General features: G+C 35.0%; 1 protein-coding gene across 2 annotated transcripts; it reads right to left on the bottom strand.

The window, feature by feature from the left end:
- Positions 1-2,408: 2,408 nt before the first annotated feature.
- On the bottom strand, positions 2,409-112,322 carry TUSC3 (tumor suppressor candidate 3). 2 transcript variants are annotated; one of them, XM_041402830.1, is made up of 10 exons: positions 112,175-112,322; positions 75,516-75,685; positions 67,763-67,880; positions 65,719-65,859; positions 65,038-65,178; positions 55,502-55,591; positions 24,492-24,555; positions 12,830-12,904; positions 10,014-10,104; positions 2,409-2,691 (listed from the first exon to the last, which is right to left on the bottom strand). In XM_041402830.1, exons 1-10 carry the CDS (start codon positions 112,298-112,300, stop codon positions 2,676-2,678), a joined length of 1,032 nt encoding a protein of 343 aa, XP_041258764.1. In that variant the 5' UTR covers positions 112,301-112,322; the 3' UTR covers positions 2,409-2,675. The 2 variants fall into 2 exon arrangements, with proteins under 2 accessions (XP_041258764.1, XP_041258765.1); XM_041402831.1 differs by lacking the exon at positions 65,038-65,178.
- Positions 112,323-144,179: the final 31,857 nt, after the last annotated feature.

Below are 144,179 nucleotides of genomic sequence, written 5' to 3' on the forward strand. Positions count from 1 at the left end.
TTCACATGTGATTTCTTTCAGAGCTCTTTGATAAATGCCATTTGGTCCCAAGATCTTACCAGCACCTAGCTGATCTATTTAAAACAATTACACGGAATGTGCCAGACCATGTTGATCTAAATCTTCTGGCCTACCTGCTGCAGAGACTTTGACTTCTCTGTCACAATGGGTTCCCCTTCTTATACCTTTGTCATCAACTGTCTGACTAGTTACCTGCTTTGTGTGTATTTTAAGAAGTGTCTCCTACCATGCTACCATGATGAGCATAATTTTCAGATTATTTTTTTTACCCTGTTGTTTTTACACTTGACCTGTGTCCTGCTGTGTTTTTATTTCTTTTTGAATTGTGGCCCATATTTTATCTCTTCTTCTAATGAAGTATGAAACAGTCATCAGACTGTAGGTGTCTTGCTTTTTGCTTATTGCTTGTTCTTGTTTGAGGGGGATAGGTTGGTTTGCATTATTAGCTGCCTTTATTTCTAATATACTCCAACTCATTTCAGATTGCACTTTGTGCAGTCTTGCAACAACATGTACCCTACAGTACTGTGGTTCTTGTTACAGAGTAGCTATCCCATGAATACCTCTTGCACAGTATGTTAGCACCCATGCGTTACTCAAGCTGCTGCTTTTGATTTGAATACAATTTGAGATTATTAGTTGTTCCAGCAGGCAGTCATGTGTCACTGGAATGCTTTACCTCATCATAAATATTTAGTCTCATTAGCACAAGGTCTTAAGATCTCTCATTATTACTTCCCATCTGAAACTTGCAGTTTTTCTTCTTTTACTTTCCAGTCACTTGTCATCTTGACCAAGCTGCACAATTCTAATTCTTTTTTTTAGAACACAACTTCCAGCCATGGAGACCTACTGCTCTGCTTCTTGTTTTTCCTGTAAGAGGTCTGTGCTGCCACACTCTATGTCATCTTTCCCATACAGCCCCACTTTGTCACCTGCAGATCCAGCTGTGCCATTCTTAAGTCATTATCCTGATAACTGTCCTAGTGATTTATTTATTTTCCTACCAGGGGTTTGAATGCTTGTTATACCAGGGCTGTTGTTCAATACCATACAACTTAATTTTTCCATCCCTTTCTCAAGCCTCTACCACTGACACAAAGGTCTTGCAAATTCTGTCCTGGCTTCCTTGCCAGGAACTGCATGTGCCAGTCAACCGGAATCATGGGCAAGCTGATTGGCCTTCCTGAATAACAGCTGAAGCATCTCTGAAAAGGCTGCAACCCCCTTCACAGTCCACATCAGTCAGTGTACCAGGTGTTTTGAGTTTGTTTTTACTCAGCTTCTAATTTAAATATTGCTCTACAACTTTCTAGGGTTTTCACTAGGATAACGAGTAGGTCTTGCTCTGGTTTTGTGTAAGATATAAGCTGTCTTTCCTCTTTTTTTATTTTTTCTTGTCCAAAAATGTTTCCCACTTCTTAACATACCAGTATTTCTGGAGAAGAAATAGGTAAAAACATATGATGAAATATGTTTTGTGAAGTCTAGGCAATCTTACTCTCATATTTAGAGGCATTTTTCTATTATGAATGAAGAAAATCCTAATGCTACTGACAGTGAATAGGTACTTGGAAAAGTTTCAGTTGAAAACTGCCAGTAGGGAGGAAAAGAAGTAGGACTGAGGTGGAGTATCTCGTGATGATTGTTGTTTCCTGAGCCACTGAGAATACACTGTGTAGGTGTATACAAGGATTTATGAGTAATTCACATAATATGAGATGTGAACTGCTAAAAAATGGCATTTTTAAATGGCATTACTAATTTCTATATAAGCTTTTCACGGAGCTCGGTGGACACATAAAACTGGCAACTGCTGCGACCCCAGTTCTAACAGACTCACCTTTACTGTGTTACAAGCATCATTGAGTAATACCTTCCTCCTGTTGCTACTTCAGAAAATAAACATGTTTTGGGTTATGAAGTATTGTTGCCCCCCACCCTCCCATTCTGTCACCACAGACTCAGCGTAAAAATATCTGAGTTCTGACTGCTGTAAGCATTCTTGCCTTCAGGATTCCATAATGAATTATGAATTGCATCCTTTGGCATGAAAGAGAGATGAACTTGTATGTACTCTACACACTGCTGAGTCAGGAAAAGAACTCCAGGATGAAAATGTGTAGAATAGAATTTTATGTTAATGGCTCATCATGTCAGAGGTGATCAGAGACTCTATACAAATACTCTGTTACGGAGCAAAGTGAGGGTAAGGTGTAGTCATTAAACAGTTTCCACTAGGGTGTATCTCTTAATAGTAGCTAAAGAAGTGATGTTATTTTGTTTGTTTCGAGATTGTTTTTGAACTGAACTTCAGGTGAAAAATCTCAGAAATACCCTTTGGATCCATGTAGTACAGTTAATAAGGAAGACTTAAACAGAAGCTCATTATACTGAAATTTATTTAAATTCTTGAGCACACTATATTCATAACATTTTAGGACTTCCCAATGAGATATTTACTATATGTTTCTATAAATTACGCATTCATTGCATAAAACTGCATTCATTTTTCTATCACCATACTATATAAATTATCACAAAAACAGATGAACCAACAAAAGATTCTTGAATACATGTAACATTGGTGGGCTGAAAATAGCAGTTATAGCTTATCTTCATGGTAAGCAGCTCTAAATGAATCCCCCTTGAATTCATTTAATTAAGAAGCTGAAAAGAAAGAAAACATGATTAAATGCTGAAAAATGCATATAAAACATAGCACCAAAATTATTTGAAAAGAATAATAAACAAGGACTTCAAAACATTAATTTGAAAAGTCATTTGACATTTGTGTAATAATCTCTTAAGTTTTTATATTCCATTTAGTAATTACTAAGCAAGGATGAAAGTTATCAAATAAAACATAAGTGATTGAAACTTAAATTTGCCTATTTAAAAAAAATTAGAAAAACACTCTTCAAACATCTGTTCTCTTTAATCAAGTTCTGCATCTGCTCTTACTACTTGAAGTGAGAAATCTCTCCCAGGGGATGTTTCAGGTTTATTTAAAACCATCTTCTTTTACTGCTGAAGTGGCCCCAGAGTTGGGAGAGTATAAAGCGATTGGTAAGGCTCTGTAAGGTTGCAGACTCTTAAATTCTTGATATTTTTATAAATTAAGAAGTTTCCAATGATATTGCTGTTTCTTTACACCTGGAAGGAAACTTTTAGTTTCTAAAATGTAGATACATATTGTGTGTTTCCAAGTACTTTACCAAATCCCATAGACTGGGAAGTAGGAACCCATAGTGAGAGAGAGTTGTGCAAGACTATGGACTAACTGTACAAACACACAAGCTACGAACTACTAAATGGAAGTACTGCCTTTAGCTATGCCTGGCAGGTCTTTCAACTCCTAGATATGCAGTGTGCACCAGCATCCATGTTGTAGTAATTTCACCAGTTTTTCCATTCATGGCATTAATTAATTAATCATTACAAAACATAAATACAAGTGCCACAAGCTTAAAAGACTGTATCAGTATAAAGATGTTCACTACTGCAAAAAGCAGCTGACAAGCTTGTTAGGCAAGACATACAAAGCAAGGCAAAACAGATGGCAACTGTCTGGTGCTGGAGGGTAAAGGGATTAATGATAGGGAAAAGCTGGTGAGAACAACTTCCTGGAGAGAAGAATTGCAGAGGGCTGAAGGGGGAAGTAAGGGAATGATGAGCACACATGACTAAAAACATAACCCAGGTCTAGAACAGATGTGCAAGGCCATATATGGGAAAGGATATGAGAGGAAAAGAGAGAGGACTGCTAGTGAAAAAGTTTGGAGAGAAGAATGGGAAGGGCTGAAGACTTCTTAAGCCTAGCAGTGATAGGCTTAAGATGTGTAAAAGACTCAATAATGTAACAGCAAAGAAATACAAATACAGCAATTGGATCAACATGCTACTACGACAACTATTGATCCTTACTTTCTATCTATAAGGGAACTGCACCTTTAGCAGCTAAGAGACATGATACAGAATATAGATAAAAGAAATACTGAAAGTTCTAAAACAAGAAAAAAAAAAAAAACCTAGGCAGAAAGCTGAAACACATCAAGTTCCATCTGAGTATGAGGACAAACTTTCTTATTTCAAGGGTGAGAGAGCAGTGGAACAGGCTGTCCAGAGAGGTTGTGGAGGCTCTTTCTGTCAAAACACCTGCCTGGAAGTGATCTTCTTCAAACTGCTATAAGTGAACCTACTTTAGAAGAGTGATTCATCTCCAGGAGTCACTTCAACCCCAGCCATTCTCTGACTCTATGGGAAACTACAAGAAGCCAAAACCCCATGAAAAAACCATAGAGTAACCACAAAGGAGGAGACAGGGGGTGGGTAGTTTCTAAAAAATCAAGAGTAACAAACTGGACAACATCTGTTGGGATAGATCTGCAGACAGACAGAAGAAAACATGTTGCAAAACAGGGTGAAGCAGAATAGGAATGCCTGGATAAACTGTGCCCCTCCAGACATAAACTAGATGGGAATGGATAGAAATAGGTAAAAGTAAATGGCAAACTTTAAGATTAGAGGGAAGGCATACTGAGGAAACTTTAAGATTAGAGGGAAGGCAAAAAGAGGTGTTTTTAATGGTGATAATCACAGAAGGAAGGTCCTACTGGGAAGAGCATCCAGCATCCAAACTGTTTGCCACAGTAAGAAGCACATCCTTCCTAAGAGACCTGCTACGGGTCCAGACAACTAGAATTCAGTTCTCCCATTTTTGAAAGGATTAGAAACCAGCACTGATGTTGACACTTCCCACAGAGAAGAATATGGAGGTGTGTGGCTTTTTATGAATTCAGCATGCTGTTAGACGGTTTAGATGAACAGAGGGAGACTGTACTGCGTTGCCTTCCATTTCCACAGGCAGCTTCTTTCTTGAACAACATACTGTTTAGCCACATTAACAGTAGTACATAGAAAACACTAAATGTAAAGGCTTTGTTTAAACAAGTATGTATTGTTTTCCTGTCTTTTAAAATAATCTTGATTTCTGCTGTTTTAAAGAAAGTAGCCAATTTTTCTGGGCACTATAGATCAAACTGTGAATCCTGGTATTTATCAGATGTAGGTTTACCAATTCATAGACTTAAGGGAAATAAATTTAATTGCGCATGAAATATCTAAAAAGCTGGTAATAGTACGCTTATGTTTATTAATAAATTTAATTTCACATGTCTCAATACTATTCTATGTATGAATATTTTCCCAGTATATTTCCAAGAAATAACTATTCTATTTTATTCACTTGCATTTAATTTTAATTTCAGTATTATACAGGACTTCTTTACTGAAACCAATTATATTAGAACACGGTAGATGTGTATACAGTGAATGTGAGGATTTTTCAAGCTCTGGGGCATCTTGCAATTTGTGTGTCCTGTTGCATTGACTGTCCTTCCCCAAGCAATAAATGAATACTTTGTCTGACTTAACATTTATGGGTTTTTGATGAAAATAAGGCATCTCTTATTTATCATGCCTTGCACAGCTTAGTTCATTTTCACAGCTAGCCAATAAAGAATATGTATTTTCTATTCCATCAATACAGAGTTCAGAAGGCTGATTATTTTTTATAGTTTAACTAAAAAAATTTCACATTACTCTTGTAAATAATACTGAAATATAATGGCTGTGAAGGATAATTGGATAATGAAACATTCAATTGCAAGGCAGGTTCTAAAAAAATTCAAAAGCTACTTAATGAAAAATTATGAAACCAGAATTTTCAGGTGTTTATTTCATTTAAATTGAATTAAAACAACTAATGATAAAATGTAGGCTTGAAAGAACAATTTCAAGTGTTAAGAGTAATGAAAATGTGCTAGAAGTTTTATTCAGAAAACAAAGCAGAAAAAACAATCTAGGGCAGTTAAATTGCAGCCAAAGCTAAAAAAGAAGAAAACAAGACTTTTTTTTTTTTTTATATCAGTAAAGCATGGATAAAACTTTTCTCTCTGTCCTCTTGAAGCAGTGTAACAAATATTTACATGCCTAAAATTCCCAATAATACAATACTGTGCTTATGTACTGGTATCTTCTGTTCTTAGCATCCTCTCTCATTCTTTTTCATATTCTGTGTGCTTTTTGGGCTGAAACTGCCTAAGGTGTGGTTTCCAGAGAGCCAAGCTCTTTCCTGACTTGCAAAGTCAACTTAGAGTTCATAGTTTTGACTTATAGTGAAGAATAGTCTCTGTGTCACTCCCATGTGTATGAGTTGACAGATGAAATTCTGTGCTGATATAATGACATTTCATTGCTCAGTCACTGAGTATCTGATATTTAACATATAATTTATTCACTTTAAATACTAGGGTGAGAAGGTTTCCTAAAAACATTGTCTAAGATGCACTAATACACTTGTCTTATTCAGGAAGAATTATAAAGAGAAAATGCTCAACAGTATAAAATAAAATTATTACATAATCTTTCAATAGTTAATGATATCAATTAAAGTGAAAGTTTTAACAAAATAGATTTTTTCATCTCGTTCCCATAAAAAAGGTAGAATAATGCAGCCATGAAAAAGTCCTGCCATGGCAAAAAATGGCTCTAGCAGAGATATTTGCTGCATGTGAGCTCATCCATAATGATTGTGGTTGCTTAGTGAGTAACCTTTATGATGACCCCCACTTTGCATCACCTTTCCCATTTCAATGTAAGAGTATTTTACCAGCATATAAACTAAACAATTTTTTGCCCAAGACTAGCCTTCAAGAAGAAAATCCTGTGAAAGAATGAAATCAGAATTGAAAATGTCTGAAGTGCATCAAAAAGTCTGTCAAAATTACTGTCCCTGCCTATACACATGCCCTCTAAAGAGCACCTTATAGAGCCCATTAGAAAAAGAAATAATAGTCTTTCTACAGTTTTTGACTCTGGCTTTATGTTTATCCAGCTCTGTTTTGATTTGTCTTTGCTACGTGGAGGTCACTGCAGAAAAGAGGATGTACAGCAGGTTGTGTTACTGTTTCACTCCTTACCAATGCACGATGTTTCACAAAGGACTGACTTGGTTGTTCAGTGTCAGAGAACAGAAAAAATTTAGGACATTTGAATTTTTTCTTTTTTAAGTAGGACAGTGAAGTTGATGCTTGAGGTCATGCATATAGAATTAAAGCAATTTCAGTTTTCTTTAACTGTTGCTTTAGGCAGGACAATATAATGTCACTTTTTTCCTGACAGATCATTAGTATGCATTGTTGTTAGTATTGTTAAAGGCAAAGCTTCACTAGCCTGAGGACAATTCATCACATAAAGACTGATAGTTTCAAGGTGAAATCTACAACCAGTGAAAGGAAAAGGATAAACCTATTTCACATCATTTCACATCTTAAGATACATCTGCACTGGGATCAATTGATGAGGTGTGGAAATGGAACTTCTGGGAAGATCTTAAGGAATTCAGAAAAAAAGGTTAAAGTATTTTAGCATATATGACTGAAATTAAAATGCAAGCTACTAAATTAAAAGGAAAAAGAGAAAATAACAGAGTTTATATAATTGGTCCTCCTTAGTGTTTTGCACGTTCATTAAAATTCGTAAGAACTATCCACAAAAAACAAAGAGGCTTTTCTAAAAAATGCTACGGGATTGTGAAGATGACACACTGCGACCACTGAAGTGTCAAAGAATCAACAGTGTTTATTTATAATAACAGAAAATTGGGTCAGAGCTACCCAAGAGACCAACAGAAACATGAAAGATTTAACATTGGAAAGGACCTGATAAGCAAATTACACATTTACATTTTAAACTAGTAAATTTGATAATAGCAGAGCACAAGATCAGCTCCAGTGATGGTTTCCAATACCAAAGTGAGGATTTAAGATTGAGTGAGGATTTAAGACTGAATGATTAATTTATTACCATGAAAACTTGGAACCATCCAGGAAGACCAGCTAAGCCCAAAATCATGCAGAAGCAGTAGCAGTATTTAAAAAACTCCATGAAAACCACGTAACACTTAGCCAGCTATAAAACGTTTCCTATGAGTTTAGGCATACACACTGTTCATTTCTTTATGAATTTACTTGATTTATAAGTTGTGGTATTGAGTCTAATGAGCTCCTTAAGACAGAATTTGCTTTATGGATGTAGTAATTTCTTCACAGTAACATGATGTGGCACTACTTCATTTTATCAGGATTGTGATGAATTATCCTTTTTCATGTCCTGGATTTATTTTTTTTTTAATAAGCTTTAGCATACTAACAGGTACAATTACTTTTGATATGTATCATCTGTCAAATGAATTTTTTTAAAATTAAGCTTTTAATAGAATTCTGCCCCTTAGCCCCAAATCTTACTCTGCTTTATTCTTAGCTTGGATAATAAAAGAGAAGTATGAAATCTACATAGGCCTCCAACTTCTGCTAGACACTCCCATTAAAAGAAATCTGGTATTTCAGTAAATTCTAGATTAATTGTAGGGATAACAAAATTTTAAAATCCACTCCACCTAGTATTTACAGCAAACAGATTAGCAAGAAAAGAGGGAAAAACCCTACATTATTTAAATTAAGATTCCCAAAGCTTATAGTACCTGATACTACAATATATACTCAGCAATTAAGTTTGTACCAACAGCAGTGGTATCGTGTTCGCATGCGAACTCACAGAGCATACTAATGCTCACAATGCTGCTCAGCACCAGACATCCTACGTATCTTACAGCAGCCAAAAACCCCTATTGCAAACTTTCACAAAAGCAATGCAAGGTCTGGCATAGATATATATAAGCATGTTGTTAATAGGTGATATGAGCATTCCTAACATGAACTCAGGTTCTCTTTAGTAACTGATAAATTACATGGCAAGGAACATGACACCACCAGCGCCCTCTCCATTTAATAAACTTGTTATGGAAAGTTGGAAGGGAACTCAGACCACGGGTTGCCATTCTTTGGCAATGCTTCTCAAGTGAGCTTTCAGCTGCAGATTAAGCTCATAGATCCTGCTTTTTCAAAGTTTAAGATTTAAGCAGTTAATGGAAGGTAAGAAAAGCTCATACTTAGGAAAACTGGATCCTGCCTTTCACCCCAAGTCAGTCAAGCTGGAAGTAATCTCCAGAGAGGATGCTGAAAAGCAGGACAGTCTATCCCAAAGGGCTATTAATTTCATACTGATGAAATTTTGCAGTATGATACTACTGAGTCCTTTATAGACTTCTTTCTTTAGCAGAAATTACTTAAAAGCAGAAGCACACCTTGTGCACATATTGGAACGGGAAGAGTTTCCTTGTCTTCAGAATGGTGTTATTAAATAATAAAACTAATCTGAAGCAACCTAAATGTCAATTAAACAGTGTAAAGAGACCAAGCTCTGTTAAAATGAAAATAGTTCTGAAGTCTTAGAGGAAAAACTAATAGAAAAATTGTAAGGTTATAGCTAAAATGTTACATCTCAGTTGGCTTTGCAAGGCTGAATCCTTTTTAGAAGAATAAAACACAAAGTACAAAATTGGCTGCTGTACTAATCATGTGGCCTAATCAGAGAAATCTACATTTTCACTTGTTAGAAAAATTGCAACTGTTTAATTGACAGGTGTATGTATAATTTAGAAAAACTATAATCCTTTTTCTCCTGCATGGTGTGGCTGACAAAAGAAAAGGGTATTTTTAGTGAAGTCAAATCTTAGCATCATACACTGTTTTGGTTTTTTTTTTGTGCCCTGTCTTATGTACATCTTAGTTATACAAAAAAAAAAATACCTAATAAAGCCTTACAAACTAAAGCATGTTTATTTTCTTGCATTTTTCAGGGGCCACTGCATATGTCACGCATCTGTGCTCAAACCCTTTTAAGTGGTCTGCTTTAACAGATGCATTCCAGCCCACTTTGGTTTGCTTAAATTAATCACCATTCTGCCTGCTTCTACCACCTTCCATTGACTTCAGTGGTAAAGATTAAAGATTGTTTAGCTAAAAGCAATTCTTAAACTTCTACAAAGCTATTACAGGCTATAGGATGAGAATTAAAAGACAGATTACCTGTAAGGGTAGCCATGGTATTTGGAGCGAAATATCGACAACAGGAAGCTGAAGAAAAAGACCACAAGACCAAGGCCTACCAGACATATTACTGGAAAGAAAACAACTTTGTTTATTAGCACATAAAAGATTTAAACCTGCAATCTCTACAAACAATATTATTTATGTCAATCATTTATAGAGAATTTTGACACAGTGAAATACAAAATGTTACTGCCTTGACTACTGAAGCCCACTATCTTCTGACAGGATTTCAAACAGATATGGAAATAACATTTATGGTTATTAGGAAAAAATAACCTGTCAGGGCAAATGTATTTTCAAGAAAAAAGCAGAAATTTGAAAGTCAAATGTATGTGGATGCAAACACCTTACTGCTGATAATGGATTTAACAGCCCATTAAATTATACATATCAAATAATGTCATTTCAGGTATTTGCTTGTTCTTTTTAGAAAAAAAATATACATTTAGAAAAATGTCCCTTGACTAATGGAATCATGTCTTTAGCCTAGCCAACCATCTATGGCTGAAGTAGCAGTAAAGGCAGCTTAGTAACTACTTTATCTAGTTACTAATGGCTAAAAATGTCACTGTTCGAAGTTCCAAGGCTGGCAGCCAAGGCTGGCAGCCAAATCACTTTTTACTGTTAGCTCACTAGCAACATAAATCTTCAGATTCTGGAGGTAAATAACAATCATGCAGATACCATTGCATCTTTTCAGACAAAGAATGAACTAACAAAGTAAATGCTTAAATGAACAAACAAAATTTGGAACATCTGTTGGCATCATGTGGAATAATAGCATAAAACCTTCTTGATTGTGATAGCCCACTCTATTGCAAGTAAATAAATTCTTTAAAAAGCGGGACATGTAACAAACTGAGATGCAGCTCATCTACATAAGATAACATTTTGATTCTAGTGAGCTACTTTGATTTTAAAAACTCCTCTTCTTATCCTATTCCTACTTTAGCCAACCCTTGCTATTTAATTGCAATATTCATGCTTCAAAAGTGCGCTGCCTTTGAGCGAAGGATGAGAAAACATGAAGCCAAGGAAACTGACAATGATGCATTTTTTCATTAAAACTGACCATGTGGAAAGTGACACATGTCAACTGGAATATAAAATTTCCACAGTTATTTTGAGAAAACTAGCCAGGTACAAACCTAATAAACATACTTCATTATAAAGAAATCACCACTCATAAATATGATTTACAAGCATGGATGAATAAACTGGAAGCATGAACAGTGCAAGGCAGATACACAGAAAGCATTTACATAATGGCCGCAAAGAGCCTGAATTTTTGCTGCAGTCCACTGGTATTTCACTGTGACTGTGTTCACAGGCCCGGATCTACGATCACATTCCAATTAAACTCATGTCACTGTATCCTTTTGATACCTTGTGAAGGCTGACCTAGAACAGAGACTAGACAGAGCTAAAGAATAAAGTAGGGATTTATTAAAAGGCCTCAATGGATCCACCTTGGGCAGCACAAGAGCCCAGCCAGGGCTACACCCAAGATGAACCAGAATAGTCACAAAATGGACGACTGGTCACAGGTGGTCTCACACCTATTTATAAGTAAGTCCTGGTCCATCTGCATATTTGAGTTAATTGTCCAATTATAACTTTAGGTTATGAAGTCCCATCCTTCTTGTTTTCTCTCTTCATTCCACCGTTGTTTATGCTCTTGGACCTGAAATTTGGATTGGTTGTTCCTGGTCCCCAGCTAGAGAAGGAATTTGTCTATCTACTCTGTGAATAGAGCTTATCATCCTTAATAGGAAGCTCAGAACTACACACTAAAGCAGCACAGAATCTGAAAAATATAAAAAGCTAAAACCTAAGGCATCACTTTGTCACCACTGTTAAAGCTAGTTACTATAGAAGATACTCAGAATTAATGACAGATCTGCAGCTTGCTGAAGGAGACCTTCAAATCACTATAGATCAGAGATATCTCTAGCCATTCACCCAGTTATTGTCAAGAGTTCTAGAATACTTTAAAATAAAATAGTTGGCCAGCTCTATCTGCAATACTGTGTATTACAGGAAAGCTAAAGAACTGACCTCAAAAGAAAGAAGAGACAGTGTAGGAATTCTGTTATCTTCCAAAGACCTTCAATGGCTTATATGAGAAAAATAAGTTAGGGGATATAACAGGTGCAAAGGCAGATGGGCATCTTTGTTTCAACCCATGTCATACTCAGTAAAACCTTGTCTGACGTAACAGTGAGAAAGTTTGATTCTGGATAAAACCCTTTAATATTGTGTGTTAATGTGATTCACTGACAAAAAAACCAACAAAATTCAGAAAAACATTAAAAATTGCATTTCAAGCTAAATATCTTTTGACATTAGAGATTAGGTATGTTCTGTATTACACCTATTGCTGGGCTTCTACCTTCCTCTGGAGACTCGATACTGGCAAGAGTACCAAATAAAAGAATTTTCGCACTTTTTGGATGTTGTCATCTTATAACAATGTTTTGAAACTCTTGTTCTTTAATATCACTGACTTCTGATATAATCCAAGAGCCAAAAAGCAGTTATGCAATGTAACAGAGACATTGTGTCAAGCTGTACTTGGGCTGAGAATGCTTAAAGTATTTTTTTACTGTTACTACTTCATGTGAATGCAGTTTTATCAACAGAATTTTTATGCTCTCCTCTTTTCCAAACAACAAAAGGTAAACACTGGTTTAAGGCAGAGACCATCTGAAAACTTAATCAGATATTCACTTGTAATTTCACAGTGTCTTCTAATTGTCCAAGCATTACTTTAGCTATAAAGTACAACTTACTTCTCCTTTTTCCAACATCCCCTTTGGAAGTAGCAGCTTCATTCAGGAGTACCATTCCCATGGTGATAGCAGCATCTGAATCGCCATTGTCAAGGAAAGCAGCAGATGTGTGGATACCTCAGAAAGCCACAAAGGTAGATCTATGAACTACAGCTTGCAAGTTCATAAAATGAAAGAAGGTATTTATATATAACAACTGCATATCACAATCTATAATGTGCTGATATACTCACCTGTGGCAAAAATGTACAGGAATTTCTTTGTGCATTCTGGATTTTAAAAAAATGAAAGAAGGTTCAAGAAACTTTAAAGGACAAGTAGGACACAAATTTTGGACAGTTATGGAAACAGCCACTCCCCAGTATTTTAAAATATTCTGTATATTTAAATATTCTGTATCAAAAGATTTTTAAAAAACAAAAACTGTAAGATCCAGAAATAATTTATTGCAATTGCACACAATTCACTGGTTATTTGACACAAACTGAAGTAGCTGGACTGGTTTATCTTCCTCTGCATTTAGATAAGACATTAACTCCCTCTTTAGTGTCATATTGCTTAACAGTTTAGCAGAGAAACATCTCAGAGGCAAAGCGCTCAGTCACTTTCAATGTTTTGTTGTCTCATTATAACTGTTACAAATGTGAACAAGTACATAACGATAAAACAGTTTCAATAATCTAGCAAGCTCTTAAGCCATTCTCCTAATTGTTTATTTGAAGCCATATCAACAAAAAGGAACAGTTACCACTGTGCATAACATCTGTTCTGAAGCAGAGGCAAGCCTGAACGCTACTCTGAAGCAGGTGTGAATCATGAGAACCAAAGGTCACAATAGCAGCAAACACAAACTTCAACACACTTTTCAGATGGTCAAATAAGGTTGGAGTTTTCAACATTACTTAACTCAGGGCATGATGAATACAGACTTCAAGAATAAGATGTTATTACTTATGCACACCATTCAAAAAGACACTTCAAATGTGCTAGATCCATAAGTATTACCTGCATCTAGTAACACTGCACTTGCACTAATCATAATATATTAATATTTTTCATTTTAGGAATGTTCAAAATTAGACCAAAATGTTCAAAGACATCTGAAATTTTCATTGTAAAATTTTAATAAAGCTGAGCTTGAGCAAAAGGATTTAGAACTGTCAATGCTAACACAATCACACTTCCTAAGAGATGAGAAGCCTGATTCAGGTTTGACTTCCAAATTTTATACTCACAAACAGAAAAGTCAAATGAAGAATAACAGGATTTTAAAAAGTAAACATCAATGGTGAAAGTTGGCACAAGCAAATAGGCAACATGAAGGAAATATAATTTTAACATCACCTCTTTGATGCAGACATTTACCTACAGTCCTAAATTAAGCTCCAATTAAAATCATGCTAGTAGCTCAAATTAAATTCCTCACACATGTGCAAGCTGCAAGACATAGAGACAGTCTATGAATAATTGGTTACATTCAAGTCTTCCAAAAGCTTATGACTGCACTTGAAAAAATACAAAAAAAAAAAAAAAGGCAGCAAAATATTGTGAAAAAATTAATCTTGGAATCCATGGTACAAAAATTGCTTTCTAAAAGTTTTACTTGTTAAGATTCAGACTCACAAGCATATGAGACTGGGAATCTCCTGTTCTACTGCTATACTTCCAGTAGGGAAAAAGAACTGTGGAGAATGTAATGAGAATAATTCAATTCTTCATTTTTCAATGTTACAAAAACATAAAGATTAATTGAGGCAGTTGTCACAAAAACGGCTGAGAAAAAAAATTCCATATGTATTTCTACCCTATTAAAGAAAAGCCCCTAAGGTAGCATTACGTAATAACTTTATTTTACCAGTTCCTCACTTAGATTTATAATAGTGTTTTTCTCCTGAATTTAACAGTCAAGGGAAAGAAAAGCACAGTCCCAAGATGTAAAGGTAACTCACCAGGTCCTCTTGGGAAAGTGCTACTTTTTGAAAAGGCTTTGAAATGCCTTGTAAATGTTTTGGGGTTTTTTTTGTTGTTTTTTTTTTTTTTTTTGGGGGGGGGGGGGGTTTTTTTTTTTTTTTTTTTTTTTTTTTTTGGGGGGGGGGGGGGGTTTTTTTTTTTTTTTTTTTTTTTTTTTGGTTTTGGGTTTTTTTTTTCTTGATTATCTCATGCAGTATCAGTACATAATGTGGTTCTTTGCTATTTCTCTTACCTGGCTGCTTCTGAGAAACAAACCAACCAACCACACACTAAAAAGCCATTTGGGACACATCCCTTCTGTAACAAAGTTCTTATTTTCTTAGCAGACCAGGAGTTTAATTCACTTTTCTTACCATCAAGAACAACAATCTCACAAAAGTAAGTTGTTCTGCAACGGAGAATTATAGGTCTGTAACCACATGAATTGTGCGGGGGTTTTCTTCCCCTCTCTTTTGGAGCTTCACATCATTACCCCTGAAGCTTCCCTCACGCTGTCACTATTTTTGCTTCAGTTATTGCTTTCCAACTTTAATCAACATTGCTGAGCCTTCAGCCTCATTGGTTGCCTTTTACACTCAATGATATCACAGCCACACTGTAACACTGTGCATGGTACTTGCCTCAGCTCTCTGTTGCTAAAATAAAAATTCAACCTGAGTTGTAATTTCGATACAATAATTAGCTTTTTTACCACAGAATATATAGCTTGTAACTATTTTTCACTCATTTCTAACATTCTGTATTATGACTACAATGTCTTGATATTATGCAACATAAAGCAACAGTCCCAGCTCTGAAAATAATCTTTTACAGTATCGCAATTTTCTAATAGTGCAGAATGTAAAATTTTAGCAAGTGGTTACTTGAACAGTTTTTCATCTGCAAAAATGATGCACCAAAGATGTACTTATTTTCCAATTCCTCTTTATCTGCTTCACTATGTATTACGAAACTACTTTGAAAAGATGAGGGGAATGTGGCAGTCAGATAAGCCATGGAAAGCAAATGTTTTCTGATAAATTTATTCCTCTATTGAATTTTTTTGTGTAAATCCTGTTCTATACCTTCTCAAATTATTACATTTTTACATATGAAACTTCTGCTTTTCCTTTTCCCAGCTGATACGTTTTCATAAAAAATGAAAACATATTATTTACATAGGGCTTTTGAAAAGGTTTTGAATTTTGATACAGGAAGAACAACAGTTTTAAAGCAGGATGAAAAAGACAGTAATAATCACAATTTATAAGCTTATACAGAAAATAATCAGAATAAAATATTCAGCCCTGAAAAAATCAAGATGCGTTATCAGAAATAGGGAAAAAACCAGACCACCAAACCCAAAACAAAGCAGAACCAAAAATACTGAACCAATAAAATCCAAAATTATAGATATCCTACAATATGAAACTAATTGCTAGTAAATTTGGGATACTTATTATTAGCATACTAATAATAGAAAATAGAAAATTTAATCACATAATGCCCAAAAGGAAGAAAACCTGATAATTCCAAAGTTTATTAATGTAATACATAATTTATATCTTTATGTCATAAATTTATTCCTAATTAGTAGTAAGTGAGAAGTGAAAGAAGGAGAGAAAATAGCCTGAGTAGCATTTGGTTACTTTTGTGAAAAAAGTTTGGTGGTCTCATTCATATTCAGTTGTTTTTCTGCCAAGGGTGCAAAATCTGGCATTAGCATTACAAACACAGAAAGAAACAGCTACCTTTTAAAATGCACATCACGCAGTTGCTTAATAACACATGAGCAAGAAAAACTAGAGAACAAAATATTCATCACTTGAGCCTATGCTCAGTTTACTGTTACCTAAAATGGGGATAGATTATCATGTAATCTTTAAAAATTGCTGGTTCAGTTTATCAGACATGGAACAAAATCATATACTTTGTGTCAAGGAGTAATATGAACAGAAAGATCTACAGAGGTTTCATCTTCTCTCTTTTTTTCTTTTTTTTTCTCTCTCCTTTTTTTTTTTTTTTTTTTTTCTTTTCTCTTTTTTTTTTTTTTCCTTTTTTCATTCCATTTTTTGTTTGGCTTGCTTTTTGCTGGGGGTGATGATTAGAACATGAGAAATTCTTTGCTGGCCCCTTACAAGAGGGCATATTATGCTGATAGGGATATTTATTTTAACCTTTTTCTACTGAGACTTAAACTTCTGTGTTTAAGATGCCAACTCCTGTATGTTTCATCTCACTGAAGAAGGATGACTTCTAAATCAGAAGCTGAAAAAGTGGAGAACAGTCTGAAAATTATTTATCTGAATATGGATTTATGGATGAATACACAATCAAGCTGTATTAAGTATCATTTAATGGCCTGAAATCCAGTTGTAATGATACTAAGAACAACCCTGAACATACTATCTGTTTAAAACCTTCTGGCTTCAGCTTAACTGGATGGTTTTTCAATAATTTTAAGAAGTATCACACAAGTCTTGGCATTCATGGAATTCTACTCAACTCCTTGAAATATGCATGTCACAACAGTGAAGTAGCTCAAAGTTTGCATTTCTACCATTGAAATGCCAACTATACTATACCACTTTCCTTTTTGCATCATTTTAGAAGAGCAGAGAATAGATTTCACACTAATATAGAATTTCCTGTAGTGAAAAAGTTTATTATTAATTTGATTAGTTTCAGCTTTAGTTTATGAACCTGTCTCTCTAATCCGCAAGCAATCTGATAGAACCATTGCTCTTGTGGTGCTCTTAGACATCTGAGAATGGAAAGGCCATATAAAAGCATCAGAAGAAGAAAAGACCCTGGAATCTGTTTTAATTCAGCTGCAAAATGGAGCATAGAGATACCTGATTAAGTTTGTGTTAAATCACTACTCAAACATGCAGAGTTTTTCAGCCTGATTTACATCCTAATTATTCACATTTAGGATCAGCTAAAACTAACACTGGAGAAATGATTTTTACATTTATTATTTATCACCTTTTTGGTTGTATGGATTACATCTAATAAAATTTCAGGTTTAGTGCTGTCCATCTTGCAAATTTCTATAGTGTGGTTTGCTCCATAATATCTTTTTCTAGCTTTACTTATATTTTGTAATCAATTTCTCTAAATTTTCAAATATATATTTCAAATAAATATTCAAATCACAGAAGTCTAAACACCTCTAGAACAGGTAGATGTATAACAGTACTTTACTTTTATTGATGTTAAGCATACCGGAGAAACAAAGAAATGAGGGAAGTTCTTGACAGTTTAATTTAACTTTTAAACACAGACACGTTTCCTAAAACAATCTGCATTTGAGCTTTTTTAAGTATTTATGAGACTATATAATTTTCTCTCAGTATTCTAACACTTACAAACATCTACCTTATTTTCAAGCACTTTATTTCAAACACTAGCCCTACTATGTCTAGCTGTTTGTTAGCACACACTTGATACTTGCATGCAGGCACAATCTCTCTTGCTTTTCCTACAAATCGATAAATATTTTTGAGAATATCACACATTCTTTTTCTACACCATAAGTCATCATCAACGTGAGTCTAGGCTGTCGTTTTACTCTCCACCATTGCTAGGATCTAGGCAATAAAATTTATTTCTTAGCTGAATGCACTTCAGGACTACTCCATTTAGTAAAAGGCATCTATGGATCCAAAAGGTAAAAAATTTAACTTTGGACTAGATTTCTGCATCTTTTAGCCATTCAAGCTAATATGTTTCTTAACCATTAAAATAATTAACTGAAGCATAAACAAACCCTTAAGAATGTCTTCAGCCTATGGTCAGTGAATGCCTCTTGTGTAGACAAGTAGTCAGCTATTTGTGAAAGGCAAATAAAAATGGGCCAATTACCAGTGCAGCTGACACCTAATTAGCTTTGCAGGGGTCTGCACTTCCATTGGAAAATTTTAACTAGAAACTGAAAATGGTTCAAAATCACTGAAATTCAGAGTTGGTAAATTCATGTAGAGGACACACACCACATGTGGAGGTAGTTCACCAATTCCAGAGTACTGCAATTAGCTGATGAAAGATTCTGAATTATGTTTCATGTTGTGTTAACAAATGCCCAACTGTAAATTTAAGGTCTCTGCATATCTCTTTCACATTTAAGGAACCTTAATGTCTTTTCTAAAGGGTCATATTATGAACTGTTTTAAGGTCAAGCAGTAGGAGACTTAGGTAACATAAAACTGTCTTGATTTTTCTAGCTATGATGTCCTTATGCTCCATTACATTTAGAAGCAATCAGACACCTTCCAGAAGAATCAGAATAAGTTACAAGGTTCACAGGCAGTACTGGCGGCTAATGCAAGTAAATAATAGAAAATGTGCAAGATGTTGTGCTGCTTTGGATGTTGGTTTCCAAAGTTAATCAGGAAGCATGCTTAAATATGCTATAATGCTGTGTTTTTAGTCCTAACTTTATCCACCGTGGTCTTCCTTCCTTCCTTTCCTTCCTTCCCTTCTTCCACCCTTAAGATCAAGAATACAATAAACCTGTCTCACTGCTTTAGTTAGCATCCTCATTCACTTTACCATATAATCTCTGGGGAGCACAGAACTAGTTGTGCATGTTGATGCACAAGTGACAGAATCTTACTACTGAGAGCTAATTGAATATTATTCTACTGACTTATGACTCAAAATTTCAGATTCTTATGCTCAGTGACTCTGACATACAGAAAATCATCTCTTTACATTCATCTTACGGAGAAGTTTCCTCACACCACAGAGGCACTTAATACACTTAATTTAAAGTCCCTCTGTAGGACAGGAAATCGCGTTCATAATAGCTGTCATTTTAATGCTACCAAAAAGCTTTCTCCTTTTGCTTTTCAATCAATATCTCGTTTCCACCTACCCAGGTGTCCCATTAAACTTTGCCTTGGGAATTCAAATTAGGAAACTGAAAAGACATTTCCATTTTTACTTAGGTGCATGTGCTTAATCAGCATCAATGCTAAGTTTAATAGTAATAATGAGAAAACTTACCAGGTTAATCACAACTGCTAATTCCTATAATAATGGTTTTTGGTTGAAATATCTCCTACATAGGAGCTATATTATACAAATATATTACATAAGTATATAAGTAAATTGTTTAATAACTGAGACTCCTTTCATAATGAAAATATTTACTTTTAAATTTACTCCGTAAAGATCCACTGATACTACAAAAGGGAAAAAACTATGACATTACATTCAAAACAGTTTTATTTCTCCAGGGAATAACATAAAAACTTGATGAAAATTCATTAGAAATACTGAGTAGTGTCTACAAAAAGGAGGAATAAAAGAATTTAAGAAATCTTTTAACTTCAGTGCAGCTTATCCAACATTATTATTCCTTATCTTTCTTGCTGTATCTTGACACCCAGAGCAATATTTACAGCTGCAAACTTCAATGCCGTTTTGGATATAACAGCCATATACACTATCTCTACTCAACTGTAGTCAGTAATACTGACTGGGCAGTTTACTGCACGTCATTTCTCTCAGGCAATGACAGCTCTTCATTCCAAAGTTATCTCTCTTTTGCCTTTACGTCTTCTTAATAACTGTAGCAACAGTACTTCAATACCTTGTCTTTACTTTCTTGTCACTCCAAGAATGTCAACCTACTCAGCATTTAAAAAAATTTTATTAGTACCGATCATTTCTGCTGACTCCTCTTATCTAAGACCCAATTTTTTCAGAAGAGGGCTGCAAGAATAGACACCACAAGTCTGGAACATTTTCTGCATGGCGAAAGAGAATGTTTCAACCTGGAAAGAAGAAAAGAAAACTGAAAGCAGATTGAAAAGACTGGCATATTTTCATGGATATAACCTCAAATTAAATTTATACCGAATTCTTATTCCGTATTACTTTTTTTAGTGGAAATAATGACAAAAATATTTTCTTTTTAGAATTTTTTTAACCTGTCGATTTATGGCAAACAATGATGCATAATGTAGCATGAATAAAAGCAAACCTTGGCTTTTGTTTTATTCCTAGGCAAAAAAAAGCTAAAACATAATGGATCACACACTTCTATTCCATAGAGCGTTCGCTTCATTTTTTAATGAAAGCTTCACTAAATCTCTTCCACCAATTCTATAAGGCTGGCAAAAGAAATCCAAAGGGAAGCCAAATGTTATGTCAGACAAGACAGTAATTCATACCAGAATGCACCATGAACTGTAGGTTGGAGGGTTCAGACTAGATGAAAAACAGCTTCATATCTGAAACTGCCCAGAGAGATTATGTGATCTCCATCCCTGAAGTTCTGAAAAAATTGCGCCCAACAACACCAAGCAAGACAAGCTCCAATGTTAGTGATAATCCTTCAATAACAGAAAGACTGCAGCATATAGTCTTCTGAGATCCCTTTCAACCAATACTTTCATGATTTCCATAATTATGTCCTGAAGTTAACTCTCCAAAACAAGAGAAAGGGGAGCCAAAAAACAAAACTGAGTTAAGTGTCATCTTTGCAGCATAATACAGACTGCTTGAAGTAATAGCCTGAAAGTCACAGAAGTGTATAATATGCAAGCACCAGGATATCTTGGAGGTTTTTTCCAACCTTAATGATTGTCGGATATCCAACCATGTCTTTTCACTGTTCTCTGCTACATGTTCATGAAAACATGCAGTTCATTAAGTTCATGAAGAACTGCAGCCCACAGGAAAGGCTCACATTGGAGAAGTTTGTGAAGAACTTTCTCCCATAGGAGGAAGCAAGGGAAGAGTGTGATGAGTCCTCATCCTGAGGAAGAAAGAGAGGCAGAGACAATTGTGATGAACCGGACACGACTTCGATTCTCCATACCCTTGCACCACTGTGGGAGACCAGGTAGATAAATCAGGAGCAAAGTTAAGCCTAGGATGAAGGGAGGGGTGGGGGGGAAGTAGTTTTAAGATTTTTTTGTTCTTTCTCATTACCCTCTCTGTTTTGATTGGTAGTAACTTCAGTTAATTTCCCTAAGTCTCTCCCTGTCCTTGTCTTGACCCATGAGCCTTTTGCTACATTTTCTCTCCCCTGAGCAGCTGAAGAGTGACTGAGTGGCTTTGGCAAGCCCCTCTCAAGCGAAGGTCAGCCCACCCCTAGTGCCAATGAAATTCACCCCTATTACCAGTCCTTGGTGAGTACACTGTATGTGTATATCTACCTATGCAATCAGTAGCTTAGTATAGATTTTACTGAATTTAATTTTGCCTTATAAAATGACTTAAACTGTATCTGACATCTTCAGAAGTCCTTCTTACCCAAGTCCTAATTATGTAGCTACAGCATGGAAAACCAGATTTCTATATAGAAATCATCTAGCAGATGGGGTAGGATCACTACCTAAAATAAAATACAGAAATCCTAAGGAAATTAATATTTTTTCATCTGAGGTATTAAAAATTCACTTTCTAGAGAAATACAGCATTGCATCTCAACATCTAGCAAGAAATGACAAGCTTACTACTACAAAGTAAAAAGAAGCAACCAAATGAAACATGTACATTACCAGAATAGTAATGTCCTGTTTTAAAATTCAATGCATCTTTCAAAGAATAAAATGAATCTGGCATATTTTTTCTATTTCCCACATTTTACAACAACATTTTCTGAATAAAAAAATAATGAAGAAGCAATTAAGCAGCTCATAATTACTAGCAACATTGAAAGAATAAAGGAATAATAATTTTCATGAGTAACTGTTAAACTCTGTCAAGATTTTTTGTGAAAGATTTCATTCTGAAATTTGTGTGTGACCAAAAACTCATCTCAACAGCATTGAGCCATGAAATGAAACCTTAGAGAATACTTTCTGCAAGTGGCAATGAACAACATCACTGAAAAGATTCTTTCAGACAGCTGCATTAATGTAGCTAGCCAACTTCCTGGTTTAGAGACAGTATCTGCCAACAAAAATATATGACTTTCATGCCTGAGTCAGAGAAAATATGTAATCAACAGAATTTTTATTATTAATACTCTCTGGTTTGGGGGCCCACTTTTCTCAAGCAGTCAATGGGATTGTTTTAGATAACAGATTTGTTTAAATTCTGGCAGTTCATGAAAAGCAGAAAACTGTGAAATCATAAATTCCAGCTCTACAAAGGAAAGCATAAAGATGATACCAGTAAGATACATACTCTATCTAATAAACAAGAAACTTTTCATATAAAATAGTTGTCTCTGTGTAGTTTTCTAAAAATGTAGCATTTAAAGCAATAATCACTGAGTTTTGACTTGGCAGTTTTCAGGTGGAAACTCTACACAGATGGAAACTTTGTAGCCCCTCTGGGTAACCTGCTCCCACGCTTGCGCACCCTTACAGTAAGAAGCATCTTCTTGTCTTCAGACTGATTTTCCTGGTTTTCAGTTTTATTACACTGCCCCTTGTTCTCTCAAAGGGCACTACTGTCTCCTTCCTCTTCATGTCCTCCAGATAACTGTTTACATTCATGAGATCTCCCAGAGAGTCTTTAAGTTTAAACAGTTCCAGCTCCCTCAGCCTTTTCTCACAGGATAATCCCCTAATCATCTTTGTGCCTCTTTGCTGGACTCACACAATTAAGTCTGCAACATTCCTGTACTGGGAGATCCAGAACTGAAAACATCATTCCAGTCCAATTGCAAATATTATATTTGCTCTGGAAAATATGATCATAACTTTGAAACTAAATTAATAATGGCTATTTATGAAGCATATAAGGTTTCACAGGCAGCAAAATGGATGCCAGGCAAATGAATGTAATGAAGGTGTAATGAAGGTGTTGTCTTTGGCTAAGAAATGCCAAAGATGAAGGCAGACAGGGAAGTTAGAGGAAGGGCAGGTTCAAAGGCAACGTAACTTCAGAGACAGAACAAAAGAGTAGCCACAATCATAAAATACTGCAGATTGGGAAATATTATTTTCTTTTGCTTGTTCCCCTTAGAGAAAGTTATTTGTGATGGAACTACTGAACTTTAAAAATGGTTAATGGTTATTGGAGTTCTCTTTCAATGAAGAGAGATGGTAAGAATCAGCATTTTAAAACCGCAGAGCACAAGTTTTTCTTACAGTTTATTAAAACTTTCACCAAAAAACCAAAAAAACCCAGTGTCCCTCCCCACCCCCGCTGAAAACCCCAACTTAACTTTCTCTGACACATTAAGACTGAAAGAGTAAATGTAGGTCTCAAAGTCTTTCTGTGAGGAGGTGATGTCAGAGCAAAAGTGATTGAATTATTTGTTTCAAGAAGCAATAGTAAACTGTTTATATTAGGTGGAGGAAAAAAAAAAAATCCAAGGACTATTGGAGGACAAATCATCTTCATGCATACTTGGTAAATTTCTGTATGCCTTTCTTGTAAGTAAAAAGAAATAAAATTTATTTTAATTGAATTTTTAATTATTATAAGAAAGATTAAAAAAAAAGAACATTAGTTTTTACCACTGGAAGGGTAACACTGAAAAGAAAAAAAAATAAGAATAGTAACCAGGTACAAGACTAACAAAGGAGATAGCAAGGTGCACAGAGGTGAAAAGCAATGCCAGTGTTACTTGGCAGTAAATAGAAACAACAATGAATATTTATTTCAATATATGACAAGTAAGCCAAAATACAATACCTGCTTAAATGTTCAATGATATTCACTGCCAGAGCAATTTTATTTAACAGCACACTGTGCCTCACATTGTTTTTTTAATATTTATCACCAGTTTGAAGGATACTCAGCAGAAGAATAATATGCGACTCCGCCACAAACTGAGCCTGGCTGCTTCCATGTATGTAACTCTGTAAAATAAAAATGAAAAACATTCCTCCTGAAGAAATCCATTGAAAATGGCACGACCAGATACGTGAGAATAAAACCTGTTTTGCAGAAAAATGCAGGTAGCAACAGGTAGAAATTAACAGCACAGTTTATGTATATAGGTTTAGTCAAAACGAATGTTAAAAATTTACACAATTTTTACACAATTTTTATGTGTTTACACAAAACACATATATAGAGTAAATGTAATGTTTCAAACAGGAAAGCACTATGCTGGGCTCTTCTTCACAGTGCTGCTACTGCGGAATAAAGAACATGCATTTATTTGCTCAGGTGATACAATTTTTCAAAAGGGAGATGATAAAATCAAGGGCATGCCACAGCATGGTTTTTACAAAAGTGAAAACTGAAGCCTGTCTTAAACAAATCATTCTACTTTAGTCTTTCTCAGATTGAGTGAAGTGTCTTCATACAAAGTCTATTTTGTCTTTCTCCAGTAAGGTACAATTAGGTCCATCAAAGTTCCTAATGCATAAACTATCTTATTTATATGGAAACATTGTAAAATAGTGTTAATACTAAAACTAAGTCTAGCACAGTCTACTGCTCTCTATCCCAAATAACTATTCTTAGTTTGTACATTTATTTTAAGAACCTGTAGTTTATTAGTGAAAAGCTGTTAGTGTTTATTGTTAACTATCTATGACAGCAATAAGGACTGAAGGACTGTCAACAAGCACGAAATAAGGGAGAATCTCTGTCTTCCTCTCCTGTATCAATTACAAACACTGAGTACAGTTTGTCACAGCATGCTATGTGAAGTTAAATATATCCGTGTTCTGAAAGTATTATTTATATATATTATTCTTAGGCACAGATAAAATTTTCACCCTAACTAAATGGAAAGAAAAATGCTCACTAGTAAGGTAAAGAAACATAAAACTTTTTGCCCTCAGTCTAAATGCAGGGGTTTGTTTGTTTATTTAACTTACACGTGTTGATTTGGTTCAGTTTATTCTGCGTAATTCTGGCTTAGTAGCATCCTTGTCATGATTCAGAACTCAGATTTGAAATAATTGGATGTTTTAGCATACAAAAGAATGCTTTTACCCACACCAGTTAAATGCTAGATGCTGTGTCAGATCATGTAATTTATATCTACTCAGTAGGTTGTTATCTATTGTTTTCAAAATTCAATCATATTATGCTCATTCAAATAATCAATTCAAACCTAAACCAGGCAAGACCTTCATGTACCTAAAGTTTCTATTTCTCTCTTTCTTTAGCAACATAAAAATCACTGATCTCATAAGAATAGCTCATTGAACTCTGATATGACAATGGGCCAAACTGTATTTCTTGATTTTTTTTTGCAAGACGTATAAATTTCACTGAGGCTACAAATACACCCCCCCCACACACACACACATCTATTCATGCTCACATGTACATAACAGAAAGGAAGGAAATAAGAATATTTCACATTAATAAAAATTAAAGACAAAGTTAAAATGCTTGATAGATTGTGTATTCTGATTCAGTTGTGACCATTGTCCAGTGAATAGTGACCTTCTGTCATTATTTTGACATTATATTTTTTAGTTTTTTCCCTAAGAGGAAAGAAGAGAGTCACTTGCAAAAAGTGCTACTGCTTCAGATGACAAAAATCTGTTCTGTGCTGGGGTGGAATCACATTTCAAGTGCTGGTATTCATTGCCCCTAATAGTAACTTTATTTAAAAATATCACTCCAACTTGTGTGACTTTTGGTTTCACTTGGGAAGACAAAAACCTACAAATAATTTTATTAATGAAATAGGACAGTTTCATAACCATGCAGCTGTCAAACCTGTACAGTAGTGTTGGTTTTAAAAATGCCAGAAAATATGCTCTCAACTCTGAAAATTTCAAACATGATTTTTCAGTTGCTATTCATACTTGAAAAATTGACTACAAATTATCTCAAGGATCTTAATTATCTAAAAAATTATCATCTAAGGATGATCAGGAAACCCAGTCTGCAATACTGTCCATGTAGATTACTTATAATGGAAAGCGGAAACACCACAAAAAATACTAAATGCTTCAAAAATGAATTAGATGGTTGCTGCTTTTAAAATAATTTTGTTTTTAAAAAAAAGAAGTATTGGAAGAAATTCTGATTTAAAAAACTTTACGGCAAGGTTTTGAACGTTACTGAAGTGGTACAGTGATTTAATGTAATGCACTAGAGCAGGCTTGGTATCACAATAATATAAGGATACAACTGTTGGAAAGACATTCTCAGAAATCTCTCATTAGAAGAATAGAATCATAGAATGGTCTGTGTTGGAAGGGACCTTTAGAAGTCATCTGGTTCAATCCCCCTGCAGTAAGTAGGACCATAAACTAGATTAGGTTGCTCTTGTCCGACCTGACTGGATGTTCAGGGATGGGGCATCTATCACTTCTCTGGGCAACCTATGCCAGTGTCTCACCACACCCATGGTAAAAAAAATTTTTCTTGTATCTTGTCTAAATCTACGCTTTTTTAGTTTCAAACTATTACCTGTTGTCCTATTGCAACAGGTCTAAAACATCTGTCCCCATCTTTCTTATAAGATCCCTTTAAGTATTGAAAGTCTGCAATAAGGTCTCCCCAGGGCCTTCTCTTCTGATTCATTGTTAATCACTGTGATAAAATCCTAATAACAACAAAGAATTTAGATCAGAATATCTTTCCCTGCTTGTTGGTTAAATTAACAGAGCAATTAGTTTTATTACATGATGCAAAATATGTATATTTATATCAGAATTCAAACAGTCTCTCAAAAGATAAAAGTCCTTAGGAAACAAAATCATGAAAACAAAGACATACTCATTATCAATATTAATTAGGTCAAGATAGCTGCCATCTGATACTCAGTATAAAGAAAAAAAATGAACTCCATACAACGTATTGGCAAATGTGATACTTGAACAAACCAAACAAAAATCTGAAACAACAAAAAAACCTGACAGAAAAACCAGAATATGAATTTCTGGCTAAATGTCTCATAGGGATCCATGTTATAACTATTTTTTTAATTCAAGATGCTAAAGGCATAGCCTTGCTTACAAGGAGGTGGATGTTCTTTGCTTTAGTTCTGGAAATCTCATGTGTATATTAAAAAGCTAGCAGGAGACAATTGTTACATTTTCAGAGAGGGGACAGAAATGAATAAAAGCAAAGTAGCCAGTTTGAACACAAGAGCCAAGTTTCATCTTTGAGAGGTCAGGAGACCTCAGGTCAACAGAGAGAGTTGAAGTAAGTGAAAGCACTAGTTGAAAGCCACTCTGTTAAAATCATCATTTTAACTACTAACTTCTTTGTTCTATTACTAATTTCTTAGGTAGATTATTCTTAAAAGTTACCTAGCCATCTAGCAATAGATCTGTGTGTGATCAACAGGGTCCTCAAATTGCTTCTCCAAGACATTGTTCTCCAAGTACTCAGAACAGTAGCGTGGCACATCTCCTCTATAGCTATGGGTCAACTGGAGCAATGCTTGGTAAGTACAGAAAGCAACAGACTATTCCAGGGATGAAGATTAACCAAAATAATTTGCATTTGACAACTTATTGTGAATCACCTGAATTTATGACAGTACCTCACCCTATTTCTTATAAGGAATGGATACTAACCACTTCACAAAACAATTGCAGGGTGTGTTTTTTCCTCAGTGAACCTGCAGACCTACTTTCTAAGGCAAAAACCAGAGTAGAAGTTTTCAGAAAACAGAAGAACAGTATATAATGTAAAAAAATATGGCAGAAGAGTGAAGAGGGAATGGTGAGAACTGTATGGCATTTTTCTTTGTGCCCTTCCCTACAGGCATATGACAATACTTTAAGGCTGCTTGAAGCATGGATTCTATGTGTATTGATACATATTTATGCAAATGTACCACCCACACACCAGTTCTGTACACTACAATGGCCACTGACTCATCAAATTCATTTTCTTCTGTGATTCATACTTACCTAAAATAGAAATGTATTTAAGAAACATTTTCAAAGGACTATTGAAGGATTAGCAATTTATCAATTCTCAAACGAAAGAAAAGAACTGATCACATGTGAGGTTTCTTTATTTTCATGCTACTTCTTTCCTTCTATAAGTAGATTGCTGAATGACATTCTCATGAAATTTTATTTGAAGCTACAAACCGTTAAAACACTGAGAAATACAATTTCTGATTTTGCTAAGTTTTCTGCTTTTTGACACTGAATCCACTAAATATTTGGAAATTCTGTCTGAAGAGTCTGATAGTCTTGAAGTCTATCTGGCTGCAAATGCTTTAGGCAAGTGCTTTAAATAAATTAATTAATAAAATCAGATTTTCTCTTTCGTTTTAAAGGCAGCAAGAGGGAGAACCATGTAAGATGCAAAGATAAAATCTGTCAGAAGAGATGCAACCATAGCTTGAGCAGAAAACTGGACAGCTACACATGAGCACTGCCACACAACAGACAACAGCAAATGTCATGGTGGTAGGAATAATAGGGGAACCAGAGCCTGAGTAACTCACACTTTAAACAACCAGTCCTTTTCCAACTCAAACATTCTCCTGTATCAGGTCTTATTTCAAAGAAGCTACTTGAATTTTGAACTGAAATAATCATATCCCTAAATCAGGCCATTTTCTTTGGCAGTGACAAACAATTGTTCAATGCATGCATATTTTTACAAAACTGTGTTAAATGTTTTTCTACTATTCATAAACTCATTAAATATTTAGTGTTATTGAACTGCAGATGGTACACACACACACACACACACACACATATATATATATATAAATATATATAAAATCCCACGCCAGAATACTCAAGGATAACAGCAATGTAATATCCTTTTTAAATTTCCCTAAATGCAGCTTATGTTTGTGATTTCCCTTCAAGAGTGATAGTTGTCATAGTTCAGTAATAGACTTAAGTATAATCTGTGCTCTTTTATTTCTTTCTGTTAATGCAGTGTAAACAAACCAGAAACAAAGTAAGGAGAAATAAGGGCTCTGCAAGTCATGTGGTAAGTCTTAAGGCAAGAATAATTTTGCACTACCCAAAATTAAAACATGATTTCAGGTGCTTTCTTAAAACAAACATCATGATGTTTATTTTTCATTAGTATGCACAGGAAGGATACTAGGGTGAAGGGAGCTGATTAAAATGAGCTGGGTTTAGTAATAGCCTAAAATACAAGGCTACTTCACAAAGTATAATTTGGGATAACTGAGAAATAACTCATCCTGAGTTTACAAGATATGACACACATCTAATTAAAAAGTGTACTGAAAACTGATCAAAAGCAGACGATTTTGCTAATAACTACTCTTGAAAATGATGAACTGATTTTGGATTGTATGTTGAAGAAACCCCTAGATGGAGACTGTGCCCTAAAGGAGACAACAGGCCAAGTTCAAGCTAACATATGTAGAAAGCAATGAAGCAACAGAGTAGTTAACTGCTCCAAAGAGAGAGTTATGAATTCCAAACCATTAGGATAAGCACTATTAATCTGTCTTCTTTCACTACATTAACATTCAGGGTGAAATTCATCAGAGAAAGGAACATTACAGAAAGCCATGGATTACTTAATTATGATTGAGCCTTCAGAATGGCATATTTTAATTAAAGACCACCAATTTTGCCAAGAACATGCATTAGATATAAGCAGATGTTATTTTCTCTTAATTTAGAGAGAAAAAGAACCATGCAACATTATCTACCTATTCAGATTTTACACAATTTCCAAGCCCAGGAACAGCAGGACTTTCAGCAGAATTTAAATGTTTAAAAATCGGAAGTTCTAAAACATTGTCCCACAATATCATTTCCAAGACCTTTTCATTTTGACTGCAGAAAAAGCTTAAACATTTTATGAAAGACAAATGATTCATTCAGTAAAGCAAACACTTTGCAACCAAACATCAAGATACATAAATAAATGTTTTCCAGTGCAATTTCATTATCATACCTTCATTTCTCCAGACAGGTTTTCTTCTAAGCAAACTATGTAACACTTCAAAAGTAGCTAAAACTACCCAGCAAGATTAAGAAAAAAATCGTATATAGTTCAAAATCTGAGGCTTTCTGACTCTGTTACTGCAGCTACCTATTTAAATATTATGGTTTCTAAACCCAGCACAGTTTCACATAGCTTCACTTGAAGCATGCACTCCAAATATGATTCTTTAATTCCAATGTAGTAGTATTTGTACAGGCAAATCAGTTTTAACTTACTTACAAACCCAATAGGGGACTTCCTATGAAGTTATTGGCCTAGTCAGGTCTGTGAAAATCTCAGAACAGAAGCCTAATCTAATTCCCTGCTTTCTTTCCATCACAGAAGATACTATTATCTGCTGGGGACAGCACATGTTCGGTGACCTATTTTTCCTGTAGCAGCCAATCCTAAAAAGCTCTTCTTGTGAGCAGTGATGTGAAAAACCATGAGATGATACTGGTTTGGGCCTATGTTATTCACATGTGTGAGAATGGCTACCAGCTGAGGGCATAATACGGGTATGAGTTTATTTTAAAGAACTTAACACTGAATCTCGGTAAATAAATTTGTGAATCCCCTCACAAAAATTAAAGAAAGACAAGAAGACTTGAAGCTAGTTAATTTACTAAAATAAACCTCTGACTAGTGTAAATCACATATTATTATTCAATAGTTTGGAAAATGTCCAAGTATTTAATAGGGCAATTGGTATTATTGTAGATAACTAGATATAAAAGGGGCATCTGCAAATGATGCTTAATGGCTTCAAAAATTAATGTAGTATTAAACACAAATCTAAACTCACCACTTACTGTTAAGAAATCCTAAATAAATGAATTTGCATTTCTAGCAAAATGAAGACCACATATGACAGTAGGAAATGTGCAGTCAGGTATTTGAGACAATATCTTCTCTAGGAATCTTCATTTTATTTAACAATGAACAGAAACAATAAACTTTAATTTAACACTAACCCACCTGAAATAAACAATTTCTTTTGAACAGTTACTAGCTTTATGAACATTTCTAACCCAAATATAAGCCAACAGTTCACTAGCATGGTGAAAATTTCATTATGTGTTATAATCCTAGCAAGCAATCTCTCTAAGCAACATCTCTACATGAAATGCCATCTAGCTCAGTTATGGACCACCATCATCAGGACCAGCAAAAGAGCAGCACTGCACACACCAGCACATACAAGATAGTGAGGAATAGACAGAATTATTAGGTGTTTTACTTATGTACTTTCAGTAATTTTATTCCATTTACTCAAGCACCTTACTCTAAAAATTAGTAGGATATCTATAAAATCAACTGGACCTCAAATAAAACTGTTCATTATTTTTTCAGCATCCTTGGTGCAACAGTTAGTGCAAGTATTCAGACTTACTAAACAAGACCATAAATCATATCAACCACTTTTGATGGGTGGGTTTAATAGCTATGGATGAAATCAACCCTTTTTTTTAAGAAATATTCAGTGGAGGTGTTTTTTTTTTTTTAAGAATCTATGTAATACAGATACACACAACAATCTCATACAGACTCTTTGATTCCCTCATTTTAAATTCAATGAGTATGAGTTACATTTTCCAGACCTGAGCTCATTCCTGTGTTCACCATTGCTCAAACCAAAAACTGAGACAAGAGAAGCAACCAGTTTTCATAGGACTGGCTGGCTGAAACAGCCTGTGCTGGCTGCCTTCCATGAAGTTCATCTGGCACCAAGCACAGAATATGATCTGGGTTTCCAGTCCTAGAACAAAAGAGGAAAAATGCTGCCTTACTTTTGAAGACTAGCAGGCTGGAAAGGGTAGCTGGTATAATTTAAAATAGCATACAAATCCTGGTTTACACTGCTGCTTCGGTTGTTCCTGGACAGCTTTTATAGCTATACTGCGTTATTTAGGGTTACTAGAAGTACTATCAAAGGAGTCCACTAGTAGAGATTATCTCACAAATCCAGAAACTGCAAACACTCCTCTCAAATATAGAGGCTTTGATATAACCTGCTGAATAAGAATGAATTCTGAGGGACTTCTTCCATATTTATTAATCACAAAATAATAAGAAAAAAAGATGCAGCAAGCCTTCAAAGAATCATACTTTGTGGATTTCAGAAAAAAACCCAGAACTTAAACCTCTCATTAGGAAAAAAACATTGCTACCCTTAAAGCCTTAATTCCTGTGTTACATAATGGATGGAACAAATGCAAAATATCTTCCCTCTAAGTGTGCAATATGACACACAGTACCCAGGTCAGAGACTTCAACAGAGATGAAGACTTCCAGGATCTCTGAAACAGCATGTTGCTAGGCTGGGGAAGTTTGAGTGACACAGCTTAGCCTACTTGCCTAAGGAAATAATTTTTTTTGCAATTGTGATGCCTTGCTTAACAACTTGACTACTTTTTAATCAACTTTAAGAAATGGTAAAAAAATTCTCAAAGAAGAGTTATGCTCCTGCACATTTCATTACAGGTGGACAACCAAAACAGTGATTCTACTGAAAGAAAAGCTGTGATTAAAGTTCAACAGTTAATAGTTGTTCTGGAGTATGGACTGCTTGCATAATACATGGAAGCCAAACCATAATACTTCTAATTAGGAAACAAAAGTAATTGAGATGTTTTTTATGAACAGCATTTCACAGAATCACAAGGTTGGAAGACACCTTCAAGATCATTGAATCAAACCCATGCCCCAATACCCCAACTAGACCATGGCACCGAGTGCCACATCCAGTCTTTTTTCAACACATCCAGGGATGGTGACTCTACCACCTCGCTGGGCAGGCCATTCCAGAACTTTATCACTCTTTCCATAAAAAACTTTTTCGTAATATCCAACCTATATTTCCCTTGGTGCAGCTGAGACTGTGTCCTCTGGTTCTGCCACAGTTTCTCTTTCTGGAGAAAGAGACCAACCCCCACCTGAGTACAACCACCTTTCAGGACGCTGTAGATGGTGATAAGGTCACCTATGAATCTCCTTTTCTGCACGCTGCACAACCCCAGCTCCCTCTGTCGTTCCTTACAGAGCTTGTGCTCCAAGCCCCACACCAGCCTTGCTGCCCTCCTCTGGATGCGCTTGAGCATCTCAATGTCTTTCCCAAACTGAGGGGCCCAGAACTAAACACAGCACTCAAAATGCAGCCTCACCAGTGCCAAGTACAGGGGAAGAATGACCTCCCTGGTCCTTTCTCCAAAAACACAAACATATTTGTAATAACAACTATTTTCTGACTTCACACATATCTCTTTACTTTTTGCCCTCTGATGCTGAGCACAATATGGGATAAATCTCATTAGTGTCAAAAAAAATATATATATTAAAGGCAAAGTATGTACCTAGATTCTGCAATATATCTATCTGTTCCACAGTGTGGAAGTGAGATGATCTTCACAAAATTGGTGTTCTAACAAAGAACGGTCATGGCAAAACAGGAAAAAGAGCTAAAGTACAGTAGAACAGAAGGTTTCCTTACAAACTATACAGATGGAAGAGCTGAGAGAGCCATTCAGCTAAGCTCACGTCGTTGGTGTTACCTAAATCATGGTTTAGAATCTAAGACTAGTGAAAAAAAAATTGTATCTTTAAGTTTCTGTTCTGTTCTGCTGGGTCTGTAGTAAATTTTTCTTTTGACAAAGACATTACACCCATTTTGGATAAAGCCTCAGCATAATCCCATATACCTTCTCATAGTATTTAGGACTCAAAAGATGTTTTTAATTTCCTAGTCAGAACTGCAATATTTTCTCTTTTGAAATTTTGAAGTGTTATTTCAATTGGATTTCAAGCTGTGAGGCATAGAAGGTATTTTCACTTAAATACTGAAGTGCTGCAAGCAGAAATGAAGACTGAAAGACTACTATGACACTAGTTGCAAAATATGCTGAAATCAAAGGGCTATGAAAAACAGAAACAAAAAGAAGTTTACTTTGTAGCAGAAGCAAGAGCAGGTGTCAATGCCAAATTACTTCAAAGTACAATCCAATTAACAGCAACGGAGAAGTTGGGAGACAGTGAATGAGTCTGTTGTTCTGATAAAGACCAAAACATTTACATTGACATCTGATGAAAAGGAAGTAACATTAGGACCCTTAACTATAACTGAAAACACAGATGACTGTCAGGGCCAGCAAAATGTTACTAAAATAATGCTGTATACAGCTACAGAGATATCAAAATTTGGCCATAAATTAGATGAGACTGAAATCCAGCAAGTGGAATCCTATCAATACAAGCCATATGTTCAGATTCCAGCTGTGTTTTCTCACCAATTAATAAAATTTCTAATAGATACGGGAGCACAACATTAATGCAGTGGGGTGCTGAGAAGCTGGGTGTATGATATGGACAGCAAGGAGTTAAAGCCACTGGAGTAAATGGAGCAAGAAGTGTTATCTGTCAAACTGCTGAGGTTAGTTTGTGGCTCCTGGGCAAGCAGTAAAAGTCTTCTCATCTTAACCCTAAAAGCAATGCAGTGACTGAAGTGTGGCACCTGCACTCCCTAATTCAAGAACTGCTGGTGTATCACAGTGCTGTATTTTTGCTGCAGCAAAAAACAAATGGATGAAGTTATAGGTGCTTTGGTGCCACTACAGCTTCAATACCGAAGAGAGGTAACAGCCACAATACAGACACCTGAGGCGGTTTCACATTTTCCTAATTCTAATGCCAATGCTGCGGAACATGACATGGTTTAATTGGAGTTTATCTGGAAGGGAGGACAATACACCTTTAACAGGCTCCTGCATAAGTATAAACATTCACCATGATTGCACAAGCTGTGCTTGCCGAACTTTTACAAGCTATCTCGCTCCTTCCAGACATCAAATTAAACAAGGAAGACCCTCCTGAAAAGATGGGAGATGCACCACCAGCAGTGCAGCAAGCATTTAATGAAATAAAAGTTACAACTCTACCTTGAGAGATATCAAGTTCAGGCAGTTAAACAACTTGAAACACTGAAGGATAATCTATCGGGACAAACCCCTCTGAGATTTGTGTTGTTTTCCTATTCCAGGAATAAAGCCAGAACACCCTCACTGAAGATCAAAGGAACCAGTTTGAAGTGGGGGAACTGCCATTCTCTCAATTTACATGAGAAAGCTCATAGAAAACAGCCACGATGATGCGAAAACCACTTTTATTTAGGTCCTTTTAACTTTTTGGTTACTTTTGTGGTAGACATAGGAACCTTATCATAATCGATGGATTATTCCTTTTTTAATGAAAGGTCTATAGTAGACTAATTGTCATGTTTCTTTTTATTGGAACCTGTTAAGAGATTAAATTGATGAATGTGATGAATGGATGAGACTTTCAGTTTCCACCATAACTGCCTGTTTTCAGTTTATTACTGTGATTGTGTTTTCATCACAAGTGCCTTTTCTGGACAAAAAATTAGCAGGACTGCACATTTTATCTATTATTAGTTTGATTTTTGCTAACTTTGTCTTTTTACTGAAAAAAGTGCTGTGAGGAAAAGCTTTTAGTTTATCTTGTGGATGTATTATTTTGTTTCAACCAAATTTAGCCTTGGAGTTGGTACAAGAATTTATATTTGGAATCAAGAAAAATGTATTAGGCTTCCCAGGTCTTTCTCGGAAAGTTTTAGATTTATTATGGTTTGACTAAATTTTCCAGAGATATCAGCAAGTGAACTAAATAATCTTGACAAAACAAAAGAAAATGTTATATACAAAATGGTTCAGTACCCCTTCCTAGACCAGAAGGGGGAAATTCAAAAGAAAAAAAAAGTAAGCTGGGATTTATGACCCCACCAATAATAAAGCCACAGTTTCTGTTTTGTGTCAGGATTAAATCACATGGAGCTGTATTCTATGTCTTGAAGAGTAGAGTAAATGTAAAGATGTGTTGCCATGAAAACCTTTTATAGGGGAACTTTTTTGTATTTTTTTTGAAAACTTTGTAAGCATAAGTAGTCTTGTTGAAGGTGCACTACTACCAGTAATGGATCGAATTACAGAATTCCTAACTAGGTAGGGTTCCTTGTCAATATTCCCCTTTTGGATTGCCTTAAAGGAGTTAAACCCCATTCGTGGCCTCTCTCTTGCTCTGCTCTCTTTTCTATTTCTTTCTAATCTCTCTACCTCCAATTTTACTGGAGGTAAATCTAATCTCTCTACCTCCAATTTTATTTAAATAAAATCCCTATTGACTTTGGCATATGATGTCTTTTGCACCCTAATTCTTGTAGAGGCATCTCTCAATAACTGGACATTAACAACTTGTTATCTTCATGCCAATACAATCGCTCTCATTTGTTCTTTGTTTTTGCTAATTAACATTTAAGGTCAAAAAAAGAGCAGTCATTTGGAGAAAAGAACTAAGGAAAAATACAGGCTTAGCATGATTGTAAAAAAAAAAAAATCAAAATAGAACTGAATGCCTAAAAAAAGGGTCAAAACCAAATTTCTAATAAGTTTTGCTGCACTTGATTTTAAATTTTTTATCAGTATCCCAGAATAAGCCTATACTAATCGGAATTGTACAGCTGAGTTATTACAAAAAAAGTGTTCAGTGTTGCCCAGAGCAATTTTTTGTATAGTATATTAGGTCTAGTTACCAAATTGGAAGAAGTACTGCTGACATGACATAGCAACTGAGTAAAGTGAAGCCTTTAGTAGGACAAATTGAGAACACAAGAATCACTCCATGTTTAGAATATAAAGTTTGAGAGCAGGCACACCTGACAAACAGGAATTTGTTTCACAGTAACAAACTCTTTTAATCCATGCTTTATGAAGGCAGGTATAAGTCATTTATTTAACGGCATTGCTTAATGCACTAGCAGATGTTTCCTAATTATTCAAATAAAGAGTGAGAACATTTTTTTTCAAAAGAAGCGCATGCCATTAAGAATCTTTTACTTCAGCAACTATCACATTTTTGATGATGTCTTTTATAAAGTTTTGTTTATGATGTCAGGCAATCACTGAACATAACATAAACAGCAGTAACTTAAAATTTTATGTTATGACACAAAACCTCAGACCTATTTGCTGTATTATCCCTTAGCAAGTATTCCAAAATTCTAAAATGAATACAAATCAAATACTGCTGTCAGCAAGCCAAGCTGCATTTCAAGTTTCTTCCATCTGCTGTTGCCAAGAAAAACACCCAAATAGTCAAGCACTGAAAAGTTCCAGGATTGCAAAAAGCAACCCAAGTCTTATACACATTCTGAATTATCATTACATTCAAGCTTATACTGAAATTTTTTAAATGCTAGCTTTACTAAAGAAGCAACATTAATACATTCACACCTAGAAGAGGAGAAAAAAAAAAAACTGAACAATGAATGTCCATGTATTTGGGACAAGGAAAACTAGGAATTATTTGATGTGAAATTAAAAAAATCTCTTACGATATTTTAAGGGCTTGTTCATGTGAGACTTTAATACTTGGACTACAGTTTGCAAGGAAGTTAAGAGTATTACAAGTACTTCATTGTGAGATTGCAGTTTGCTTCCAGCTCAGAAAGGAGAGAATAAGCTTAGTTATATTCTACAAATATCAGTCAGACTTATTTAACGTTCAATTATTGTGCCTCAAATAATAAAATAACGAAGTTGTACTTTTCAACACAATAATTGTTTTGAAATAAACAAACAGGTGACTCTGGACAAATAAGTTTTTAGGCCAAAGGCAAAGATTATATAATGAATTTCATTAACAAAGACTGAAATGAAAAGCAGAATTTTGAGAGCAAAAGCAATACCTCATGATAAACTATTCTCTTTCTCTGCAGTAAGAGAATAAGTTTCATGGCTTTAGTAGATCATGGCTTGCAAGCAACTACTACTAATTTGGGCAAAGCTGTTGAAAACCAGAAAATTTAAGATGGTTCAGTTATAAGAATAGCATATTAATTAGCTAGAAAAAGGCAAAATACTGATGTCAAAAATAAAAAATAAAGGTTTCAACACATACCTCTTTATACAAGGTATGAAGCTCTAGTTAAAACAGTCAAGGTGACTTTGACCTAAGCAGATTCCTAGTCCCACATATTCATAGAAGAGCAAAGAAGTTTCTTTGTACCTGAAATAACTTGGATGAAATAAAGATTCAAAAGAAGTCAATAAGCACTTTGCTATTGATTTCAACGAGCTAATATTTCATTCTGATGGTTTATTGCTGATAGAATTTCAGAACATTAATATTTAGAAAGATATATAATATTGAGTAAGCCACTTAATTGCACAGAACAAACTAGAAAGTAAAACCATTTACTCTATATTAAAAAATTTCAATATAACATTTATTTCTACATAACATTTAGCTGCAGAAGGCTAAACTGGCTGTCACAAGAAAAATCAAGTTTTCAGTATAGAAGAATAGGCTCTGCAAATAACCCTTGGCAAGAAATTCAGCAGGTAAACTGTTAGACACATTTTTGGTGGTTAGAAATGCCTCTCTCCCAAGTTCCTTCTAAACTGACCTGGAGATTAATTATTTAGTAAACCAAAATATGACTTACATTGAGTGACTGAAGAAGAAAAACGTGTAAGAAAAGTTTAATGACATCCTTCTAATATTCCACATTCAATCTGGTATCACACATTTAGCAGCTGAAGTTTCTCAGTTGAGGTTTTTCTCTACTTGTTCTGAGAATACTTTTTTGGGTTTTTTTTTTTAACATAAGTGAATATAACTTGCTTACTCCAAAATGCAACTAACAGATGGAGCCCAAACTTTTACAGCAGTGTCTACCTCACCAAGGAACAGTGATGGCTAGAAGCTGTATGTAATGTATGTGCTCACCCTTCCCAAAGATTATGAAGGGAAGGTCTGATCACACATAGGAGCAAAATAGTCACAGTCCTTTAAGTACTAAGTACTACTACTACTCTCAACTAGTACTACTACTATCTCTCAACTCCTGCTAGCAGGAAGCAAGTTTCTGCCAATTCCATCTAACTATCTTTTACATGTCCTAAAACTCCTTCAAGTAATTTTGAAATGTGGCATCTGCCTTGATAAAGTGCTCCAAAATATAAGCTATTTTCAGCACTAGAAAGTACATTTTTATGTCTTTCCTTAAGCAGTTTAAGAGCCCCCTATTATTGAGCATCTTTTATAAGCATCTGTCTCCAGTGATCTGTAGCCCCTCAAAAGTTAATCTGAACAGCTGGCATGCATTGCAACTGCATGTATTAGCATGGCTGTGTATTGCTCCCTACCAATTCACATCTCTTCTTCCATTCCTCTTTACACCTTGCTAACTCCACAGAACATGAATTAGTATATACATTGTGTAAATGATTTAGGATGACCTTTGAAACAGGTAAGCTGGCAAGCCAAAAAGCTAAGAGCAACTTCAAATATGGATAATTGCTTAGCTATCTTAAAGACACAATACTTTTATTTCTAAAAGTTAGTCTGTGATATCACAAGTAAAACATTACCAGTAAGCCTGTTCTGCTGTCAAAGCATTTTGAATAAAATTTCTTTAGTTCCCTATGTACCTGGAACTTTGAAGACAGTCTTTTGCATACACATTACAAAAAAACCCCAAAACAACTACCTCCTATAGCAAAGTGTAATTGAACCACTACTATCTGAATTACTCTGGTAGATGACAGTCTTCAGAAGCTTCCTCAAAGAATACTGTTCTTGATCACTATATGAACTAAAAAATTAAAAGAAAAATTGGATAATAAATGAAGTATTTTTCATATAATTTTGTCTGTGTTTTAATTTCTTTCAATTGTCTTTACTTTCTTATTAGATTTTGGAACCTTCTAGAAAGACAAAATCTGCTAAGATAATTTGGTATGGTATGAAGACAAATATGAAAATATATATTTGGAAATAATACCAGTTTAGGTATAGGATTTTAACATTAAATATTTTTATCTTTTTTAGTGCACTTAATTACTCCATCAGAAACAGGAAAATTGAGGAAGAATGCACTGAACCACTGCTTCAACCATTTTTGCTTTCCTGAAGGCAGACAGATTGGCAGGGGAAGAGATAAGGTAACTAAGAACAGCAAAGCAAAAATAACCCCAAATTTAGCCTCATTCTGTAAGATGAATACTGTAGTCCAACCTTTCATGTACTATAAAATATGTATTATCAACCATGTACCTTGCCAAAATCAGTAATACTCTGACAAAAGTTTACAACTTGCAGAGTTCTTAGCACATCCAAACTTCATCTAAAGGCCATTGTATGAATTAATTTGGAATCTTTCTGTCAAAATCAACATGTTTGTTATCAGCCTCTTGAGTAATGCCAACAGGAAAAACAGGCAACACTATAAGATTTGGGATGCTGTTAACACACTAAAAGAAGAACTATCTTCAGTAATAAAAGTTCCAACCACTACAAAATATGGTCAATTATGTGTAATGCTAACAAGGTCTAGCTTTCAGCAGAGCCACAATTCTGCCTACACAGAATTGTTCAAGCACTTAACATATTAGATAATTTTTTGATTTTCTAAGAATGACTTATTGGATTTAAGAGTTATTTTCATACACTTGAAATATTTGTGATTGCTGGTGAAACCTTAAGTTCCATGAATCTTTATTTGTTAACCTATATATTAGAAGATCAGGATTTCATTTAAGTAAAAATACAAATATTACTTCAGAATATCTAAATGCAGTAATTATTCCTAAGTAATTACTCCTAAGACCTACATATTTTAGTTGAGATAACACATAATTCTTGAAATTATCTCAAATAATAAGAGAAATATTGCTAACAGTGACCAATAAGTCAATGGAAATGAAAATATAGTCTTCAAAGCTCTCTACAGTCCACCAGTAGTGCTTAAGCCCTTGATTAATTCCAGCGTAAATACTAACAATATTGAAGTGGGCCATGTGAAAGTTTAGCAGAACTTTATTACCATGCAAAATTTGCACGATACTTTTGAATGCACTGCAATTTTGTGCATTAGCTAGCCCATAGGAAAAAAAAATTACAGTATTTAAGAAATAAAACTAACAAGCTGCTCATGAAGAACTGATCAAACAAATTCTCAAAGACAGGGCTTGAATGCATAATAAAAAAAACCCCTAAAATTCCTACTTTGGTGATCAAAAATAGCATGTAATGGCATTTGTATGTCACACAGTGTGATAGTTTATATTCCATACTTCACATTCCAGACCTAAACTTTGAAGTCCCAACTCTTTCGTAATTCAACACACCCCAGAAATAAAACCATATTGAATGTCAATTTACTAAAGAGGAGGTCCGAAATGTGTTTGAAAATTACTTTTTTTCCCCCAAAAATGCTCATAAAAATCTCTGAAAGACACCAGAGTGTTATTTCATACTGTATCAAGACTGACAGAAACACTCAGAATTTATTTTAACAGTCTGACATATTTATCATTACATTAATATCAAAACTGTATTAAAAAGTGAATTTCAGTACATGCAATGAGAAATTGGCTACACTACAAAAGCACTGATAATAGTGTTATCTCTTCTGTTCCAGCAAATATAACCTCAAAGAGGAAGCTTCCCTCTACTGACAATTCAAAGTATTCACATTATGAGTCTGACACTTGCATGACTGATAAGAGACAAAGTCAGAAAAAGTTTGAAGGTCATTCTTTTGTCTCCCTTGAAACTGGTATTTTTCATACCATCTTTTCTGGGAAACTCTTTCTTTGGAAATGCACTCTATTTGGGTAGATATTAAAATGCAGCTACTGCGTGACAGAAAGTATTCTAGTCAGGTTTTTTTTATTAACTTGACATATTAAAAAAACCCCAAAAACCTCAGGAATAATAGAACTGACCTTTAAAAGTAAAAGAAGCAGCACTGTGATTAGGAAATATACCTATACATACAGAAAGTTTTCTAGTTATGTTAAAAGATTAAGCTTTTAAAACTGATTATGTCTAGGATCTAAATAGCAACTTAAATATGTATTTTCACTCAAATTTCCAAAGAGTTCTACAGAATTATAAAAATATTAAAGGACTGAAAGTCAGGGGAAACAAGATAAAAAAATATTTCCATGGTGCGACCTGTTAGAAAAATTGTATTCATAGGATGTTAAAAAATCAAATTATCCTGATAGTACATTAAAAATGAATATATGACAAAGGGGCCAGAATCCAGCCACTGTAATACTTCCAAAAATTACAGATAATCCACACTGAAAAGTTTTTTACATGCAAAGGATGCAACATATTTTTAAATTCTTATAATGCATAAATAACTTTTAAATGGTTTTATAGTTTTTCAGTTGAGAAATTAAATTTGATAATTAAACAAAAATTACATCAAACTTGTCTCTAAAAGAGTTAAGTAAAGTAATTCAAGATGATAAATTGAAATATTCATTAAAATTATTGAGAATTTGAGTTAGCTATTAATTACACACAGACACCACCCCAATTCCCCACCACATCTCTTCTCAACCCCAAAATTACTCTACAAATTTGCAACAAGGAAGTTTACCCTTTGGCATGCTCATTTTCTAAACATTCATTTAAAGAGGCATTTTTACTGTCAATAAAAAAATACAAGATTGAAGACAAAGGATTTTCAAACTAAGCAGACAATGTATTTTCATATCCAATGTACAATTTAACAAACCTCTTAACTTAGGAAAGCAAAGAATTTAAGTCAAGATTCTGAGGAGCCTACAGACATTTGGTCTTCAAGAAATAAGAGAAAAGAGCAGTACATGCTACTAACATAAAAGCAGACAGGACTCAAATCTGTATCTCAGCTTTTGTTCATATACATATGAACAAAAAAGCTAAGATACAGATTTGAGTCTTTTTATATATATAAAAAGCAAGAACTGGACATATATTTATCATATACAATATCGTATTCTTTTAATGATATTTTACCAGAATATGCCTGGTAAGACATAAGACACACCTTCTCTTAGGAACAGGCATATTAGATACAAATCTGTGAGTGAAATGATCTTCATGGAACTAGAGCTTCTTGCACAATCAGTCTTTGGATCAGAACGAATTTCAAAATTTGACTGGAAGAACACCACAATTACTGATATGAAGATGCTTATGTTGAGCTGCTGTGGACCCAAAGACTATGTTTAGATTAAGTAGTGCATTTTAATTCTTCAAACCCAATACACACACTGCACACATCTCAAATAGTTCTATTTTACACTAGTTCCTCTTTGGTCCAACAGACTGAACAAACCAGTACTGTCTGGGAGTGTACAGGCAAATTCCTAAAGTTCACCTTCTAGCATTCTTTCATGCAAAAGGATCATAGGTCATGTGCCCCGTTTATTGTAAAGCAAAGTACAGAAGGTGGGCATTAAGGTGGCATGGGCATCAGAAGAGCAACCCTCACCTGAACTAGGCACCAATGCGAGTGAACATTTCACTCTTTGGAGGAAAACAATGCAGTCAGAAGATAACTGAGACCCCACTCACAGAGAAGAATATTGCAGAGTAGAAGAACCGAATAACAGTCAGAAAAAGAACTCCACTAAAGACTAGTTTTCTAGGTAGAGTGGAAACAAATACTACAAAGAGCAGACTTCAGTCATCAGTATATGACACCTGGCAGATTCCATTCTCATTTACCTACTGATTCCACAGGAATCAATAATATTTTAAGTGTGCTTTTGATATAAAAAGAGGCACTGTACAGACACAGGAAGAACAAAATAGTTTCAGGTAAAATGACTTGAGCTAATTCAGTAAAATATATTGAAATAATAATAGTAACACATTTTACACTTTCAATTTAGGATTTTTAATTTCAAAAGAGCTCAAATGAAATGAAAAATTAACAAGGGAAACCACCCACACTAGGAAAAATTGGTGAACTGAGTCAGAAACTAACCATTAAAGTTCCTTAAGCTACCCTGAATTTATACCCCTCACATCTTAAATAAGCAAATTAATAAATTATTGGCCTTTCAGAGAAGAATTCCAACTGACGAACAATCCCATATGGAATACAGTGAACAACCAGAGCTGAGAAAGAATGGAAAGAAAATAACTAGGAAATACATTTCCCTCTTAAAAGGTCAAGAAACTTAGGGACAAAATAGAAGTTGCCAGGAGGCAAAGTGAGGTGGCCCCATAGCAAACAGGTAGCTCACATTTCAGTCATTAAAGCAGAGAAAAAGCAAAAAAAGTTAATATGCAGTAAATAGTGGTAATAATCCAGTTTCCTAATTCTGTGAATGTTTATGATGAATATAAGGAATACAAGTGTCCAGAGCTGACAGGATGCATCTATACCACATAAAAAGTTGCATGAAAACTCAAAAAGCAGAATTCTAAAGCTAGTACATGAGTTTTAAAGCACAGTAACAATTTTATGTATTGATTCAAGACAAATCTATCTGCCCACGTTAGAGTAAATCTACAGAAGAGCATACACAGAAACCAAACACATCCTGAAAAGAAGGAAGTAGAATTTCAGTAGAGTAAAATGTTTCTGAATAAATTTTGAAATAAAGAACAATTAAACATGCAAATGAACATGAAAAATGAGATTAAATACAGCATATTTGATCCTAAAAGGTTTCAGATCCATTAGACAATCTTTTTTTTAAAGAACTTAATGCTCCTGACCAATAAAAAAAAAAAAAATTAAAAAAAAAATCTACTATTTATCTGGATATTGGCATTTCATTGCATTATATTTAAAGGTGTTACAAAAAGGGGTTAGAACAAACTTGGTAAGCAGTTTGAATAACTGGCTCAACAGCAGACAGAACAGGCTGTTTAAAAATACATAAAGGAAGTCTGTATCTTGGGACTAATTGGACTAATTTATGAAATTTGAAGTTGATGACTTGGGTGCAAAAATTGGTATTAATGAATTCAGCTGAGGCCAGAAAAGAACTGAGATAAAAACCACCACTCCTTTACATAGGAAGAACTGAAAGTGATATGAATCAAGTCAGAAGGATTTCCAGAAAGTCTGTTCTTGTTGTATGAAAATAACTCAGTCAGGAAAAAGTATCCATTTTATAAGTATAGGCTGATTAATATATGTGATCAAATAAGTCAAAATCAAGGTACAACATGTGGCATGCATGATCCACCCAATAATTAAGAACTGCATTTGAACACAAAAGGTGGTAAAATAGCACTGCAAAATAGGTCTGGGAGCAAAATCTTGAGTGAGAGACTTTGATAAGATATATTTGCCCATGACTGGACAATGCATAAGGGGTCTCCTTCTACTGCATACCCAGGCACTACGAATGAGGCTTTGAAGGTATTTTTGAGATCACAACTGTATAATATGGTGTAGATGACTGACTGAAAAGAAAAAGGGCAAAAGAGAAAGAAAACAATTCAAACAAATATTATGCATAAAGACTGAACTTGTTAGCTTGGTATTTATGTTAACAACCCAACCGAACAGAGACTCATTAAATAGAACAGCAGACGCATACTTGTCACCTATAGCAATAAAGTCCAGGATTCTGCTGGAAGATATTTCTGGTTTTTGTTTGGTTTGTTGGGGCTTTTCCCCACTTCTCCTTTTCTTTTTCAAATTGTTGTTCTGTGTTTACTATTCCAGCTACGCTGTCTATTTTCAAGATGCATTTTGCCCTGTGCTGTATATGCTGTCTATTTTGGAATATAGCATGTTCAAAACAGATGTTCTTAAATTTATACAGAAAATAATCCTCTGAGTAAGAGTGGTTTGAATGTGTCTTTAACCTGCTCCTTCTAAAATGTTTCCCTCAGCTTTAAAGAAGCTTGTGTGGAGGGATTTCAATTGTTTGTTCTTCACTAAATGAAGCTTTCCAATATTTCAGCAGAGTTAGGAAATTTGCAAATTAAACAAACAGGAGAAGAAGCCAGAAGAAATACAAATTAAAGTCTTCGTACTGTTGGGGTTTTTTTTTACTCAAGGGTTTTTTTTTACTCAAGGTTTTTTTTTACTCAAGGTTTTCAAAATATTTGTAGACCTGAATTTGATCCTGTGGGTTTTAAAGGTAAAAGCAATACAGTAGACCATAGGTCAGCATAAGCAATACCTGAAGTGGCATATTCATTCACATCACAGCCTTGTGGTTCAGTATTTTCGGGAGCTAATTAAAAATAATGTAAGTGAATATTTATTGGGATTTTAAATGACTAATGAGCATAATTTTAATTCAATTTTGATCTCAAATTCTTAAAATCTGTTATTAAACTGTACAGCTGATCCAATGCTTGCATTATCTCCATTTACCATAGCACATTCCTAGCTAAATGCTCATCCACCTCTTTACAGGACCATACAAAAGGGTTGTGGGTACTATCATGTTGTACTGGTTTTAACACCAGCAGGCAAATTACATTCCAAATAAGCCACTTCCCTCCCTGCCCTCCTTTTGGAAATTTCCACATTTTCAGCATTGAGAATATTTTAAAGGACAGTCCTGGACAAGACCAGATAGTATTTATTAAGTCATTAATACACTGAAGTGTTCTCTGTCTATAAACAAATAAAACATCAATAATAAGACCTACTCTGAAAATTTTGGTTTTCAATGACTCTGGTATTTAGCCACTACAAAAAACTATGAAAAAAATCCTACTTTTATACATCTGACAGGGATTACTCTGGTTAATATGAACTATGGAATATTTTTTTTTCTTTGAAATGTTTTTTTAGAACACTGATTATATAAAAAAAACCCATAAACCAAATTATTATTTCATTCCACTGACCCTTATTAGAAGTGTGAGAGATGTAAATGCAAACAACTTCATTCTTTTAAATGGTAGTGCTATTTTTATTTAATGTAGAGCATTTTGCTATGCTAAGTGACCCCAGGACCCTAAACACGAAGGAGATTATTTCATGCTTTTGTTTACTGCTCAAAAGCTAGACTTGCAAGACTGTCAGTAAACAACTCCTTTTAATTTGCACTGTACCTGAAGTTGAAGAGCCACAGCCTTTAACAGCTTTGGTTTAAATATTAATGACAGACTTATATGGGGAACAGTGAAAAATGTCTCTTTTTTGCAGTATAAACATATACAGAAGAACTACAGTCTATTTCAAATAAACATGAAAGTTTGAATCTGTGAGTACTGAATACTAAGAGCAGGTGATGCACACAAAATCTACTCGTCAACCCACTTCTGTACATAATATTAGCTTGACACAAGATGCCTCTAAAATCTTTAAAGAGCAGATCAATTCTGCAATGTCTTTTTAATGACAGACTGAAGTGTGTGTGCCTAAAAGCTAGTGTGAAACAAACAAAAATAACTCCTTGTTGTAAAGCTTGTGTAAAGCCTACTCCTTTTGTGAACTTGCCTCTCAACTACGTGGACATAAAAGAAGTTTGAATGCTGACCAGAAATCAGGGTAGAACTTAAATTATGTCCTCCCCATACTCCAAGAATAAGGACAAAGTTTAAAAACAATAATTCCCTTACAAACATTTTGGTGACTTTTTTGAGAAATAAGTTTGCTGCTTACATAGCAAGACAATTGACTTATTAATGTCAGCTTCTAAATATAAGCATTTATAATGTAACAGCCATATAAGCTATTCTTGAGCAAGATCTAATTGGGACTACTATAAATCAAACTTTTCACCAAATTGTTTAACTTGAACATGTTATTTGGACATAATGGAAGAGCAGAAATCTTTAATATTAATAACACATGTTGTATGGTATTTCTGGTAACACAAGCTTTATCGAATTTGCAAAACAGTTTTCAGATTTCCAGGATAATTTACAGTGACTACTGAGAAGACAAAAGTATATATGCATACATTCAACTTCTCTTATAATTACAATAATTAGAATAAAAGGAAGCACAACCCCAACCAATGAACACTAGATAAAGAAATTATTAATCTGAGAAATACAAAGGAGTTAGGAAACAAGATCCTTAATTAATTGAAAGATTCTCATTGTTTGTTCTAAAGCTAGAAAAAATTTCTTTCTGCTATTGAAGCATTATTGTGCCAAAAGAAAAATGAATACAAACATGTTCCTCCTTCAACTTGATTTTCACAGTTGCTTTGAATAGGTCTATTGTTACAGAAGTCACAAACACCACCAACTCCTCCTCTGCTCCAACCAACTACAAAAACAGCTGAACCCAACAGTCAACTCCTGCCTTTACCAGAGCATCTACTTTCACATTCTGTTCATATGTATAACATTGCCAAGTACCAGCTTATTCTATTTTAATTTTAGTATAGGAGTAGGTTTTGCCTGAGCACACCAGATGAACTCAAAATTGATTCCTCAGCTGCCGGGGTTCAGACTCTGTTTAATCTTAATTCAGTTTTGCTGCTAGAAGTGGAGAACAAAAAAAAAAGCAAACCACCAAGAGCAGGACTTTTTAAAATCTGAAACAAATGGAACAAATAACAGTAGTTGCAGCATCATTAACCCTGAGAATATTTATAATGCTTCAAAAAAATATGTAAGGAAAACAAGGAAATATGTAAGGACCAGGTTTATGTGTCTATCCCTGATTATGACATATATCTACATAATTTTTGTGGCAACATCTATAAATAAAAAAAATTAAAAGCCTTCTGAATGATTCAAAAAAAGAAAAATGGAAAAAACCATATAAACTGCTACTTAATATCCAGAAATTCAGAAATATTTGATATCTAATAGGTGAGATATATAGCACCACCCTACTTGCCTTTGAAGGCAGAAGAAGAGACTGCATGTACAATAAAACCTTTTAGTTTACCTTTTAATTTAGTCCTTATGTCTTCTACTGCCTCTTCCTTCAGTAACAGTCAGTTAACATGAAAGTTTAGCCAAAGAAAGTAAATAATGTTGGCACCAGAGCTAGACAAAAAAAATATGTCAGAGTAATTTTTGTTTCCATGAAAACGTACAAAAAGCATTTTATATTTCATAAAGTATCACACAGCAAATAATTTTTGCCTTGCAGGAAAAAAGAAAAAAACAAAATCAAAAATATAAATGCAACGAAAAGTTCCTTATGTTCAATAAAAAACCACCATAAAAAATCAGTAAACAACAACAAAATGGTATCTTTTTGAACCAGAGATTCTGGGTGAATTAGTCTATGGAGGACTATCTGAAGTATGCTGCTTCATTTATGTTAACACACTCAAATGCATGTTCCTGCTCTTGACATAGTCCACAGGCGTAAGAGAAGTGAATCTGTTACACCAAAATGATAGCATTAGAGCTAACTAGCAAAACTATATGGAAAGGCAAGAGCTCACCAGCTCTAGAAGGCTCTTCAGGATAGAAAGTATTTTGAGACTTTCCTAGTAGTTCACAAGACAATTCCCAACTGCTGAAATTTTACTTCAGGAAAAGAATCTCGCACCCATTATATAGACTATGTTTCTACAGGGAATAGATAAGACTCACAAAATAATCCATCAAAAAGAGTGAAAGATGGTGTTGCACAACATGGAAAATATGCTCCTTTCCTCTCCTCTGCCTTCCCCAGTCTCCAAGTTGTAGGATTTTAGAAGAAAACAACTGTTTAATAGGTACAAGAAGAACATCTGCATGGCTCTATTGAGAGAGCAGAATCTATATAGCAGAACATCTCTGACTACTCCAAGCATAATATTTTCTTGTTTTCAGTGTGGATTTTGTAGTGATATCATAGTGCAACTTAAGCAAAAGTATGCTGTTAGAAGGTCTGAAAATCTGTACCACTCATCTAAGTCCAAATTTTATTAAAGTCAATATTAAATTCTAATTAAAAACTCAGCTAAATCAGCTTTACTACAGAGGAAGATAAATTTTACCATGACTGTTTCTGAAGGAAATTAAAAACAAAAGATAACATAAATTAAAAGGTAAAACTAAAAAAAAAAAAAAATCTGTGGATGGTTAAACACTGGAATAGGTTGGGAAATCTCTAACCATGGAGACATTCAAAATTCTCTTAGATGAAGCCCTTTGTCTAAGAGAAAGAGGAACCTTTGAGCAAGCAGCTGGACTACACAGTCTTCAAAGTTACATAGTAATTGTTTTAATAGATAAGGCTCTTAACACATACATCTCCACAACCAGTAGAGTCCAGGAAGACAGAAAAACTAGATTCCTGTGTGGCATTTAAGCTGGCTTTACAAAAATGGCTCTCAATCTGTTCGCAACAGAAAAACATGAACCAGTTATTCCCATGTGCCATTCTGGTTTTCTGCCTTAAAGTATATTTTACTGCATTGCATTATCGTTCTATCTTCAGATACCTCAAAAACTCATATATTTGTGGCTTCCCTGATTTCTGACATAAGAGCTGTTCTTCAGAAAATAGTTCTTTCAAATGAAAGTAAATGGCTTCTAGTAAATTCAAGTAAATTCATCCTACAATAAAAAAAGAGTACTAAATATTGTGTAAGGTTTCCCTTTTCTAATGTCAAGGTAAAAACACACGTTATACAGAATGCCAGATACAATCACCCTTGCAATCTTAAAAACTTTGCACTACCAATTGATAACTTTTTTGACTAAATCATGACAGAAATTTAATTGAAAAGCTTTAGAAACCCTTTACTTCTTGTAACTTCTGAACAGACTCACTGCTTTGATAACACCAGGAAAGCTATTTCATTAAAAACACTCCTAAGTAATGCACTACTCATTTCAATCCAGCATGCCATTATAAATAATTGGCTATTCCAATAAAACATTTAGATATATTTTCAACAGTACTATGGCTGTGATTAGTGGCAACAGATGCACCAAAACATTGCTGTGGTAAAAGTCAAGCCCATCTGGATACCTTATGTTAGGTACTAATAATAACCTGTATGAACTCTTTTTTATCTAAAAGCAAGACAAAATATTTTATCATACAGTAAAGTGACTTTTGTCTGTATTGCACTGCTACTATCAATATGGCTACTTTTAGAAAAGTCAGGCATTACAAAGACAATCTTGGCACACTTTACTTCAAACATGCTTCCAGATACACTGAAGGCCAAAGGATAATGAATTTAATGTGACTGACTGAGCTTGAAAGGGTGAGTTGTTATTTAAAAATGTTTCAAGAAACAATTCCATAGATTTTAATTAGATTCTTATCAGAAACCATAGAAGAATTAACCTTGGTAAGTGACATTTTATCCTGCTTAGCAATAGAGGATAGTGCAAATTAAGAATCCCAATATTCTTAGCATAATTTTTTAAGAATAACTTTGTTTTGTATTAACAAATGAAAAAAATATACCAGTAGTCAAATATATTTTCCATTTGACTTCAAAAACATACAGCTAACTACATAACTGTATCAGCAAGAGAAGTGAGTAAAGATCAGTGGTTATAAAACTACAAAAGGTAAGTAGGAGAAAAACCCAGGATGAATAAGCTCTACAGTTAAAGAAATATTTATATTTAATGTGATATTATAAGGTGTTTTATTTAAAAGAACTTTTAATATACAATTGCTTCCTAAGGACACAACTTCTGTTATACTTAAGGAATTTCAAGAACCTTTAAAGTATAAGACAATAAAAAAATCCTATTAATATAGTGGCAAACAATAACATTGTCCATTTCACAAGGCATCAACTTACACAGGAAAACTACCTAATATCTGATAATAAAATACCATATTTTTTCTCTTGATACAAAAACTTTTCTAACTTCTTTTCTTTCTAATACTTTCTTGAAGAGAAGGAAAGAATATTATGACCTTTGGAAACCATGCCAATTCAGCATTTTAGATTAAGCTCGTCCTTTTCCCTGTTCTCATTTAGAGCAAACTTCCAACCATTTTGAAGATGTGATCTTGAGCACATTGCACAATAAAAAATGTCGAATTTGTATGCAGAATAATAATAATAATAATAATAATAATAATAATAATAATAATAATAATAATAAAACAGCTAACTAATGGACAGATATACACAAATGCTCTCTTAGCCATGGCTGCTATTTGTTTAAAAGTTGATGAAAATCTAGTGAGAATTCTTTGCTATTAGGTCAATTAAATAGCAGCAGAGCTACCTCTAGAGAAGGCTCAAACACATGTAATTGCTTTCTCCATTTCTACTTCTCTCACCACCAGCTCTATACAGGTCAAGCTCTGAATAAAAATCAGAAGTCTCATAAGGCTTTACACACAGACACCAACAGAATGTTTAATTGTCATTCTCAGTCCCAGTAAAACAGGTTCAGATTTTAGCATAACACAGTCAGTAATGTCCCAATCCTAACAAAATTATTTTGCAAAAGATGGATAACTCTAGAAATAAAACAGAAATAAAGTACGTGTCAAGATCGAAAACTAGAGCAGTTTCATAAACCTAAACCAGAACTGAAACAGCAAACAATGTTACTGACTGATTCAGCTTTCTACATAAAAATGGATGCTCTTCCATGTGGACCCAAAATCTGAAAACAGTTGATAGTAGTAGGGAATAAAGGAGCTATCTACAACAACGGCAATAAATGAGACCATCAGTTTTATAGAATAGATCACACAGAAATATATAAAAATATTTCAAAGCTTCAAAGAGTACAGTCATGCAGTTAAAGTAGCTTAGGTAATCATAAACACAATGCAAAAGCCAAGTTTTAAAAACTGGTGATGTTATGTGCACAAAATACTGGCAAGCGTAAGTAGTGTTGTCTAAGCAAAGGACAGAGATGTCCTTTCATCCTTTGAAAAACCCCCAGGAATTTAAGAACAAATTAAGTGTCATCTAAAGTAAAGATCAGAGCAAGAACAAAGCATATAATAGGAGATATTTGAGGCAAGGAACAGTTTATGAAGACAGAGTATTACCATTTTCAAAGGCTGTTGGCATATCAGGCTAGTATAGAACTGAACCACTAACTTATATGAAATAAGAAAAACTAAGAAGCAATAATTTTGAACTTAATAATAAAACTATTAAGCTTGGTGAGCTATTCCATGTGTCCTCTTAAAACCAGAAATTTCTGTGGTATGACTGTCAACAAAGTTTCAGATTATTACATGCAAGTAATCCTTGCAAAAAATTGGCATGCAAATTTGGAATTGTTACTAAATGCTAGACATTGGAAAGAAAGTGATGAGTTAAATTTCATCCAGATGTAAAGAAAGCAGCTAGTGACAATTCACAGTGTTACAGTGAATTATCATGGTTGAATAAATCTCACAGATTTATTGCTTCAAATTCACAGAAACACAGACAAGTGTTAGAAAAATGAAACGGGAAAATGTTCAAGTGTTATTTGAAGGAAAAAAACCCCAAACCACAATGTAAAATAGGTAAGGATTTATAGCCTACTTATTAAGCTTCTAACACTTCTCAAGTTAGAGCTTTAAATGACAACTATTCTGGTCAGTGATAGCTTAATTAAAGCAGGATCCTGGTAATCCTGCATTTATTCTTCTTTTAATTCTTAGGATCTAACTGGTTTTACTTACTGTCACATACAAAGCAGTCAGTGCACTGACACATAGAAACAAGGACAGACAGGTGAATCAGAGGCACAAGCAACTTACCTGAAGTCATAAAATGCATCAAAGCCAGAAAAGAATGTATTTTGACCACACAATAGATTAGTAACTAGAATTTAAAACCATCTTTGCCACTATTTCCATTAATTAGTTGTGTGTACTAAGATTCCCAAAGTAGTAGCACTACAGACCTGCTGGATATGAGTTCACACTCTACAAATGCAGACAAGCCAGCACAAATTCAGGAATATTTAAAAATTATTAAATGTAGAGTATACTTCCAAAACAGGGGTTTAAGACAGGCAATGTGTGTAAAATTGGATATGGTAAAAACTAATTTGTCACAAACAGTGCTTTTTGTATATGATATTTCTTCTGTCACTCCACTGAAAAGTGTCATAAATTTAATCCTGCAAGGCAGTAATGAAAACTTCCAAATTTTCATAAACAGTATTTTATTGAGATTATTTGTGTATCATCAAATCTATATCTGAATAACAAAGTTCACAGATGAAATCCTGTTCTATTATGACATCAATATTCTGCTTCATTCCTGATAAAACACAGATCAGTAATTAACTTCAAACCATCATTTTTTGCTAGTCCAATTAAGATACGACACAAAGAGAGCTTAAAATTAGTGTTTTCTTTAAGATGTAATACGGTTTCCTTTAACTAGTGATGGACAAAACTGAAAATAGCTCAATGGACTGTGAATTATTAAAAAAAACAATCTTCCTGGTAATTGCAAGTTTTGTAGATTCCATCTCAAGAAATTGCTTTAAAAGGTAAATAACGAGGAGTGATTAGCAACTAGCCAAGGTCATTTTTACTTTCCTAATAGGCAAAGAGAGTTTATTTTTCTGAGATCTGATGAACATTTGTTAACTCGTGAGCAGGAAGAAGCAAATAAGGTAATCCTTTATAGGCAGCAGTAGCAGGATATAAAAGTAATTCTGGCAAGAGTCAATGGTAACTACTTAGTAAAGCTGATAAAGAGATTAAATTGAAGAAGCACAGAGATACAAGAAAAAGCATTCTGTAAAAGCTAGTGGAAGAGTTATAGATGTGATGGAAAATGGTATAAAGCACAAGAATGCCTCCTCCTCTAACTAAAATTATTGGGAGGGGAAGGTAAGAGGTTACAAACCTTAAAGGTTTGTGTAAAAAAAGGTTTGCGTAGCCTAAACGTAGGAAAAAAACATTTGTTTTCCACTGTGTGAGGAAGCACATCCCTACAAAAAGACACAACATCTACATTTACCTTTGGGCAGTGGGAATTGTGTGGTATGGAACAATTTCTAACACATTCACTACAGCTGCAGAGAGAGAAGTCTGAACAACACAACCACTCATTTCATTGCTTAAATCAGAGATAGTGGCACCTTCTAAAGATCTGAAATTCCAAAACAGACTCTGCTTGCAACTAGATTTAAGACTTTGACAGAATTTCATACAGACCTATGGACCTGCAATTATTGGCTCACTTGTAGCAAGTGACTGTTTACACATCCTTTCCCCTCAAAATAAAATTAAAACAACCAACTCACCACTTGCCCATTCTGAGGGTTTTTATGTGCATATGGTGGTCCACGGATATGATTCCACATCTGACCAGATGTCATAGCAAATACAACGCACTAGAAAAAAAAAGAAAAACAATATATTCATTAATTTACTGTGAAGGACTAAACAGAAAACCATTCTGCTGGTTTACTATTTACTTTAGATATGTATTTTTTTTCCACTAACCAGACGTAGCATCCACCTCTAATTGAATTTTAGGAGAGTATCTTCAGATGATTGCTTTCATAAAATTCTTAATGACTTCTACTATTCTGAAAATGAGCTAGCTCAAGCCAGATTTTACAAATCTCACTTGAAATAATCCTAAATTTCTATACCACAATTACACATCTACATGACAACAAGTACTTGCAGCAGTAGAAGGCATTCATTGCAAATGTTCTGGAAACCAGTACTCAAGATTTATAAAACCTTCCATGAAAATATTTCTGCCTCTAAATCTTATACAAATATTTTTGTTTTCATGTGTCTGAAATTATATATAAAGTAATAGAAAAAAGCCAGTTATTAAAAAAAAATCTATTTTATGAAATTCTCATTATGTGTCCTATATGGCTGTGATTCATTTTAGTTATGACAAATAGCAATGGTTGATTTGCTGGAAAGGTTGAAAATTCCCAACAGAAATAAGTGTGAGGTTAAGCTAGGTATGTGCAACAACTGTAAAAACAGACCTTAATGCTTGTAGAAGATCATACTGTAGAACATACATGACAAACAGGAGTCGTACCAAGAGTCATTAAGACTATTTTAAAGAAGAAAGTATAGTATTTTTGATTACCAAATGAGATAAATAGGAAACATGTATCATCTAAATATGTCTTTTGTTTTATCAGTATAAATAATCCTTACAAAAGCTACATTTTAAGTTCAGTACATGCTCATTTTTACTGTATATCACTATTCCAAATAGCATCATAAAGTCATAAAGATATGGCAGATGGATCATGCCATAAAGGCAGATGGATCATGAATGTAAAAATTTGTACCATAGTGACTAACTAAACTGGGGCTTACTAAAAACCTTTAGAGTGTTTTCTTTAAAAAACATTTTGTAACATGTTAGTGAAGTAAATAAAAGCTAGTGTAGCTCTGTATCTCTGTAAATGCAGCATTACTACCTCTAGAAATAAGAACAAGGCTTTACTATGGAATCTTGTCAAACTTTATTCAAATCTGTCTTGCCTTTCCTGGCTTTGGGTTTTGTTTTCATTTGGGGTTTGGGTGTTTTTTTTTGTTTGGTTGTTTTTTTTTGTTGTTGTTGTCGTTGTTTTGGTTTTTTTTTTCTGTTGCTGTTTGGTAGTTGTTGGGGCAGGGGAGGGGTTACCTATTTAGCTAAAACAGCAATTTTTCCAAAGACCAGGTAACCATGCATAGTTTACATTACATTGGCATATTATTTTTCCCCCCTCTATTCTGTTTAGGATGAAATAGATAGGACCAACATATTGATGTATTACAGTAGTCATGAGATGACAGCAGAGACAGCCAAAGTGTAAATATAGGCTACAATGTGTCAGTATGGAATGACAAGAACTGATGCACAGGTTTACACTGGAGATCCCAAGACTATTAATATTACAATAGTGAATAAAGAAACACAGACCTGGGAGCCTGTAGAAAACAGTTTTAGTGCTAACAAAGAAAACAAAGGACAAGCATCCAACCTATTTAAGACCACTTCGATTTGTCCTATAAATTTTGATGTAAAATTTTGTTGCAGATCAGTGAAGAAGCACAAAGCATGAAATAGCCCCAAGTGGACCCTAAACCAAGGAGGAATAATGACAGCAGCATCATACTCTTCTCAGCAAAGACCATGGAATGCTGACAACTCATCATAATGCCACATCACCCCAAAGCAAGAGAATGATCTGCAGATCCAGAGAGAAGCAGCGGAAGAGTAACCATGACATAAGAGAAATGCAAAGATACCAAGAAATGCATGCAGAACAATTTAATTGTGGTGTTATTAATGAGACTTCTCTTGTAATAGAAAGAAAAGATACATTTTCAAATACAGTTTAATTACTACTTTGCTGTAGTGTTACAATTTTAATTACAATAAAAACAGGCTCCTATTTTTAATATAAAATGTGTCTAATTTTGCTTTTAACAGGATTAAGAATGTAACAGCATAATAACTAACATGGCAGATCAAGACATACTGGTAGTGATTGCCAGCAAATGGATTGTGTTTTTATTAATAAAATGCAACAAAATGAAAAGAGTATACAGTGACATTACTGGGAGAAGAGTAATATAGTTATTTCTATACCTTGCAGATTGTTTTAGCAGAGAAATTTATACTGCAATTTTGGTGATGACTCACATAACAGCTTATGTGAAAGCATAAAAACGTAGAAATTGAAAATATGGGTATCAAAAGTGAGATGAAAGATGTTTAGAAAGGCAAAAAAATAGCTGAAAAGTCAAACACTGTAAGATAACAGATGTGTAGAGTACACAAACTATGCCTCTCTGAAAGTGTGCTTTCTATGAGAAGCAATTTTTCTCATTTTTAAATTACTGTTTGTAATTTATATTCTCTAGGGCCAAATCTGCTTTCACATAGAAAGATCAAAAATACTCTACCCCATTTTATATATAGTCATATATTTTATAAATTATAAATCTCCCAAATTACTGAAGATCTTTCATGCTTTAAATACCACACTGTGAGACAGTATAATATCTAGCAAAAGAAGTAAGTAGGAGACACAATACTGGGGAGAAGAAAACATCAAGTATAAACATAATTGAGAAGCAAGGACTCAACAATATGGTTTTTTAACCTGAAGACATCTTTCATATTCTTTTAGTTCAGACTATTTGTGACCAAAAAAACTCATTTGGTCTACCACACACTGGATCTGCAATGATTTCCTTCCATCATGTTCCTGCTTATGGTGTTTTTCCAAATTACTTTTTCATCAGCCAAAATACATTTTCCAGGTTCTCACTTGTCCTTTTCCAATCTTCATCTAATTTTAAGTATCCTAAGAACAGAGTATTTTCATCATATTCCTTATGCAAGAATTTCGTATGCTACATATAGTGCTTGACATTAAAGCTCATTTTGCTGTGCTCTATATTCTCCAATTACAATCATCTGTGTAAAAAACCCAACATTGGAAACTACAGACTTCTACTGTTTGTAAAATACACACCATTATTTCTAGAACACATGCATGCATCTGTAAGTCACAGATATATAACACACAATGTTTACCATTCCAAATGGCATAGTTCCATAGGATCCAATACTTTGGGAACCAAAAGTTTCCAAACTAACCATTACTGAGAGTTGATTTTTCACGGTAAGAAAATTTGCCTAATTAATTCCTAAAAATTATCAACTTGTTCACATTTACTCTCATATGCAGAGAAATTGTGCCTTTCTGCAGTTTGCTTGGATCTTGTCAAAGTTCAAAGGATGAAAACTGGAATAAAGGAGAAGATTGAAGCTGAGCACTTATCTCTGATTACAATGCCACTTTTCCATAGTAGAGTCTGTATTTCAGCAGTTCTACAGAGAGGAATACTATAGACACACCTTTCCACCATCTGCTCCTTCTTTCTCCTTGTCAGACTCCAAGAACACCACTAACTGCTGCATCTGATTTATCAACAGACTTCAGGGGTTTTTTCAGGGTTTAAGCTATTTTAAGAGCTTCCAGATTTAGGTAGCTTATTTTGCATTTAAATGACAAAAGCAAGCAGAATCTTTGGCTCTGTAGCCAAACACTGGTGCTCTAAGGGAGTACACTCCATGTGTAGATGGATCTTCTGCAGGACCTTGTTAACAAATTACAAGTGATGCTTCCTTGATGGCTTCCATCCTTAGTTTCACTAAGGGGGAGACTGCTTTGAGCTCACCCATGGTGCATTTGTGTGTAAATCACAAGGTTTCTAAGAACAGATAAAAAAGATAAATTAAGCACCAAGAGTCTCAGCAGAACACTGAATGGCAAGCAAGACACAACTTCACAGGTACATAAGCAGAATTTCTCAACTGGTCTTGGTCTTGAAAACTTTGCAAATTATTTATTTGGGTTTAATACATCCTCTTCTCAAAGGCCTAAGTTTTGTTTAACACTGTGTACTAGTTCATAAAACAAAACCGCTGGAGACTTAAAAAAGTAATTTAGTATGCCTTTTGAAGAGAAACTGCCTATTAGCAGAGAGTATACAAAACAAATAATTAGATTTCTTTGCAAGTTTAGACCCAGGAACATGGGAAACTTTGTAATGTAAGAAAAATAATGAAATTTTAGATTAATTTATGACTATAGTTAAATTCAAGCTTTGGTTCAACAAAAAGTGGACAAATGACAGCTAGTTCAACAATTTATTTCTATATTGTCCTGTATATGTAAATTCTAACCATTTCAGAATAACTGTTTTAAAGAAATGTAATCCTTGCTTGTCCAGTTTAGCCTTGCTTTTGCACTCAATTAAGGCTTTCATGCTATGAGATCTGTGCTCCATTTCTAAATCCATCACTTAGTAGATTCTCCAATAAGAAATATACAATTAAAGAACAGAAAAACAGAAGCAAAGAGAATTGTGGTTTTAAATTCTACATCTCTAAACCCTCTAACTATAGAAAGTAAAGAAAATTAACAATCAGAATTTATTGATGTTCTTTTGAATGCCTACCTAATCACACAGAGAAACCTTCGTTTTTCTGTTTATCTTTGAATAAAGCACATTAATTTTTTATCCTCATTTCCAGAAAGGGGTGAAAAAGTCACCAGTAGCCATAAGACCCTCCAAGCCCCTCTGGACCAATAACTGCTGATGAATGTACTATGTGGTGTGTATCCACACAGTACACATTCCTCATACCCATTAACTGTTATGGGAACAGCAGACACACACTTTGTCTCCTCATTCACGTGATCTGTCATATTTTGCCCAAGAGAGTTAAATCGCAGGCAGCTGCCTTCTAATCTCAGCACAGATTTTGTCTTCCCTGATTCCACAGGTATATAGGCAAATCTGAAATATAACATAAAGTAAAACTGAAAATTACATGCAGAAAAAAACAGCCTGGTAAAGAAAATGCTGTCAAAAGACAGTCTAGCCAACAGAACAGAAACTCTCAGCACACATACTGTTGTCTAAAATGAAGCAACTCCTTATCTAAACTGCTAGAACCTTGCCTAGTTTTTACCATCTGACCTTTTCTTCTCTCTGCTTAAGAAATGAAGAGTCCTGAAGAGTCTAAATTGCTTCTTGTTACCACCATAAAAGACAGGAGTCTGAAAATATCTAAGGATTGAAGTCCTCTGTCATCTTTGTGCTGGCATGTCAGAGGGAAATATATCCATAGATTAATAGCAGAATTTGAATTAAAGCACAAAATAATCTAGGGCATAAATTTTAATTGTCATTTCAAAAGACATCGTTTGGGATATTATGTACTGGGATTCAAGTCATCCTGGTTTGCCATCCTAAAAGTCTTCTGGGTAATGTTGCAAGTGAAAATGCCTAAGGCATACAAGATACTACCAGAGTCTGCAGTGCTTCAATGAGGGGATGAAACCACAAATATTGCTGTGGTGCAATCTAATGCTGAGGGCAAAACCAATTTGATGGCCTTGTGTGAGCTGGCACTGGAATCAGTGTGTGAGATGAAACCTGTGGTCTTGCTTCTACAAGTCTATCAAAACTATTAGCTGCATCATTAAAAATTGCATTCCGAAATATTCTTCTAAAACACTACTGGAAATACTGTCTATGAGACACAACATTTTTATATCAATTAAGTTATCAAATTAACATTTCTGGGATCCTCTGTCAAAACAGTACAAGACTTTATGCTGAGAATTTTCTTCTAATTTTTAGCAAGAGATCATTCAATCAGGCAGAGTGACACCATCCATTTTTCATTTAAATAAAAAGTAACCAATTTTTTTTTTCCTTTTTTAAGATTTGGGAACATAAAAACTGTTCAAAGGAAACTGAGAAGCTCTAATAAAACAAGAAAAAGAAAACAAGAGTCCTCTGTTTGCAAAAATACAGGTTTCAGTCACTGAATGCCATAATCTCTATGAAAAGATTTCAGTTGGAATTTAAAAATGTTTTCAGTATGTTTAATGAGTACTAGCTGCCTAGCAGTACATCCAAAAAGAAAAGCATTTAAACCCCAAACCTAAAGCTTTTAGAAAAGAGCTTTCATGCTTTCTGAGCTCTATACCATGTGAAAAAACAACTGCCAATAAGAACAAAATAATTGTCAATACTTCTGCTGAAAATGTGGGCTTTCTGTAGCCTTTAAATATCTTGCCAGGATTTCTGTTTAATTTGGTTTTGACAGTTCAAAAAGGAAAAAATATTCAAGATGAACATAAAGATTTATAATTAAATATTTATTACTTATTTATACCCTTCATAACAAGCATTTTCCTAGGCATTACTTTCTCTCCTTAACTAGACACCATCGCATCCATTTTTCCTTCTAATGAGCTTTTATCAAAAAAGAAGTTCTAAGTTTACTGGTAGGGAAAAAAAGCACTATGTCAGAGAATCATAACTGCACAATATTGAATATATTATTACCTTATATAATAATAATATATATATATATATATATATAATATTAGTGACTGTCCATTTTCTTATATGAATCACAACAAATTTTAGTCACTAACTGAGGTCATCTGTCCAAAAGACTGTAATCTGGAGTCCCTGTTGATTCCACCAAAAAGAAGTTATAAAATTAACTTGTACGTCTGTGTGGATCTGAATAAAACCAAAAGGACTTCTGGTAAATGTATGATCTTTGCTAAAGCATCACTTTATAGGGTACGGGGCTTTTACTACATTGTGAAGTCAGAACACTAACAATTAAAATAGTAAAAAGCCAAAGCTATTTGGCACAAAATATTGTGCCACATAGCTTTGGCACAGTGCCATGATTAATTACAACATACTTTCAAATATAAGACCACTTCCTAAAACATCCTTTAAGTGCTATTAATTTTTAAAATAAACATAATTTTACAGGGAAAAGTATTAGCAACAATATAGGGCTTTAATGCCATTTTAGTTACTTGCTTGTCTATACAATCAGCAGGAGACAATTACTCAAAGACATTAATACATTTCTTAAAATATTTGATTACATTTGGATCTGTCCTCAGGAGTTCAGCTGAATGTCATTATAGGTTTTCTACATAGCAATTAACAGTCATGTTCAGATGGCAACTCTTGAGCTTCTGCTAAAGAGAACAGCAAACATTCTAAGAAAAAGTTGATGTGTTCATTTTCTCAATTACATTAATTACATCTTCAAATATTTATTGCAGCTTGTAGAATGATTCTACACTTTGAAGAACTCATTTTTAACCTCTGCAAGACAAAAACAACAATTCCACAAAACACTGAAACAAACTTCATCTGAAAAGTCTGAGGTATTGACATGAAATTGCTGTCTGCAGAGATAGAGTGCATGGTTAAACAAAGGAAATACCACTGATTACATATCTTTATTTGATTTTTTGACACAAGTATCTATTTTGTTGTGATAATTATTGCTTTAGTCAGGTTGTTGCTAAAGATTAGAAATCAAAAATAATCAAATGTGAGATTAACGGTCGTAGAGCATGTTTAGAAAGTATCATCATTGAAAAATAATGGTAACCCAGAAAAGTGTGTGGAACTAAATATGAAAGACTTTGGGAGAGACATGTCAAAACTCTGTGCTAGATCTCGGGATATTCCAAATGACATCCTGGAACAGAGAAGATATTCTGATCCTGGCTCTCTAGATCAAAAGGATAGTTCATTCTACTTGACATCTAGTCTTAGTGGTGGTTTGTTTGAAAACTTGTTTTGTATTCCTTCCCCATTGTATGGTGTAGATTAACACACTGCTTAAATAAAGACATTTTCCTATACTAGCAGGAAAAGCTATGACAGCACATGAGAGAAAACAGCATTATCAGTAGCCATTATTCAAGATTAATGCCAAATATTGAAGAATTCAGAACAAAGAGCTTTCCTTAAGATCATATTAATAATCTAGACATAAAAATAGAACTTGCCAGATATTAGATAATTTTATCTTTGATCTTTATGATATAAAGCCTGCCAAAGGCCCATCAGGTGACAGTACCACACAAAAGAAGGTATCGTCTCACATTTTTGAATCAGAGCAGAATAGTGAACCAGTAATATGATACTGAAAAGGAAAAAACAGTTTTAGGATAACCTAAGTCTAGCAGAACTAAAACAAAACTAAAACACACAGAACTATAAAATAGCCCAGGTTGAAAGAGACCTTAAAAGACCACTTGGTGCAAGCTTTCTTGGGAAAGGGATCCTAGATGAGAAATAAAACATAAATGCTGATGTAGAAACAAAACTCATATTCCATATACAATCCTAGCCATGTCCTTTCAAGAAAGTTAATTCATATTGATACAAGTTGAGGAAAAGTTTTTAAAATGATCACAGGAATAAATAATTTAAATGCTAAAAGAATAAAAACTTTGTTTATATTGCAAAAAACACGTGGATGAATTTCTAAAAAGTAGTGTTCTCCATTGACATTACTACTAGTACAGTAAAATACTTGATTGGACTCAATAATTACAGACACTATTCTAGTGTTGAAACCCATACTTCTGATGCCATGTCCCTGAAAATTAAGCCTTTGATGTTTCTCCTCAAATTTTCCTCTTCTCTCAGTCACAACCATGTCAGAGCAATGTACTTGTTGATGCATTCTAAAAACATCTACCATCCCTGAATACTATTTCCTGTTTAAAACTGAGCTAAGTTGCACATCCCACATTTTTCATCAGTCTACTCAGTTATTTGAAAATTACCATGTAAATAAACATATTATTAAGCAAATTCAAGCTTCATTCATTATTTATAGTTTTGAGGATTTAGTTGACTAATATTTCAAACACACTTGGCTACATCGAGTTTCTCCTCAGAGGTAACACTAAGATCATCCTAAACTCATTTAGGTTAACAGTAGAGTATTAATGTCAGTACTACTGAAACCAGTTTTGAAAACAATTCCCTCTTTTTCTTTGTTTCTCAGATCTTTTATCACTGTCTTAAAAACATATAAGCCTTTGTTTTTTTCTCAAACTTTCATTACTCTAAAGTGATATAGTCTGACACCAATATCTATGCTAAAGCAATCAATATTTTGGATTTTATCAAAGAAGGGCAAGTTGAACCACAGCCATAAACATCAGTAAGCATTATTGGAAATATTTTCATACTACAGTTCAAATAAAAAACTGCATCTATAAGAGAATTTGCTAATTTTCATTGTATCACTCATAATAACTGATACTCACTTCTTATGAGAATTAGACCCAAAATCTGGATTAAGAATCTTTTCCTGATAGTATCATTCTGAACAATGTACTCATTCAATGGTTTTTAATTTACTCTGTAAATAGTGAAAGAAAAATATGCTAAGATGAGAAATTAATAAAAAGCATATTAGTAAGGAAAATCTGCATACCAGAGCTGCCATGGCCCAGCCAGTTTTGTTATAGATGAACTCTAGATTATTTCTTCGCAGATATAACAAGCCACCAACAAGAGATACCAGAAGAGCCAGTGCAATTGTACCAGAATAGTTAGGAGGCCTGAACACTCTAATCTGGAAGGAAAAATGCAAATACAGATTGCAATAAATGCTTACATACAGATCATCTTCCACGTAAACATAACAGAGCACCTGAAATCTGGCTTCAGAGTCAGCAAAAGTAGTCCCTAAATATACTTTAATAAGAAAAAATAGTACTTTCTTTAATGAGCACATACTATGAAAAATGTTCACGTTTCTTTGAAATTGTGCAACTCTGAAACATTATTGCTACAACAGATTTGCAGGTTGTGTCTGAACCAAAAGCAGCTACCTTCGAATCTAAGTGTTTCGTACATAGTTTTGTAAAGCACATTTTATTTATTAACAACTAATTATTACTGAATTTTTATCCAGAATTAGACTATAACAAAGCAAGAATGGAATATCATCTGCAGAAGTTCTCACAAGTACCAAAAATGCTATTTTTTAATGTGTTGTAGAACCCTCACTTGACACAGAAAGTTATTAAGGAAAGATGGAATTTATAGTCAACCTGTCTCAAACCACAAAGATACATTTTCCTTCAACTTTTAAAATTGCTGAAAGACTTACATGAACATCTGTTCTGTCAGCTATCCATTTAGCTAGCTGTTCAGCTGCAAATCCGATTCTCTGCAGGTCAAATGTGTCAGCTCTCTTGGGTTTACCCTTCGGAGGAAAATGCATGAAAGTCGGAGCAGAGTTCATATTCAGCTACAAAACCAGGAAAAACAGCAGGAAAAAAATTAGTAACCTTATCCTCAAAATATAACACCACAATAGCCTCAATAACACAAATCTAATTAACATAAAAATATCACTTGCCTCCATACATTACATTTTTTGAAATATTCTCATATACAGTCCTCCAAAAAGAGTGCTCACAATATTCCTTCCAGTAGATTCTTCAGGATATTTAATTATTTAGAATGCTTCACCCACAAGTTTTCTATATGAGTATCTTATGCTTTAAAGTTCACACACACCATAAGACCTTTCCTGTAATTGGTAAAACAGAGACCCTGCACACAACTAATCTATTAAAGTATATTAACTTATAATTCTACGAGAGCAAAGCAGCTTGACATTGTTTGGCTACAAGAGACTAACCATTAGTGACTAGGCTTTTTTTGAATCCAAAAAGGACTAAATAACAGCTTAAACTACCTAAGTTGCCTAGAAGTTACTGTTAATTCATGTGCTGATGCCACTGGAACTATTCACAGTATATTAGAAAATCCTCAAAAGTGATTAAAAAATACATCTACATATACATTTGCTGTTTGAAATTTTGACTTCCGCTTTGCAAGGTAGTATAGGAAAATGTAATTTTACTACATAAAATTCCTCTGTATTCAGGCCATCTCAGAAACCATGCAATACAGCACCAGAAAAAATGAAAATTAACATAAACAAAATCAGGGGTAACACTTAAAGGTGATACAATAAGTGCTTTTTATATAAAGAAGTAAGTTTTTTTAATTCCTGAAAAATGAAGTTCACACCACATTAGCAAAACTTTATATTGAATCAAGTACAAAGCTGAATTTATCAACAGAAATTGCTAATTATTAAAATATTTTCCACTTAAGAAAAAAAAAATAGCACTCTTCTTTACTAAAATGATTTGGAAATAAAAAATATTTCAAGAAAGGCTAAGACACATGTTGTGGAATAGTTAAATAAAATATTTTATAAGATAAAGAAACATTCAGACATTGTATAGAGTTTGGAGGTAGCTGATCTGGAACTGCTTTGTCATTTTTCTATAAACATGGCAAAAGCCGCAAAAATCACATTACTTTTTTACACACTGCATTCTAATATTTCAACTGAAAGTAAAAATATTAAATAATCATACTATTTAAACTTTTTAAAGTAAGTATTTAAAAAGGACATATTAATCTTTTACCCTGAACATTTTAAGACACACACTTATGTATTTAGAAGGTATTTAAAATATACAGATACCTTCAAAGTTTTTCACTCCTCATAATCTGCACTTTTAGCTTCAATCAATGGACAAATATCATAGATAAGCATGTCAGTATTTAGCATTCATTTTCAAGAGATGCCTTTTTGCTTGATTTCTCAATTTCACAGCAGACCTTAAACTATTCTCCAACTTTTACTCTTCACAGCCAACAAATAAAATGTAAAACACTCTTTTTTCCCTGAAGAATTTCCAGACTAAATATTACTGTAGCTGAAGAATATTATATCACATAAAAGCAATTAAAAGGCTCTTTTACTAAAGAGCTTTTTTTCCCTAAAGAGAAAATAAAAGAAATCTTTAAATGAAGATTTTACTTAGAATGTGTTTAATTCTAAAAAAATGGCCTAAACAATCGCTTAGAAAAAAAGTTGCTTGTATATATACATATAATAGACTCTATAAACAAAGATTATAAACTACACTTGGAAAATACTAGAAGTGGTTATCAGTAGAGTCTGTCTTCACTGATGTCACAGAAACTGCTGTGTTTTTAATCAGGAGGAAATTGTATACAAAACAGGGGTACACACCTACAAACCGAAACTAATTTATCTTGTACTATTTGAGAAATTGACATGCAGTTCTAAGAATTAACAATGCTTTACAGTATTCAACATTTACCTGCTGAAAAACATCTGCCCCTTCATCATAATCCACTATTGTGAAAAACAGTTTGTTTGAAAAAGCAGATGAATAGCGCCATGAATTAGCCAGCACCTGATATTCCTCATTAGCTTGCCTGTTAAGGAAAAGAAACAAATGTATATCCATAAGCCATTCACTTGCAAAAAATAACCTATAATCAGCTGCAATGGTTAGATTAAATACATTTGCAGTATCATTCTCAACATCCATACTATCAAATAAAAAGTTTCAGTTCCTTATGCAACTTTCTGTTTCAAACTTGTCACTTGCAAAATTAGAAATGTGTTATGTTAGATTATACAAGAGAAATCCCAAGATGATGTTAAGAAAAAGTAATATTTTCCATATTTAAAGTCTCAGTAAATAGGACTGGTCTGAGTTGCAAGTATCAAATAGATCTGCTACCAGGTCCATGCAAGGATATGCTTATGGGGCCCTTGAGTGTGCTATCAGGATATACTTGCTAGAAATAGCTATACAAAAGGAATTCTGAGACTAGGAGACAAATATCACCACAGCAGTGAAAGCAGTATGTTCCTAAAATAGCAGAACCATAGGAGAGCCAGACAAACTGCTAAGCACTAGGGAAATTATCCTAATGGAATAAAAAGTAGGCTTGTAAGCAGCATAACAAACTCCAGACTATTTCTCGAAGTCATTTTAAATGTGGTAATCCTGTACAACATATAATCTTTTCTATCAGCACTAGAAGGTGATTTGCTACTAAATATCCTTCTAAATAAAATAACCAAACAATAAAAACCAACTAACCAACCAACAAAACCACCAAAAAAAAAAAAAAAAAAAAAAAAAACCAAAGAGAACACAAACCAAAAGAAACAACTTTGCTCTGACTTTACTAAGAGGAAGGGAAAGACAAAGGGAATTCCAGGACAATAATACTAGCAATGACATCCTCTAAACACCGTGCCATAAAAACACAGGTTATTCCACAGGACAAGGACAAATCTATACCAACAAAAATTCAGGGGGAAAAAAACCCCAAAATGAAGGAATGCTTGCAGTTCTTTCTGATTTAGACAGACTTTGCTAATTTCCATATTACTGTTTAATCACATTCAATGTAGAGTCCAAACCAGTGTTTATCACTTGACAACTCAGCTTTGCATACGATAAGATTCTGAAGTAGTATAAATGTGTTCTGCAGCTTTTTTCAAAACAGTGTTTCTAGAAAAACAGTCCTATGTGTTTCATGGTGAAGAACACTATTTAAAAGCTGTAAATGCAAAAATCTGTTTGCTGCAAGAGAAACTCTGCACTAAACATATATAAGAGAGAGCAAAGAAAGGGAAGACAATTACAGGATCACAGATATTGTAAGACCTTCCCCATTTCTCCATAACTGAGATCAACCCTAGACATGAAATATATTACATACAAACTCCAGCACAGTTATGTAGTATTAAGAAATCTACTGTACATTTTAAAAAATCATAAAATGCCAAGAGTTAAAATGAAAATTGATGATCTCTTACTCCCAGAAAGCATTAAATAACATGAAGCACAATAAAGCTCAACTTTCACTCCTATTACCTGACTCAGTAAAATTTGCTACTTAACACCCTTAGTCAATGGGCAGTTTGCAATTAAAAAAAGAAAAGAATCAATGTGGGAATTAGATTGGTTACTTTTAGAAACAGATATTATCACTAAACAGACTAACATTCATTGTCATCCTGAAGAGGGCAGTCAGACAACATCAAAGGAATGCTGTAAAATCTCAAGCAATATCTGTAGTGCACTCTTCTGTTAAACCTGCTATATTTAAGCTGAACCATTTTTATTATAAGAACAAGATGAAAATCAGTTCATCTTGATGCCACCATTCTTCTTTATCTACCTTTCACTTGTGATGAAACTATTTCTGGGAAATTTAGATACTCCACTTACGGCACCACTATTTGAGAGGTCTCTTGTTCCCATTGATCTTCATGTATTTTGCATCTTTAAACTATTTTGAATTAATGGGTAACATTTAAGCATTATTCTGCAAAAGGCTGCATTTTTGTAACAGACTCAAAGCAGAATTTCATCCTCTCACTGAAAATAGCAAATCATTCTATGATGCATCCTCATAGAAGCTCTTGAAGGGTGAAGAAAAGAGTGAAACAAGGAGCAGCAGGAATACATAGTTAAAGCATTACCACACACACATAACTGAAGATCATCCTACACACCACTATATCGCTTCCAATTGAAAAATTCCTGATAGAATAACATTAGTAATTTCTTGTAGCACTGGTTCATTCCTTTTCAGACACAGTAAAGTAAAAAACATAAGCACTTGACTGAAAAAATTCAGTCTTCGATTATCAGTTATCAACTTGACAATATCAACTGTCAAGTTTTTATCTACCTATCTCTATAATTAGTTCACACACCCATTCTATCAGCGTGTTTCTAGGAAGCAATTTTAATTATACAAAATTACTAGAATAATTATGTGAAAATCTATGAAGGCATAAGAGCAAAGAACTACACTTGGTCTGAACTCAACAGAATATAATGTTAGCACTGCTTGTTTGCTTGACAGGATTTTTTAATAGATGGAGAAGATTTTAATGTTATTGCTGATATAGTCACCTCTTTAGAATTTCATCATAATAGCAACACAAGAGCTAGCAACAAAAACAGTACTATTGACCAGCTGGCAGAAAATAGTAGACAGATCAAAAGGGAATGCTACTATTAGATTTACTCAGGAAATTCAATAAACTGGAAAGTAAGCTGCTAAGCAAATGCTCTACAGAATTCTTCCATTATGCAAGAGGTGCTCATGAAGTATTAAAAGTTTTATTTAAAAAGATTAATTATGTGTGTGTCTATAGCAGTTAATCAGATTTGTATAACTTGAGCTATATTTAATGAGATTAATTTTGTTCTATTGGTCTGACATTATAGTAAGGAAAACACAAACTGAATATTAGGAAAATAATAAAAGAGTATGGAATTATTTGAGAAAGAAAGCAGTAAAGCATTATTTTCTGGCACACTATGTACAGTACTTAAAAATGTACAGTTGGCACAGAATGTACTACCAGGTTACTTACACATTCTTATCCATCTGTTTAAAGTAAGCTGTGATCAGTGCTGCAATTTACTTCCAATACAACTTCTGGCTTTTATTTGCAATGGTGTTCCCCAAAACTGAAGGAACAAGGGGCTAAATGCATATGTTAACATCTTGTTGGTGTCAAGAAGGCAAAAAATTCAGAATGCTTACTTGATTTTGTTTAGGATGACTCATGTCTGGATGAAAAGCACTAAAAAATCTACAAACGTGTCCAGAAAATTCACTTAACGCAACAGAGAGTATAAACACTCATTGAAAACCACACAGGTTTTGCAATCTAGGTATCTATAAAAGGAGAAAGCAAGCTAAAATCTATGCTATTCTATTTACAGCATCCCATGAAATTTTCAATATTCTCCAGATGAAAAGAAGCTATGAGGTCCTCTTCTGTAGAAGTTGCAAAGTAAAAGAATAAAAAATTGTGATCTCAGGAAGAATAAGCCGTCCTTTATGATCCAAGTATAAAAATTACTGCCTTGTTAAGCAGGACTCATCAATACCTCTATCAAGGTTCTCAAGTGCACAGGAAAAGCAATTGCAGAACTTTCAACAGCTTGTTCCAAATTTCCTGCTCCTTCATTGAACAAAAGGTTTCACTACATTTAAGAGCCCTGTCAACGATTTTCTCACTATCTGCTCTTTATCAGCTAGCAAAAAACTAAAAGACATTGGATCTGTTTCTTTCTTCTGATGATGCTCCTTGACGGCCACAATTCTTCTTGCTGTTGATCTACTCTTGCATCAGCTACTTGATGTCTTCTGAGATTTTTTTTTAAGCAGGGAAGCCAACAAAATTATTTTCTTTTTTTTTTTCAAAAAACCTCCACTTGGAAGTCTCATTGATACGGCAGATGCTAATAAAAGCATTTGGAATCTCTTCTCACATATTTTTCCATCTCCTTCTCATCTTTTCAAGGAACACTAAGAAAAAAACCAACATAAAATATGCATCTTTTTGTTGATGGGCTTCAGCTGTTGGGGAAAAGCTCAAGTGACCAGTCTCATTCCTCTGACCCAGATATCCCTTTCTAAATGAAAATACCCCAGCAATTAATTTGAAAAATGAACCACACAAAACTCTGAACTGTTTGATCACAAACAAAACACCTCTTGTATGCACCTGTATTCAAAGCAGAGATGGTTGCTTCTGCCAGTCAGATAAAACCAGAACTTAGAAAGCAAATGAAAATACCTCATAATGTGTTTATGGAGTGGTCAGATGGTAAAGCAACTAACAAAAAAGGAGCTAATTATAACAATGGAAGATGCAGAGGAGCAGTCAGCATCAGCAGGCTTGAACTAAAGCCCTTTTGTAGATGAAAATCAAAACACTAATAATCAAGTGAGGCGGGGGGGGGGTCACTGAATTCTGGTTGGTAAAAGGTGCTGATCACTTTGGAAAAATATAGAGATAATAAAATGAGGGAGCAGACTGCAAGATGCAAGAAGATGAAAGGCACAGAAGCTGGCAGCAAATTTTCCCCCAAAAACACATTCAAGTTAGTCCAGTAGTTACCATTTGCTTGTATGCAATACAAAGTACAGGCTGAGGAACAGTCCCTCCATCTCTGTGAAGATATTCCTGTCAGAGTGAATGTGTTTTTTTCTCCTTCTTTCATATGTAAGCAATTTTTTTCAGTAGCGTGACTGATGTTGGTAAAAGAGATTACCTAGTTGAGTGAAGATCTAAGGACAAAGTGAAAGAGGAAGCTAGTCTTACATCCTGAGGAGTCACTATTTAGAGTGAGATTATTTCTGAACTGCTCATCTAAACTGATTCATCATCAGAGTGCATCAAAGGCCCTTTCATTATCTACTTCCAATGTACTGTTGAATAATATATACACCAAGAACAGCAATAACAGGTAAATCAATTAAAACTAACTAAGTTTAATTTCCTGGAATCAGAACAGTTTAATCAACATATTTCCAAACATGCATGGGAAAAAACCCATCCTAAGCCATTAGAAACACATTCCATCCCTGTTCGAGAGCCCATTGAATATCTAATCAGTTATTCCTACTTCATTTCCTAACACCAGCTATGTCATATTGAACTTAAATAACTGGGACAACAGAAAAACTGACATTTATGCAACCACTAACACAGTTGTAAAGACATCAGATATCTTTCAACACTCTTTTAGATCAGAAAACGAACTTGTTTGTTTGTCCACAAAGCTAAATGAAAGAGTTCTGCTTTAGAATAAAGACTAAATTTCCTTGAAAAAACATCCAGAAGTGTGACTAGGGGCTCTACTAATACATATACACAGCTGCTGGTTTTCAGAAATCTTCATGTGTAAGGACTAGATTGATTCAGACAGGATTGACTGAAAGGATATTTTCTACATACAAAAGCTTTATCTAAATATCTAGTGTCCCAAAGACTCCTTTGTAAGCAGTATTTTAACACTAAGTTGATATGATTTCCATACACTTTCACAAATCATGTGATTTGTGTGACTGATGTTGTAACATCCTCTTTGCTGCACAGAGAAAATCCTCAGATTGTCTGAGACAAATGTGGTCAGCTTTCCATGTGTATCATAGACAGATAAAATACAGAAGTGTCAAATCTACATACCAAAAGGAAAAGAAAACTTTTTTTGACAGTTTTGTGGTGCATAAACCAACCACGCTGAATTTTTAGAGAGGAAAAAAGTTCTCACTCTTGTGACAAAGTCACTCAAAGATTTCAGACTAGGTACTTCTTCATATTTGAAATATGGCATTGTTTTTTTCTTTCTATGCAATTAATTTGAAAATATTTTGACTAGTAGCAGTTAACTTGAACAAGAGCATCTTCAAAGAACATTACAGATTAAGTTAAAAAATCAATTTAGCCATTAGGCAAAGTGGCTAGTGAACAGCTAACAATCAAGTAATGCATGCGTTTCAGTTCTATATATCCTTTAGTGCTCCTGTCCGTTAATTAACCATTGATTTGAAAATGTCGATTTTCCTGATAATGGTTTTATGTGCAGTATGATCAACCTCATTAAATTCCTTTCATTTCACATGAACCAGAGGATCGCAACTTCTCATTTATTTAAACAAACCCAACTGAAAGCAGTATGCTGATTTTTTCTTCATTTTATGCTTAAAGATTCTCAGTTGCTTCTGTAAAAAATATCTTGTCTGGTCTTTCCTGTGATGAAGCTTATAAGCTCTTTCCAGCACAGTAAACAACATACAGTTGCAAGCAAAATAAACTTCCTTAATAACATCAATATTTATGTTGTTTAACATACCCTACAAAAGACCCTTAAGTAGAACACAGAAAGAATTTGCCAAGAACATTATAATGACAAACACAATGACCCTTATAAAGCTGAACTTGGTGCATCTCCTGCAGCTTTACCCACTGGGTAAATAAGGAATGATATAAAACACTATGGTAAGCTTTCAACTCCTGTATCATCTCCTGAAGCTGAACTCTGGCAACATAAAGAAGAAACAACAAAGTTGTTTCTAAAGAAACTGCTGAACAAAAAATTAACTTCACTTAAGAATGCTGGAGAATTTCTGTATCTAATCCTTCAGCATCACAGTTCATATATGGAGGGTGAAGTGGAAACATAGTGTATATACTCTTCCTCAAAACTGACTTCAATAACACAAAATTAATATATAAAAAACCCAAAAACCTAATAAAAAACATAGACAATTACAGATACCCAAGTTAAAGTACCACTTGTAAATGTCACATTCCAATACATCAGAAATATAACACACTGCTACATTTACCAACTTCGCATATAGTTTAAATAAATGTATTTTAAAAAAAAGAAATAGTATTACCTCATATACAGCCTACGTTTCTCATAGCCTTACAAAATATTTTGCTGCCTATTTAAATGGTGTTTAGAGCTCCCTGCTCAATAATCCCATTTATTGCTAAACACAGTAATTTCTACTGCATATTTCGGCTGAAGAAGGTTTTATTAGCACGGTTTCTGACTTAGTGAGGTAATTAAGTGCATGACTACCTTTCAGTGACTTGGCCCTATTTCCCTATCATTAGTCATTTTTGGATTAACTTATTGCACTAGGAACTTGCAGAGAGATCTTGAACTTAGAAGACTACTAGAGGCACTCTAATACATATTTAGAATGGAGCTACCAGAACACACCAAATTGCTGTGACAGACAGTATTCCACAATACCTATGACCTCATGGAAAAATGTGCTAGCACGTAAGAACTGTCCAAAGCTGTGAAATCAGATGGTAAGATATCTGCATGAGCACCTTGTTCATCTCTTAACTGAAGGAATCAGTCAAGTGCCGTATTATTAAATGGTAATGAATCACTTTTGTCACAAAATGTCTTTGGAAAGATCACGGTTAACTGAAAATAAAATAAAGCTGATTTCTTAAAGAGAAAGTCTTCCTCAGCTGTGTATATTCTATTCAACTGCAATTTAAAAATCAAAACCGGGACGAATCCTAAAATGTGACACATATATGAAATGCGGTTTTAAAGATGCTGTAACAAGCACACGAGCCTGTTGACTAGTGAGCATCTACCCCATGCAAAGAACACCCCCACTTGGCATACTGCACGTTGATTCCAACACTCACTTGAAAACCGAGGTAAGAAAGATGAGAAAGGTCACTAAGGTATAAATTACCTGCAAACAGAGCACTGCCGCTGTGGCTGGAGAGCAGTGAACATCACTATCACAGAGTAGTTACGAGGTGGAGCCTTCACAAATCTTCGGAATTTATCTCCATTCATGCGGATGACTGAACGCCTTGAGCTCCACTCCATCAGCTGTTCCACTTTCTCAGCCAAAAGATTCTGTAATTGAGGACAAGCATGAGGAATGTTTAAGCCTGAAATTTAAGTGCTTTTTATCTATATTCTGCCTTTGCACCCTCCAAACTCCTCTGGACTCAAGGTGGGAGTTATATATAGCTGTATGTAGCAGAGTTTAGCTAATAACATAATTTAGACTTTCATGTAGTCAGTGGGACTTTAAGTATTTAAAAGAAAAACTCAGTGTGGTCTGAAAACAGAAAGAATACATAAAATAAAATCAAACAGGTTGCTACCAAAGACAAAGGAGTAGAGTAAGGATCACTGCCTAACTAGAAGTTAGCAGTCCAGCAATCATTTAACTTCCATTTAAAAAACTGAAGTTTTAGAAAACACCGCCTTATGTTATACTTATTTAATAAAAATCACAGCAGGATAAAGTCAGTCACTTGAGTATAAAGATGAAAGAAAAATGTACCTACAAAGAGAGACAAATAGTTACTATGTTTAGAATTTCTTACAAATGTATCATATTGAATTTAAATTCATGCAAGATTTATATTTTGCTAGAGACAAGACTGCACTGTCATATAAACTTATCTAGATACATTCTATTATGAGATCAATATTTTAAGCTGATCTCAAGACTGAGAAGCACAAAATATTTTGATTGAATTACCATTGTATAAGAAAAATCTGCTTGTGTATTGTCTTTTGCTTGAAAGCATTCCATCACACGAATGATATAAAAGCACACTATGAGACATACTAAAAGACAGATCTCTTTATCTAACTATTCCAATGAAAATCTATTTAGGGTTTTGGGTTTTATCAAGTAAACCTGATTCCACACATGCTCAGCAAAAAGTATTTCATTTCCTAAGTTACCTAGGGTTAGCAAGGTTGCACTGACCATGCTGTAACGGATTGCTGCATACAGCATATCAGGATTAATGCATCTATCTTGGTTTAAGTCTTCAGCTCCCTGCTCACTGGCCCTGTGGAAGCCACCTTTATCAAATAAAAACTAAAAAAAAAGAGTGGAGGAAACTGGAATATTACAACTCAGAAGCTAAGTGCTGAGAGAAAGTGAGAAGGACAGAGAAGGGGGCAGACAGACAGGAACAGAAAGGGAGGAAGACACATCAAACAAAAAGGAAACTAACTTCAGAAAACTTGAAGATGCAAGAACTGTTAAAATACACATAAATTAGTGAAAGGGTTTACAAATTGGTCAGGCTTCACTGGGGAAGGATTGAACAAAATAGCTTAAAAAAACTATTGAAATAGGGACCTTCTCAGAAAAGAGAGCATGATGACAGGCAAAAGCCAAACACTGTGTAAGAACAACTGAGCACGAAGACAAGGTGGCTATTCTAAGGGTTTTTTTAAAAAACTGAATAGAGTAGAAAAATTAGGTCACCTAGTAACATTCTGACAAATCAGTAATGCTGTGAATAAGAGTAGAGATAGATACATGAGGGGAAGGAAGGAATGACCTGCAAGGATAAAGAAAAATTTTATTTTGCCCATCAGAACTTCCACCTTCAAAATTATCAGAGCCCCTTAGAGGCTGTGCCCCCCTAGGCACATGTCACCAGAAGGCCTGAGTCTAAAAGACAATTTGATGAGTATAGATCATGAACAGTTGTGAAATACCTGCATCTACTTGACCCTACAAAAAAATCCTTTAGGTTTTTGTTCCTGTTCTCAGAATTTAGCTGGTATTTGTAATCATGAATGTGAAGGAGAGATTACAACTCTGTTTATCATGAGAATATCAATGATTCAATTAAAATTATAACTTTTTTTCTTCTAAAAGAAATATGTTTCTGGTGGTTTTGCCTCAAGAAGATATTATGCAAGTTCTTTTCTTTAAAAAGAATCATAAAGCAAATTACACAAAAATGAAGCTTACATATTTGTAAGATTTCCTTCAATTAGCAGTGTCAGGATTAAATCTTTGTTCATTTCAAAAGATTCACTCATTTTTCATCAGGCCCTCCAGTCAGTAATGCACAATAAAATATGAGGAGCTAAAAAGGATGGGAAATAGTATATTCAAAAGCTTTAATTATTCAAGCAAAAAGATAAACTAGAGAGAACTAATAAAAAGATGTAACTTTTATATTAAAGAGGAATGATGCGTAATATCCCACTTGGTACAGAAAAACAAATACTTTTCAGATTAGGCCTTATTCAAAGAAAAGAAACCCATGAAATAGCATTAAGGGTATGAAAGCAAAAGCATGATCTTGACAGAAAGAAAAAAAAAAAAAACGGAGAGGGAAAATATCCAGCTCTATTAGTGCTACATAATTTGCTTCTATAAAATACAGTTATATAGCAGAATCTTACTCAGAGAAGTTCCTATTGTAGTTTTACTTGGAAGCCAGTTGCCAATAAAAATTAGTCTTAATTCCTTTAGATTCAGCCATGTGTACTGTTGAATAAAAGCATGAGCTCTAAGTCAGTCAAAAATTTTATCCTGAGCAAAAGAAGTGTTGAAAAGTGAAGAAAAATTGACCAAAACCTATGTAGAACGAAAAGGCAAAAATTTTCATATTACCCTTAGAAACATAACCTACTAATATCCTAGAAAGCACTGTTAGAAAAGACAATGGTTTATCCCAAATTGTTCTTGCAGTGAAGATACTGAAACCAAAGACGTTTTCTTTCACCCTTTACTGTCCAACTATACAATCCATACGTACAACTGTCACCAAAGTGAATTCCCATTAGGATTCTAGGCACATAAAATTTTTATTAACTTGCCTCTTTTCACCTCCTGGGTAAAGTCTTCTGCCAGAGAAAATCGGGAGGTAGGAGAGAATGGCTAAACCTAACAAAACACATGTTGTGATGACAGACACAATAACTGTTACTCAAAAACAAGGGACGCTACCTCATTTTCACTCCAGATTTCTAATTTTCTGCTCCTTTCTATAGTCTCTGCAAGTAAAGACTCTATATATATTTAAATCTATTCATTTACAGAATTTCTCTAAGAACTTACCAGATTTATATTGATAACTGAAAGGGTTTTAGTTGAAACACTAAAGGGAAAAACACCCAAAACCCAAACAAACAAATACCAAAAACCCAAACCCTAAGTATGAGAAAGGAAATTCTTCCTGTAAAAAGAAAACTCTGGGTGTGATGTTGCAAATAGCTACAAAAGGATCAACAGATAACAGTCTGTAAAAGCACTGAGAACACTAAATCAATGAATGAAGAAGTAGCCATGTATCATTTAATTATTTTCATTAGCTGATGCCACAAGCAGAATATAAGAACATGTATGACCTATGTGTGCAAACAAAATTAATGCTAATTTCTGTAAACAAACAGAACTACAACATTACTTGCTGTTCCTACAGTATTTTGCTCCAAGTGAAAATATATGGCACATCAACATTTTTACAAAATTAAATAACCCTTAAAAATCTGAGAAAATCCAAAATCCAGGAATTTTATTATACAACAAGTAAAGCTATCAATTTTTTAGAAAATGGGATTACTTCATAAAGCGAATTGTCTTTGCTCTTGAAATAGTGACAGTCATTGGTATCTTTTCCTCAATCCTGTTAAGCAGATGAGCAGTCCCCACTGAAATAAAAGCTGCTTGAGAAAACAATTTAAAAAATTCCTCTTTTATATCTAAGGCTAGTAGATGATTTTTTCCATTTGCAGTTTTCCCTATTATTGAGACATGAAGAAAGAAAAAGAAAAAAGGTAAATTTCATCTATTATAGATCTTGGTTTCCAGTGATGTGATGAAACAACCAAGCTACCTGTCAAAAAGCTAAGTGTGACAAGTTATGAAACTAAATATGCCAGCAGGCCAAGCTTCTGGCACCTGCACCTGAAGCAATTCCCTATTAGGGACTGCTTCCCAGTGATCCCCCATATCTCCTCTCTGCTTCTTAACCCAATAGAGCTTGACATCTACAAGCCTTCCCTTTCATACTCTGTGACTAGAAGATGAGCTATGAAAACACAGCTTTACTTATTCATTCTCCCAAAACACAGTGCCTGTAAGACACAGCATAAACAAGAAGAATCACCTTGTATACACACGTGTTGCCTCACTTGACTTTTAATCTTTCTTGGCCAGATTTTCTAAATTTCATTTGATCCAAATAAGACTCTGTTTTGGGCAGGGAGTACCAAACAACAAAAAACAAAATACCATACATATTTTCCTAAGTACTGCTTGCTCTGTGTGTGCAGTGGATATCCCTGATATTTTCAAGATTTCTTCTTTAGACTGCCTTTCATTTACTTTGCCTTCTGTTAGAATAACGTGGCACAGGTAACCTAAGGCATAAGGGACTATTGGAAAAAAAGCAAAGAACTAAGTCCTAATGATATTACTCAATGATTCAGTGTTCAAATTAGACTCTTCCCTTTGAATAATACCAGCTCTAACATTTTACATATTTCAGGTTTAATAAGAGGTTTCAGGTTTTTCTGATGTAATAGGGTCCTGAGTACTGCTCAATATGTGAACCTGGAAGACTAAGACTTCAGCTCTAGAAGGACTGGGTCAGAAGCAGTAATACGAGATACCTATACTAGGAAAAGTATAAATTAGCCAGGGACTCAATCTACTAAGAAGGCTGAAGCATTGTTTACTACTGAGCAATTCCCCTTTCCTGATAAATTCCAATTCACTCCAGTACCTCAAATGTCAGTTTCTGTAGTAAAATAAAGATTAATTAATTAAGGATTTGATACTACATTTGCTACTGGAGATGAGCTAACTACAGATTTTGTGAAGTATTTCTGAAATAATGTTGCAAATTTAAAAAAAAAAAAAGAATTAGATGTCTCGACTTCCATGTTTCCTTTATGTGTATTTTACCAACACTAGCTAAGGAAGACTGAAAAACCACCCTTGATGAAAATTCTGCTTTGTTCACTCAGGTGCGTCAAATCCCCAAGAAATGCTAGCTCTGTACACAATTATTTCAGGACAACACTCATTGTGAAAAAAAACAACCAACCAAACAAAAAGCAAACTACAAAACAAGGTTGCAATGATACTGCATGTAAAGTATCACATAAATCTATCTAATGCATATAGCTTAAATTCCAATTTACTTTAACGGTCTCCATTTTAGACTTTAATTACACTAAGAATAATAGTACAGAGAAACTAATTGCACTAATAAACACATTTCACCAGTATGTTGTGAGAACAGTTAACTTCTCTACAAATGTGTCTGATAAACATTCATAGATATGCAATTACTGACCCCATTAAATTGGTGGCAGAAAGATGATGGATTCAACATTCAAAGTGATCTTACAGGCATTCATTCCTCTCCTGTCCCTTGGTCACCTGATGTCTTCATAAAAATGTAATTTATGCTACCAACATATCAGTATCCTTGATCATATAAAAATATTGTTATAATTTGTAAAACTGAACACACAATAATGGCATATATTTAGATAATTTCATTTAATATTTCCTATACACTAAAAAGGGAGAAGATAGAAGGCTACTTTCCTGCATAAGTCTTCTAAACAAAATCTCAAATAGCTCATGGACTTGAAAGTGCTAAGAAAGGTAATTTCTTGGATCTGTTTACATCTTCATTCTTCTCTCTAATATTGTAGGCTACTCGAATGTCCTACTAAAACCTGGGGAAAAAAAATTAAATAGATTTCACTTTTGTCAAAATTTATTCCTCTTCAAATTAATGAAAGCAATACCAGTAGCTTTATCAAAAATACTTAGTCTCTCTTTTGAACTTGCATTTAAACAGGAATAGAAATCATGGGTCATGTCAAAGTTACAAACTGTAATTTCTTGATTCATAACCCTAGGCCTAATGGAGAACTCCAGGATTAAGTATCTGAATATTCCAGTGAACAACACATTGTTCTGCAGCCATACACTCATAAACTAATTATTCTATTGAGAATGACTATCAGTACAGCAAGTATTTTCTTCTCTAATTTCTCCTCCGCAAGAAAAGAGAAGCATGAATTAATGCAAATATTACTAACCACTAAGATATAAAGAAATCTGTTTGGATACTTTTTTCCTTCTTTGATTATTTATTTATTTACAAAAGCCATTGCCCAAACATAATTGAGAAGCCATGTAAGCTGGCACAGTATGACTGACTTAATATTATGCTCCATTGACTCAAAGTCATTTAGCTGTGACTGAGGATTTGCTTTTTGGAATGAGACACTGATTTTCATCTTTATGTAAAATGCCTACATTGCGGCATAATACCTGAAAATGTCCTTTTAAGGCTGATTAGATAAATTAACAGAGAATCAAAACTACTGGTTTTCTGTTTCTTTTTTTTCCCCCTTATTATTTTAGCCCATAAGTTGTTCCATTAGCAGTTTCAGAAAAATCTGGTTAATTTCCTATTACATGAAGCTGTCATTTTCTGAACGTTATAAAAGTATTAACATTAACATTTTTTTGTGTAAGATGCAACACTGAAAATAGCCTGCATAATAGTTTACATGGATGTATTTTGTCCAGTTGATTTTATAAAGAATCATCAATTTCCACTGAGTACAATCAAAAACTGACAACTGATTTTAAAATACAAGAAATTCACCCTGATTTGTATTTAATACTTTTCAATATTTTCATAATTTGTCACAAACTTTATTTTTAAATGAATGTTAGTTACTATAAAGTTCATCTGATTTAAATAAAGCCTATTAGATCAATAATATGAATTACAGAGTAGGACTCTAGTACTGTAAACAAGAGCACACCTTATCTCAAGAAAGAGAACACTTACTGTATTGCATTAAATAAATAAAACTTAAATCATTTAAGTTTTATGGAAATAAGCCTAGGTAAGATGACTTACATGACTATAGGCTTTTCACCTATAATTTTATTTTACTTTTTTTCTTTATAAGCATAGAAGTAATTAATTACATAATGAGAAATATCAAAAGGTTGAATTATGAATTAGAGAAAAGATTCTACAAGAAAAGCACCAGCTAAACCTCAAAGTGCATTTTGCTTAGGTCACCTTTATACTGGAAGGATATTAGTCTCAGGAGAGCATAATATAGGACATCCAGGATGATTCCAAGAGTGCTTGTTATACACAAAAGCTAAAAAAGCTCTATTTGCTCTCAGTGGAAAACAATTCAGGGTGACCTAGCAAAAATATTGCAGAAGTTCTTAAAGATGGGGAAAAAATTATGCATAAAAAGTTCTAACTAATTCTGCACATATATTTCAATTCATTAAGATCAAACTCCTATTTCTAAATTACTATAATTTTTTTTCAATATTCAGTACCTTCAGATTCCTGGGAATTGGATTCAGCCATACCTTTCAGAGTGGTAAGTTTATGATTTTTATGCAGATACTTCAAGTTAACTCTATGCACAATTATTACCTCACAAATCAAAACTCTTTCTAAATCCATGAACACATCTCAAAGCTGCAGATTATCAAGATGTTTAATATCAATTTATTTGGCCTGCCATTTTCAAATATTTTTAGGTTAAATTAAACTTAACTAAGACAGCCTTTTAAACTAGTTGCTATTTAGATTGTCATTCTGAGTTTCTGGACCCCAAGGAGTTTTTTTTTTGTTAAATTCAGCTTTCTGCAAGAGTAATCTCAGAGCATTCAATTTACAGAGGAGAATTATGACTTAACTACTGAAAGCCATTCTGGAATATATACTTTGTGTACCTGTCCCTTGCTACAAAGGATATTGACTTCTCAACACATTATTAACATTGTATTTATGTTTAAAAGTAAGTAACTCTTCCCTTTACTTCTTCAGTGTTTGCTGAAGTCAGCAGGCAGCCTTATTTAACCTAGACCATTTGAAGAAATTGTATTTCTCTACTAAAAGCAAAGGTTTGACACTACAGATATTTCTCCTCTGTTTTCTTAATTCTAAAACTAAGAGTCCAGTGTCTCTGAAAATGTGAAAATGAGTCCTTTCTTTTACTCTCAAGCACTGCATGTAAAGTTGAATGTTCTACATACAGTGCTGTATAACCAGCGATTCCCTCCCAACTTTATTGCAAAATATCTTTGCCAGCTGAATCCCTTACACTATTAAAAAAGAAAGTGTTACAGAGTAAGCCACAAGAACCTGCTAATCCAGGATGAGGTTGCTCATATACTAGCTTTGTACACACCAGAGCAAGTAGCTCCAGTACCCTATATACCCCAAATTACATGCTGCCCTGGGAAAAATTCAAATAACTTATGCAGTATATTCCTTAGGGATAACAAAGAAACAAACAACCCCTCCAAAAAAATTAAAAAACAGGAAAAAACCCCAAAAAACAAATAAACCCCCAAAACAAGTAACAACAAAATCCAAACAAAACAAGCAGGCACCCCTAACCTCTGGACAACTCTTGGCAAAGCTCAGTCATCTTTGCAGTACAGAAGTACTCCCTGATGTTCGGATGGAACCTCCAGTGTTTCATTTTGTGCCCGCTGCCTCCAGTCCTGTCACGGGCACCAACAATTCTGGCTGCCATCTTTACCCGTCAGGTATTTATTTACATCGATAGAAGTCCTCCTGAACTTTTGCTTTTCTAGGATAAACAATACGAACCCTCTCAGCCCTTCTTTAGAACATTTTCAACTTCAGAACATTAGGTGGAAAGCATGATATTTAAAGGACGTGCATGAAAAGACATCACTTTACTGAAGAGTGGTTCCATCCAATAATTTTTTTGTTTTTATCATTAACGTAAAGCAAGTTCTGCTCTACAGAGCAGGTAGCATCTAGAGAAAAGGTGACTTGGACAGACACCAAAAAAATTGTTCCTTTGATCAATGTGTATTTGTTCCTTGTTTCACGATAAAGTAAATCACAAACTGAATTGCTGTTGAAATACTGCCAGTCATCTTTCCCTTTCTATCCCTTACTGCCCATTTCCCTGCATATTTTTGGAATGACAAGATTTTATGCTGAAAGCTGATAAAGTAATGATGCTAGTAACTTCACAAAGAGGTAATTCACCTCAGAAATTTGAGGTTCCTTTGAACTTTGGTGGAATGCTACCACTAAATCACAGTTTGAATGGGGTCAAAAAGCCAGAACAGAAACAAAAATTCAGGATATTACTGGATTTTCTCCCCAAAAAATTAAAAAATTAAATAGAATCTGGATCGTTTTTGCTCTCTGTAAACAGGCATGCTAGAGAGACATTTTACAAAGCCATTGATAACGCAGCTCTCTTCTCTGTGGAACCACATAGAGACTAATCCCTCAAAGCTCTTAAGCACTGTGCTACACTGAAGAATTATCCAGACAACCAAACCATGGCTAATGCTAAAAAAAAACCTTTGTTCCTCTTCTTCACTTTTCTATGTTATTCCAAATACCAGGTTAAATACAGATGCTGTATTTCCAATCCCTGGAAGTACAGAAGAGATGACTAAACTGCTACAACAAAAAGAAGTTTTATTAAAAAAAAATGTATGAAAGGCTAGCTAAGGAAAGCATCAAGAATTTAAAGTGAATTAGATTTTAAAGGAAGACTGGGAAGGGGCAGTAGCAGCTACTGTTAAAAGAAAGAAGCTAAGGATAGATCAATTCATCAACTATTTGAAATGTACAATGCAGAGTAAATACAGAAGAAATCAGAGAAGATTTGGTTCTATGAGTGAAAACATACCAGAATGAAGGTGCAGAAATTAAATTGTTTCATGGCACATAAGCACTGTTTGTTAATGAGAAATATAACTGCTTGAACAGGAAAACAATGACATCTCAATCAAGCACATTGAAATAATTTTGACAGAATTTCTTTAAGAGTAACACTTGCTTTTTTAAAAAAAATTGCTCCAACAAGGAATACAAGAGTACTCCAACTTTCTTTGTTGCTATATAACAGACATTTTAAATGAGGGTAAGTAACTTAAAAGAATTTTAGAGGAAGCCTAGTGACCTTTAACAAAATCAATAAATCAGCAGAGTTCTCCACACATGCAAAGAACAACTGGTTAACTTCATAGAGAGAATACATAAAGCATCTAGCTGAAAAATATTCTGGGTATGAGTACTCTGGTTTCTTAATCTTCCAAAATACTAAAAAAAACCCAACAACAACAACAAAAAAAAAAAAAAAAAAACACAATCAAACAAAACCAAAGACACCAATCAAAAAACCAAACCAAAACAAACACAAAACCTAGCAACAAAAGTGCCAAAAGCCCAAAATAACACATAGGCAGACATCATGAATTTGTCTTTTTGGTATTACTGAGAGAATTGTCAAGTACTTATATCTTATTGGCACCTTAATATAAAAGGTTATCTTTCTGATTAGTACACTGGGAAGCTAAAAAAAACAGAATTAAATTTCTCACTTGCCTCTTCACAGCAAGTGAATTAAGAGAGTAATGTCAGAGGAAAGATGTGGTGATGATAAGTAATTAACACTTTGTTTCTGTCTGTGACAAGACAATTAAGTACTTTCTGAAATAAGACACTAACTATGCACAAACTAGCCTGTGTAAAATTAAAGAATTTTAAAAAATATAATCAAAAACTGCAGATAAAATAATTTTTAGAGTGGAAAAAGTTGTTACTGCCAAAGGCACTAGAACATCTTGTAATTACCTACCACAGATACAAGTTTCACTTCCTCCTTAAAATTCCAAGTGTTCTTTATGTTTTACTCATTAACCCAAGTACCCACAGGATTACACCTTCTATGGTAGAAAAGAAATAAATATTATGCAAAATATTATTACTAGTCTCACTAAAAAAAAATTATAACTCCAGACTTGGCTAATAGAAGACCTCCCAGGGTTAAAAACAATTACAGTTTTAAAACAAAGCAAAACAAACAGCAACAACAAAAAAAGACCACCCAAAAAAAAAGAAAAAAACCCTCTTAGATTACTCCTTTGCTAAAGCAGAACATAATTTCAATACTTAAACCACTCAAGAAATAATAAGCTTCAATTCTATAAAAGACCAAGTAGAGATCTATGATTACTATGCATCTAAAGTTTAGGTAAGCAAAAAGAATACTTGCACTTTTAAAGAGTAGGGTGCTTAAGGGCAGAGGAAAAATAGAGAGAAAAAAATTATTTGGCACTTTGGTTTTTGTGGTTCATTTTAAGGAGTCTGTTGATATAGAATAATGAAAACTATAAAGGAGAAAGGAAGCATGATTATAAAATTTAATAATCCACAGACTCATCCTAGAGTTTTGCTTTTAAAACAATCAGAATAATAAATCTGAGAAGCATTTTTCCTATTTTTTTCCCAGCTGAAAAAGAGACACTTTTCCTAATTTTCCCAAGAACTACTTTTCCTGATTACCTTAATGCACACAGATATATTCTGAAGTCCTCTTTACATCCCAAGTTCATCACCATAGGAATATAACAAAGGCAGTACCAACTCAGGCCACAAGTCAGCCTAGTCCATGTGCAATAGAGGATTCCCACAGAACTCAGGTACTATTGCATGTACTAAGCAAACATATTAGATATACTAGTATATATTTTCCCAGCCTTCATCATTTGCATCTCAAGGATATGCTGAGGTAGAAAACACCAAATAACTCCACAAAGAATTAACACTGAAAAAATTACTGAAGTCAAAGGCTACATAATCTTTAAAAGGTAAACAATTCACATGAGAGTAAAATTTACACACATTCTTGTCCTGTATTGGTTTGAAGCTAGCTGAAAAAGATTCAACATAGCTAATTCAGCATATTATCCTATATTTAAATATTCTAGTTTTGATATCTGCCTTCTTTAAGGTCAATGTTACACACTAGTTAAGCATGCCACCTTCCAGCTCCCCCCCCCCCCCCCCCCCCCCCCCCCCCCCAACTCCCATTCAACCTAGATTTTGAAGTCAGTTTGGCAAATAGAAAATGCACCTCAGAAATGCTTACTTATAGCCTGGGAAATAAACATAAATAGTTTCCCTACAAAAGTTTTCTTTATTGAGTGTGAAAGTCTTCGGTACTCCACTTACTCCCATAGAACCAACACAGCCACTTCGGTACTTCCCTTACAAACGCTGCAACAGTAGCCATAATAAAGAACTAATAAAGTTTGCCAGCTAGAAGACAGGATACATTGCCACTACTATTTTTTACAGTAGCACAATGGTCTAAGCTAAACCAGGTGCTATTGGAAGGAAAACCGAAAAACTGAAACAGTAACTGACCCAAAAGCACAGAATGGTTCTGATCTGTTCACTTCTCAATTTAACAAGACAAAATAATTTACAGAGATAACCTAAGAGGCATGTTAACTAGTGAAAGATCAAGTGAGAAAAAATCTTTGACAAGCTTACACCCCTCCTGCTCCCTGAAGTAGAGTAAGAGGGAGGATATTGTGATAGATAAAGAATAATTGCTATAGAGAGGAGGATTAGATAGCCCTGAAACCAATTGTAAGTGATAAGTAAGTGCAAAGCACATCAATATGCTTAGCAACTAAACGAGTGAATATTCATGGAACAGGCAAGAACAAACAGTAAATCTCTTCATTACAAGGAAAAATGCCAATCAGGAGTATTGACATTGGTTGCACCACTTTAAATATAATCAGTCTGGGAGACTTTCATCACAGAAACTTTTTTTCAGTCTTAAAAACATGACAGAGAAAAAGCAGGTAATACTTATCAATTCATTCCAGTTTTCATCTGGCACAATTTACACTCCACATTGTACAAGGGAGTCAGGCTTTCACAGTTCAAGAACTGGACATTAAAAAAAAAAAAAAAATTTCTACAGAACTGTACTATTCATTCTGTCACAATTTCCTTTTCCCTGCATTATATATGAGCATGTCCCTAACTAAAATTCTCAATATACACAATTAGTTTGCCCCCTCTATATTTAGAAGAAAACAGTTATGAAAAACTCTCATTCTGACAAGCCTAAAGATGAGTAAAGTAGGAATTACATTCAGATTCAAGAAATCCACTGCAGACATTTCAACTCCTCCCTGAACATTCAGTGAAATAATACATCAGTGACCACAGGGAGGAGAAAGCATCACCAGAAATTAGATGCAATTAGTGCCCTAATCCCTACAGACACAAAGACTGAGAATACACTTTATCTCCATTTGACAGAAAGCTATCCTTTTACAAGAACACAACATGATTTGCTATAAAGTTTTAGGTCTGAATCATATTTAAAAATAAGTATGAGGCATTACTTTCCAATTTACTTTGCTGGTACACAAGTCTTTATCTCCCACTCCAAGAATGTAGCTAAACTGAATTGATTTTACTCTGCCAAACAATGTATATAGGCAAAAGAAACACAAAAAAGAAATTTTAATAACACAGTGAAATATCCTGCATTATGTATACACATGGACTTACCTATACAGGACTGAAACTGGATGATTATTAACCAAGAACACAAATGGGTTGCTTTATACACACACTCCAACTTGACTGAGATCATCTGACTGCCTAAGTAACTTACTATAAGTTTGGCTCACTGGCTTTGGCCAAATATCCAAGAATTTCTTTCTGAGGCACACGGTTAGAAGAGACCATATTTTTCTGAAAAAGTATTGCTTTGTCAAAGAACTATGTAAATGAATGGTTCAAAAGACAAATAAGAATGCAGATAGGCAAGTATTTAAAGATTTCATAATATAGAACAAACATGGCTTGTGAGCCAGATGGCTTTTTACCAGCTGCTTGTAAAAGGGGCTGGGAGAAATAATCTGTAGCATGACTAAGTCAATTTGCAGATACACAGTTCTGTCTTCAGGATAAGTTACCAGAATTTGTACGCTAAAGTAAAGCTTCATATTTATACAAAATCAAATACCCCGCCTGAGGCACATTAACAGCTCCCATTTAGAACAGTTAACCAATGAGTTAACCTATGAGAAAAATTTACTCTCCTGGTACTTCTAAAAGACACCTAAACAGACCATCAGGGAGAAGTAGCAATATGCAAATAAAGCAGTTTTCAGACAACAGAAACTCAAAATTTCAATGAATACAAGAAGTTTCAGAAAAAGGTATATTTTAAAGACATTAACGTAAAAAGGCAATGCTTTCAGAGAGGCTGCAGGTTTTAAAGGAAAATTATCCTAGAGAGAATTCAGTTCCTCAATAAACTGTAGAAACCCCTTAGAGCAAGCTTCACTATCTGCTGATCTTTCCTTACTGTCCATACTACAGCTCCTTTTTCACTTTATACCTTTCTCATCACCCATTGTCAGGAAAATATCCACTTTTCCCATGGATATTAATGTGAAGAAAGAGAGGTAAGTACTATTGACTTACTGATGGCAGACTGGGCCACCAGAACTGTTGGAGCAGAATACAGAATGGAAAAGAAATTGAATTTCTTCTTGTAGGAAGATTTCCAGGAGATATTCTAAAAAGAGCACAGGATCAACAATGATACAGGGAGGAAAGCAGACCTGGAAAATGGTCAAGGGTTATAAGGACAAAGGATGCAATGCAGCATGCTAGCTATGTGAAGCACATGGCTGAACAGTATACTCTAGTATGTGCTACAAATCTGAAAGAAGCAGGAAGTTACATTCAAAGTGTTAAACAAAAACCTACAACAGAATCAATGACAACTGTAGTGAACTCACAAGTGGATACAGCCTTTGAACTGCAGAACAATATACTTCCTCAATATTACTGACAAAGAATTTATAGGCTAAAATATGTTGTTCAACATTCAAGTATATCATAGTTCCATTTAAACTGAACCAGTTGTGCAAAGGAATTGTTCTTTTGGCGTTGTTATTTATGTAATCAGAGCATTAAGAAATCCTAATCAAGGAGCAGAATTTAATTGTGTGTTACTGGAGAAGTACATTAGAGACAGTTCTGGTCCCTAAGAGTTTAGAAGCTGCAAGTCAAAGAAGACAAAATACATGTCATTTGCTTATTTATATATTTCTACACACAGAATACGAGAGACCAATGAAGACCATGGATTAACATGATCCACAGTTGCTTTGCCACATTTTTTTGTTTAACCACAGAGAAGATTTTAGAAACTTGACAGCAAAATGGACTCAATGAGCTATTTAAAAAAAAAAAAAACAAACAGTTTTTGTAGTGCTTTGTGATGTGCTATTTCAATAGGAAAACATTAATAAAATGAATCCAGAGATACTTGTTTTTAAGATTTAAATGAATGGACAACAAAGATGCAGAATAATGAAGAGCAAGAAGTTGATACAAAAGATTGCTTACACACAGAAAGGGCAAAGTAAAATATCTTTGGTAACTTTTGTTTACTATTCATAGTTGAAGAAGTAAATTATATGTAATCTGTCACATATATTGATGGACAAGGGTTAGAAAATAAACACAAGACAGATGTGGTAGGTAAAACACTGTCATTTTTGCAAGTTTTCAAAGCAGCCATTGCCTTAATATTCATTAACTGTAGAGAATCTTTATTTTATCCTGAAGCCCTAATTATTGTGAACCCACACTGTCATCTACATTTTTTTGCAAGACTGCATCCTCTCCCTTTTCAGAAAACTTAATTAAATCTTTAATAAGCCAGTATAAATGTAAAGGATGTGGAAACATAATATCACCTTATGCATATTTATTAAATTTCTGCAAACCCTAAAGCATTTCTTCCCAAATTAATGGTATGGAAAAAATTGATTTTAGTTTACCTACTAATTTCTTTTCTTGCAGTAATTCCATCTGTTAGTTCTCATGGCAGAGACCTTGGTACTAAAGAGCGTCTGAATATAGTCTGCAGAAGTTGGTATCAACCAACAGCTGATCACTTCCTCAGGTAATTGATTAAAATAATGCTGTTTTAATCATTGTGTGAAATTAAGCATGAAATCTACCCACCCTCAGCAAGTGGACAGCCTTATTTTCATATGCTTGCACAAACTGTAGCATATAATGCAGCTTAAGATCATCAAGGAAGGTACCAATGACATTCTAATGGTGTTAGCACCATATAAATATTAATTGTGGCATTGAAACTTGTGGTACTATAAGTGCAATTCCTAAAAATACTTAATCCAATACAGTTAATTCAGGTAATTCATTAGACATCTTTGACAAGCAAAAATCCTAAAATAGATTTGACAGATCACTGAACTGAATACTAATGGCTGCATGCATGCAATCTTATCCTAGGAAGACACACTACTTTCAATAATATTAACATATTTGAGTCATCAGGGGACAGAGAAGGACAAAACAATGTTCAAAAGTTCCAAAGAATTGAAAAACTGCACTAATTTTGGAGAAGTTACATGAGCTCTAAAAAAAAAAAAAAAAAAAAAAAAATTCTCTTAATTCCAACTTTGATGCTTGTGATAAAAACCCTATAAATTAATTGATTGATTAGACATCTGCACACTGTTGATTTCCTCTGGTTGTGGAAAATTTAACAGCTACAAAAGCATGACTTGCATTACTCATCTAGTCTAACTTTGAGAACTACAAGTGGCATTTATAATGTCAGCACCAAATTTCAGTGCTGAGCACTCTGATAAAACATTTGCCTAATATTCTAAAAAACTATATCCAACCACCTTTCAAATACCCAAAGCCAGTGACTAACAAGATAGTGGATCTAGTCTATCAGTCTGCAGTGCAAGTTTTGTCAGCAGTGATATAAGAAATGGTTATCATTAACTAGCGATGGGCTATCCCATGCCAGTACGATAAGCATATGCAATAATTTAATTGGCGAATTACTTTCTTGTTTCTTTGTTCAAATATTGCCCTCTCCTCATCAGCTTAGAATTGGTATTCATTTTCAAATGGCTGCCATTCTCCCCTCGTCCCCCCTCATCACATCTCGCAGAAGTGACCTTCATACTTTGTTCCCAAGCACACAGAGCAATCAGGTGGGTGACTACAACATAGAGAAATACTGCATCATTAGTTTTTAATCACAGGAAATAACCCATGTCATGCATAAACCTACTTGTCTCTCTCCCAATGACTGATGGAAGATGACCAATGTATTAGACTGAAAAAAAACTTCTAGAATCATCTCATTCGAAACATCCATGTGAAATGAGTATCTCTTATCAGCTACTTCAAGATCTAACGTGTATTCTCTGCAGCACCATTCTTTTTATCAAGATGTAATAGAATTTCACTTAAAATGGTTTTAAAAATCATACTTGATACTTAAAATTGTTTTTAAAATTTTAAATGTTATAGAGGTTATCCCATTCAACATTCACCTCAAATCATGGTTAAATTCAGTAGTTTCCATGGGCTGCTGAGGGTATTGTCCAGTAGAGTTTATAAAGTCTACAAGGATGGAGATTCTGAAACTTCTACAGACATCCTCTTCATTATTATTTTTCCCTTTAATTTCCACTGAAAATTTTCTTCTTCCTGCACCTTCTGGCCATCTTTGTCATTTCACTATGCATACTACTACATTATGAATAACACATCCATTCCTTGTGTTTCTTGGAAAAAAACTGAAGAAAAAGATGAAGAGCCCTGATCTTTCACCAATTCAGAAACTCCATGATTTTCAGATTGATAGTTATCCACAGAAGGGAAGAACCCATGCTCAAAGCATGTACAATATAAAACTTACACAACCTGAAAAACTGATTAAGTTCGATATGCCGTATCAGCTATTTGGGTGCATAGGAAAAACCAAATGTGTTTATCATAATAGTAACATACAAGTCCGGTTCTGCAAATTTAAATCTCTTCTAAGTCTAAGACGGGTAATGTCCAATTCAAAGGCCAAACAATCAGAGATTTACACCTAGGTCAATGTTACTTAATTACTCTCAGTCCCAGAAAGCTGAAACTGCATTCATTGTCTAAGACCATCATCAATAAAAGATCCAGATACCAACCAGTTATCATTAAAGAAGTATGTGCTTCAGTAAGAGAATGGGCTCTTAAGCATTTGCAGTACAGAGGCCAATATTTGGTAGAGTCTTAGTGCAGTATACAGTGGGAAAAGGAGAATGTTACTCTTAAGAATGGTGACCCACTGTGAAGAACATGTTTCCATACTACACTGATTAAGATGTAAACATACCCCCTCCACAGAGATGGTAAAGACATCATTGCAATCCAATTTGTGCATGGCAAAATATAGGTCTGATGACATAATAAGTTTGAATATAAACGATTTGGCAGCTTCACTTCATTCAATATTCATGGTTAAGAGATATAATAAAAAAGTCTGCTTCAGGCCAGAAGCAATTCTTGTAACAGAACACATTAACATGAAGCAAGGCAGCTGTACAGTCTTTTGAACAGTAACTCTATTCAGTAAATTCAGAAGTATGTCAAATGGACAACACTACTCTAGATAGTAGGAGAGATGAAAAGAAGTCGCTTTCTTTCACAGCAAAATACTTGGCAAGTATGAAGATTAATAAAATGACAAGGCATGAGCCATAAGACTCGTCAATCCTCTCTCGATGCAGTTGTAACTATAGATGTAGATTCCTTAACAGCATCATTCTGTAAAGCATGGAAAAAGACATGCAAGACTTAGGATTGACAAACTACTCATGACTGAGCATTCCCCATGGAGAGATCCATTAGTGGAAAACATTAGGCTCAAGAAAACCAGAACCGAAAACAGTGAAGAGTGGAAGATTACAGGTTGGTGAGGAGATAACGCTTCCCCTCTCTGGGTATCCATTTGCATTTCTCCTTAGGAAAAAAATAAAATAAATAACACTGGATTAGGATAACTCCAAGTGAATGAGTTAAGCCATTCTTACCCACCTTATATTGAGATCCTGGATGATATGATGTTATAAAATATTCAAAGCACAAAGTAGTTTTAAACCACTGCTCAAAAAGGAATTAAAAAGGAAAATGTATCTTCTGATTATCACAATATGGCACATGGTTTCCTGTTCTGGGAAGAGATATCATTTGAACCATTTTCATGCAACAGAACACAGCAACAGGACAAAAATCACTTCCAGGAGGGCTCCTGTCAATAGATGGATAATAAGAGAGGCAACGATTAGAGCTTAATGAATGAGAATCATCCCTTTTATATATTGGAGCAGAGAGTGATCATGATGAGATCAGAATCTATTACTGGCTTTATGTATTTCAGGGAACTGCAAAAAGGACTGAAGCAGGAAAAATAAAAACATTTAAAAGAGATCATATTTGTTTTGATAGCATTTCACACCATATCATCTCATTTTTCTCCTCCAAGTGTAGCAAAGAATTTATAGAGCTAATTCATGCAGCCTAGTTTGAATTTTCAGGGAAGACATGCAAACTCAAAACCTACAAGTCACAATGAAGACCTCCAAGCCAAAAGCAAGGAACATATTAAATCTCAAAGACAAAAGAAGGTCACAGACAACAAGAATCATGATGAGTCTCTGAGAACTACTACTCTTTATGCCATAATTAGAAAAGTCAGGTCCAGCAGAATAACAATCTGTACTGAATATCTGTAAAACTGAATGTCCTTTGGTATCTTATAGTAATTGGGGTATCTGAAAGATTTATCCTGGTTGTTACTTTGCAGTGTTTGGAAACACAAGGAGAGCACATGACACTTAAGTATATGCTAACAATCAGAACAGTATCAGCAGGAATTTAAACAGAGAAAACCTGAATCACACGAAATAGCAACTGAGTATTTCCTTCTGCAGTATAAACTGCAAGATTAGTCTCTAAAACAATGATTTATCAACCTGGAAACAAATGAATGACTGATTTGAGAGCAAGTTTGAAAAGTTAAAAGCTGAAAAATAAATAATAAAAAAAGGGATTCTAAATTTCTGTCTTTACTTGCAAAGGGTATAGACATGGAAGGAAAACTGACACGAGGCAAATAACTGAATTAAGACTGAATACAGCACTCAGTCAATTTAGCAATAGAGAGACACTCAAATAGTGACTGAAATAGGGGGATGGCTGCTAAGAGCAAGAAGAAAATAGTATGACCTAGTCTTTCTTGAATGATGTCAACTGAACCCATTAGGGTCCTGACAGGTTATATGTTTATAAATATCAGCATTAAATGTGCACATGGTCTCTGATTTTAGAATAAATCACACAGATCAGAAGGTAAGATAAGTAAAAGATAAGTACCAAATAATGAAATCAAAACCCTTGATTCCTTTCCACATTTGTCTCCAGATATTGTAATGATTACAGGAGTGCTTTCTGCTTCCACTCCAAAGAAATCCAGAGGGTTTTAAGGGAAGGAATGACAGAAAAATTTCTAAACAATACAGATCTCTTCAGAGACATCAAAATTTTACTCAACCTACTTTTGCATTTCATTCATCTCTCTCCTTGGAGGCGAGCAAAATCTGACAATCTATCTTAGAACAACAGATATAAAACAGATTGTGGGAATACTTTTAAAATCTCTCTGTACATACTAAGAAGAGTAGAATATAGAAAAGAAGGGAAAAATTTAAAATGCCAAAATTCTTGAGAAGAATGTTGTAAATATTGTAGAAAAGATAAAACTAAAGGCTATAAGGAAAAATATCTGGATAATCACAGAAGTGTGACACTAATTCAGAAGTATGATGCCAAAAAACATGCAAAGGAAAAACATCATATGAAGAAAAAGTAGAATCACTGGTAAATGCAACATGAATAAACAGACTGGAATAAAAAGAATGCAGTATTACACTGAAGGCAAGAGACATACAACCTAATAGAGGAAGTGAATGTAGGCAGTCTGAAATTTGACTTCGAACAGACTAGAGAACAATTTTTGGCATAAAATACATGCATAACTTTCCCCAGGGCAGCCACAAATGTTCCAGGATGAAGTCTGCTCTTTGAGTTGAGCAGGCTTTAAGTTTGCATCAATATATGTGAATATTCTATTTCTAGAAAAAACAGAAAAAGCTAAATAATAAAAACTAAAAAAAAATAGGAATTAAATTATAAGAATCAATACACACACAAACAAAAAACCCCCACCATCTGGGACATAGGAAGGAAATAAGGAGACTTTTAGTTAAACAGAATATGAACATAGTCACAGGAAGAATAAAAGTAACTTTTCCTGTACCAACTTGAGTTTGTAGATGGTGAATCTGCATTTGATAAAAAACCAGAGGGTTTGGAAAACAAGTTATACTTTGAAAAACAAAAGAAAAAAAAAGTGGAAAAGGCAATGAAAAACTTCATTAGAAGATGACTACAAATGTCAAAATTCTGCAGAATCCCTATCAGAGGAAGGATACGAGATTATAAGAGACAGATTTACTATTATGCTTTTTCTTTATGAGCATTATGGCTAGAGCTGTATAAATTAGAAAAATATGCACCCTTGCATCCACACTTTTTCAAGACCATATTATGCTGGCATTGTCAAAGTTTTAAAAGACACCAGGGAAACTGGGTTTTTTTGACCATGTGTAACCATAAATATTTGATGGACTTCTATTATACATTCAGTTTGTTCTGCTTTTAGAAAATATCATAACACACAGAACTCAATTTCATAAATACTTTTAAGTTTAACAGACTTTTGCAGATTAACAAAACCTATCATGAGCACTTACAGAACATTTTTTCCAAAATTAAATTTACTAAATTTGACACATTATTTGCTACTAAGAAAGGCACAGAGCACATAAAGGTCACTACTTTTTCCAAGAAGAATTGAAAAGAATTTGTGTTGCCATACCTCAAAAAATAACAACAAAAAAAGAGAAAAGGAAAAAAAAAAAAAAAAAGGAAAAAGCAATGTATACCCCTTTCTTTGCTATGAAATGGAAAAAGCAAGAAAAAAGGGAAATACCTTTACGGTTTATAAAATGGACAAGCAACCAAAGAAGTTACACAGGAAACCAGTTACATATCTAACAATTAAATTCAAATACCTAAAGTCTGCAGACGACTTCAGCATTGGGGCAGTCCTATCAGTGTTTCCCTCTCAAGGTGAAAAGGTAAGACAGCAAATGTCTTTCTTCTACAAGGACTTCAGAAAGTAGTACCTTGTTTCATTTGTTTCATTGTCTCACATAAAATTAATGAAAGCCCACTTTGGTTTCAAATTCAACTCTTCCAAATTTTTTTTTCCAAATATCAGTCAATCTGCTTTAGGACACTAACAGTAATTCTCAAAAACAATCAAAAATATATATACAGCACTTGACATGGTTTACAATAGCAACATGATCCAGCCAATTTAATGAACAACCTAGCAGACCAAAAAGTGAAGGGTCCAAAGCAAAGCATGCAAACTAATAAAAATCCTACTTCATATTAAAGAAAATTCACATTTTCTCTTTTTGCCAGAAATGACAAACTGTAACACAGAAATGTCCATATGATACAACTATTTAATCACCAAAATTTGGATGCAAGCTCAAAATGTTGATTTTTCTTTCTTTTAAGATAGCAAAAACATCCTTTTCCCTATTTTTTTCTTATGATAAATCATTTAAGTAAAGAGATTCTACATGCAATTTTAAAAAGTTAGAAAAGTAGGCAGTAGAAAAAGTTTTGAAGGCATCACAATTAATTGAGTGTAAGCTTCACTTTCAAAAATTAGGAAATGTGTACATTACAGCCATTGCACCTATTTTAATGTATGTTTCAGAGTACTGTGTCTCCTAATACTTTCTGCAAAGTTTTCATCACAACTCATGGTCATTGTGAGAGAAATCTTCATCTATCCTCCCATTATTTCACTGTCATTTGATTGCTAATCATTATTCATAAATTCTTTGCCATCTCTGACACTCACTCTCCATAGTTTTATTTTATTATGCCATCCATTCATTGGTCACTTTATTGTCACAGTTTCCTAGCAAATTCTGTTTCTCAGGAAGCAAAAACACACACATAAACATGACAGAATCACTAAGTTCAGCATTCTTTCTCATGCCTAGTACCTCAGCATTTTTAAACAAACCTTTAACCTCTCTCAGCCATCCACATGAGGTTCTGGCACACTTGCCATTTACCCACACATTAAGAAAGAGAAGTATCACAGTTTCCTGAGCAGGAATTCCTTTAATCAGAATAGCACCTTCAGAGTAAGTTGTTCATTAGAACAGAAAGGACATAGCATGGTGCTAAGTTTATTAATAGATTCAATCATACAACAGAAGGTAGACAATCTCCAGTGGCAGATAAAGCACTTAATCCTTTTAATATAAAATAATTACTTTGCACTTTTAGATCTATTTCTGAGTAGTTTAAGGAAAAACTATTCATAGATACCAGCACATTAATTTTTATCTAAATAAAAAAAATGTGATTAGTAGGACTAAAGCAGAAGTTCATTGTGGAATATTAAATTATGACTGTACAAGCAGTCAGGAAGCTTTAATAGAAAACCTGAGGGTTTTAATACGTTAATATGCTGTTTAAACACCAATACTCAGCACTATTTTCTATGCTGAATATTAAAAATTCAGGTGCTTTATAGTGAATAACTCAATAAATCACATTGAGCAAACTGGAGGTGAAAATAATGTCTACATTAGAAAAATAAAAATATGAAGTACTTGCCTAAATTACATTTCATTCTCATACTACCACGAAGTCTATATTTTTACCTTTCGAAATTAGCTTCTAAAATCCACATAAAATCAAATTTCTAATTCTATACATTTTCCAGAAAAAGTTGCTATAGTTCTAATTATGGAAACCAGCTAAAAGTGTCACTCTAAGCCCATTTCAAAGCACACTTTTTAATTTTTTTGTAGAGTCAAAATTCAGTGTAAAGACTTGAGTAAAAATGTGCTTCCCTCCAGAACATTTTTTGTAGAGAGAACATTTTTACTACCAAACAGTTCATTAGAATCAAAAAAGTTCCATTTTCACTTGGGAGAAGTACAGACATCAAATTACTTTTGAAAACAAAGCTGCTGTATCAGCTAATGAACTCGTAATTTTCTCCCTCACAGCCAAGCAAGCATGAGTTCTGCATGAGAGCACAATGCATTTATTGCTCAAAAAAACTGATGTTGCTATAACTGAACAGCTTCAGCTAGATTTTTGAATCACTTAAGACACATGCCAATAGATGAATACACTAACACAACCATAACTAGATCACTTTAATATGGTGGGACAAAAAAATGCAATGAAAGATCAAAGTTTTATTTTCTAGTATTCTACATGTCATCTGAATGTGCAATATATACTTGAATTTACAACCTATCTAACATTGCTCACTTGAGGCTCTTGTAAAATGAACACCGTATCTGTCCTAACTTTATGAAGGGAATAAGGAGGGAAATATTCAGTTCTTACACAGGTGGGACCATCTTCATCAGTACTGCACCCTACAGGTGGCTAAAGCTCCAATAACAACATAATGGGATTCTAGAGTGGGGTGACTTAAGGCTTCATTGCTTCCTGATGCAGCTCACTTGCTAATATGTTTTCTACAGTATAAAAATTTTGCACTAAAATTTATCAGCTTTAGTGCCTCTCCTCTCATTTATCACTTCATTAAAACAAAGTCAAATAATGTAGTATTTGACCACCTATAAATCTATATAACCTATATATCATTATAATCTTGTGCTATACACTCTTTTGCTTGGTATCTGTAGAAGTAATGAGGTACTTAGATTAATCCACACAGAGCAGTTAATCGAGGAATTTGGATTTACATCTAACAGAAATGGAAACCAGAGTGGGTAATTCTGAAGTGGAATAAGCTTCTACTGTCTGCCACCAGATACTTACAAAACATACATAGATTTTGTGTAATCTCCCCTTGTTTCGATATTACTGTCTTACATGGCCTAGAATACTATAAGAAAAATGCAGATTTGAGAACCTTTATGTTCCCACCAAGACCACTATTGCCTTTAAATATTCCAGGGCTGATTCTCTAAGCACTGAGTGTAGTGCACTGTATACTTAGTTCCTTCAGCCACCTCCACTCTCACACAGTTACAGCTGAGAAGGTGATAGCTGCTTAAATAGAGAAAGCAAGTGTACAGAGGTTATCCTGAGAAGCCTTCACTACTTTAAAGTAACCTTGATTTCTTTCACTGCCCTCCCAACTGGTTTGGCAGGCAGTACTCATGTCCAGATGGTGGACAAGTAAACCTACTTGAACAGATTGTATTACAATGTTTTACACTGAACAGTTATTGGATTAAATGCATAAATAGCTGTGGGAACCCAGGACTTTCCTCTTTCAAACTATCATCATTCAGCTAGAAAATTATCCTCCTCTTGTCACTCCTCTGTGGCCCAGTGAATTCTGCAACATTCTCCAATCTCCGTCGGTGTAAGAGGACAGTACAGAGTGCAAACACATATACTTCAGAGCAGGAACTTTTTGAATTAATACAATAATGAAGATCATCTTAAGAGGATCCAAGCACCCAAAGGAACAGACAGACAAGTGTTCAGGGTACTTTACATGAAGCAACATAAAATTTCCCAGAAATCAAATTAATATCAACTGTTCCCACTGTATCAGTTTCCCAGACATGCTTTAACAATAATTCTACTGTGCAAGAGGCTGAGATGTCACATTTAATTGAAAATTTAACTCCTACGGTGAATGTTACAAGTTCATAGCACACAATGACTTAAGGAAGCTTAGTTTCTGTCCACAGAATGGGCTAAAATACAAGATATCAAATCAGATGAGGACTGTCCTTCTTTATGCACTAAAGCAGAACTTCAGGTAACTATTACTTTTAAAGAAATTGCATTATGTTAGCAGCCTCACACATCAATATGCAGTTACATGAGGGCATTTTAGTTTAAAGTTTTACTCTGAAAGCAACATTCTCCATGAAGTCTGGTTAAAGCATTTTGATCATTTATAGCCTAGAGTTACAGGACAAAAACCCACAGATGTCAACACCAGGGCAAATGCTATTGTATCTAGATTAGGGCAAACCAATGCGTGTAAATATGTGTGTGCATCTACCGGCACACAGCCCCACATCTCAACTGACTGGTTTATTCAGCCTACAGGAAACAAAAAAAATGAAAAAAACTTACAATGCATTTGAAAGGGAAAATGATTAGCAATGCCCCTGACAGACTACAGGGAGAAATGCTCAGATCCCTTGAAGTTGCAGAGCTAGGAACTAGGAAATTAGGTGAAAGAATGTAGAAGTAGACAGTAGATCGTAAATGTAGCTGGAACCAGTGAATAAAGAGATAATGAGGAACCTAAGTGGCAGTCATGTAACAAAAAAAAGAGTGCATGCCCTAAGCAAAATTCAAGACAAGGTCCCTTAAAATTTTGGGGGCTCTCAGTGAATACAACCACCTTTAGATGATCCTCTAAGAGCATAAAAAAACTTCCAGTAAGGGGCAAAGACATATAAATTCATTCTAGGAGAAGTGATAGTTATGTATTACCTTGGAAGTATGTAGTAGTGACTATGTATGGTCATGATGGAATAAATACCCCATTGTAAAATTTCATTATACACATTCAATAAGTGGAAAAATCCTGTGAATGTGTGCAGCACTGTAATAAAGAATGCCTGATTTCTAATACTTCAAATTGTGACAGAAAATTATTCTCTGGCTCATTTCAGTATCACCCCAAACTAAAAAAGCATAAAGGAAATAAAAACCAATTCTAGTATCTAGAGTCTGTCCAGCAGATATCAATAACTTTCCCTTTTCTTCTAAACAAACTGCCCACTAAAGAAGTTAGTGCACTGCTATCAACTAATAGAGATTTGAAAAAAAATTTAGACAAGAGCTTCTATTCATAGCTTAGAAGAAAACGTATGTCACAACAGAAGAAAAATATTTTCGCAATAACTTTAGCATCCTGTCCATAACAATTCCAATCTCGTCTACTCAATGTGCTGTCACATTGTCACTAACTGAATCCACCAGCTGCAGACAAGTAAGAGGCATAACAGTTGTACATCTTCAATTTTGGACTGAGCTTCCTGGGACTGGCATTCTTCAAATTCCTATGAAATTCCTGCCATTCATTTTCCATTTTAGTTGAAGCTTTAGTAGAAATCAGGCACAGAACAGAAAAACGGAAACAGTTTCCACTGAAATATTTTACAGCTGAGGCATCAGCTATCAAGAGTACAAACCACGGCTACAATATTTAGAAGTGTGATGCAAAAATAATATATAGAATTCAGATAACTTTACACTACTAGCTTCTATGCTCTAGCAGATTTCAGAAGGATTTAAAGACAATTCTTTACTTCTGAGTACATGTGAACATTGAACTTGGCTTCACAGTTTTTATTTTCCCATACACATTTTTTCTATCCTTCAGCCCAATGATTAAAAAAAAATCCTACTTTATCAAAGAAATTAACTTCAGCAAGTTCCTTTTATTTTCCAAAACACAGGAAAAATAGGAAATAATGTTCAGGAAACATGTGATTGTATTTTCATTTAAGTCACAAGAATGTGTAATGTTACACCAGACAGAAGATTTGCACATGAGGCTAACTTGTTTTTCACTGACTAGATCTGAGGACAAAAGCTAACCAAGTTCATCAACCACAGGCATCTGCAACACAGTAATTCTGCTTCCCATCCAACTTTTAAGCTACACAGACATTGCAATGGAGGAAAAAAATTGTCAATGATCTCTAGGCCTCTGAACACACCCTACACTTTAACATGCCAGACTTGGCCATGAGATCAAGTTCTAGCCCCACTTAAGAGTCAGATAAAGAAGGTGGCAAGTGAATTAATTTCCCCAGGCATCATCTGAAAATAACCAATATCTGAAGACATCCTGGTGAAAGGTATGGCAAAGGATTCCCTTGAAAACAAAACCCACTTATTGCTTATGAGTTTGTGCACTCTTCTAAATTTCAGTGTTTGACTCAAGTAGGGAGAAGCATATTCAATATCATCTTCACCCATGTAGAAGTATTCAGGTCCTACATCTCAAAATCCTTGAAACCTATCCTATAAACCATAATCAATAAGCACGCTTATACCATCTCACATGACCTGAACAGAAACCAGAATATATACCACCTTAACCACATCGCCTTAAGTACATCACCATGTGATGAAAGAAAAAGAAAACACTACTCTAATCAAGTTATTATATTATTATTTTGATTTTTTTAAATTGTTATTATTGTTAAGGACCATGTACATAATCCTCACTGAAGAATCAGTATACAGTCATCACCACTACCTTCTCCTCCTGTAACTGAAGAGTACACAATACTTTACCAGCACATAATCTGAATAGCACAGCTTCTACAGTTTTGACTTTAGCATCCATATTCTGGAGAATTGTAAGATTTCAGAAACATCCTTTTGCATTTTGTATTCCCTAGTTCAAGATCACCGACCACAAAGAGTGCTGTACTGTGACCTACGATGAGGTGCTCTACTGTTAATTAAATTGCTCTACAATTCCCTCACCTAACTGTAGCTTGAATTCCTCTCAGTGGAAAGACACCTAAACATATGTAGATACAGCGAATTCAATCTTTCACTGTATGTAGCCCTAGCCCTGTAACTCCCAGGGTATCTAACTAGGTCAGTCAAAACAGACACAGGTATTCTATTCGTATTCAAATACCTTCTTTATCTTATTAGATAACCTTGAAAAAAAACAAAGTGGAGAAAGGAACTGTGTCTCAAAAAAATCTGTCTGCTCAGCTTTCTCACTCCCTATGTTAATCTCCCATGCAGAATCTGAATCTCTAGCTATGTCTTTTATAGAAATACAACGATTCACACCAAAATACTTTAATAGGATTAAAAAGAAAAATAATTTTAAGTTTCATATTTTTAGTGTATTAGGACCCCAGTGAATCTAGTAATTATGGATTAAATGCAATTTGTATTTCATTGCAGTTTACTACCAAAAATAGAAGAGAGTCATATGCACTTGATAAGTAAGAGAAGTAAAAAGAACAAAATATTTTAACAATTTGAACCAAAGCAAACAAAGACAAAGCACCTACAATTACCAAGGAAAGTTTAAGCAGTACCAAAAATACCTCTCCGACCTTATTGTTAAAATAACCATACTACTCAGCATAGTGCAGAAAAACCACTGCAATATAACAATTCATTATTCTAAACACACTCTTGCAGGACAGCAAAATCTTGAGTTAAAGGCCTAACTTTAGATTCAGAATGCACCCAGTCACTGACAAGATCTGAGAAACAAAATGTGTGAAAAAGCCTCAATGTGCATGTATGACCTGAAATAGGAAAATATAAAATTAATTAGTTAATTAACTGAACAACTGTCAATTATTTTTCATGAAAAACACTCTAAGTATCAAAACACTCCACAAAACAAACAAGTTGACAAAAATGCCTAGAATAAATTATTTTAAAAGCCCCAGAAATGAACCTTAAATTATAAATGGGAATTTTACAGTATTACCTAAACTTTTTCTTGACAAGCTCAAAAATCTACATTGAAAAGATATTTACATGGCTCAGACATTAATATATACATAGTGAAATCTCAAAAAGCTAAACAGAAATGTCAATATCCAAGATTCAGTAGACTGTCATAATTGGCCTTTTTAAGGAAATTGGTTAACAAAAGCAGTTGAACATGCTAATTTTTAATAGTAGAGAAGACAGCAATAGTGATTTGAAATTATGAAACAGCCAAAAAAAAAAAAAGCAGAGTAGAAAATGGTTTCTATCCTTCAAGCAGCAGCCTATAACCTTGAGCAGCTCTGTGAGCTCAAAAAGTCATTCCAGAGGAACTGCATAACTGTAATTACCACTGAAATTCAAAAATTAGTTGCTTTAGATTCAGCAGCAAAGGATAAGAAAAATTAATGGAATGGCATAGTTAGGTTAAGGACTGCAACTCCTTAGGAAGAGATAATGAATTTGGAGTATTCCAGAAGAGTATTATCAGATACAATCATAAAAAGAAAGTAAAATCTTAACAGCGAATCATATTAGGTGGGAGAACAGTCTGTCCAGAGAAATGCCACTACTTTAGCACTCAGGAAGAAGAGAGTTTTCATGAAGAAGCCTGCAATAGCAAGGGTACGTATATTTTCCATGTCATGGGACTATTTTCTGTAACCAAATTATTGCCAGGCCTTTTTTTGAATTTTGTCAGAAGCCATTAACTCAATGCACATATAAATTTGTTTATGCACATTAGCATATGAAGGACTTGTGAAAATCACAAATAAAAATATGAGTTTCTCTGTCTGAAATGTAACTTTCAGGTTCACTATAAAATATCTTTCCATTTGGTTAATGGCAATATGGCAATTCCTCATTATTGATTACATTTTATACATTATTATTACATTTTATATTTTATATATACAAACAATGAAAAAGGTATTATTATATATTTTTATAAAACCTCATAGCATTAGATAAAAAGAAAATATTGCGTTTCTGTGATTTTAGCTACTATATTTAGTAGATTCATCAGAGCAAGAGAATGAGGCCTAAAGCAAATACCAGGTAAAGGTCCTTCTTTAGTTCTGACCATTATCTTAGCCAATAAAATGTGACCTTGAAAACACTTCTAAAAATTAAGAGAATAAATCTGAAGACCCAAACCAACATCCAAAAAACCCAGTTCTTTCTCATTCTGCTTTTACTGACTGATTTTTCCAGAGCATGTAGAACTCAAGCAGATACAATCTGTATTTTCCATGTGGTTGCACAGGATGTGCTGTATAAATGGTTATAGAACAGAACAGGGGAAAAGATCAATTATGTCACTGATCTGTCTTATGACAGCAAGGATGCCAAACAGAGACATCTGGGACAAAAAGTTTCAGTAACCCAATCACAAAATGCTATCAGGCCACTATAAGCATCCTTTATTTCACTTACTGTATGCAGTCACTGAAGTTTTCTACACAGATTGTAGAAATTAACTGCTAGTTAATTTTGCCAAGTTGTTGCAAAATTTAGTTAATTAGAAATAAATTAGAAAGGGATATAGATGTTTTATAGGGTTTCAAAAAAAAACAGCATAGAGGAAATATTTTTGCAAATATTTTCTTTTTCCTCTATGCTCTCTTCATTCTTTTTAGAATTAGCATTAAATTTCATTTCATGAATTTTATATTTTCAGGCGTGGCTTAAAACTGTTATTTCACTTCAAACTTATTTTAAAGCTTTAAGCATTGTTATAAAAAAGCCTCTCTCTACTGTAACAGTGGTTAAATGTCCACTTACATAAACGCATACAAAATCTCCACTTAAAATACATCTTTAAAATGGTTTGATGGCAAATCTACAGTGAGGCCTGAGCTTCCCTCCACAAATTCAAGCTTTGCCACATCTCAATTTTTAATAAAGTTTTTAAAGGGAAGTCTGTAATTGGTGTAACTGCCAAACGCTTTCACGCATCCTGTGTCAAAAGCAAAAACTTGCCGTGTTTCACAGTCTAGAGACCAAACCCAAAATTTTCACAATTACAAGACGAAGAAGGCTTTATATTCAAGTTTAATTTTAAACAGAATTTCAGTAGACCAAGATGAGAAACTTAGGTTTTAATTATCACTGTTATTTAAATAGTATCAGAGATCTTGAAAAATGAAGAATTTATTTCTTAAACTATATGTGAAATTGAATATATGCTAAACACTCCCCATCCATCACAAACCTTTTTTCCTCCTTTCCTTTTCTCCGCTTGCTCTACCATGTTTCCTAGTATTTCTTTCAATTAAACATGCATGCAGAACACTGAACAAAAGAAAAGAATGTTACAGATCATTGAAAACAGTACCAAGAGATAAAGTAAGAAACTAAGTACTAATCTTTCAATTTTGGAGCAAGACCAAGGACAGCAGGTTTTGCTGGCTCTAGCTCTGAGAGGGTGAGAATTGCTACCTTTATGGTGAAACACTATCAGAAATCAGATGGGAAAAACATTTTAAAGTGGAAGATGCCATTCCAGCTGCAACATGGTAATAATCATAACTGCAAATAAACACAATAGGCTCACCATGAAACCCTAAAGGAAAACAAAAACACATGGTGCAGAAACAAGGGGATAGTGCCTTAACCCCAGTTAATTTCAAATAAAACAGGAAATATGATAAGGACTGAAGATTCACTCAGAAAAATTATCGTATTTAATACTTTAAATATTAAAAAAACCACACAGCTTCTTCTATTTAATTTTAAAAATAACAACCAAACAAACAATAACCTGTTCTTTATGGTCATGATGAGGAAAAAAAATTAACAGGGTCAAAAATGTAGGCCTTGAACTCAGAGAAATTTAGGTTAGATCTTTAGGGGGAAAGAAAAAGCCAGAAGTTGTAGTCACCATCACCAAAGACTTCTGCGGGCACATCACATATAAATTTGTCAAGAATAATAAAAGTATGGCTAAGCTTTGGGATAAGTTTAACAATTAGATTCTTCTTCCAACTCTATCTCCCACAATTTCTCACAACTGCCATAACTTCTACACTCAGCTGGGGGAAACAGAGAGGGAGAAAAAGGTAAAGAACTACTCTAAATATATGAATCTTGGAATCCTTTAAAAATAATCAGGGCAAACTAAGATATCACAGAACCTTGCCTTACAGAGGAGTAAAATTACTACAATTTTTTTATATGTCTTCAGCATCATTTTTAGTAGACTCAAGCTCAACAAAACATTTCCACCTAAAGAAAGCTTGTGTCTAAACAGATACCTTTCCTATGTCAGATTTAGCAGGAATGACAAACTACCTGCAGAAAAAGGTAGTTACTCCAATTGCCTATCAGTGGTTTAACTAAGCTTCTGAGCCACCTACCTGAAAGCTCAAAAATAAACATTATCCTCTATGAGAAATGTTTTTAATATTGCAAACCCAGTGCTCTCTTTCTATGTGTTTCAGTCACAAGAAACTCTATAATAGAAAGCCAAGCAGTATATTTCAAAGTGAATTACTCTGATTCCTTTAATTTTTCTAATAGTTTAACCCACCCCAAGTTTCTGTAAGATATATAAAAAGCATTGCAAGGACTGGGAACAGAAAATGCATGTATGTTAATATAACTGTATTATCTCAAATGTGTGGAAAGAGTAAATTACTATTTCTCTTATTATACATACAGTTTCCAAGAGAATATTCCTACTCCAGTGTCTTGTTGATACTTCACAATCAAGAACTTTTATTTACTTCACTTTAAATAAAGGTACTCTTCAGCACCCAAATTAAAATCATAAAAGCAGGCTTTTCAAATCTCTAGTTAGCTTCTAAGCGTGAGCTACAGGGGAAAGTTGCAGTGTTGTTCTTCATATCATCTTCAAATTACATATTCCAATGTTTTCTATGTATCTCCTCACTTGTGAAGGCTGTCAATAATATGGAAATGTCCATAATATGGAAAAGGTAGAGCAAGATTAAAGCAAAACAATAGGAATGTTAGTGTATTTGTAAGTTCATGAAGTCATCCTAAATACAGCTTCCATGAAACCAGATGACTAATAATCTAATTCAAATCTATTTCCAAATAGCTCTTTAAATTCTTGCATATTTAATCAAATTTAAAACCAACCTTAGCACTTCTCAGTAATTTGCAAGAGAAGACAGTCTCTTCAGTTATCATTAAGAACATTTTACTGTATAGGACTATGTGTTTTAGCAATTTAAGGACTTGCATATTTTCTAAGTACAGCTTTAATGTATTATTTCACAATCAACACAGAAATTTATAACAATGTTTTCCAGTTTCCCTGGTTATTTTCTCTGCTAGCACCAAGTCCTTCAGAAACATCTAATATCTTAACTTAGTCCTCTCCTTCCTGCAAAGTCATCTCCACCTCTTCCATGCTCATACAACTGATCCAGACACCTCCAATCATTCAGACTCTATGCATACTTTTCTATGTAGTCAACACTTAAAAAGATAAATTAATAATAAAAGCATTGTCTTCACCAAGAATGCTTTCCTTCCTTAAGATTTAACTCCAGCATTTCAAGTTCTTGTAATTTTGAAGTACTTTTCAAGTAATCAAATTTGTTTGTTTTTTTTTTTAATTGATTGGGAAAGCAGTTTCTTCTCTCTAGTCCTTCACCTCTCCTTCTGGACAATCATGTCAACAAACACACACACACAAAGCACAGAGAAAGCAGGAAACTGAGTTGATTTTATCTCATGAGATACACATTTCAACTACATTAGCTTTTCTCTTGCAGCGTTCACTTTGAAACAATTCGGTGTGTGTTCAACCATTTTTCCAACTTCCAAAAAAAAAAAAAGCTGTATTTCAATCTTACCAGTCTTTGTACAGAACATCTTCAGTTCACTTAACACATTTAACTCCCATCACCTTTACCACTGAGCTTCTGGACAGTGGTGTGAACAGCAATGTGCCACAGCACAATATCCTTCACTCTTTCAATTCACATAATTTTCCTAGGAACAGTTTTAAAACGTTACTTCCAAACTACTTACTCTAAGTAAAAGTTTCATTTTTCACACACAGATGTTTTCCTCATGATATAAATTTGGTAAACTACTACAGTTTTTAACATAAAGGTTATGGGGCGAGAACAGTCAGACTTTGGCTCTAACATATACAACACAGAACCATACAGTGTATAAAACCCTGAAAAAACCCCAAGTTACACTTTATTTTAAGCTTGCATTTAAAATGAAGCTAGAACTTATAATATTGTAATAGTTTCTGTAAAGATGCAATCATAGATACTATGTCTATCTCTACACAAAGCCAAGGGTTTGTCTGCATGAGCAGTCCATTGTCTTAAAAGCAAAATATTAATCAGGAATGAAAAATGGCAGCAAAAAGATCCAGATGACTGTGATGTGTTAGTTTAAATCAGTTAAAAAGGAAAACACTGAATAACAAGCTTTACATAGGAGAAATACCTGCCTGAACTGTAATACCAAACAGGTGGACAAACAAACAAGCATTTCCATCTTTTTATGTACCACCTCCATAGCAGGACTGGTAAACTTTCTAAAAAGTAGCTGTACACGTCCATTTTAATTTGCCATTATTTACTTGTTAGGAAAAACATCTCACTTAAAAGAAAGATTATTTCAGCTATCTTGGTAGCACAGCTGGCACTCCACATGAAAGTGTCAACAAAAGTTGCAGTGCCAGCACATCACAGCAAGAGAGAATCAAGTGTCAAACATTAAACACATTTTATTAAGAAAACTTAATAAGTTAAAGTTTTGAAAAGAAGTTAATTATAGCAGCAGAAGGGCAACACATTTACTGCTTACTCATTCCAGAAAGAGTGGAAAAGACAATGAATGCCTAGAGTGAAGGTGTTAATTTTTCACAATGACACCCAAGGGATTTATTTCAATGATCAGATTACTTATCTTTGTAAGACCAGAGTTACACTATTATTTAGATACAACAAGAATTTTACATAACTTGGAATATTGTAAGTTGGAAGAGACATTGAGTCTAACTCCCAACTTCACACAGGGCAATCTAAAAGTCAAACCATACACAAAAACGCCGTCCATATGTCTCCTGAACACCTGCAGATTTGGGGCAATGACCACTTCCACTGTAGTAGATTTGAGCCATTCCTTCCACTCCTGTCACTGGATACCAGTTGTTTTACATCCTTGGCCTGTAAGCCTTAATAACCTACATAGTTCTTTAAAGAAAAACAAAACAAGCAAAACCCAAAAATTTGGACCATCCTTCTCTTTGTCTGAGCTGCTAGTTCAGAGAAAGAATCAGCTTTAAAAACTGTTCCTTCCTTCTCCTCCATCACAAAAGTCCTCCCCACAACACTAACAAATATAAAAAAAAAATAAAAAGACAAAACTCTGCAGTTTGGTTAAAAGCCAACTCCTCCAATAAATGAAGTTATAGTGACACTGTAGAGACACTACTGGGTGGCCGAACACTTGGTATGCAAAAGCCTGGCCTGAAATCTAGGAAGAGAAGTGTAGAAACTGAGGAAGAGAAGTGTAGGCAGCTCTAGTAGCATTGAAATCTGGAAAAGGCAAGTATGTACACTACACATTTTTGCACACTTCCCTATTTGAATATAAAAGTTGGTGAAGATGAGCTGTTGATATGAATCTGAATTAACACTGCTCCTTCCTCCACGTCTCTCCTACCCAGAGGACACCTCGAAGAGAGCACCACCACCTTCACCTGCACTCACACACACACCTGCTGCCATCGCTTTCATGGTAGTTATTAACTCCGGGCATTTCGTTCCCCTGGCACCACAAACACGGGCTTTAACTCCGTCTCCCGCGGGCTCCTCGCCCCGCCTGGCTGCCAGGCCCCCCTGGCCCACCGCAGCCGGCAGCCCAGCCCAGCCCAGCCCGGCCCAGCCCAGCCCGGCCCAGCCCGTGCCCCTCTGCTCAGAACCCGTCATTTCCCGGCCCCCGACAGCGCAGGGCACGGCCTGGGCACGGCCAGTACGCTGGGGACGCGCTCCCGGCGCTGCTCCCTGCGCTGCCGCTGCCCTGGAAACGCCGCCGCCGCCGGCCATCACCTCCCGAGCAGGGCAGGGGCACCGCCGGCCCGGCGCCTCCCGCCCTACCGGCGCCCCGCTCGGGGCTGGGGAGGGAGAGGGGCCGGCGGAGCACGGGGGGCGCCGGGCGGACGGGGACACGGGGACTGCGGAGAGGGGGGCAGCGCGACAGGGCACCCCCGGCCGGGCGCGATGGCGAAAGAAGCGAACGTCTCTACCTCCTTCTTTTTCTGTCCTCCCCCGAGCTGTCCGCAGAGGAGGAGCAGGAGCAGCAGCAGCAGGGGGAGACAGCCCCCGGCCGGCAGGTGCGGCAGCCGCCCCGCTGCCCCGGCACCCAGCGCCATGTTCCGCCCCCGCCGGCGGCACCTGCCGCACCGCCACGCTGAGCCGGCCCGCGCCCGGCCAATCGCAGCGCCCCGCGGCGCGGCGCCGCCTGGGAAATGTAGTTCTGCGGGGACTGCGGGGCAGGGTCGCGCTCGGCTCTGCGCCGGTGCCGCGGGCAGCGCTGCCCGTCCCGGGGACAACTACCCGTCCCGGGGACATCTGCCCGTCCCGGGGACATCTGCCCGTCCCGGGGACAACTACCCGTCCCGGGGACATCTGCCCGCCCCGGGCTCAGCTTCACTGCTGCTCCCGGCCGCCTGCAGCTCGCAGTGCAATCCTAGATCGGGACTGTAAAACAAAACAAGACAAAACACCGAAAAACCCCACCAGAAACCGACCCAAGCAATTGAGACTTCTTTCTTATACCTTTATGCACTTTTCAGGTTTCATTATGAACGCACAAAGCCATCTTTGCAGAAAATAATATTAATGCAATATGCTGATATAATTAATTATAATTTAATTCCCAGAGCATTAACTGTGCAGCTCTAAATTGGTATTCTGATTCACGATACAGTCCTCAAATCAGTGATTGTGTATTTCTTGAAAGTGCACACTGCAGTGCGCAGGGTAGGTAATGTTAAATTAATGAGCAAATACTTCTCCTTTTTTCCCCTAGAATTCCAAGTACACTCTGTGCTACATTAGTTACTTACACACAGCTGTGCTGAAGACTCAGAAAGCAGAACTATTCATTTCTTTGGAGTTCTTGCTGTATCACTAGAAAGTTTTGTGAATTTTATAATAAAACTTCACAATGAAATAGAAAACTGAGGCCCAGGAACATATTTTAAAGTATCTCCTTTTTTTTTGGAAAGAGAATTTTTAGGTGGAATTATCATAGTATCAGATGCTAGTCTGGTGACACAGCTGGCATCTGAGCACCGAGCAGTTATAACATTAAATAGGCTATTTTTCTCTCTTCAGTTATTTTGCAAAGTGTCTTTCAGAAGTTACATCCATCCCTAGGAATAGTCAAATGTATTCAAATAATCTACCAAACACTTAATAAGTTCAAAAGAGTTCAGGCCATTTGTTGTCCACATCCATCAGATTCTGACTACTATTGAGCAATAACAACAACCATAAAATGGTATGCAACCATGACATATGATTACAGAGATTTCTAAGACCTCTACTCTAAAGAGACAGGATATATGTATTGATCAGATCTCTGTGTTTTTAAAAACACATTTTTTCCTTGTCATTATTTAGATAGGAGAAAAAAAAATTCAGTGGGAACTGCACTGGAACAAGAGAGGCATATGTTAATTACTGTGCTAAAAAATAACATTCCATTAGAAAATCTCAGGCCACTCTTGCTAAATCCAGAAGGTGATTTCAAGGGAACCTTGTTTGAAAAACTCTTGGTATCCTCCTGAGCCTGATAAACTGCAGACCCTTCACATTGTCACTGTATGAAAAGAGCATTAAAACTACTGAGAACATGAAAACAACTGGGAGTTCTTCATTTCTTGAAAAGATTACAAAACTCATTTGACACAACTCAACTCTAACTGTCAAATTTCTTACACTTACTTTTAATCTCAATTAATCTCACTTACAAATAATCTCAGTTCTCAATCACCTGAAGTCCATACCTTAAGCAGGAAACAGCAACATGGACAGTTTTGTTTTATTTCTTTTCTGTTCAGAGTTTCATATAAACCAGAACTTCCACAGCCTGGCTGTTTTATCTAGCTCACTGGATAAAGAAGACTTCACACAACTGATGCAGTAACCAGGATGTACTAGCACGCAGAAAGTGACCCAGGGAACCTGTAACTGCGAAGTGTTTTTCTCAGATATACAATACTCTGAGGCTATCCGAGTCTATGCCGATGGAATGAACCTCACAGATCCTGTGTGCAGCCACAGCTGCTGCTCCTGGTGGGTATGGACATGGACCTGGAATGGAAGGCCTTAAGAGAAAGGAAGGCGTCTCTTTATTCTTTCCTCAAGGAATGACAGAGGAAGGAGTATAAGCCTGGAAAGAAGTGCAGTGCTAGAGAAGGTGAGATTAATGTCAAGGATTACATGAAATCTGACTGGTTTACATTTGCTGTGTTGTTCTTGAGAGTTAGCTCTGTTAACAGAGTAATGATGGGAATGGGTGCTCTTACCTTAGAACATTTTTCTGTGCTGAAATGCAAATGCAATGCAAATGACCTTGGGCCAGCAAGGGAAGTACAGTTGGGGTAGAAGTCTTCTAAAGGCTTAATAAAGAAAAAATGTGACCTACGCATGTCTTGTGAACTTAAATTTTCCTGTGAGATGTGTTAAATAAAAGTGTTGAAAAGCCTCCTGTGAGGTGGAAGACTGCCTTTCTTAGTATCACAGGAATCCTCCTAAAATGTAATAGAATAACCAGAGAAGAGCTGTGGGAATTGCCTAAAGGGGTTAGCAGAGCAAAAAAAAAAAAAAGCGGTGTGAGGCTCAGACAGCAGAGATGGGATGAGTTCAGCAGCAGACAATGGAGACAGGGTACATAAAACAACAGCAAATGCAAAGGTGCAGAAGTAAGCAGGTGCCCTATGTGTGGCTCTGGAGACAAGGAGTGTTGTGAAGCTTGGCTAGGGAGAACGAAGTGAGAAGCAGCTAACATGAACATGACAAGTCAACAGATCACTAACTCAGGTCAGACCTTGCAATCCAGAAACATTTAAAAGGTTTTAAAGACTCAAGATAGCTGCATGAAGCGGAAACATTAGCCTAACACTTTCCTAGGAAGAAAAAAATAAAATCATAAACTGATTAAAAGCATTATAGAAATGCTTTGAAAATTAGTTATTTCTATCTTGCATGCATACTTTTTTGTTTTTAATAAGAATATTTAGTTATTGATTCATGAGCGAAGAGAATCAGCTCCCACAGAACCAGAAAGTTTAATATAAAGATCCAAAGGTTTATAGATGGAACTCAAGCCAGCATTTTTTTCTTTTCAAGTAGTCTCCTTAAATTCAAATCTGACCTTTGTTAGTCCTGACAGAAGACTTAAAGGAATTTGGGTTGGCCATATTCAAACATGTAAAAAAAGTTACTGCTCTGATTGTCAGGTATTGTCATTTTCCAGATTTAAATGGAAAAATTCCCACAATCCTACAAATATTTTTTGCAGCAGTACAGCATTACAGGCTCCAAAACAACAAACTTATTCAGGTGTTTTGATTTTTATGAAGCCCATCTATGCAATATTTACTTACAGTAGCAGGCCCAATGAGAGAAATGTCACATGAAGCTTATATGCTGCTGCTTCATGGAAAGGGGAATTGCATTTGTCAAACACAAATTAACATTTAACTGAAATGAAACGATACAGTTTGATCATTTTACTGAACTATGATGAACCATATTAGCTCCGGGAATGCTTATGTGTTTCCTTAAAACCAACAACACTAAAATATTTTTATGCTTTTCATTAAGACTGCAAGGATATATATATATATATATATATATATATGGATGAATTTCATTGTGACCTGGGATCAAAATAAATAATGTGTTGGAATTTTCTGCAAGAAATTCAGACTTCTGTTCTAATTCCTGCATCTGAAATTCGTAGAGATAATAGGCTTGCAAACTGTTTCAAGTTAGTATAATCCTGCTTTTAAGGAGATAGGTGTGGTGTGTAGGTGATGATACAGGCAAAGTGTCAAAGGTGGTAGTAAGGGCTTCCTCAAGAGAATATATTACAAACTTCTGGACAAACACAGTTTCTTAAGGAAAATCTTTTACTACTTTTATGTGGCCATTTAATAGTCACAAGTCAGAAGTTGCAAACTTTAATGTTGAAAAATGGATTTTCTCTTACAATAAAATCTAAAGATATCCTCTTTTGGCTTTCAGCCGTCAACCTTCAGAGAGCTCTTTTTCATTCAAGCCCCATTGATCTCTCCCTACCCAATGAGCCACATCACATCCAATTCAGGTCTGAAGGGTGGTGTACTGAGTTATATATTCTCTTTCTGCTGTTGAAGATGAAGCATGCTAAACAAAACTTAAGAGTTGCTGAGTGAAGCTGCCTCCCAGAGAGGCAAGGTGCCATTAATCAGCTGCTGTCGTCAATAGGACTATTACTTCTCACAGATGTGCTTTTCAGGATACTGAGGCTCTAGGGTTTTGGCATTGCACAGATCTTGATGCATGCCACTGGAAAAAAACCTGCTCATGCAAATGGTTGGCAGTAGTGTAGCAATTGCTGATTTCTGTTCTGAGCTTTGTTTACTCTCCATAAATAAGATCAAACTGCCTAGCTACTGTCAGCCATCCCAGCTTATCAGTTTATGGAGTGACCTATTTCACCCCTCCTTTTTTTGGAGGGTGAGAGAAAGAGAAGAAAGGAAAAAGAAAAAGAAAAATGAAAAGATAAAAAGGGAAAAAAGGGGAAAAGTAAAAAATTATTTTAAAAAAATTTTTAAAAGAAATAAAAAAGGAAACAGTTGCCCAGGCTTCTAATACTGAAAAATACGATCCTAAATTGAAATCAGACTAACAATTTTAGTCATAATATTTTGTTGCTGAACAAGACACACCAATCTCTTCCTTGGGAATACAGCTATAGTAGTTGCAACAAAGCACACTGTGTTTGCTTTTGCAAATAAATTTAATAGCATGCTTTATGCCCCTAATATAAAAGATAAGTACTATGAAGCCAGATTGACTAGAAAAGCTCATACCAACTTCACTATGTTTTTTTCATTACATTTAGTGTTAGTAAACTTCTTATTTGTGTATACCTTTCTACTGATATAAATATTTCTATTGTCCTATTTCACTGACTTTAACAAAGAATCCAAGAAATATTGGGCAAAGAATTAATAGTTGGATTTGAATATTCAACATGAAATAATTTACATCTACACCAACACTCCATACATTTGAAACTTTATTTTGGTTTGTAAACTTTCCTTTTGCTTTGTTCATAAATTGCTTTCATAATATTATGATGAATGCATTGCATGTTATCTTGGACAAACAGACACATACAGAATAGAATAATCCATATAGTCAGGGAAACTAAACCAGCAATCTAAGCATAAAAATAATTTTCTTAACATATATATTATATTTAATGGTTTAAACTTTTATGTGGATGTATACTTAAGGTATCTATCATGTTGTGCTTGTTTTACTATTATCACAGCAAATGAAAAAAAATGGCACTCTTTATTAAGTGCTTTAATGGGAATCTTGAATTGAATCATCTCTCCCAGTTAGGGGGTATTCAAAAATAAGAAATGCCAGTGTTCTTTAGCTCTGTATTAATGTGATGGTTTAATCACAATTTAGGGTTTATAAGCATGAAAAGGTTAAAGTATCTTGAAAAATTAATCCCAGCAGTCTAATTAATCTAATCGTCACAAAGTACATCAGTACCATATTTCTAGTACACATAGATATATAAGAAGTGTAATTTATAGCTAGTCCAATAAACCATCTGCTTTCTATGTAACTGAACTGTTACCACCTCAAGTATCATGAGGTGTGTTAGGGGCTGTTGACCTTTTTAGACAATGTTGTTTGAAAAGACACTTATGAGAGCCAAATCAGCATTGTAGTGTCAGAACATATCGAGGCTGAAAATGTAAAACATTTTAAACTTTTGGTGGGTTGACATTGGCTGGATACCACTGTCATTGCCCTCCACAGCTATAGCAAATGGCTCATGGGTCAAAATAAGAGCAGGAAGGGATCATTCACCAGTTCCTGCCATAGGCAAAACAGACTTAGGGAAATTAGTTCAGTTTATTACCAATTCAATCAGAGTAATGAGAAATAAAACCAACTCTTAAAATACTTCCCTGCCAACCCTCCATTCTTCCTGGGCTCAACTTCACTACTGGTTTCTCTGCCTCTTCCCTCCAGTGTCACAGGGAGACAGGGAGTGGGGGCTGCAGTCAGATCATCCCAAGTTGTCTCTGCCACTCCTTCCTCCCCAGAAGGAGGACCTCTCACACTATTCCCCTGCTTCAGCACGGGGACCCTCCCATAGAAGACCATCTTCCACCAACTTCTCCAACCTGAATCCTTCCCACAGGCTGCAGTTATTCACAAACTGCTCCAGTGTGGGTCCCTCCCATGTGGTCACAAGTTCCTGCCAGCCAACCTGCTCAACTACAGGTTCCTCTCTCCATTGGCCCACAGGTCCTGCCAGGATCTTGCTTCTTTGGGCATCACCCTGCTCTGGCAAGGGGTCCTCCAGGGGCTGCAGGTGGATCTCTGCTCCACCATAGATTTCCATGGACTGCAGGGGCACAGCTGCCTCACCATGGTTTGTCTGTTTCCAGATGAAAAGATAAACCAGAAAAAAAAGCCATACTTGTTTGAAAGCCATTTAAACATCAGCTTACATAAAATGTCTTCAATCTGTGTTAGGTTCTGTGGGAACAATCTTTCAGCTAATTATTTAATACATATCCATATAAATGTAAGTACCCAGAGCAAAGAGATTCAGCTCTGGATTAGGAAATGCAAATCAGCTTCAGGAATACCAGCAGCAAAGCTAACAAGAGATTAGCATAGAAGCTGCAAAGCTAACAGGGGATTACCTTTCAGAAGAGCTTACTAGTTTATCATTGTGAACAAAAGATATAGCAAAAAATATAAGAATGAGAATAACTATGAAGAAAAACATTCAGGGTAAAATTACTAAACTGTTCCTGCAGTGAATACATGGCACTATATTTTTAAGCACAGGTCTGAACACACACTTCACACTAGATCTTCTACCTCCAACAAGGTGCAAGTCAAGGGTGCTTTTTAAAGCAAGGTACTTTAAATTAAATCAATTTCAAAGCCTCACCCATATTATTCAGAAGCTGAGTTTCAAGCATGTTTCTATCCAGAGATAGTTGGACTCCCATTGTAAACAGGTAAAATGGGTTTGCCTTAGAAAACATAAGGACAGCAGGGCAGAAACAGTGACTGCTTGGCTGATACTGCTTCTGTTTCCAGCACACACACACACACACACACACACACACAGAGATATGTGAATACAAACCTGAATGACACATCAGTCAAAAGAAGGGTGTACTGTTGAGAGGCACTAAGTACCAGAAAGTTTGTAGAAATAACAGACCATATAAATAAAATGTTAAAGCAGTGATTTCCTAGGGAATACTGAAAATTATATTAGTGCAACTAAAAGTTTTTCTGAAATATGGAAAGTGGCACCCAAAGTTTATTTTGCCCACAGAATATCAGAACTGCTTTGTTTATTTCACAATATTCAGTCCTATTCTAATATGTTTACACTATAATTATGTCTCGCTTAAAAACCCCAAGCTCACTATGCTGAACTGTACTATCAGTCCGCATGGCAAGTTTGAAAAGACTGAGAAAGCTCAATTGAGTTCAGATGAGGTCTCACCTGAAATCATTACCAAGATTTTTCTTGCAAGTTGAATGCTTCAATGGGAACAAGCACTTGCTTTTCATTACCTCTGTTCCATAGACTGGGCAACAGACACCTTCCTGCAAAGAAGCTTGGAATTCATCGGTTTGGAGAATATCAGACATACCCAACCTAGCATACTCTCATCTGCTCTGGTTTTCTATTAAGTGATTGGTTTGACCTGCTTTTAAAATTTTAACTGTCAATAATTACACAGTTTCTGTGCTGGAAGTAGCAGGAAAGTTATAACACATAAGGGATCTGAAAAATAATTGCAGTGAACTCCAGGTCCTTTCCTAACTAACAACAAAATTGCAGTCCCTTAGAAAGTTAAAGATTGCCAAAAATACCTTCATATACTAGCAAATTAATTAGGAAGCCTTCTCTTTGTGAAGCTGGAAGTATAGCTAAAGCATAATAAAAATTATTAATATCTTAATTTGTTATGGCCTGTTCCTGTCATAGTGGGTACATATGAAACATTGTACACATCCTCTTCTGTCTTAACCAACTATTTTGTTCTTAACTGTATGAGGAGTTAACCTACTTCATATGTGTAATGAAAGGGACATAAATTTTTGAACACTTTAAGTATTTAAACTTCAAGGTCTTGATGTCAGTCTTGTCTCAGACTGCAGACAAAGCAAGTAGAGCACCATGCTGTGTAGAGCATTCCATTCAGTAAAGTTCATGTGTACATCTCTGATCATCAGGACTAAATCCACACTGAAGGATTTGCTCTTCACAAATATTTCAATGAATCATACCTGTTACAGATGAATTAGCAACAGCATGAAAGAATATTGAGGTAAATCTCTGAGCCTAGTTCTGCAAAGAGCTTTAACCCAATGCAAAAGGCAAATCATTTACCATCGCTATTTAGTGGGCTGTTGTTAAATTGAAATTGGGCAGGTGTAGATTAACTTTATCCACATAAATTTACTTGAGATGCTAGATTAATTAAATTTTCCAATTTAATTATGCTGACATAATATTTGTGACATGCATATTGCACATTATTTCACTGTTGGTTAAGTCAATCTCAAACCATTCATTCTTGAAACCCTACCATTATTATGCATGCCTTAAACTGAAGAGTGGTGCAGGTTAAGGAGGAGATGGATCTGTTTGCCAAAATATCTTCCATCTGCTGCTATAGATACTTGGTCTTCAAGACAAGCGTGACTGCATATTCTGTGTTTATTGCTACTAAAACACAAAATACCTGCAACTTTTGAACTGCAGCACTACCTTTAATATATAAAAACATGATCTTTAAGTAAAAGAAAAAATACATTGAATTTCCTGTGGAACACATGAAGTTGCTGTAAGTGTCCTTATGGCAGTTCTGTGGGATGTAAGTGTCTCAATATTGTAGGCTTTACTGAGAGTCTAAGATTCTGGGAAAACAATTTCAGGCTGATGGCAATTAAGCCTCCAATACCAAAATCACCTGTTTCTATTTAACTATAATGTATCTGCTACAGTTACAACCCTCTACCACAATAATCGCAGAATATGGTATCAGCAATACCACAAAACAGCAATTATTTAAGAGAAAGCTGAAGATTTAGCTTTTTAATTCCCTTAATATATGGTTAGTGAAGATTTCAGAGTCTGTTTTCAGAGTTTGAAGTCTCCTATATGCTACTAAATAGTCTTGACTTAAATAAAGCTGTGAGTACTTTGCATGTTATGCTCTGAGTGTTGAAATTCGTCTTCCTCCCACCTTTTTGCCCTCCCCCGTGACACTCCTGAAAGATAGAGTCAATAATGCCACTAATTGTATGTTCTGGAAAATTCTTCCACCTACACAATATTAGTAACAGACTCACAATTTTTCTTCTATTATTAAAAATACAATAAGCACTTGTGTTAGCAAGACTATCATTTCTGCCTCAACCTTCAGGTTCAGCTGGGTAGTTTAGACTCCTTGGGAAAGAACAGGGGCACTTATGATCTTACTACTTTTGACAAGTAACTTAGACACGCTACTTACTAAGTCTCAGTAACTTACTGCAGTACAAGCAATTGGATGGCCAAATTCAGAAATAGCCTTTAAAAATGTCATTCTTATGCTTGCTGGTTTGTGGAGCAAGGTAAAATACTGATCCTAAAGACTTTACCAGATCTGAATGCTGTATTTTTCTTTTTCTTTACAGAGTAATATTTTCTTAAATTACTCTCAGATTAGTTTGAAGTAGAAATTTTGACCTTTAACAAGTCCAAATGTATATGCAAGAAAAAAGGAATGTGTATGAGTGCTCCTCTCTAGTACCAACTTGGATGATGCTTACTAGTGTCTTCAGGAAAGGCAGAGCTTTTAGATATTAACATTACTGGATACAAATCCCACACATACACATGATCTTAGCTGACTAGCTACACATAATGGATTTAGGAAGTGGTTTTACTATGCCATTTTTTTTTTTCCTTGCAGGTCATTAAAATCAAGTGAATTTTTGTTTGTTTATTGTTTGTTTTGTTTATTGGGTTTGGTTTTCAGTTTGCTTGTTTTACCATACATGACAATGGATTTTAAATAACTTGTGTTAGATTGTAATCTGTACATGATACTCACCAAGTTACTCGCAATAAATATAGCACAATTTCCGTTTTGGTCTGTTGACCCCTGAGATCAGACTCTCAGATAGTGTAAAACTTTTGCTCTGGAAGGTTTTCTCCCCACTTACTTTTGTTTAGTTTTCAACTCCTAATTGCTATGTTTAGATTTGCTCTCTGGTTGTTAATTTCTTGTTTTCAGAGAGCAAAGCCCACTTGGTTAGCTTAGCAGGTTACAAGGGAACAGAAAAATGGCAAACTTCTCTGCCCTCTGCAAATATGTTCTTCACCTGTTAGTTATGTTGCTAATAATGGAGCTATTTTTATTTTCCCAGGTTTTTTTTTTCTTTTTCCCTGTGATTCATGTTGCACATCAGCTGAGGACTGCTGTCACTTACCCCCTAAGGTGTCTGTCCCAGTTAAACCACCACAGCCAGGCAGCTGCACGGATGCTTTGCCTACTTGTTTAATAAAACTTAAAGTGAGGAAAAATTGCTATTCCAGCTTTCTGTGATACTTTGAACTGCAAATGCTACTGTGCCCACCAAGTGTAACATTACTAAGAGTAGCCACACAATAACACTTGGGTTCTCACCATGTGCATAACCTACGTGCAAAGCTGTGGCTGGGAGTTTGACCTAGTGCCAAGGGTAGTCTGCTTTGTAGTTGTGGTGCATCTTGGGTCCTCGTCCTTCTCCTTAGTAATGTTAGGCCAAGTCCATTTCCACTGCTTCAATGCCACCAGCCTATCAAGTCAGTCATTCACAGATGTTGTGCAGAACCAATTTCTTCTGCCAAATCAAGGTCTTTGGCAGAACTGCCATGGGCTGTTCATCTACTCCTACGTGTTGGATTCATGGTAGAAGTATCTTGATCTATTTTATGTTAGCACTTCTTCCAAGAGAGGTAACAAATTGTTATGAGATCAGCTCTTCATCAATTCCTCTCTGGGCATTTTATTTATCTGGGTGATTCCATGGGATTTCCAGTGCTATGGGATTTACAATGACTCCCACTGATTCTTCTTGTGGTGCAAATACTTGTAGGATTATCCACCAGAAGTGGTGCTGAGTACGGCCTGAGTTCACCAGATCAAGTACATGGTGCAGTTCCAGGTACACAGAGCAGTGCAGCCACTTCAGTTAATTGGTGCCACTGACAGTTTTTTCTGAGACCACTGCCACCTCTGCCACCTCTGCTTTGAGAAAGTCAGAGTACCTCATTAATCAAAAATAACACATTGGCAAGGCAACATATTTAGGCTGCGTACCTATTATCATCCACATAGACACATATCTTAATCTACCCTTGCATCAGGTGTGGATTTGGTTCTTCATTAACTGCATGATAATTGAATAGAATTTGGGTGAGACTGAGATGCTGATGGTGAAAGGTGTCTTTACTACAGAGTTTTTATACAATTTTTTGTTATGCAATCTAAATCTCAGTGTGTCGAGATTCTGCAAACAATGCTATGCATGTGGCTTTTCTGTTGGTATTTCCCAGTTTGTACACTTGCTTCAATTTGAAATCCCAGTGATGTCTTGATATGTTTTTATTTGAATGTTCCACATTAAAAATGCAACAAAAAAAGTACAACTAGCTGCTTTCTAAATCTATTTAGTTACTTCTTGAACACATTAATGGTGATACAGGCACACACGTACTACATTTGTACATTGGTTTTGTTTATAAGTTTTTTAAAATTTTTCCTTATTGTTGAAATTCTCTCTTAAATATTGCAATACAGAGCATAATGCAAGAGAAAAAAGCAACACTGTGTTTTTCTGTGTTCAGAAATTGTTGGTAAGAAGGTACAAAGAAAGAAAACCAGGCAATTTTCATCCCAAAGATGCACATTATAAAAAGTGGGATGACAGCCATAAAATTGTAAATTTCCTAGTGACATCAAGGCAAGTGACATTGACAGTGGTTCCAAACTTCATCAAAATGTTTGTGGTTTTTAATTCTTGGGGATATTATGTATCTACATGGATTATATTCAGCTTTTGATGGAATTATTTTAGGTGAATAAAGGTAATTGTAAATCTAATAAATTTGGTCTTTTGAGAGTTTTTTTGTACAATTACATGTTGAACAATTTAAGTAGCTTCAACGAGGTAGATCTAGAACAGCTACATCTCATGTATCAGAATAATAGTCATCAAATCAGAATGCTTCTGGTGGTGCTCTGCTGGGAGCAGCTAAATGCTACTATTGGGTGTTTTTGTTACTGTTCTAGCACAAAAAAAACCTCCCTAGACATACTGCTGACAAAACATGGAGACTGTTTTGTTACTATCTGTTATCATCAACAATCTTGTTGAATCACTTAGATCACATAGCAGGCGTAAGATATTCAAGAACACAATGTTTTATGCATCTATAAAAAATAATTTCAGTGCTTGGTCATGGGCAGGGGAATCCTGAAAAGGATTTACAAGAGAAAATCATTTCACAGTAACCTCAGCGTAACCCGATCTTGACTGTAAACAAAGAAATGGGGACTTAATCTCTCAGGGTGGTGTGCCTGACTGCATTGTTGGAATACTGCATCTTCTACTGCTTTTCATGTTTAACAAATTGGAGGAAAGCATCAAAAATCACTGAGTGCTGAGAAAATGCCTTGGAGGAAGAGACTTAAAAACTTAATCTGTTTAGCATGTCAAAAAGAAGATTGAAGGGTGACTTGACACAATGCACAAGTATTTCCTTGAGAAGAAGATATGTGCCATCAAAGATCTTTCTATTTCTGCAAAGAAAAGCTTTAATGAACCATAATAACTAGAATCCAGACACAGCCAAGGTAGAAAGAGGACATGAATTTTTTAAAAGAAGGATGTTTGTGCACTGACTCAAACTGATGAAAAGAGACAGAATCAAACTGTTGATATTTGGTACAAGACCAAATGTCCTTTTAAAAAATAAACAGTTGGCATCAACTGGCTGAAATTCAGTGGCAGGTATCATACATAAGGTCACAGCAGATGACATAATTCTCCCTTCTGGCCTTATACACAAGTAAAAAATTACCTGTATGAATATAAAGTATCAGAAACTACAAAGTAGAGCGACATTTGCATTCACTAGTGTGTTTCAGGGTAGACGCTAATAATTAGTTTCATTAGTAGATGCTAATAATATGCATCTTCTTCTTTGGGACTTGAACTTTACAATCAGATGTCTGAGTAGAGCATTATTACAAACAAAGCTACTTAATTCATGTAGTGTAATCAACTCAAACAATGGTATACATATTAAGTTGGAGTCTTGATGTGGTGAGGGCAAAATCTGAGCAGCAATAGCCCAACACAGGACAATATTGTCTTGCTTCTGTCCCAGCAAGAGCAATTCACTGGTATCCTTCATCAAGTGACCAAGCAGATAACCAGTAGGTGAGGTTTTAGCACAGCTATTCTGTCGAGTGATATGGTTGCTCCTGCTCCTTATGCATATCTCACTTGCTAGAGCACTTTCTTCAGCAGAAGAATTTAAAGGTGTACGAAAAAGGGCCAAGACCTTTGAAAAGGAACATCATGCAGTTATTTAAGAGACCAGAAATATTTAACAGATTTTGAGTGACTGTACTACATTGTGGACAGGTATTCTGCATCAGGAGGCTGGCATCAGCAAGGTCTGGCTCCCACCTAACTAAACATGTTATGGACCTTCCACCACAAGATCATGCCAAACTAATCAACGACAATCAGTCGAAACTGTCCCAAACCTTAATTTAAGAGCTGCATATTCATTTCAGTCCTTCTTCTTCCTTAGATAAATCTAAGGACAATGCTCTCTGCTGTTCTTTTGCCTCTAATTTTCATTTATGTGTTAAAATGTAAGCATAAGAAAATCAAAATCCTTAGCAAAACTTGTTTTGTTTTTTTTTTTTAGTAGACAATAAAACCTTGAGTGGGTATCTTACCTTATACTATCATACTATCCTATAATACTGGTACATATAGAATAAGAAAGAATATCTGGAAATATTTGCCAATTGTAAGAAAATTGAGGTGGGTCTGATTCCAACTGTAATTAATGCAAACCAATCTTAAGCTTATTTGTATATTTTCTTAAGGAATAAATGTTAATTCTGTTAATAGAATGTACTATACTTTGCAGAGAAAAGAATTAGTGCAAGAAATTAGCAAAGTCAAAAATCATATGGTAATATTTTTCTCTATGGCCGAACCTAAAACCTCAGGTGGTCTTAAGTCATAATACCTAGAAAAAGATTTTTCATTAATAGATTTGTCTCATTTAAAGTTGGAGCATCCAGGCACACAAAAATATCTTAGCTAGTGGTTATATTTTTTGGCAATTATTTTTTGCTCATCACTGTAATCCTGAATGAAGAATAGAACTGGTACCCATCTAGTTAAGAAGTCCTGTACAGAAAAAGGAAATTTAAAAAATTGCAGTGTCAGTATCTCCAAAACAAAACACGAAAACAAGAATATAGTATTCCTTATTAGGGATGTATGTTACATAATGCCTTAACAGGAATTAAGTTTATTTGAATGATTTTTAAAACATTTCACTGAAGTCTTTAATGTGTGCAGGTTTAAAGCACAAGCTGAGAATTTTTAGAGGAATTATTTAAAAGTGCACATGATAAATGGCTATTCCTGTGTCTCTATGGTGAGGTTTAGAATATTTTGAAATCAGAAGGAAGTGCAAGACTTCATAAGTAGATTTTGATGAGACACTTCATGACCACAATTAAAGGGCTCACAATCAATATCTAAATTACATGGTAATGACTAAGCTTAAAGACTTCACAGTTCAGACACTGATGGAAGGAACTTGCCCTTGGAAATAAGTTGAGACATTGCTTAGTTTGTTTCTAGAGGTAATTACTATTAACTTGGGGTTTTTCTCAGCAATGTCTCGAGGACAAATGAGTAAATCAAGTCTGTTTTGATAATTTGCATACAAGGTACCTTCTTAATTGTATTTAACCATAAAGCCAAGGCACTTGAATGCTGCTCGGGTAATTGATCTCCAAAGTGCATCACCTAGTTCTCTCTACATATTTTAAGTTGACATAGGTGGCTTACAAGAAGCATTCTTCTTCTCTCACTTCACTTTTGGGGCAGTCTCACAATTCTTGAAATGTAGAAAAGGAGAAATCCCTGTGATCCACCAAGTCCAAAGGCTACAATTAGACAATGTCCTTAGTTAAGCCTCACAGGCTCTGGATGAAGAGAAAAAGTTGATTCCCCTTTCTCTCTGCATACATCTGCATAATTTCTGGGTACAGTATGGCCCTTTGTGAGATAACATATATCCTTTTTGTGCAAGAAAGCCATCTTTCCTGGTTTAGCAGCATCTTTGAAAGTACTTGCCAGTGGCAAAAGAAGTTGTAGCTCTTAAGGAATGTTCACAATGATCACTGTAATTACCAGTGAGCATGCTGGGGCCCTAACAAGACTGGTTCTGGATTGTCAAGTCTTCACTGTAAAATTGTATAATTTCTATTTCTACATTCATAACAATACTTCTGACTCAGGACTTTACACCATTGGTTGTGAAACAAAGTACACACACTGTGATGGTTCAATTGCTGGCGTATTACAGAAGCTAATCGAAAGAAGCTACGGGAATATGAAGAAGCTATGGAAATAACTTGTTTTCTCCTCTAAAACCAATGGATTGATCTCTTTGAATGCACATGTCAAGTTCAACTGAATAAGACAATAATCATCTTGAAAAACATCTAAAAGATACAGCTTTTGCTTTACAGCTGTTTGATACTGTCCTCTAACTGCCCAAGCTTTAAATTTCCCTTTATGTAGGCAAAATAGAAATAATAAGAATAATTTTGACATAATTTTATCTTAATAAAAATGTAATAGTGTGTATGTAATTAAATAAGACTTTGTATAACTCCTTTCTTTTATGGTTACTATGGTATATACTATAATTGATTAATGATAAAATGAAAAATTTTTATCATTCTTATAAGGATCATGAAGGGAAAGTAGTACTTTTAATGGCTTACTGCTCATATAAATACTTCACTGATTTTCTAAAACAAGCTCTATTAAAGAGAAAAGAAAAAATATTTGTTTAGCTTATATCTCCAAATATGACAAGGTAATCCTTTTAAGATTAATATGAAGTTAATTTCAATTAGTTTGGTTGTGAGTTTATAGTTCCTCTAGCAAAAGCATTATTATTTGTTCCTAGGCTGCATACCCAGAATGTTTACTGAAGGCAGACAAATATCATAACATGAATCAGAGAAGTGATCTGAGCAAGGGATGCCCAGAGTACTAAGATCACTTCTAGATGAAGTGGAGTTTACTAATCTGTTGCATTAAGTAGAAAATCTAAGACAAACCTGATCACTGCATCCAGAAATGAGCCTTTCAACTGGAATGCTTCTATTATCTTGCTCTTCTGCTTTCAGACAGCATAGGCAGAGTTGTCTGCCTTCACCTGCTGGCTTATACACCCAGGGCAGGGGAACTTTAAATCTATACAAGCTTGTAAGTAGCTAATGGTCATTGTAAGTGCCAACATGTGGAAGCAGTATTGAGTAGCTAGTGCTGTAAATGACAGCCCTGAATGCTGTGTACTAACACCTCGGTGCAGGCAAGCTTTGATAAATCTTTTAATATGACTGCTAGAGTGAAAATGTGTTCAATTGCTACCTTGTTTGAAATATCTTTAGACAGGACTTTGTACAGACCGGAGTTGTTAGTGGCAGAACACAAAAGAACACAAATATTTCTACCTTCGAGGTCAGGACATGGGTGCTCATTGAGTAACATCTTTGATAACTCAAGTGAAGCCAAGTGGGGAAAACTCTTTCTTTACAAGAATAGGTTGCCAGTCTGCCAAGCACCTTCTTCTGTTACTTCTTGTTGCCCAATAAATCCTTTATATTCTTGAAACTACATAAGAGCTTCCCTAGAGGTGACAAATAGGCTTTTGTCTGCTTCACCTGACTTTTATGGCAAGTTACAAAACTTTTCCAGTGAAGAGATTCCTCCTAAAGTTAAGCTTTTTTTTTTTTTTTTTTTTTTTTTTTTTTTCTCTTTCTTCCATTTTTGTCCTCAGTTTTTGCATTTCTAGATAAGATGATCAGAGGTTTCTGCACTCCAGGTTTTGGTGCTACCAGGGAAAGGTTTCTTCAACATTTGCAGAAATACAAACTGTGACTTTTATATCTGAACAACCCTACTAACACAGGTTTCTAATTATGTCAAATATATAATTTTTGCTGGATATATAATACAGCTTGTTCACTACTTAAAATGGCTTACTATATTCTTAAAAATAAAGTAATTCTTTTTGAAACCATTCACGGTGTTGTTCCTACTCAATGCTGCTGGTGTCATTGTTTTTCTATCTGTGTTTTTTTTGGGTTAGCCCCCATAGGCAACTCAGTACCACACAGCTGCATGCTCAGCTTCCCTATCCCAGTGAGACGGAGAGAGAATCAGAAACATAAAAGTGAGAAAATCTGTGGGTTGAGATAGAGACAGTTTAATAACTAAAGCAAAAGCTGTGTGCTGAGAAAAGTAAAATAAGGAATTAATTCACTTCAGCAGGCAGATATTTATTCATTCCAAGGAAAGCAGCACTTTATCACATGTAACTGTCACTTGACAGTACAAATATTATAACTCCAAGTTGCATCTCTCCTTTGTCCCGCAGCTTTTTTTTGTTGAACATGGTATCCTGGGGTACAGGAGATCCTTTTCATCATCTGGGTTCAGCTTCTTGGGCACTCCCAGCCTTCTGCCTGGCAACATGAGAAGCAGAAAAAGCCTTGACACTGTTCATCTCCATTCAGCAAACAATAAAATGTCCCTGTGTTACCGAAAGTGTTTTGATCACAAATCCAAAACACAGCACTATAGCAGTAACTATGAAGAAAATTATCTCAGCCAAAACCAGCATAATCTCTACTCCTTATTCCACACCACTTAGGTCATTCACAGCTCCCACTCTAACCCATAAGTTTTTTGTGAACCATCAATGCCTTTGCCATCCTTTGATTTCTGTGGATGTCAATCACTTAGTCTGTGAGGCGCTCCTGAAACATGCCCACTGAGTTCTTTTAGCCTGTGACTTGGGTCTCCATCTGTTTTGGTGGTCACTTGGGACAGGAGAGGTGATGTGCTGTGTCATGTTTGGGTGCCACCTGTATGATCGTGTCTCAGCGGGCTGCTTGGGTCCACTCTGGCTAGCTATGGACCCCAGCCCACACGATCTTACATGGATGAAAGCAAAAAACGAGAAGCACTCTTCTCCACGTGGAGCCCAAGGTGCTATCTTTATTTCCAAAGTGAGACTGTTGCAGCATGGTGGGAGATTTTTACACCCAGGGAATGGGGACGGAGGAAGAGATCCACAGCCAATACTGGGACACCAGTGAGGAGGGGCATGGGGAGGGGTAACCCAGGGGAAAGACCACTGGGGTACTGGGGTGAGTGAGGGAAAGGCCATGTGGTGGGGGAAAGGGATAACAAACCCTGTGATGTAACATAAACTATTCAGTGCAATACAAAGACAACTCCGTGCAAATCCTTAATCACCCAGTGCAAAACAACAACTAAATAAACTGTTTAGTGCAGTACAACACCTGGACACCAAAGCCAGCTCTGTTCAGGTAATTGCAGCACTTCCATTGCTTCTTGTAAGTCTTTCCCTCCTACTATAGTACACAGCATCTGTTAGCTGGAAGCAAGAGCTGGAAGCTAGAGCATAGGCATACCTTGAACTGTTTACAAAACCTGTGCCAGTGATCTGGCTGACATTTCTGAGCAAGTTTTAAAGATTGTGCAAATTTCTCATGGGTAATGAGAAAATGCCAAACTTCGTTTCTTCAATTTCTACAAAACTGGAAACAGCCCTGTAGAGAGCATTCTAAGCAGACGATTGTTCACATGAAGAATTTTTGACTAGTCTTAAATGCTCCCAACAAACCAGGTAAAAAGTAATCATATGCTGTGATTGCAAGTGAAATGAGTATTACTAAAAAAATACTTTCATTTTATGAAGAAACATGGAAAACTATAGAACGTGCTCATCACTAGTAGTGAGCATTTCTAACAAAATTTAAAAAGACCATGTGGATCCCTTATACCAGGCATTACGGGAATAAAGAGAGAAGCGTGGGGGAAGAAAAAGGTACCAAATATTACATTACTGTATTTTCTTGAAAACAAGAGGTTTTATTTGCTTGGTAATACTATACAAAGTGCCAATGAGGTTGGATGTCAACACTCAAGATTTGATGGAAGAGAATGGATTTGAAATTGTTAGTTGTGTTTGTTGATTATTTAATTACAGAAAATCTCTGATCAGGCATCTCTCTTCCTCTTCCCTAGTCCTTTATCCTTCTTCACAAAAAAAAAAAAAAAAAAAAATTGTCTGTAGAAAGTAGATGTTCCTCACCGTCACTATGACCATATCTACATTTTTTAAGTATAATGCTTATAAATTATTTGTAACACCTTTTTTAAAAGGAAATTTAGCTCTATTTTTTATGATCTGCATCAATATTATTTTCAGCCCTTAAATGTGCACCTTAATACAACCAGCAGTAAAATTTCTGACTTACCAAATAACCATGATATTGAACCAGAAATTTTGTTCACAGTTCAACAATTTCTTAAAATGTATTCTACAATAGATTAATCAAATTATGACTGAATTATTCCTAAAAATATCTTTGTCTTTACCAGTTCTGAACAAGATGACTTATAGTGCTGAGGTTTAAACTCCAAACCTTGTTTTAAACATTTCCTTTTGTTAATTAATTGAATTATTTCCCCCTCACAATAATATTTAATAGTAATTTCATGTACAGCTAACCCTGGCATAATAGTTTACAGTGGAAAATGACACTAATTACATGTTGGCTCTATAATCCATATCAATCTTTTTTTTTTTTTTTTTTATTATACATGCCAGCTAATTGCCAAGGAAAAACTTTTGTATTTCTGGCTGGGACCTTTCTGAGTAGGGGTGTGTACGCAGGTGCTGTTTAGCATGCGTGCAGTCTCATACCTCCTGTTAGAGTCAGACCAGCTAGGCATTAACTGCAAATGTACAGAGAATTTGTATCCCACTCCCAGCCTGAGCAAGTCTAATCATTTGTGCAACACCTGTGCAGCTGGTGTGACATTTGCCCAACTGTAGCTGCACTGTAAGGCTAAGCTGGTTACACAGACATGATCAGGTGCCTGCAAATTCAATAGCAGAGAAACCCATGTGTCAGTGCTTCACATTCCCGCCTTTTCCCATACTAAAACTGAAAGTTCAGGTGTCAAGTTTGAAGAGCAAAATCGAAGAAATCTGCTTTCCAGATTCCAAATCAAGTTCATTTCCCTAATGACTGACTCCCACCTCTGGTACTAGAGCTTTAGCCTAAAAAGGTCATAAAACAAAATTAATTTGCTAGAAAAATGTAAAGTGTTCTTAGTTATCAAAAAAAAAAAAAATCACCCTTAATGTCATCTATTTTACATGGGCAGGGCTACTATAGTCTTAACATATTGGGAGCCACAGTTTGCTGCAGGACCATTGCTCTGTGCAGTTATAAACCCAAGATGATTTCTGAGCATGATCTACAGCTTCCATAGGTTATATTTAAAGGCCTGCAGCTTTCAGGAAAAAACAGAATTCAGCAGCAGATCAGGATAAGCTTCACTGGAATTGAGGCAGAAATATTATACCCTGGATATAAATAATGGCCTGAAAACTGCCTGAGATCTCAGAGGAAAAAAGCCAACACCTGAACAAAGAGCATATTTAGAGGAACAAAGTTGCTGGTAAAGTTGTTTTATTTGTTATCCTTGGAGCAGAAGGCTTCAACTATTGTTCAACCTTTGTAAGATGGGAAGCTTTTCTAGTAGCTGGCCTCTGCTGCTTCATCTGCAAAGTCTTAAGCACAGCTCTAAGAAGGTGGAGTAAAGCACAAAGTTCATGGGTGTCTGAGCAGATAAATACATGCAAATTAGACCTTGTTGTCAGACAAATATCTACTGCATCACTTAATACAATCTGGGTTCTTGACTGCTCTACATAAAACTAGGAAACAACTACACACAAACAAATTCCCTGACTAATTTAAAATGAAAATTGCACACTATATTTGAAAGGCTTTAATAAATAAAAATATTATTTGCGTGTCATGTGAACTGGGAAGCTGCTGAGTTATAAAAGCGAAAACTATCAGTTTACACCTTCTCAAACAAGTTAAAAAAATATTTACAGATAACTAAAGTGCAGCTGTAAGAGCTGCACCTATACCAGCAAAAAGGAAATAAGGGCTGCTGAGCCTTTTCCTGAAAAGGGACATACCACAATGCCTGTCAGATCATTATATATAAGCAATGAAACTTTTTTCCTGACTCTCTGGAAAAATCCAATCTTGTAAATAGCTTCTCTAACAGACAGAAGCCTCAATTTGAAGATGAAGGGTTTGTGGAAACATCATGGCTTAAAGAGTTCCTGCCTTGGCAAGCTGTCACAGCTCACTGTCCTCTGTTCAGTGTTTTGCTGGATTCCCCTGTGGACTGAGGGCAACACAAAATATAAGAGTACAGAGACAAAAAAAAAAAAAAAAAAAAAAAAGAAGGGAAAATCATCAGTGTTTAAAGAGTATATTTTGGTCCAGGTTGAACCTGGCCATGCAGTCATTTGGTTTGAAACAGCTGACAACCTTCCAAGTTGCAGGTGAAATAACAAGAGCAGGCACAGCAAGGGTTTGGAGGGTGACAGGAGCTTTTGAAATCAGCATTGCCACTAGGGCCATTCATCCAAAACGAAAAGAATTATTTTCATATCACAAAATGTGAATGACAAAATGAGAATCAAGTGTTATGGCTCAAGAGAAAAACTTCCTACCACTTAAAGATATACGTATAAGGAAATGAAATAAGGATAAATACAATTTCATTAACAGAATCTGATTTTAAAATGAACTAAAATTAAAATAACCCCGTCTTTTCATCCAAAATCAGCCATGCTCCAGTTACAAGACAGACAATTAAAAGTTAGTAAAGAACATGACTTATTTACCTGAAATTGTAATTAATCCATTGTAGAATCTTCATTTTTTAAAATAAATATAAGGATTTTACAGGCAACTTCAGAATTTGCCACCAAGTCTTCCGCAGTTACTTTAGATAAAATACTCCATTGATATTTTTATGCTTCAGGACATGTGCAAGAACTGACTGAGGGGAATTGAAAAAAAAGCTTCTAAAAATAGGTTACCACATTGTTCTTGCATTTTTCTCAAATTTACAATGATTGTTGTCAGGCAGAATATATTAGGTTAGAATGATCAGCATTCTCATCTACAGCACTACTGTAAACCAACCCATAAATGTCATACAATGATTTTGTATGTGGCTTCTTATATGACTTATTTTGCTTATAATATAAATGGATCTTTTTACCTCTAAATCTAAAGAGACTATTAAAAAAAAACCCATGAAAATCTGTGCAAGTCAGACTGTTGACCATCTAGGACCATAATTAAGTCCAGGGAAACAAGTACTGTAATAGTTGGGGAGCTAAAGTTTGCATAATAGCAGTTTCCTGGAGGTTTTCCTAAGAACACTGCTATGATTTCTACTACCAATGTTATAGGCTGCTTGTCTCGAAGGAAACTTAACAAGCCTGAGTTACTTCTTTACAGAAATGTGTTTAAAACCTGGCATAATCTTATAAAGGCCAGGTGATAAATAGCTGCCATTGGTGAGTAGCAAGTTTTTTGAAAAGTGCTAAAACTAAATTAAGGACACAAAATAAATGTGTGAACAGAAATCCAAATTTGGAGGAAATTATGTTGAACAATATAGGGGACATACAAAGTAAAATATTCCAAACAATTAACAAGTAATGAAGTCTAAGTTTCAGTGCAAGATATATTGAATGTACTGCCAGACAATATCACTTGGTTAAAGATAGAAGAAAAATCTGTGCTATCTTTAATGAATTCCACTGAGCTCATCTGACTGATGAAGGATCTCATGAAAGCCAAGAGAAAACTTACTGGCTTAGGGATTGTCTAACAAATGTTTCTTCTGGTAGTTTGTAGTGACGTAGAGTGGCATGTCAGCATATGGCTATGAAAACCAATGTGTGTGCACAGATATTTCTCAGCAAATTAATTGCATTCTTCATGCCTGCTACTGAAATTTCCCAACAAGTCTAACAAAGATAGGTAAAAACAAAACCCAAATGTTTTCTATGCAGATAGCTTAGAAGCAGAAAAGTTTTATTTTTATACAGTACCTGAGAGTTGAAACTTAAATAACTAAAATACTTTGAGAGAGATTTTATTGGATTTCTTTAGCTCTTTTTTCTCCCCTATGTGCACTGAACTAGAATTTCAGGACTGCTGAGTGATGTCATTTTACTTAATAGAATTAGCTGGAGGGTCTTTGAAATTTTATGTCTTCTGCAGCATAAAAAAAATCAAAACCATGCAATTTTCCCAGTCCTTGGTAGGAGTTCCCAGAGGAAGGAATTAGTTTTCGCTTAACCACAAGAGTGCTTAGGTTGTGGGCAGAAAGACACAGGGAGCATCAAACTGAAGTTTGTTTCTGAAAATGCTGAGACTCGTTTGATGTTTCATACTTTGAAGAGAAGCTTAGCTTTGCTGAAGATGGAAGCTGCAATGAAGGATGACAACTTGTTCAGAGGTGCTTTGAACAGAATTTTAGCACTAATTACAGCAAAGGCCAGGCAGAGACCAAGGCCCTAACATTTTTGCTAAAGATGCACAGCAGGAACTAAGGGTGTTTTGAAACAAAACTGAATGCTAGAGCAAAGATTTTAGTCTCCATGTTATGTAGCTCCCGTTCTTCTTTTTGTTAGGATTTTTCCTTTATTTTACTGTTCTGATGGCTTGAATGGCTTTAAAAGTTTCTGCAATAATTTCAAGTAATATCCTGAAAATTACAGGGAAAAAAAAGAATAAAGTCTGTAATTTGGGTTGTAATACATTTAAACTATACATCCAATTCAGATTAATTTTTCTGTTACCAGTTTCTGTTGATTTTTGCTTTGAGCATTTGAAAAATCCATGTAATTTTGCAAGAAAAATTATGTCTAAGATAAAAGACTGAAGTCTGTCAAAATTAAGGGGACAAAGGAGAACTCCATTGCAAAACTCATTTTGACATTTAAACTCTGGAATATCATGAGTAGAGAATAATTATATAAGGAAAAAAAAAAAAAAGGAGTAGTTGCTGCAATAATCAGAAACTAGAAGGTGCCTCTGCAGTCTGGTCCTGATATATGACAGCTCAGTATAGCTCTTCTTAGACTGACTTGCACCAGTTTTCATGGCTCTTTATACTCCAGTTGGCAGCATCATTCATTCAGACCACCACTCTTGCAGTACCTAATCCTTCTATTTTTAGATGAATTTTGTTGTGATCTGTTCCAAACCCTTGTTATCCAGTAGCATCATCATTTAGTTCAAACAGTTCTCCCTCCCAGACCGTGCTTACTACCAAATCAGACATGTCATTTGATCATTATTGTCATAGGATTTTTAAATTGTATTTCCTAGTAAGGGTTAGTTGGTCCTCAAAATCTTGGAGGATTATTTTGACTTGAATTGGCAATGGAAATACCTCTATCCTCATTTCTAATGGTCTGGTACTCTATTCAACATTTTCCCCTGATAAAATGAGAGGAAGGTTTTATTTTGTCTTTTGGACTGTATCAATATGATGTGAACTGCTAATGACCACTTTCCCCCTATTCTGCTTTTATTTGTGTGGCTTGTTTTTTGTACGTAGAGTGTTTAATGTTACTCTTGATTTTAATATTGCACAATCAGTCCTACTTTAGGCTGCATTTATTTTATCTCTGCAGTTCTTGATTTGTAATATTCAACTCTTTTTTTTTTTTTTAATGAAGCTTTTCATCATTCTTTTTCTAAATTCATTCTTTAATCCTATAATGCCCTGAAGAAGGATCTGGAATCTATTTAAATTTCTGATAGCATTTTTACCTTGCTAAGAATCAGATTTCTTTGATTTGAAGAAATTTTGAACCTCTTCTAAATTCAAGCTCTTAAGCTCTTAGTTCCATTAGTTTTACTAACCAGCTCTCTTCACTAATGAAATGCAAGCATCTGAAAGTCAAAAATTTGTCACAGAACTCTATCATTCTCCTCTTTAACAGAAATAAAGTTTTGATTGATACCACTTTCCTCCCATCCCTCCTTCATGCCAACCATCGCCATTTTGGTCACGTTTTAAAATCTTGCTGAAATTACTTCTGGCATTATTTTTCATTATTGATTAGCTGATGAAAAACTTTGTCAGCTATGAGATTCCAGAATATAGAGACCTGTAACTGCATTGTCAGGTCTATCATTAGGAGACTGATGTCTTCACTACTGATATAATCTTCTGTATGTATTCTCCTGCTTTATTTCTGCATATTTTCTTCCTATCCAAATCCAATCCAGGGACTTCATTACAGTAATACACAAACACAACCTATAAACCTTTCCTGAAATGACTTTTTTTCTTGAAGCAGGTTTTAGTTTATTCTTGGCTGTCCTTTTTTTTCTTTGCATCTGATACAGAACCACGTGCAGTTGTATTCATCATCTTTATTTTCATATCTGTCCTTCCAGAATGATTTGTGTCAGGCAGTAGCTATGCTATGGCATGATTGCCACATTAATAATTGCTTTCAATAATTCTGGTAGCACTATTTGATATCTGAAGCCCTGAACAGAGCACAAACCCTTCAAGTACTGCTTTATCTTGTTACATTACTTACTTACAGTTCTCACCTTATACATCTTTCTGATGTCTAATCCTGTTTTATTTGCTGCCATAATTACATTTATCAGCTCTTCTCTGCATGTTTTATGGTCATGTGTAAAGTTACAAACATACCTCTCAAAATTCTTATATTTTTAAGCTTTTTTTGGCACTATAGACCAAGTTCATCCCAAATAATATTATTTCCTTAGGCTGTGAGGTAAGCAATACCTTTTCTAGTCACACTTCCAAGTTTTTAAGCTTTCTTCTAATTCCCTTGAAGATTTATTAGTGGTTGAGCTATTTCTTCATCTTCCTTGTTGCTTTTCCCTTTGCTTTCACAGGTCAAAAAAATTTCACTGAAGATAAAAGGTTTCCTGCTTTAACTATCTTCTCCCCCTTACCCAATGGACATTTTCCATTTGATCAGGCAAGCTGTAATAAGTATTATTTCCTGAAATCTGCTGGATGATATCTTGCAACAAAAACCCTGGTGTTATATCTTATCTTGGCATTCGAGCTGGTGACAAATAGATCTGTGTTTTGGTAGGAATCTAGAAACCTCTCCCTACACTGTTATATTCAAAGTGAGGGAGTTTCTCTCCAGCTCTCAGATGAGAGAATGCAGAGCCTTACACTGGCAGAAATACAGCAGAAAATAAACTCCGGTGGAAAAAGTTGTGCTTTTCTCTTACCAGGCACAAATCTCTTACATATTCTCACCTTCAGCTTTCAAATTCAAGAGACTAAAGCTTATTAAAGCCAATGAAAAACTTTGTCATATTTTCAGTAAGGGATCATGTCCATGCCATTTGTAGTGCTTAGCCTTCTCCTGCACATATATTTCATTTACAGTGTATTGTCTTCCAGATTCTTTTAATGTTTTCTTTATGAGTGAAGGTCTGACTATATAATTTATATCTCCATTTTCTTTTTTTATTCAGCATACTTCTTACATGCCCTTTGGTTTACCTCTTCTCTAAAGTAACACATCCTATGAAATAAATTTTAAAAGAAAAATTTAAAGACTTTTCATTTCTTTTCAGCTATCACAGAATAACAGGATGAAAGCAAAGCTGATGAAAGCATCTAACAGACATTTTAAACAGCTGTTATGACTGGCAGAGACGTACATATTGTTCACTACATCCTTAATCTTTCTTTTTATTCCTCCAGATTTGTCTAGCTTGATTACCAATTTGCAGTAACTAATGTCATCCTAAAATAGGCAGTTCCTGAACAGACCAACTACTTCAATCATACATAGAAGTGACACAGATTTCTCATCTGGCTATTATAAGTTTATTGACTGCAACTACCTAATATGCCATTTTGGTTTGCTGCTACAAAACCAACAGCAGTAGCAGCAGAAAAAAAATAAACAAACAAACAAACCCTAAATTTTTATTTCACCATCTAGTCTTGCAAAACATCAAGAAATATATATGTATGTAACCCACTAAGACTCATGGTTAAGCAGTAATTCATCAACACACAGTATATCAAATAAAGAGTCTCAGTATTTATACTGCATTTGAGGTATAAGTGTGCTCTGTAGCTAAAGTTAACATGGGGTACAGAGCTCAGTAATATTCAATGGGCATAAATTTCCCTCCTTTATTATCCAAACTGAGTTCTTGAAAAGATACTATGTTAAGGAACTACCCTACCACCAAAAATTCAAGTCACAAAACTATTACTGAAGACAATGTCAGAAAAATTCTGTGACAGGATAGAAGTCTTATTTAGTGAAATTAGACAGATTCATAGGGTCTAAGAACTGGTCCCTGAGATTGCAAATTTATCTTGCCTAAGATCAAATTCTGTCCTGCTCACCATCCTTTGTGTCATGTCTTTTGGCCAGGTATTTTTGATTTTGATCTAACACATTTTTGTGCCATTCTCGCTCCAAATTGAGGACAATTTGGTGCAAAAAATTTGGTAGAGAAACTTGATATAAGTCAAAATATTTAGCTGTTCTCATCATTAAGTAAATGACGTGTCACTTCATCAATTAAAGCAAAGCCAAAACAGATTAAAAAAAAAAAAAACAAACAAAGAAAACAAAAACAAAACCAACAAAAATAAAGCAAAACAACAACAACAACAAACCACCCCAAATTTACCTTAGGCAATGTCTCTAAATTTTAGCAGGGGATCAAGAAAAAGAAAAAGTCTTTTCTCAATGAAGCAGTTGCAGGTGATTCTTATTAACCACAGCACCTGTTTTAGAGAGCTTAAATTTCAACACAGAGCCTGAGGCAAGTTGGTGCCATGGGATGGGATATAGCTACCCAGCAAGCTGAGTTGGAATCCACTGAGTTATTAAGAAATACCAGGCACAAGAGCTGTTCTTTGATTTCCCTCAAGCAACACTCTATCCATCACCTCAATCCCCTAAAAAAGGTTTCTTATCCTTCCTCCTCCTCCCCTCCATTGATTTGACCAGAATGATGTTTTTTGCCTCCATTTCCCCAATGCCTGTGTCACTGGAGGGGCTTCTATTCCCTCTCCTAACAGTCCCTGGGAAGAACGAGATTAAGTCTCAGCTTTCATCCACTGCAGGGACCAGAGCCACTTTGCCAGGAGTGCTTTAGATACCAGATGAAAGTTCCTTTCAGCATGCAGAGGGAAAAAAGTGTTAGTTTATTACAGGTCCTCACCACCTTTTCGGAGTTCTTTTTCAGCTGGGGACAATGTGCTAGTTTTGCACCCCTCAGGAGCTGTCAGTGGCTACAATTTTCTGTCTCCAGCCTTAAGTGAATGAGTCACTAGGCATTTCTGCTAGGCAAGCAGGACCCTGGTACTCACCAGCTTTTGGCTCTTGATCTTGGTGTCTAATGGCTCCAACATGTTCTTTGTTTTCTTGCCAGGATCTCTTACTGGCTTCAATCTATTGTTTGGATCCATCTGTCCCTCACTTTCTTCTGCACATCTCCTTTGTTCTTTGTGTGTTAGGCAGTCTTTCTTTTCTGATCTAGGTTTCTTAGAAGCTGAATGTAGACGTATGGTAATATTCATTCTCAAAAAGACACTATTAACCCATGCCAGTTTTATTCTTCTACCCTTCCTTCAGTGCCTCCAAACCCAGACTTTCCCATCCATATCTCAACATCTTGACCTTTCCCTGTCTTCTTGTGTAGAGGGAACAGATATTTAAAATTTGTCATTATGTTACTTAAAATGGTAATTATTTAAAAGCAGCACATTTTAAAATTGTGCTGAATTTAAAAAAAAAAATTGTTCTAAATTTTTAAAATTTTGGAACATACCTATAATATCAATAGCTTATACTAAACATTCACTTTAGAAAACTTGATTCTCAGCATATTTCGGTGAATAGAACTCCATTTCATCCCCAGGAGCTGAAGGATGAATCTTATATCCTTTAGGTTTTTAATGAAACTCAGATATTATTTTGGAATTTTGCTAGCTTTCTTCCTGTGGATGTTGATTAAGCAGAGCCCAATTTACAATGTGGAACTTTAAAAAGATCAGGTGTAAGTATAAAACAAAAGCGATGTCAGATGGCTCAGGCAAATTTTCCCTGGTATATTCTTTCTCTACATATCATTCACCTTTTTTTTTAACTCTCTCTTCTGAGAATAAAATTAAAAAAAAAAAAAATCTATTCTAAACTCTCCCTAACTCCTAATGTACACAGTTCTCATTTTTGTGTCTCTGAACTTACCCCACATCAAATCACTACTAGCAACTACTATCAAGAAAGAACAGCAGCAATAGCAACAAAGGGAAAAAGACAGTGAGAGATATCTTCATACACTTTCTTCAGTTCTTCATGTTAAGAAGATCGAGCTGTTTTACCAAATTCCACTCTTTGACATAGTTACACTATGTTGACTATATATTAAAATTTTAGCAAATAGGCTTTAAAGATTATTATTCTATATATATTAATAAGTTCTCTTTGTGTATGCTGTATGAACCCCCAAATTATTATAGTACGAATGGCTATAAGAATAATGCAATTCTGCAGAAATAATATAAGCAGAGGCATGATTATCACTTTGAGAAAGTTTCAAAAGTGGTCTTGAGTGATTTAATATTTGATTCACTGGCTCTTAAATGTTCATGATAACATTGTATTTGCCCATATAGCCTTCCATTATAAGTGGTTTATCCAGGAGCAATTCTCACATTAGACCTCATGTTTTTGAAGATGAGGAATTTCAAAACACTAAAGGCTTTAATTCCATGTCCAACCACTCAATTCAGCTGTTTGCAAATGAATGCCTATCATGTTAAAACTGCAATTAAAGACAGCTTGGAAAATACCATCTATTAGTATTGCAATTCAGTTTTAGATTTTTTTTCCTTCTATAAGGAAGTGTTTAAAGGAATTGGTTTGATGCATTTCCTAATCATGACTAACACTTTCAGTACAGTAAGTACCTAATATTGTTATGGACCTGATCCTAAAAACCCTTTTAAAAACTGTTTTACTGTAAGATATTTAATTTTTTTTGCTAAGATATAGGAATGGAACTTACTATGTCCATGTGCTTTACAGGTTTAACTAAGTTGCCTCTTTCTATTTATGAGTGCAAGGAATGGGATCCTATGGTAGTTTTCAAGAAAATGGCTACACCTTAACACTTGCAGCATGTTAGGCATCTTCAATATGTTCTTGGGAGAATCAGGCAATATTTAAATTCTACAGGAGATTCTAAATAAGTAAAGAAAACATTTTTTTTATTAGTGTTTCTATCAGGCTTTTTGCCCATTGACTCTGGACAGACATTTGTATAAATGGATGAAACTGTTATGTTTCTGTTTCAGTAAGTAAAATGCCTCCAGGAAGTATCAGGCATATTGAGATTGTTTTGCACAGATGGTCTGTTCATGCACTGTGATTGGAAACCTTTGGGATATGTCAGACTTATTGTGCATACAATCATAAGAAAATAAAACTAGAAGGAACCTGGGGAGGGCATCTAACCTAGTGTCCTTTGTAAAGCAGGATCTATTTCCTGACAGGTGCCTGTTCAATTTGTCATCAAGTATTGCCAGTAATGAAGATTCCAGTCTCCCTAAGACACGCTTTTCAGTGCTTTGCAGGACTGGTACATATGAAAACATAACCAGTGTCTGACAGAAAACCTTCTGCTGCCACTTAAGACCATTCCTTTTCATCCTGTTTACCACAGACATGGAGAACAGTTCATTCTCTCTCCTCTGTGGTAGCCTTTATATGCCAAAAATGGTTTAACCCCTTCTCAGTTTTGCCAGTACATATCACCGCAGCTTATCTGTAGTGCATTCAGGGCAGGGCTTCAGACTGTAGTATCACATGTGTTGTATATTTGTGTCTCTTTCCACTCTTCTGACCCTTGCTGTTTCTACTTAACTGGCTCAACTACCCTTCTGCAGGCAGTGTCAGTATCTCCAGAACATCCCCTGTGTGGAGCATGTGCCCTCTGACTGAGACGCACATGGTGAATGCTTGCAGGGTTTCATGAATTCACAGAAACTGTCTGAGGACACTGAGCTAAAGTACACCTGGAAATCCCAAGCACACACTTCAAGCTCATCCAAAGCAGCCCTGCGTAGGAACAACTGCAAGGGAGGGCCCAGATGTGTGGCAGTTCTGTCAATGGGGCTAACAGTAGCTTTTTTAAAGTTTAGTTGTTTAAACATACAGACACACACAAAACACAATAATAAACTTTCTGGTAATCAGCTGCCCTATTTGTGATGCTCCACTCTCAGTACCAACCAAAGCTGACAAGGGAAAATATGTCCATGTACATTATGCTGTAGAGAGATGCCAGCTCAGATATATGGTCTTAGAAATTCATTTGCAGCTTTGCCAGTAACATTTAATTAATGCACTCACTAAGGACCTATATTCAGCCCCTGGAAATTCTAGGATTTTCAGCTATATGGGTTTTATCTCTTTGATCTTAAGAGCGAAACTTCTTTCTTCCAAGCTTCTTGCACAGTAAGCTGAAATTTAAAGTGAAATGCTTTTGCACTTGTAAGATATAGGAATGAAACTTGCTATGTCCATGTGCTAACAAACACTGTGGTAGTTTTCAGTAATATGGATTATTGTAACTTCACTGCCATTTCCCAGTATCTCAGGCTGAAGGA

Source organism: Onychostruthus taczanowskii, unplaced genomic scaffold (genome assembly GCF_017590055.1).
Source record: "Onychostruthus taczanowskii isolate IOZ18803 unplaced genomic scaffold, ASM1759005v1 scaffold2, whole genome shotgun sequence".
In the NCBI taxonomy this organism is placed as follows: Eukaryota; Metazoa; Chordata; class Aves; order Passeriformes; family Passeridae; genus Onychostruthus; species Onychostruthus taczanowskii.

Excerpts from the sequence above, each read along its gene's own strand:
- TUSC3 (XM_041402830.1), bottom strand. The coding sequence starts at position 112,300 with ATGGCGCTGGGTGCCGGGGCAGCGGGGCGGCTGCCGCACCTGCCGGCC. Across the intron at positions 75,686-112,174 it reads GAGGACAGAAAAAGAAGGAG|AATCTTTTGGCTGAGAAAGT; the intron begins GTAGAGACGTTC and ends CCTCAATTACAG. Across the intron at positions 65,860-67,762 it reads GGGCAGATGTTTTTCAGCAG|CTGAATATGAACTCTGCTCC; the intron begins GTAAATGTTGAA and ends CTGGTTTTGTAG.